Below are 121896 nucleotides of genomic sequence, written 5' to 3'. Positions count from 1 at the left end.
CCATCTTTGAAACAGGCAATCAGCCTTTAGCCAATCAGAGCATTAGAAAGTTCACCAGGCTAAACCAACCTGTAGCCAATCAGAGCCAAGAATGCTTGCAACTCAAAGAAACATAAAAAGTCTGAAGTGGACCCCTACATAAAAAAGGTTCTTACATACAATTAATTCAGATTCATTCACACATCTCTTTGTATCAGAAATCATAGTCATAAATTCTCAATACTGTGTGTGATATTGACAGCTTTATCCTTAACAGATGACAATAATACGCCTTAAAGGCTTCCGGTTGATCATTTGGAGAGGTATAAAAATGATACACAGCAATCCTCCTTTCTGCTTGATCATGTTATAAAAATACCATCAACCCCGTTATGAGGCGGCATTGACCTACAATGCATTTATTTGGCAATGCATAGCAAATACAGTCCAACACAAATGGCTATAATGCACTTGATATGCTTATTTGGCAGTAACAGAATCTTCTTCACAGTTGTTGAGAATGATGCTTCTGTCCCTTCTATGGCACTAAGGCAATGAGCGTGTTGTAGCACATCACATGTGCGAGTAGCTGGTGAGTATTTTGCAATACGTGAGAGAAAGAGCCTGTAGTGAAGCGTGATGGGTTTGCCGGGAAGTGGATAAAATCAGTCGAGAGCAAGAAGCGGCTTGGTGTTCTCACTCTCTCGCTCTTCCTCGTGCCGCAGCGTGCCAGGTTCTACCACTGACTGAGATCTAAAAAGGAGAAAAACATTATTATCAGCATTTCTGTGAATCCTGGATGAGGAATAAGAAAGTCTGCAAAGTCTGTCAAATATTTGTTGGACCCGATCATAGGTGCTATTTTAACAAGACTTACCATTGGCTTCCCAAAATGAGGAGACCTTATGCTGAAATTCCTATTGCTGAGCGTTACTCTGACTAGGTCAGAGCAGAATTATAATACAGGTATGGGATCTGTTATCCTGTTATCCAGAAAGCTCCAAATTACAGAAAACCTGTATCTCATAGAATCCATTATAATCAAATAATCCAAATTTTTAAAAATGATTTCCCCTTTTCTCTGTAATAATAATAAAACAGTACCTTATACTTGATCCAAACTAAGATATAATTACTCCTTATTGGAAGCAAGACCAGCCTATTGGGTTTATTTAATGCTTAAATGATTTTATAATAGACTTAGGTAAGATGATCAAAATTACGGAAAGATCCCTTATCCAGAAAACCCCAGGTCCCGAGCGTTCTGGATAATAGGTCCCATCCCTATATTATATAATATAAGTACAGGTATGGGACCTGGTATACAGAATGCTCGGGACCTGGGGTTTTCCGTATAACGGATCTTTCCGTAATTTGGGTCTTCATGCCTTAAGTCTACTAGAAATTCATTTAAACATTAAATAAACCCAATAGGCTGGTTTTGCTTCCAGTAAGGATTAATTATATCTTAGTTTGGATCAAGTACAGGGTACTATTTTATTATTATTACAGAGGGGGAAATCCTTTTTAAAAATTTGAATTATTTAATTATAATGGAGTCTATGAGATACAGACTTTCCGTAATTTGGAGCTTTCTGGATAACAGGATAACGGATGACTCCGTGTGACAAGTTAGAAGTCCTGGATCATTGCTGCTATTGACAAGCTGAAACTTTAGGCTGGTAAATATATCAGTATATCAGTATATAAAATATGGCATCTTTAGCCACATTAATTGTTAGCGTTTAGTTCTCCTTTAACATATAAAGGTCATACACTCTATACTATTGTTAAGGAGGATAAGGAAAATACAGAAAATATAGAGATAAAATATATAGATACTGACTTTGTGACAAATGTTCTCTTTCGAATCTCAATGACAAAGCTGTGAGAATCATACTGCAAAAATGTATCACAGTTCAGTTCACAGGGAATGTATGAGCAAATGTGTGAGCATATATAATGAATGTACAGGTATAGCATCTGTTATCCAGAAACCTGTTTCCAGGAACCTTTGAATTAGGGTAAGGCTATGTCCCATAGATTGCATTTTAATCAAATAAATCAGATATTAAAAAATATTCCCTTTTTCTCTGTAATAATAAAATAGTACCTTGTACTTGATCCAAACTAAGATATAATTAATCCTTATTGGAGACAAAACCATCCTATTGGGTTTGTTTATTGTTTAAAAGAATATTTAACAAACAAAGTACGGAGATCCAAATTACAGAAAAATATATCAATATTATAGCTGAATATTATTTTGGGCAACAATGTTACTTTTGCTTTCATCACCATTACTTGAATTTGATCCTTTTATTCTCTACTTTTATTTAATAGACACAAAAAAAAAAAATATCCAATGTAGCTCTTAATAAGATGGCTGTGTTTCAGTCGAGGGAAATGAGAATCCATTAACCTTCAAATGCACTACTTCACATTAGAGAGAACACAATCTGCGGGGGGGGGGGGGGGTTGGTGGTTATGGAGTGGATTTACAAAGCAATCCCCCTGAAAATTACATTTGCATTAATAAGTCGGGCTCACCATTTCTATATGTCACTGTATATAAAGAGCATTCATTCTGCAGGGCTTCCCAAACTTTATTAATAGACTGTAAGGATCAGATTGAAATCCTTTGTTCAGCCAGTGATATTGTTGGGATGCAAAGCGAGTGCTGTGTGCAGAAAGGTGAATGATTATTGTGTGGCTGTGTCCCGCTGTAAAGTGGGAGGATTGTGAGAAGCGTTGCTCGCAGGCATGTCTGTAAGTTAACAGCAATCTTGGTATCAATTATGCAATATCCCCATGGGACAGCCATTACTAAAGCATAGTACAGTTAAAAGTCAAGGGATTTACCAGGCCATTGCTTATTATCATTCTGGTGCAAAACAAATAGCAGAGTTCAGGGCTTTCAGGATTCTCAGTTCTGCCTGTCAAGACAGCATGACATGGCCTCAAAATTTTTCTTTCCATCTTCTGTCCAATGCAAGAAAATATTAATAAAAAATAAATATTTAGTAGCTAACTTGATGTGTTCAACTAACAGCAGTATCCCATCTTCTAATGAAGGAGAACAAAAGCCTGCCATAAAATACATAAATATATAGTCATATGAAAAAGTTTGGGAACCCCTCTCAGCCTGCATAATAATTTACTCCACTTTCAACAAATATAAGATAACAGTGGTATGTCTTTCATTTCCCAAGAACATCTGAGTACTGGGGTGTTTTCTGAACAAAGATTTTTAGTGAAGCAGTATTCAGTTGTATGTAATTAAATCAAATGTGAAAAACTGGCAGTGCAAAAATGTGGGTACCCTTGAGTTTGTAAATTTGCTAATTTGAATGAACTTCACAGGCAGGTGTGTCCATCATGAGAAAATGTATTTAAAGGAGAATTCAACCTGTTTGGAAAAAAACCCCGTACCCCAACCCCAGGTAGACCGCCCGGGCTAACTACTGCCCTGGGGAAATGCCCCATACTCCATACTTACCCCTCAGCGCAGATTCTTCCAGCGTAGTTGCACGCATGCATCTTCTGCAATCTCTGTAAGCTGACTGAGAGATCAGCAATTTCCGTGTAAATTTGCGCATGCGTAGTTGTCGCAAACTGCTCCAACTGCGCATGCGCAGAAATACCGACAGCTTACAGAGATCGCAGAAGATGTATGCAACTCCGCTGGAAGAATCTGAGCCGAGGGGTAAGTATGGAGTATGGGGCATTTCCCCGGAGGGGGGGGGGGTAGTTAGCCTGGGGGGAGATGGGAGGGGGGTCCACTTGGGGTGGGGGTACGGGATTTTTTCCGAACTGCTTTGTGTTTGCAATCAGTTGCAAGAGAAAAATCAGGGCTGATTTTGGGGGGCAAACTGGTGCAGCTTGGGGGGAGGAAACAGAAAATACTACATTTGAAGTTAGGCTTTTGTTGTCCTACTTTGCAGCAATTAATGTTTTTAATATTATTATGCATAAAAACATAGACAACGCATGGAAAAGCATTTTTATATGGAGCAGTATGGAATATTCTTTCCTGTCTCTATTTTTTTCTCTACATTATCCAGTTCTGCTATAGGCTGAGCATTGACTGACACATGAGGCCATATAAGTGGGTTAGTAATCAATAGTCAGATTTTTAAAAATCATTAATTTGAATAATGGTTTCAAAAATGTCAATGTTTATTAAGTGGAAAAAAATGCAAAAAACTATAACCCTAATCAACCCTTGGCAATCCAGGGCCCTGAGTCCCTTTTGCGTATGAAAAGTACTGGGAACTGGGATTTACAGTGCAGTGCCTCCCCCTAGGGAACACTGAGGAGCACACCTCAGGGGATTTCCACTAGGAAAAATAAAACACACACAGTTTGCAATAAAACAAATATAAACTTGTATTTAGTAACTTTTAATGCAAATCACACAATATAGCTTTTACTTTGGGGGAACCTTTGCAGACTTTCAACCCCTGGCACAGTCTCTCAATGCCACAGTCCCACACACTGGGTGGATAAATGCAAAATCACTCTGATCAGTTCAATGTCCCTTTCCCAAGAGCTCTGCCCCAAGGTACCTTTCCCTTTGAAAGTAGTAGCCGCTCCCATATGGCAGGTACACGAGAAAGACCTGTCCTCACCCTGGGGAAACACACAGTGGCCAAAGTATCCACAGGCAGGAGATGTTAACTGGCTCTCCCTGATGCTCATATACTTTCTCCAGCAGAACAAAACACAACATTTTCTTCTCCTTCTTCCTGGAAACTCCTTTTAATAAGTAGTGTCACTCTCCACAGATCTGATCCTCTCTAGCTGCTGCAGCAAGAATTCCTTTTCTAAGCTCTGTGCATTTTGCTCCAAAGTCAGGCACTCCCTCTCTCCCAGGGAGGTACTGGGGAGCCCAGGCAATCGGTTGGCTCTCCAGCCTGTAACTGGGCTGGATGATGTCACAGACAGAAAAACAGGGGAAGGATTTGTCTGATCCCCTACAAAACTCTAATGTAAAACTCTGATATTTGAAAGCTTGTGAGGTCACGTAGAAATTAATGGGAGCTGTCCTAGGCAAAATGTAAACTTTTTATGCAATTTGAGTTCTTTGAGTTTTCCGATTAGACTGGTTTTACTTCCGATAAGGATTCATTATATCTTAGTTGGGATCAAGTACAAGGTACTGTTTTATTATTACAGAGAAAAAGGAAATCATTTTTAAAATTTTGGCTTATTTGATTAAAATGGTGTCTATGGGAGACAGGCTTTCTGTAATTTGGAACTTTCTGGATAACGGGATTCCAGATAACGGATCCCATACATGTAGAAAAAAACCTCTAAACTAAAAGGAGATGGGAAGTCTTCTTCCACTTGGGGTGCCAAATGTAAGGCACCCCCAAGTGAATGTATTTACTTACCTGACACCCTGGGCCGATGCTCATATCAGTAGAAAACTACACCGCACCACAGAGCGATACTCTTCCGTCTCCCTCTTCTTCGCGCAGCTGCGCATTTGCAGTAGAGTATTTAGCCAAACTTTAACTAAAAAGTAGGCTGCTTTGTTCTACTGCGCATGCGTTTGCCCTGGGAAATTTGAAGAAAGAAGATGCCAGAAGAGGATCGCTCCGTGGTGCTCGCTGGAAGAACCCCGGGCCATGCAGTTTCTCCTGATAGGTTTCAGGTAAGTAAATACAATCACTTAGGGGTGCCTAACATGTGAGTATAGGTTGAAGTGATGGCTATAGAAAATGTTTTACTTATGGAAAGTAGTATGGCAGTTCCCACTACAGAGAAAGAATGTTCTATCCACAAAATAAAGCATCTGTTTAGGGACAATGTAGTGGAAAAGGAAGACATATATACTTTATTTTTCCCTTTGAAAAAGCCTTTGCCGTTGAATATTTTATCTATGGTGAGAATATAAAAGGTTGCTTTGCAGAAAGTGCCGGTGTGACAGGCTCTGGTTCCCAAAATAGAATGTGACATACGGTGTTCTAGTTGTGCTCTGAATTGGTGTCACACAGATTGAGACAGGCACATACATGGCTTCTTAGATCTCTATCAAGTACTTTATAATATCACAATGCAGATAAGAAGAGATGTGCGGAGCTAATGACCAGCGTGTGTCTTGCAGTGATAAAAAGCTCTTTGGTAGAAAGTCTTTGTGGAAAAGCTGTTGGAAAATGTTAGATATGGTTTTTCCCTATTCAGCCCCTTTGCTTTGTAATGTGCTACTGTAACTAGTGCAGCTGGAGAAAACATTTGCTGTTTCATAGAAACATTCTGTATTATATCACATTCCTTTGTACAAATAACATGGAGATCTCAACAAAAACAAGTGGAGCCATATACAAATGTAAATGCAACATCAACCAATCTGCTCTGACAAAGTATACTGCGAGTATACGGTATATATTGGAGCAAGGGAATCCACGAATTGCCTCCAGCCTGGAGGGATTTTTTTCACCGCATTTTGCCATGAAAATGACACCCATAGACTCTAGAAAAAAAAGTTGCGCATCCAAAAAAAAATTGATGCCCAATATTCCAGTTTCTTTGGAGTTTAAATTTGATTTGAGTTTTCAGGTCGGGACTATTCGATTGATTTTTTTCATAGATAATATACCATTCGAATAGTGAATAAAATCGAATTTATTAGAGTTTAAAAAAATTCACATTGTTCTAAAATTCAACCTTTGATAAATAACCCCCTTAATCCTCATTCTGTATTGTTACTTAAAAATGTACAGTATAAGCATGCTGCACCTTCATTCACCTAACTGCATTATGGAATCAATGTGTCCAGTCCAGCTCTAAGAACTATTTTTTATCAGTCTCAGCCATATCCAAAATACTAAAATATCCTTCAGGCTGGGTTTAATAAATATTTAGGACAGCAAATATATGTTTACCCTTTATATCTAGGGTGGGACTCCTGTCAATGGTTTTGAGACCCAAGAGAGTTCCCATCCCATCAGTCTTGTATCTTATGTTATTAATAGCCCAAACGGCAACAAAATCCTAAATTTAAAATCTTCCTTCGAAGAGAAGTTTATATCTTTATTGCCTATGGTTTAAGCAATGATTAAAGCATTATTCACTTCCATAAATTAAGTGTATGAAACTGTGTATATTTGTGCTTAAACTATTTGTTCTGCACCGTTCTGGGAATGTTTTATTCCTTATTACAATTCAGTAGAACCTGTACGGCGAGAAAAACCTGACTATGAGTTATTGAAGTGACAGGAACTATATATTACAGCAGTTTAGCACTTTATTGCTCTTTTAAAATGAAGTCCACAAATATATGTGTTTTGATTTTAATGGTAGAAAAACATCCAGTATTATAGATTGCCCGCTGCTGCCCCACAGCATCCATCTTTCATAAATAGCACCATTTGCAGAAGGACGTGTGACTCTGTAACTGCTCTGCCATCACAAATGAGAAGCTCTTAATCAGAACGGATGTGGTTTAAATGAGCTGCTGGAGCAGCAGATGAGCATTTTCTGCATAATTACATTTTGCTTTATGGAGAAGGACAGGAAATGGCTTACAAAATACTCTGGGCGATCACAGGATTGAAATAGATTTGGGTTCATAAAAACAGAGTAAAGCTCCTGCTGATATCAGGTCATGCAAAAATGGATCACTGTTTCTGTGCAAAACTCGTTTGGGAACTTACTGATGCTATGTAGATTACTAAGGCACCCGGCATACATAGAAGGACATTTATTTCAGATATAAATGAGTTTATGTATGTGCAACCAAACTTTTTTCCTGCTGCTGTCAGCAGTGCATTGCAAAGTGCTGACATTCTGGGATCAGCCAGTTAGATCAGGTGAAATCTGTCAGTGGCTCACAGCACCAGTGTGTGTGCACCAGAACAACAATGTTAGGTTGAGGAACTCACAAATAAATTGATACATATATAAATAATTGTAAACAAATAATAATGAAGACTTTGATTTTTTTTTTATTATAGGAATAGGTCCCTTTAACAGTATGGAATGAACGTGGCTGTGGGATATCCAAAATAAACAGTGTCCACTTGTGTTACCTGCAATGGTTACTAAACCTACAGATGACAGAAGTGCACTAACCTTTAACATAAAATGGAGTTTTAGAATGATCACTACCCAAAGGTAGACACTGATTACAGGTTTCAGTGGGTGCCAAGCAAGCTCTTGGTTAGTTCCTTTGAATAAAGTGCAAGGCAGATGGTCAAGGGTTCTGTACACCACTGTTTTGTATTTTGGGAACTAAATAAAATAGCAATAGTTATCCTATATGTGGTTCAGTTTTATGCTGTAGTTATCTCTAGTTAACATGTTTTGCTTTACCAGTGACCCATGGTAGGCCTGTTGGCAGTACAATGTTAAAATTGAATCTATACTATGGATATTGTTGGACCATGCAAATGGGAGTATAAACAGGTGTGGGACCTGTTATCCAGAATGCTCAGGACCTGGGGTTTTCGGATAACTGATCTATCCATAATTTGGATCTTCATACCTTAAGTCTACTGGAAAATAATGCAAACATTAAATCAACCCAATAGGCTGGTTCTGCTTCCAATAAGGATTAATTATGTCTTAGTACAAGCTACTATTTTATTATTACAGTGAAAAAAGGGAATCATTTTTAGAAATGTGGATTATTTGATTATAATGGAGTCTATGGGAGATGTTCATTCCGTAATTCGGAACTTCCATATTTCCATATTAGTACTGTATTATAAGCACATGCACATTGCACATATCAATGGATTTTATTTGGATGCTGTAATGGGTCAATTTATTTACACTAGCACAAGATTGACTGGGTTTTTTTTTCCACCGATCAGCACATGGACTTGGGTGATGGGTTTAAATATTGCATTGTGTATGTTTATAAATATTGTATTGCATTTGTTTATAAAGGGACAGTGAGGCCCAAAACAGTAGTGTTAATAAACTGGACTTTGGGGGAATTCTATTTTGTCCTCCCACTCATCATGTCAAAGCATACTGAGAATCATACAAAATCTCTGTTATAAACGAATGCCTGGTCTATTAAGTATTGATGAATTTGGGTTATTTGAAATGGCAAATTAATTATTTAATAAAGTAAAGAGTTCCAGCTAATAAAACAAAATTAGAATGATACAATTAGGTAAAACAAGTAAGAGGTTACATAGTTTAGTTGGGTTGAAAAAAAACTAAAGTCCATCAAGTTCAGCCCCTAGTGAACCCCAGCGCATATACATACACACTCCTAATTACTCTAAATATTTTTGATAAAGATACATCTTTAGTGACTGTCAGTTATTTAATAAATAGAATATAAACAATCTCTCTAGCTGTGCCTTGAATTTTAGATTATTTTTAAAATGAGTGGCAGGGCATCCAATGAATGTACCATTTTAATTGTGAGCATGTCCTTGGTCTCGGTCAACGTCATTAATCTGACTGCAGTTCACAGCTGCTTCTGCTGCTGCTAATTACTCCGCTTGTGTGTTATTCTGCACACTGTGTGGTACCGGAGAATCACTGGATAATTTATGACTTGTCTGCTGCTGTGTTTAGTTGGAATACATATTTTTTTATAACAGAACATTATCTTTTGGACATCTCGGTAGGTATTGTAATACCTGCACTCATGTAAACAGGAAATATTGGTCTCTGAATTGAATGTGTCTAAAATGAAGGAAATAAAAATGAACAACAAGGGTCTATTCCCAGGTTTTATTATCCAAAATATGATTATGCTACTGGTAACATTTGTGCACAAAAGTACTCATTATTGGGCACTCCACACTGCTAAGTGCTCATTCATGGGGTCTACTTTCTGGCTTTCAGTACAGTACTCAGACTCTGGATACCCAATCACCCAACTCACACTAAGGGAGAAAAAAGTCTGAAATAAGCTTCATGAAGGGCTCACCTAACATTGCCTGTACCAGTTGGATTCTAATCCATTTACGGCCCATGGAGACCTCCTGGTAGCAAGCTGTTATCAAGCTGTCACCACCAATGTCATGTTTTCATTCATGTGAGTGGTAGATGATTGTATTCATGTCAAGACAGATGGCATTAGGGATGCACCGAATCCACTATTTTGGATTCGGCCGAACCCCTGAATCCTTCTTAAAAGATTCGGCTGAATACCGAACCGAATCTGAACCCGTATTTGCCTATGCATATGCAAATTATGGGTGGATAGGGGAAAACATTTTTTACTTTATTGTTTTGTGACAAAAAGTCATGTGATTTCCCTCCCCACCCCTAATTAGCATATGCAAATTAGCATTTGGATTCAGTTCGGCCAGGCAGAAGGATTCTGACAAATCCTGCTTAAAAAGGCCGAATCCTGGCTGAATCCCGAACCAAATCCTGGATTCTGTGCCTCCCTAGATGGCATCAAAGGGTATTGTGCCAAAATAGATAAGGTCTATGTACACCACTTTCCTACCATTGAAGTATTAGCCATACCGGTCTGCTCCTAGCCTCTTTTTATTAAGGGGAATCACTCCACTGGGATGATTTTTTTTTTTTTTTTTACGATACCTCTATGTTTGGCAAAAGAAACCAAACAAAGCAAAGGAAGGTGTGTGAGTTAAACAATGCAAATGTACATTAAGACATTGGTATGTTTTTCCATTGCTAGTATGGATTTGATATCCACCTAAGACATACATGAACTTCATTAAATCATTAAATGCATTAAATTAAATCAGAGGCGCTAAGTGTGTATACTACTGCCAGATGCTGTAACTCCTATGTTTATTGTTGCCTGAAGAAGCGGGTCTGAGCCCGTGAAACGCGTTGCACTGATTGGAGTTCGTTAATAAATTTTGACTGCTTAATTACAGTCGTTTTGTGTCTGCTTGGAGAAGGTAAGTCCACTACTGCCTCCTCTGATTACCAAGTTTTTGTTTTTTAACTCGTTTATATCCTTTTATTCTTTTAGCGCCTCTGTTCTTTTTATACAATACTAAGTCCACCCTGGGTGGAGGGTTGATACCCTTTTTCTATCTACAGAGAGCGACTTCTTAATCCTGAGTGGGGTCAGGACAATCTCCCCACCTGCCTTTACAGTGGTTGCCTATTGGTAACCCTGGTTTGTGAGTATATGTTATCTACTCTTATTTCATTATCCCTTACCAATACATATTACACTATTGGGGCTCTTGGTGTTCTTTTTGTTTATGAACTTCATTAAATGTTGGGTGACAAACTGTTTTTTTGTGTATGATGGATGGATGCTATATTGCTGGTACAGGTTGGTACTCTTACACATGTGTTGTTATAATATTAATCTTTGTTTAGCTGTTCTAATGAATGTCTCACCACCATGGTGTCTGATGTTTCTTGGTTCCCCACAAATAATTGTGTATTTTGTGTACAAGACAAATTTGTAATGCCAGGAAAGAGTGAAAAGAATACAATGTGTCTGGGACTTCTGTGCAGGACAAACTCAGAAGAATGGGGGCATATCTCTGTTTATTACTGTATGTCATGGAAAACATACAATATTTAGGGGGAAGGGCCTCCTTATAAACAGACAGGGTCATACTGGGACACCGGCAAAAAACACGATGGGCCCTGGCGGCCCAGAACTGCTCCTGAACAAAGACTCTAGCCCTGCTTGTGACCTCCCTACCCGGCCCCCACCACGGCTACAAGAAGAAAAAGGTACACGCGGGGAGACAGAGGGAGGTTGCATCTCAGGCTGGGAAGTCGAAGGGGGCTTTGCAGCTCCGGCAGGCCCCCACAGCTCGACGCTGTAAATAGCCATATCAACACATGGTGCAAATATAGATGACCACATGTAGGTACAGGTTCATTATTGAATGATCTCTATCTGCCACTCCTGCTCCAATATTTACTATAAGCACCACACCTTGTGATTGTAAATGAGTCTTGTAATGTGTATTTGTATTCCTTTTGGCTACTCCTACCCAACGCTGGGCTTCCATTAAATGAAAATGATGAATGCCTCTTTATGAATGTGCCTCTAGGCTGCACAGATTTTCTGGTTTCCTGTATCTAATAAGGCACACTCTCATACCGGAGGCAAGATAAGGATAATTATTATTTTATCCGTGCTTTCCAGTTCCAAAGAAATTATTTTTTTTCTTTTGCCTTTGACTGAGGTTTAAGCTAAGCTCCTTATGGATCATAATTATTGTGACGCTAATTATTCATCATAATGCTCTTGGCTCTTGACAAATTACTCATTTTTAAACCAAACTAGTACCTGTATAGCCAGTGAAAAATGTGAATAATGGGCATTATTAATAATTCATCTTTGCAATATTTCATTATTATGGTAAAATCTAAAACCAGATGAATGGCACTTTCTTGATTCTACCCTTAATGCTTACAAATAAAAAATATCATATATATATAAATATATATATAAATATATATATATATATATATATATATATATATATATATATATATATATATATATATATATATATATATATATATATATATATATATAGTGTGTGTGTGTAATTTTATTTCCTATAACAGAAAGGATCTAAGAGCTGTTTATAAAGGGCATAGAACTCCAACACGCCCCAGGCCCATCTGAATATTTTTTGTGGGATGGCGCAGTGCCTTATAGTTATGCCACTGTATAAATGCATTTAATCTAACCGCATCTCTGTCTGAGGGACATGGTTCAATGAAGTGCTTTAATACAATGTATATTATTATGAATGCTGGGGCTCATTTATCAACACTTGGCACCTAGGCAGTAACCCATAGCAACCAATTAGTGATTATCTTTTCAGCCAACTGAAAGTTAGAACAATGAAAGCAAAACATTTGATTGGTTACCATGGTTTACTGCCCAGGTGAATATTTGCCCAGTGTTTATAAATGAGCCCTGCACAATGGATGCACCATTATAGGCCTGGGGAATGCTCTCCAGAACTGTGTGCTAGGCCAGTAAATGAATACCAGAAATCTCTTACCTTTTCATATACTTAGGCGAGTCTTCTCCTTCTACAATTGTGGGCACGTGCTTTACATGGATAACGTTGTAAGAACTGTGGGTATATTCATTTTCATCATTATAATCAGGGCCAAGCAATGTCCTCGCCCAGGTACCCATGTCATAAGGTGGAAGCGTGCCTCCAAATTCAGAGGGTAAACAATCAGGGTGAATCAGCTGGTGAAGGCTATTCAGGTTGTTACCGTGTAGAAAGATCTGTAAGATAAATGAAAGTGTACAGTGTTAAAAATGAAATCATGTAGAGCAAATGTTTTGATTTTATCTGGATAATATGAGGGGCAGTTTTTCCTAATTTCCCTGGAATAAAACCAGACACAAGCAGATGTTAAGATGATCTGCTGGTGCATTAAATACAGTTGCTCAATGTACCAGAAGTGATCCTACTGAGATGTCTATGTGGATTTAGAAATAAGGGAACCAGGAGGGATTTCAATGCTTGGGATTAACTTTACCCAAAATCTAGAAATTAATAGGGATGTAGCGAACGTCGGAAAAAAAGTTCGCGAACATATTCGCGAATTTGCGTCAAAAATGCGAACGGTTCGCGAACGTCGCAAACCCCATAGACTTCAATGGGAAGGTGAATTTTAAAAGCTAGAAAAGACATTTCTGGCCAGAAAAATGATTTTAAAGTTGTTTAAAGGGTGCAACGACCTGGGCAGTGGCATGCCAGAGGGGGATCAAGGGCAAAAATGTTTCTAAAAAATCCATTGTTGACACAGCGCTGCGTTTTGTGCTGTAAAGGGCAGAAATCACACTACATTTCTAAACCTGTGTAATAAAATGCTTTAAAACGTCCGGCGTCTACATGCCAATCAAGTCGTGTAAAGGTTACAGCCTGTTCACACGCAAAGACGAAACGCGGTGCTTACTGCAACGCAAAAAGACGCAAAGAGCTTTAATGAATGATACCGTCAAGTGAGCAAATAATAGTTTTTAATTACTAGTTGCTTGTCACCTCCAGGATGTTCGTCCTGTTGGTGGCAATATTTCTGTAGTGGTGTGTTTAGCAGTCACCGTGCTTGTGCGCACGTGCACGGTCAGGCAGAGGTAATTCAATGTACAGTGAAGTGAACCAAAAAACACTGATTCTGCAGTGTGGGCCCAGTTTTGGTCTACTTTATTGATCACCTGCGGTGACCATAAAAGATGCGATTTTGCCACTGTTGCAGAACCCTGAAAAATTAGGCATGTGTACTTTCCTGAAAAATTATGTTTTTTTTGTCGCAGCCACTGAACCAGAAGTCCAGAAACAATATGCCATATAAATGCTGAAAATATTAATTTTTTTTTGTGGCAGCCACTGCAGCACAGAGGCCAGAAAAAATATGCCATATAAATGCAAACAATATTAATTTTTTTTTGTCGCAGCCACTGCAGCACAGAGGCCAGAAAAAATATGCCATATAAATGCAAACAATATTATTTTTTTTTTGTCGCAGCCACTGCAGCACAGAGGCCAGAAAAAATATGCCATATAAATGCAAACAATATTAATTTTTTTTTGTCGCAGCCACTGCAGCACAGAGGCCAGAAAAAATATGCCATATAAATGCAAACAATATTAATTTTTTATTGTCGCAGCCACTGCAGCACAGAGGCCAGGAAAAATATGCCATATAAATGCTAACAATATAAATTTTTTTTGTCGCAGACACTGAAGCACAGAGGCCAGAAAAAATATGCCATATAAATGCTGAAAATATTCATTTATTTTTGTCGCAGCCACTGAAGCACAGAGGCTGAAACAATATGCCATATGAATGCTGAAAATATTCATTTTTTTGTCACAGCCACTGAAGCACAGAGGCCAGAAAAAATATGCCATATAAATGCTGAAAATATTCTGTTTTTTTTGGTCGCAGCCACTGAAGCACAGAGGCCAGAAAAAATATGCCATATAAATGCTGAAAATATTCATTTATTTTTGTCGCAGCCACTGAAGCACAGAGGCCGAAACAATATGCCATATAAATGCTGAAAATATTCATTTTTTTGTCACAGCCACTGAAGCACAGAGGCCAGAAAAAATATGCCATATAAATGCTGAAAATATTCTGTTTTTTTTGGTCGCAGCCACTGAAGCACAGAGGCCAGAAAAACTCAGGATTTACCTGGATTCAAATTAAACCAGTAGGGTTTGCACCCTAGTTTGTAACGGTGGTGGAGGGAGGAGGACGCTAAAGGACAGCTGTATGTGGAGTCATGAGGCGTGCAGAGAAGGACAGCTGCATGGGGAGTCAGAATCAGAAACTCAGAACAAGTCTTCCGGCGTGCAGTAACCCTCCGAGATCCACCCCTCATTCATTTTAATAAAGGTCAGGTAATCCACACTTTTGTGACCTAGGCGAGTTCTCTTCTCAGTTACAATCCCTCCTGCTGCACTGAAGGTCCTTTCTGAGAGCACACTTGAGGCGGGGCAAGACAAGAGGTTCATGGCAAATTGTGACAGCTCTGGCCACAGATCAAGCCTGCGCACCCAGTAGTCCAGGGGTTCATCGCTCCTCAGAGTGTCGATATCTGCAGTTAATGCCAGGTAGTCTGCTACCTGCCGGTCGAGGCGTTCTTTGAGGGTGGATCCAGAAGGGTTCTGCCGCTGCCTTGGACAAAAAAACATTTGCATGTCTGACGTTACAGAGTGGCCAAAGTGCTTTGTCCTTGCAGGTGCGCTCGTGGCAGGATTACTGGCACCTCTGCCCCTGGAATGTTGATGAGTTCCTGAAGTGACATCACCCTTAAAAGCATTGTACAACATGTTTTGCAGGCTGGTTTGTAAATGCAGCATCCTTTCAGACTTGTGGTATGTTGGTAACATTTCTGCCACTTTATGCTTGTACCGAGGGTCTAGTAGAGTCGCGACCCAGTACAGGTCCTTCTCCTTAAGCCTCTTGATACGGGGGTCCTTCAACAGGCATGACAGCATGAAAGACCCCATTCTCACAAGGTTGGATGCAGAGGTATCCATCTCTGCTTCCTCGTTATCAAGGACTGCATCATCCATGGTCTCCTCCCCCCAGCCACGTACAAGACCAGGGGTCCCCAAAAGGTCACCACTAGCCCCCTGGGAAGCCTGCTCCTGTTGGTCCTCCTCCTCCACAAAGCCACCTTCCTCCTCTGACTCCACTTCTGACACCTCTCCCTGCGTTGCAGCAGGTGCCTGGGTTCGTTCTGGTGATTCCGACCAGAAATCGTGCGCTTCCTGCTCCTCGTCACGCTGGTCTACAGCCTCATCTGTCACTCGTCGCACGGCACGCTCCAGGAAGAAAGCAAAGGGTATTAGGTCGCTGATGGTGCCTTCGGTGCGACTGACCATATTTGTAACCTCTTCAAAAGGGCGCATGAGCCTGCAGGCATCGCGCATAAGCACCCAGTAACGGGGGAAAAAAATCCCCAGCTCTGCAGATCCAGTCCTACCACCCAGTTCAAACAGGTATTCGTTGACGGCTCTTTGTTGTTGCAGCAGACGTTCCAACATGAGGAGCGTTGAATTCCAGCGAGTCTGGCTGTCGCAAATCAAACGCCTGACTGGCATGTTGTACCGCTGCTGAATGTCAGCAAGGCGTGCCATGGCTGTATAGGAACGTCTGAAATGGGCCGACACCTTCCTGGACTGCCTGAGAACGTCCTGGAATCCTGGGTACTTTGAGACAAAACGTTGTACTATTAAATTCAGAACATGTGCCATGCAGGGCACATGTGTTAAATTGCCCAGTCTCAGTGCTGCCAACAGATTGCTTCCATTGTCACACACCACTTTTCCGATCTTCAGTTGGTGTGGGGTCAGCCACCGATCGGCCTGTGACTGCAGAGATGACAGGAGTACAGATCCGGTATGGTTTTTGCTTTCCAGGCACGTCATCCCCAAGACAGCATGACAACGGCGTACCTGGCACGTCGAATAGCCTAGGGGGAGCTGGGGGTGCACAGGTGTGGAGGAGGAGGACCCAGCAGCAGAGGACGAAGAAGAGGAAGAAGACGAGGTAGAGAGCGAAGGAGCAGTAGAGGTGGTGGCAGAACCGCGTGCAATCCGTGGCGGTGACACCAACTCCACTGTCGTTGTTGAGCCACACATTTCCTGCTTCCCAGCCATGACCAAGTTCACCCAGTGGGCAGTGTAGGTGACATACCTGCCCTGACCATGCTTGGAGGACCATGCGTCAGTAGTCATATGGACCTTTGGCCCAACACTAAGTGACAGAGATGCGGTGACTTGGCTCTGCACATGGTGGTACAGGTGTGGTATTCCCTTTTTTGAAAAAAAATTGCGGCTGGGTACCTTCCACTGCGGTGTCCCAATTGCTACAAATTTGCGGAAGGCCTCAGAGTCCACCAGCTGGTATGGTAAAAGCTGGCGGGCTAAGAGTGCAGACAAGCCAGCTGTCAGACGCCGGGCAAGGGGGTGACTCGCAGACATTGGCTTCTTACGCTCAAACATGGCCCTCACAGAAACTTGGCTGGGGGCAGATGACTGGGAATGGGAACTGGTGGTCAAGGTGGAAGGCGGAGTGGAGGGTGGTTCAGACGGGTCAAGGACAGCAGAGGTAGAGCAGTAAGATGCTGGACCAGAAGGAGGGTGGCTTTTAGTTTGCCTGTTGCCTTTGAGGTGTTGCTCCCAAAGTGCTTTGTGCTTGCCGTTCATGTGCCTTCGCATAGAAGTTGTACCTATGTGGCTGTTGGGCTTCCCAAGACTCATTGCAAATTACAACGCTTTTGTCAGAGGCACACACATTAAAAAAATCCCACACTGCTGACCTTTTTGAAGCTGGCAATCTGGCGGTAACAGTAGAAGTTGGCGGCGTTTGCGGCAATGGCGGGTGCGTTGGCCGGCTGACCACAGGTGCCGATACATGTTGTTGCCCTACTGTTCCCTGCGAGCTGTCCTCCCTGCTTCTTCTAAGTCTTATTCTCCTCCTACCTCTCTGACTCTCCGTCTCTCCATCTGAACTATCCTCCTCTTGCTCTCTTCTACTGGGCACCCACAAAACATCAATCTCCTCATCATCATTCTCCTCAGATGCATCAATTTCTTCTAACAGCTCACAGAAGGAAGCAGCAGCGGGGACCTCCTCGTCATCACTCATTATGTCCATCTCTGTTGTGTTCTCTGCCAGAATTAAATCTGGTGTAACGTCCTCATCTCCTTCATCTTCTTCTGCCAATAATGGTTGCGCATCACTCAGTTCAAGAAACTCATGTGAAAATAACTCCTCTGACTCCAGTGAAGAAGGGGCGTCGGTGGTGGAGGAAGTGTTACGTGGGGTGCCCATAGCAGTGGAGGATGAGGATGTTGTGGTAAAGTTAGAAACGGTAGAGGATGGGGTGTGCTGTGTAAGCCAGTCAACTACCTCTTCAGCATTTTGGGAGTTCAGGGTCATTGCCTTTTTAAAACTGGGCAATTTCCTAGGGCCACAGGATAGCATAGCAGCACGGCCCCTAGTGCCTCTGCGTGGCGGCCTGCCTTTGCCTGGCATTATTTTTAAAACAAAAACAACAACAACTCAGGAGACGGTATTATTATTGATATTTAGACAGAATGTGAAAAAGCTCACACAGCTAAGTGGCAGTGGTTTGAAAATGAAGAACACACTGGGCAAATAATGCCTACAAGGTCAACGTATACACTACAGCAGTGGTGGATACGGAATATATTATTGCTGCTTGAAAAACGTCACTCAGGTGGTGTTTCTGGAGACGGTATTATTATTGATATTTAGACAGAATGTGAAAAAGCTCACACAGCTAAGTGGCAGTGGTTTGAAAATGAAGAACACACTGGGCAAATAATGCCTACAAGGTCAACGTATACACTACAGCAGTGGTGGATACGGAATATATTATTGCTGCTTGAAAAACGTCACTCAGGTGGTGTTTCTGGAGACGGTATTATTATTGATATTTAGACAGAATGTGAACAAGCTCACACAGCTAGATGGCAGTGGTTTGAAAATGAAGAACACACTGGGCAAATAATGCCTACAAGGTCAACGTATACACTACAGCAGTGGTGGATACGGAATATATTATTGCTGCTTGAAAAACGTCACTCAGGTGGTGTTTCTGGAGACGGTATTATTATTGATATTTAGACAGAATGTGAACAAGCTCACACAGCTAGATGGCAGTGGTTTGAAAATGAAGAACACACTGGGCAAATAATGCCTACAAGGTCAACGTATACACTACAGCAGTGGTGGATACGGAATATATTATTGCTGCTTGAAAAACGTCACTCAGGTGGTGTTTCTGGAGACGGTATTATTATTGATATTTAGACAGAATGTGAAAAAGCTCACACAGCTAAGTGGCAGTGGTTTGAAAATGAAGAACACACTGGGCAAATAATGCCTACAAGGTCAACGTATACACTACAGCAGTGGTGGATACGGAATATATTATTGCTGCTTGAAAAACGTCACTCAGGTGGTGTTTCTGGAGACGGTATTATTATTGATATTTAGACAGAATGTGAAAAAGCTCACACAGCTAAGTGGCAGTGGTTTGAAAATGAAGAACACACTGGGCAAATAATGCCTGCAAGGTCAACGTATACACTACAGCAGTGGTGGATACGGAATATATTATTGCTGCTTGAAAAACGTCACTCAGGTGGTGTTTCTGGAGACGGTATTATTATTGATATTTAGACAGAATGTGAACAAGCTCACACAGCTAGATGGCCACTGGGCAAATAATGCCTGCAAGTGCACTACTATTGGTGCACTACTATGAAGAACAGCAAACAGCACTGGACACCTTTAAGAACAGTAAGATAAGTAAAATAAAAAAAAAATTATATGTATATTAAAAAAAAAAAATATTCTCGGGTTGGTGCTGCTGAACTACTAGGAGCAGCACAGTAGCACACCAGTCCCACTCCCCAACACTGCTAGACTAATAGCACTTGGCTGTTAAAGTAGCAAAGTAAAACAACAAAAAAGAAAATAAAAGCAGTCCTTACAAGGACTATTGGGTTATTACAGCAGTCAGCAGATGAGATCAGAAGAGATCAGTGCCCACAGCAGGCAGCTACATACAGAGCACTGCAGTAGAAGGTAGATTACTAGCCAGCAAAGCTACCCTAAAATGTCCCTCAAATCCCTGCAGACTTCTGTCCCTCCAATACAGAGCAGTATCAAGTAGATTACTAGCCAGCAAACTTACTATCAACTGTCCCTCAAAGAAATCAGTGAAATCAGTAACAGCTCTCTCCCTACACTAGCTCTTGCAAGCACACACAGGCAGAATGAAAAAACGCTGCAGGGCTTCAGTTTATATATGGAAGGGGAGTGGTCCAGGGGGTGTGGGGGTGGTCCAGGAGGGAGAGCTTCCTGATTGGCTGCCATGTATCTGCTGGTCTGGGGTGAGAGGTCAAAAAAAAGCGCCAGGTAAGGCGAACCCAAAATGGCGAACGTCGCGCGACGTTCGCGAACATTCGGCGAGCGCGAACAGCCGATGTTCGCGCGAACAAGTTCGCCGGCGAACAGTCCGCAACATCCCTAGAAATTAATGATGACTCCCCAAGTTATTAGTCAATATTAATAGAAGAACCATGCAAATACTGTATATTTGCTAAAGAGGCCCAGCATAACTGCATCAAGAAAATCACCCCTTTGCAAAGTTGGTGAGTTTTTGGGATACACGCTGCATTGGGTGGCAGGGGGAAGGCGGATGACTTCGGGGTGGGCGGATGACATCTGGGGGGGCGGGTGGATAACATTGGGGTCGGACCAGTGATGTAAAGGGGTACGGCAGATGACATCAGGGCAGGGCTGATGACGTGGCAATCAGCAATTGGCTAATAGCCATGTCATTAATGTCAATGGCCTGTCCAATTTTCCTTATTTGGAAATCCGGACAGGCACTTTTCACCCAGACAGCCCTTCCAAAAACCAGGCTGTCCGGGTGAAATCCGGACAGGTGGCAACCCTGATGCTGCATTGTGGGAAAAACATGGCGATTGCATTCTGCTCACTATCACTGCACTTGCAGATGTACTGTACATGTGCCCTAATATATATAAGTCTATACCCATTTCAAATATAGATCAAGAACATTCTGGCTAAACCACCTGGGATACTGGAAATTATGAACAGAGCACTTAAAGACAAGCTGCTTTTATGTAAATGAAAATATTGTACCATTTAAAGATTAAGTTGTTTCCATAGATACAGTTATTGTGCTTGATACATTCAAAACAGAATGATTCAGCTGAGCAGAATGTATTCTAATATCATCATTCATCCTTTAGAATCCAGAGACATTTCAATACATGAAATCTCTTTCTTTTTCAATACATCCTAGCATTATTCTGCCAGTGCATTTAGTGAGGCTATAAAATTCTACAGCAGCTAAACCCTATAACAGGTAAAATCTCTTGGAAATGGGCAAACGGGTCTATTTAGCTAAGTGGCCATGAAAGCAAGTGAATACTGGGCCCATTCAAATGCAAATGACAACATATTGCAGATCATAAGCAAAGCAGGTATGCAAAGCAATGATCTCTCTCTCTATAGATATTAAGATCTCAATAAACATTAGAGGCATGGAACCTAAATCCATTAAAATCACCCGTAAGGAACGATACGTTGTAGACATTAATTGCAAATAGATAAACCTTACTTGTCTTTCCTTTTGCAAAGGTAATACACACCTATGTTCAACAAAAGCCAATTTAAAAAAGTCTTGTTTTGAAAAGGAGAGCTGCATTTTCTATTTATTTAAAAAATGAGTTTCTTTATTTTATGATTAAGGCATTGTTCTACCCATGCTACCTATTCCTCCTTTTCTATGAAATAAACATTGTTAGTTTAATGATAGATTAATAAACAGTGTTAATTTAAAGAGATATTAAAAACCTCCAAACTGCTGCCTTTGTCTTAGACTTACAAATACGGAGGGCGTCATTATAAAGATATTTAAAGCTGGTCCTACTAGGACCAATATTGCCTATGGACTCTATGAGTTTGATACCTGGTTGGGGCTTGCAGCAACAAAGCAGATGAACACTGCATTTATCTATGAATGTGTTTGTACAGGCCCCAGTGGTATTTGATCTGTAGCCCAGGTGCCAAACAATTAGATCAGTCCACTTAAGCTCAAAACCTGAGTATCCATGGGTATAGATCAATTTCCAACACAAACCCTATTTGATTTAGTTCTCTTGGAATATAGGGGGACAATATATTGCCAGGTTAAGACTCTGTCTCACAATGCAGTTTGTTTCCTGGTACAGGTATGGGATCCGTTATCTGGAAACCCGTTATCCAGAAAACTCCAAATAACGGAAAGGCTGTCTCTCATAGATTCCATTATGATCAAATAATCCAAAGTTTTAATTTTTCTCTGTAATAATAAAACAGTACCTTGTACTTGATCCAAACTAAGATATAATTAATCCATATTGGAGGCAAAACCAGCATATTGGTTTTTTTTTAATGTTTACATGATTTTTGACTTAAGACATGAAGATTCAAATTACAAAAAGATCCCTTATCTGGAAACCTCAGTTCCTGTGCATTCTGGATAACAGATCCCATACCAGATGGAAATTCCAAAATGCACAAGGTCAACAGCAGCTAGAGAAAGCAATAAACTATTATTATTGATATCATAAGCCTTACAATGCTGTAGTTTGTATTTTTAATAGCACAAACACCCTTTAATGTAAGGGAGACATTTACAACTGCAGTGAGAAAAGGTAGCCTTAATGGGGGGCAAACCCTTAAAGGAGCAAAGAAAGAAGTAGGCTAGAAATGCTCCCCATCTTCTTTTCAATTGATTCACAGCACATGCTTCTGTAATATTTCTTCTTGATCATATCTGACAACCCCTAGCTTAACAACAGCCAGTCAAAGTCTACTGAGCATGTGCAGACCAAAAAAAAAGCCAAGATGGGGAGCTCCTGTGGATAAATTTGAAGGCCTGGATCATTACTGTTATAGGGCTGTTGAACCTCTGGGCTGGTACAATAGGTTCATATATTTTTAGGGTTTAGTTATCCTTTAAAGAGGGATACACAGGTGGTTTTAAACTAAACTGCTAGTTTACTACACATGAGCTATGAGTAACCTGTAAATATATAAACTGTGTTTAATGATGCCATTAGTTGATGCTTGGCGATATTACTGTGTGTTGTATGACTATGACCCTCTACTTTAAAATATGAAAATAATGGAAGTCACCGTAGAATCTGATTCCGAATAAATGCACTGCATCCTAATACATTTATATTGTCATGGAAACCCATTCAGTCACCTTGACTTTTTAGTTTTTTTTTTTAATGAAAACTAAATAAAGATCACTTGATCAGTAGCTCATATAACAAACATGGGAAAATGTCCCTGGCCTTTATAGATAACACCAGGAGGAAATGAAATTGTAATTTCCGATTTTAAATGGAGATCCTTGAAATACCGCAGCTGGGATTTTTGTACCGCATATGTAATTACTGTTCTTAGTGTTCTCATACAGTGCATCATTTCTATTTAACATTTCACAAATTTCCTTGCATTCTGCCAGCCCCTGCACTCTCCAAAGAAATTCATTTGCAGTGGAATAATCCATTTGTGCCGCTGTATTTATCACAAAGAGACAATGTACAAAGCACAAAAGCAATGTAGAAAAAGGACTCTGTACTGTTCCCCATTTGCCTCTCTAATAGTTTTTCTCCAACCCACAGGACACTGATGGGGGCCCCTGCTGTAGATTTCAAAGATCAAAGAAAAGTGCAGCCCTCTTTTAATGCGAGACTGTCCAGAGCACATAACCATTACCGCCATGTAATATGTTCAACAAACAAACATTGTCTTGGCTTATTTGTCTTACCCTCTTCCTTGTCTTGTCTTTAAGAAATGGTTTGATTATAGTGTACAGAGCATGGATGTACCAGGGCTGATTGACAAAGTGAACTCCTCCAAAACGAGCTGGGAAACTGTCCTGTGGGTTGGAGAAAAACAGAACTGTTAGAGAGGCAAATGGGGAATAGTACAGAGTCCCTTTTCTATATATAAAATGAATGTACTGGGGACTGAGCAGCAGTGCCATTTTAACTCTGTTCCCATGTAACCCTTGATTTGGGTAGGCACAGTACCCTACGGCTTCAGCAAATTACTCTTTGTATGTGCTCAGCCCTAAACCTTCAAGTAACACCAGGAAAATGGTGCCACTTTGCTCCCCAGCAATGTCTCCCTGGCAAGTTATTTTTTTTTATAGAGGAGGTGCCTGGCCCATTATGTAACGTTAAGAGTTTTTGGTCACTGGGAATCGCCTAACAAATAAGCACCCCCAGTATTTTTTTTACTTTCACTTTAAAAATTATATTTTGCAAATACAAAGTATTCTTTAAAGATCTATAAAGCATCATTTTTGCATTCTGCAGTATGCAGGTAGATATGCAATATCAATGTGTCTTTTCAGCTGCATTCCCTGACAGCCTTTGATTTCTGGAGAACCACAGGTTTCCGATTTCCAACCTATAGGCAAATATTTCTGCAGCTCAGATGAAGCAAGGCGGAGCCCAGTGACGCACCCTTTGTCAGAAAACAAAACAAGATGAAAGGAGCCATCTGCTCTGTGTATATTGTCAGGTTTCCCTTGTGGCTGTGCTGAACAGGAGTGGGCTGCCTCCAGATAAAGGGCAGCAGTGCAGCAATATCTACTGTTTTATCATTTACACTGATCAGGCAAATGCTGAAACCAATTTTATGCATTTTCTGCTACTAGAAGCTTTCTTATTGATTTCATCTGCATACAGCTTAAAGGAGAAGAGAAGCCAAAAAGAATATGTCCTTTTACATGAAAGGGCACGTGTATGTAGTGCTGAGTGGGCCGAGACCATTCTCTTGCCCACCAACCAGTGCAGCTCCCTCCCCAAACAGGTCAATCTTCTGAATTATTCAACAATTCCTACATCATTAGTGTTGCTTGCACATGCACCAAGTGCCTGTGTTATTGCTTGTATTTATACTGTATGGTTTGACCTATTTCTCCTCTATTCAGCTACTATATTTGGATCTGCCTCCCTTGTGCTAAATATGGATGTATCCTGTTCTGCATGTATAGACTAGTCGAGACTTATTGCTGGGGTATTGCTGACTCTAATCTAAAGCATAAAAGAGTTTTCTAGACTACTATCAGGGCTGGAGACATGTCTAAGGATGAGCACTAATCCGACTGATATAGCAAGGGGACTGATATTGCTATAGCAGGGGACCCCAACCTTATTTACTTAAGAGCCACATTCAATTGTAAAAAGAGTTGGGGAGCAGCACAAGCATGCAAAAAAGTTCCTGGGGGTTGTGCTTACCCATTTGGTAACTCCTATGAGGAATGTCAATCTCAAGGAGGCTCTGTTTGGCAGTACACCAGGATTTATGCACCAAAACTTGCCTCCAAGGCTGGAATTCAAAAATATGCACCTGCTTTGAGGCCACTGGGAGCAACATCCAAGAGGTTTCTAACATGTTGCTCACGAGTAGTGATGGGCGAATCTGACCTGTTTCGCTTGGCAAAAAATTTACAAAACTGCAAACATTCACCAAAATGCATTGAAGTCTATGGGCAACAAAATTTTCTTGATGTGTGGGAAATTGTGCGACAAATTTTTGACGCACAGCAATTTTTTTCACCTAATGGGTGTCAATTTCACTGTGAAACTCTGCGAAAAATTTCGCTCATCACTATGTCATGAGCCACTTTTCGGGGATCACTGTGCTATGGCTTCCAGTGCTGAGCTACACTATATACCCTCTATGCTGGGCACAGAGTTCATGATAAAAGCAATTCTACCTATTCTATGCACAGATTAATTTCTTTAATTTATCCTATCCAAGTATCTGCAGTACTGCTTAACTTGCTAGTACTATACATATCAAGAGACAGATCTATTTTTCAGCGTTATTTGAAGGTCTAATGCCAGCACTATTGCAGCTCCCTCTCACACATAAATGCAGATATGTAGTGATGTCAGATCACATAGCCATGCCATCACATTTTACAGTTATATCCATTGATGCCACTGTTGCTTTTGTATTCTCTGTGTAAACCAGATTTGACTATAATTTAGTTAAGGACAGAGACACATTCTCAGATTCGGGGAGATCTCCTCTTCTTCGGGGGTGACTAATCTCCCTGAACTGCCTTCCCCTGACTTCCTGCCGGCTGGAATGTAAATCGCTGGCGGGATGGCACTTGGATCGCTTTGTTTTCCAAAGTCACCCAAAGTTTCCTCGTGAGGCAGTTAGGGGAGATTAGTCGCCCAGAAGAGGAGGAGATTTGTCGCCCCAAAATCTCCCCAAATCTGAGCGTGTGTCTCTGCCCTTAAAGGAGAATCGCAACACTATCTTTTAACAGAAGAGAATATGAATTTTAAATATAGACTTTGCTCTATAATATTTTAATGAGGGTAGAATGTATAGGCTGTTTCTAACTGGGTTACATTGTGCCTTTGCAGCACTATAAATTAGTCAATGATAATAATCGTCAACTAGTCAATTACTGTATTTAAGATAGTAACTAGGGCAACTATTTGCACTTGCAGAATTAAATGCCATGAGTTTTGCCTGTATATGTATGCAGAGCTGGCAGATCCCTGGGATCATCTACTTCATGGTGCCTGTGAGCTGCATTTTAGGAATTTTGTAATTAAAAGGTGCAAATTTCTACAGGTGTAGATACCGACGTAACAGCAATAAATTCTTAGTACGGATTTCTGTAATTAAATACGGTAACCTATTAGTCAGCAATTTCAGGGTTGGACTAGGCAGACCCAATCCCCACTGGCGTTTCCCCCAGGCCACTGATCTTCCTCAGGTGTGGGGGCTCCTGGGACAGCAGCCTCAGTGGGCCCTGTACCCGCCAGTCCGACCCTAAGTAATTGTACAATGAAATCAAATATTTGATTGGATGGTATGGGTAACTGCACTGGTGCAATGTATCACCTATGTTAGTGTTTTACGAACAATTCATTAAGCTGGGATTCCTAGTTCATTTATTTGTTTGTAATTAAAAGCAAAAAAACAAGACCTTCCCAAAAGCTAAAATTCATATGGAAAAGGGTATTGCAGCAAGGAGTAAAAGTTAACCAAGTTTTTTTTAAATGTGTAAATACTAAAAAAAAATAAGCAGGGTGGGGTGGGACCCTTGTTGTCAGGGAGGGGGGGTTGGTGATTGACAACAGAAATAAAGCACAGATTCAGAACTGTTATTTTTCATCTGGCTACACAAATAAGGAACCAAGAAATGAATGTTACTTAATAGTTCTAATTCTATTAATACATTAAATGAAGTATGGTTCAAAAAAGGGGAAATTCAAAAGAGACTAGAACAGGTAAAGATAAAAAAGGGTCCGGGACCAGATGATATTCATCCCAGGGTACTAAACGAGCTTAGCTCTGTGATTGCCAAACCTCTTTACTTAATTTTTCAGGACTCATTGAGGTCTGGCACAGTGAAGAGAGACTGGCAAATTGCTAATGTGGTGCCACTATTCAAAAAGGGATTCCATTCTCAGCCTCAAAACTATAGGCTGGTTAGTCTGACATCAGTGTTAGGAAAGCGTTTCGAAGGGCTATTAAGAGATAAAATACTTAACTTCATTGCAAATCATAATTGAGTTTGTGCCATATGAGTTTGTGCCAGTATGGTTTTATACATAACTAAACTTGCCAAACAAATTTAATTGCCTTTTATGAGGAGGTGAACAAGAACCTCGACTCTGCAATGGCAGTGGATGTGATATATTTGGACTTTGCTAAAGTTTTTGATACATTACATTATACATACAGTATATTGGCCTGGAACACAGTATTTGTACTTGGATAGAAAACTGTTGGAAGGATAGATTACAAAAATTGGTGGTAAATGGAATATTTTCTAATTGGACCAGTGTTGTACTGCAGGGATCAGTCCTTGGTCCTTTGCTTTTCAACTTGTTTATTAATGACCTGGAGGTGGGCAAGTACTGTTTCTATTTTTGCAAATGATACTAAATTGTGCAGAACTATATGTTCCATGCAGGATGCTGCCACTTTGCAAAGTGATTTGTCTAAATTGGAAAACTGAGCAGCAAATTGGAAAATAAGATTCAGTGTTGATAAATGCAAGGTTATGCAGAAATAATATGAATGCAAGTTATACCCTAAATGGCAGTGTATTGGGGGTCTCCTTAATTGAGAAGGATCTAGGGATTTTGTAGCTAACAAGTTGTCTAATTCTGGGCAGTGTCATTATGTGGCTACTAAAGCAAATAAAGTTCTGTCTTGCAAAAAAAGGTGAGCTGAGCTGGAGACAGTGTATACCCATCTTCCATCCCCTTAAACTAGTTAGGGGGATGGAAGATTTCAATTATGAGTGTAGCCTGTCAAGGTTGGGTTGTTTTCTCTGGAAAAAAAGATACTTGCTAGGGGACATGGTTAGTCTGTATAAGTACATTAGAGGGCATTATAAACCACTAACAGGAGATCTATTTTTTCATAAAATGGAAAAATCTTTGGACCAGAGGTCAACCCTTCAGACTAGAGAAAAAGAACTTTCATTTGAAGCAGTGTAGGTGGATCTTCACAGTGAGGACAGTGAGGTTGTGGAATGCACTGCTGGATGATGTTGTGATGGCTGATTCTGTTATTTAAGAGGGGCTTGGAAGATTTCTTAGCAAGGCTATAGTGACACTAAAATCTATAATTAATATAGATAATTGGATTTAAGTTTGTTAGCAATTATTCTTTCTGCTTATTTCAACTGTGCCTGCTGTTTGTTTCTAATACTGAAATGGTAGCACATTTATTGGCAAGAACTGAACTGTGAAGCAATGTTCTGTATGAGTGAACCAAAGGAAAAAGAAATATACCCCAACCAAAAACCCACCAATCATTTTAGCCGTAACTAAGTGTGGCTATGTAAAGCAAAACGAGGCCTATAAAATGCAAATCCAAGGCAATAAAAAACAGCAGTGTGTAAAATGTAAGCACTGTTCTATCCGACACAATGTTCCAGCGGTAAATACTCTATATTATAGAGAAGATTCTTAGGGGCAGATTTATCATCTATCCTTTCAGGGCAGTAACGATAGTTGTTGTTCGAGTTCTGATTGATGATTCTTTTGCTGAAACTGAAATGAATATTACTGATAAGTAACGATGCCTTTGCATTAATATTAAGGCAATGCTTGTTCTTCTGTGACTTTATGAATTAGGAAGCAGGTAGATTTCTGCATTTGCTGGCAAGCTGGTGACAGCCCATAGTTAAAAACTAGATTCATCTTTTGTTGGCTGTGATGAAAAATCATATTAAAAAGGGAAACTGACAGGGATCCCCAATTTGACCTTTGATAAATCAATCCCTTGAAGGTATACTGTCATGGGAAAATATGTTTTTTTCAAAATGAATCAGTTAATAGTGCTACACCAGCAGAATTCTGCATTGAAATCCATTTTTCAAAAGAGCAAACAGATTTTTTTATATTTAATTTTGAAATCTGACATGCTGCTAGACATATTGTCAGTTTCCCATTTGCCCCCATTCATGTGACTTGTGCTCGGATAAACTTCAGTCACTCTACTGCTGTACTGCAAGTTGGAGTGATATAACTTCCTTCCCCCCCCAGCAGCCTCACAATAGAACAATGGGAAGGTAACCAGATAACAGCTCCCTGGTAGATATCAGAACAGCACTAGTAAAAATCCATGACACCTTCAGTTACATTGAGTTGGGGAAACAAAAACAAGTGCTAGCTCTTTTTTAAAAACCATAACCAGGCAAAATGAACTGAGATGGATGCCTACACACCAATATTACAGCTATAAATACACTTGTTGGCTTAGGAATGACATTTTACATGGTAGAGAGAATTATTTGTAGTGTAAACAGCGTAATTTAGAAATAAAAACTATACCATAAAAATCATGACAGAATCCATTTAATCTTAACAAACCAAAAGTACACTTTGCCCTTTAATTTATCTAATACTGCAGGTTTGTTCTAATAATATTCATCTAGTCCATAGCAGCACTGAGTATGGAGCCATGGCTGAAGATTAGGCAACTGCACAATGCTCATGCGGGGGTGTGAATGGTATTCAAGGCAGGTCTTTCTGTTGTGATCCAGAGACTCACAAGAAACATCAAATTAATAGGTATACATATAAAACATATTCATAAATAATATACACAAAATAATGGCAACAGAACACTCAAAGGACAAGTACCCAGAAGAAGAAGAGTGTGCTGGCCTGGAGTAGAAGGTAAGCAACTAAAATCACTAGGGGGCCATATATATGGAGAGTAAAATGCAGGAACAATGTTATTCTTTTATACTGAATAAGTAGAAATAATGGAATAAACACTGCCTTTAAGGTTATAGATGCATTTATAGTAAGTCTGTTAGTATGGTTACCACCTCTTATAGAAAATATATGAAACTTTGGGGGAAATGTAATTAAATTCGCAAAGAGCAAAACTTTGCAAATAAAAAATTTGCCTGTCGCAATGTAATATTCTTCATTAGTCTTTTATTGCATTAAGAATTTTAATTGCGCATCGCGAAGCTTTAACACCTGCTCTGCAGTTTGGTTAAATATTTTGTTGCAAAAAATGATTTGCGATTTCAAAACTTTATTACATACACTGCGCAAACTATAAAATGTGCAATCGCTATCTTACTGTTGTGTGAAGGGCAAAGTGTTCGCCAAGGCAACATTTTTGTACCATCCGAACATTTATTCACATTGCGAAGCGATTGCAAACGATTTGTGCATTAGAAATTAATATTACTTTCCCCCTTTTATGTCTGATATTTCTTCCCTATTAATAAGATAATAATATATTAATAATTTCTACCAGTCAACCAGCATGGGCGGATTTTCATAAAGGAGAGCTAAACCCTCCCCCCAACAAAAGTCCCATCCATAACCATCAAACGAGCCCCCTCTCTGCTCCCTCCCCGCAGAGTATATTTCAATGAACAGTGCCTTTCATAGTAAATATACAAGCAAAGAATCTTCATGTTCTTCATGTTCTTTTACGATCAGTTCAGTGACACGGAGCTTGCTGGCGCATGCAGAGATGAAGGTAATGTAATGCTTATGCGCCAGCAAGCTCCGTGTCACCTTACTGTTATGAAAAGAACACAGAGATTCAGAAGATGGCACCTGCTAGTGCCGCTGCGCATTTTTGCTTGTATAGGTCAGCTTTACTATAAGAGGCGCTATTCAAATTTGGTGTGCCACTTTAAGTCCTGGTACAGCTGCTGGGAATCCGATTGGCTGTAGTATGAAAATTGCACCCCCTATCAGTCAACCCAGTTTCTGCTCCATGTTCTGGCACCTAAACTTTGTGGGCAAGTGCAAGTGCAAGTGCAGAAGGTGTAGAAGAGATTAAAGGAAAGTATCCAAGCATGCAGTAACTGACCTCCCCCAATGGTTCTGGCCCTGTGAGTACAACAACCTAATAGCTGCCATCAACACCCACTCTCTGAGTCTACCAACCAGCAACTCTATCTATAAAATAAATAGTTTGTTTTCATAGAAATTTGAAATCATATGTGAATTAGAGTGAGGAAGTTCAACACATCATATGGAAAAGAGATAGAGTTATCTGGACCAAAATCAAAAGAGAAGAGTGAGCATTGAACACAGTGATAATGTAATATATCGGGCAATCACATCAACCCCAAATACACTAATTATGCTTACTTGTAAACCTTCAATGGCTAGTCTGAGGATTGATGGGGTAAGTTTTGAAGCTTGCTTGAAAGAAAAATTGCTCCAGTCTATAATTAAAATAAATCCATTGATCTGTAGTTCCGGATCTTCAATGAGAACTTCCAGAGATAAGAGGATAGCCCGCAAGATGTCCACAAAGGAATTCCTTCAAATAAAAACATAATGAAGTAGTTTTAATTGTGTGCATTTTGGTATTTGCATTAAGAAATAGGTCTCCCAGATTACCAATTCTGCATCAACACTACGGTGCACTACTGTTATCGACCATAAAGGAACCACCATAATCAGATCTCAGGGAAAATAGCTATCCTATTTAGCCACCATAGTGATTTACACTAGTTTAACTGTCTTGTGTAGTTATTCATGTATTTGTTGTTAGGACTTCAGCTCTCTAGGGGGGGTGTACAGTGGATTTGGACTGAGGATTTCCCATCAGCATGTTTAAAACTGTAGATTTTTACCCTGGGGCTTCAGGAAGCCTCTACAGCATTGTATTGCAATGTCATATGCAAACCCAACCCATGCACCTGCTCTGGCACATAAGGTAATGATGTCTAATGCCAACTATTGGTAGGTAAAAAAATTTGTAAATAGACCATCTGCCTTTTTTCCACAGAAAAGGTGGCAACCTGAATCACAGGATTGTTCTGCATCACAAACCACTGGAAGCTGGTAAACCACCTTCAAAGTTTCACACCCCTTGGTGCCCAAAATAGGTGTTGTACACAAGGTTGCCACCTTTTCTGGAAAAAAATACCGGCCTTCCTATATATTTATATTTTTTCCCTATTAATAACATTGGGATCAACCATCATTTTTACCGGCCAGGTGGCAACCCTAGTTGTACACATTACTGTGTCCACACTACACTGCTACTAGTAGCTCCAAGAATACAGTGATCTCACTTATAAATTGTGTAAAGAATTCTGTCAAAATTCCGGCAAAGTTTGGTGCATGTCAGGATCTGGGAAGATGTTCAGGAATTGGAAAATCAATCATTAAAGGGATACTGTCATGGGGGGAAAAAAACTGTTTTTTTGAAAACGCATTAGTTAATAGAGCTGCTCCAGCAGAATTTTGCATTGCAATCCATCTCAAAAGAGCAAACTGATTTTTTTATATTTAATATTGGAATCTGACATGGAGCTAGACATATTGTCGGTTTCCAGTGGCCCTTAGTCATAAGACTTGTGCTTTGATAAACTTCAATCACTCTTTACTGCTTTACTGCAAGTTAGAGTGATATCACCCCCTCCCCCCCCCCCGCAGCGGCTTAACAAAAGATCAATGGGAAGGTAACCAGATAACAGCTCCGTAACACAAGATAACAACTGCCTGGTAGATCTAAGAACAACACTCAATAGTAAAATCCAGGTCCCACTGCAACACATTCAGTTACATTGAATAGGAGAAACAACAGCCTGCCAGAAAGCAGTGCCATCCTAAAGTGCTGGTTCTTTCTGAAATCACATGACCAGACAAAATGAACTGAGATCGCTGCCTACACACCAATATTACAACTAAAAAAAATACACTTGCTGGTTCAGAAATTACATTTTATATATACAGTGAATTATTTGCAGTGTAAACTGTGTAATTTAGAAATAAAAAATACATCATAAAAATCATGACAGAATCCCTTATAAAATTACAAGATAACATTTACAGTTGGGCATTAAACATTTGTATCTATTTTTTTTTTTAAATCTGGGACCAAGTTTTAGCACTCTGATGTCACACACCCACATGCTGCTGCTCATGGGCTCCATCTCCAGTCTTCTTCGGGTCTTCTTGCTTCCTTTCAGCAATTTCTGGCATTCACAGTTGTTACAAACAAGAAGACTGCACTAACAGTGCATGTGCCAATATGGCGCTCACTTACAGAGGAGATCCAGCAGGTGACACCCATGAGCTCCACTGCGCTTACTCTGCACCTATACATAAGCAAACTCTTATAGGCATTTTCAGGCGTAACTATTTATGCTCTACATCAGCCAATGAATAGACAGAGCTCTGTTTTTTACAACAATCAGAGCTGAGTTATTTCCTGTCAGGTGATTAGTGGGTGGCACAAAGAAAATCACAAAATGGGTGCTCCAGTGAAATGGGCAATATTTACTGATATGTATGTGCTGATTTGGTAAGACTGCTTATGTGTTGGTTAAGTTTTCCTTCTGAACAAATAACTTGCCTTTAAGTCTAAGTCTTCAATTTCATCTGTTCTATACATGGAATAACAAATGACAAGGAACTACTCAACTAACCCTTCGCTTTCAGCCCTCCCACTGAACCCCATTGTTACTTAACTTAATGGAACACCAGGAGCCAGAAATTGGGTAAAATGGCCACAGCATTTGTTCACATTTTATTAAATACATAGGACTTTGCAATTCTCCCTCCAATACAATAGATAAAGCCAGAATTCCATAAAAGATCACTATTATGCTCTGCCGTTCCTCACTGAAGACTTGAGATCATCACTATGTCATTACCTCACCCCCCCCCATGATGGCACAAAAGGAGCAGGGCCTACATGACTATATAAAAAGTTGTGCGCAAAGGTGGAAGTGGGGCAGAAGAATGCCACGGTTGTGGAGAATGGAGGCTTAAGTTCAGCCTTAACCCGCCCAAGGACGTTGCATGGAAGTCAGCCCCAACCCACCTGACTGGTGGGTCCTGTGGCCTTTGGCCCGGCTCACACATCACTAATATCATTATATCCACCACTAAGTATTAGGCTGCCTCTACCTACAGATAGGATGGCCCCAAAATCTGCTACCAGCAGGAGCTGCATCTCCCACCATGAGAGATGTTCAACAGCCCTGCTGGCCAGGGCCGGAAGTAGGGTTAGGCAGAGTAGGCACGTGCCTAGGGTGCAAAGCTTGGGGATGCCAGGCACGTACCTTTCACTGCTGCCTACCTCTAGTCCAACTGAGTGTCACTCGTCTCCAGTCCATGCACCTGTTTCTGTGCGTGCACATGCGTGCGTACATGAGGGGAGGGGGGTAGCATACCTGAAGAGGTTGACGCAGATGGCCAGTGCGCATGCGAGCGTGTCTCCTATGTGTGCGATGGAGGGGGTGTCACGTCTGGCTGGGTTGCCTGGTGGCGACAGGCCAGCATGGCCAGGCCCTGCTGCTGGCGTCCCTGAATTTGCAGTGTGTTGATGATAGGAAGTCCAAGTAGACTGTCACCTAGCACAAGCAGTACCAGTGTCTGTATCGGTCAACCCACTGTGCAGTCACAGGAGGGAACCCTCTTTCCTCCCTCTTCTAAAATTACCTGTGCAGTACTCTGGCAAGGTCCTACCGCTGCTGTGACAAATAAAAATTAAAAGCCAAAAGCCATTGCCAATTATGCCTCAAGTGGGAAAAATTCCTTCTTTACCCCAGTGGTGATCGGAAACATTAACTGGATCAAGCATCTGACATTCATTTAACATGAATAATACCTCTCACGTTTATACTGTATAATCGTACCAAAACCACAATATAATAGTGCATGCAGAAAAACATCCGCATTCGGTTATTAATAGATAATATGAGAACATAAAGAAGAAAATCTCCTGACATTTCACAAAATATGCAAAAAGGGCAAGAGGTAGGGTGTGATGTTTCTACCTGCTCAGAAGATAAGGAAGTGAACAGCTGACATCACATTCCTCTTTTTCCCTGCCCCCAGCCTGGCCTACCCCTGATTTAACTCATTCCTTCTCACCCAATCACTGCTGCATCTGATTCTGCCAATTTTTAAACATAAACCAGTGTAATTTGGCTGCTGGTCATTCGGATCCCTTGCAGGGCCGGATTTACATAGTGGGCGCACCTTGGCCCACTACCGGTCGTCGCCCCTGTCCCCTCGAGGGGGACCGGAGCAATGGGGATTGGCACATGGGAAATTTAAAAAATTATTGTATCTCCAGTGCATCCCCAGTGTTTTTGAACCAATGTGGGTGTGGTTGGGCAGCATGCCGCCTCCTAAAATCCTGCCGCCCTAGGCCCGGGCCTAGGTGGCCTTTCCACAAATCTGGGCCTGATCCCTTGTCATACAAGCCCTGCGTTTATAGCTCCAGGGCTTTCACTTTCTGCGGCTACAACTGAAATATGAATTAAAAGTTTTGATTAGGTTGATGTGGCTCTCTTTATAGCAGCAACTTTATCCACTTAATTCGCGTGCATGCTGTCAGATTGAGGGAAGCAATGAAGTACAGCCCTGGTTTTATTCTGAATTGAATATAAAGGTAAAAACTCACACACAGCAGGAAAGCCATGATTTCAGGGGTGATCAATGCTTTTATGTTTGGCTGTGTGTGTGTGTATAGTGTTTAGCTTTACCTGAATAATACGTTCCATGCTCTGCTCAGTTTTAACTGACACAACAATAAATTATACGTATTGTGATCTGAGAGCAAGCGAACTCAAGTTGCACAGCTATTACATTCCATGCCTGAGATTTATTAGACAGAAGTCCCTGAATAAAACTATGCTGAGCCTGATATTTTAACACAGGGAAGAAATAATAGCTTCTAATAAATAAACAAATACACAGATCTTAAAAAAAATGTGTCTTGCGTGTGGTGTGGAACTTCAAGACCAGAACCCAAATAACCAATGGGATGGTTCTTCCTCAAGGTCAAGGTAGTAGTACGAATGCTACTTCAAGAACAGAAGCCATCCAAGTCTCTGGGGAATCTGCATACACAGACTTTTATTTATTCTCACATCCTTCAGGGTTTTTTGGGGTTGACACACTAGTAGCATGCTGCCAGAGAACCCAATAGACAAAGGCACATGGGTATTGGCAGGTAGGTTGCCACTTGTAAATGTAACTGCCAGAAACTTTCTAGTAAATCATACTAATCATTTGGAAGTTGTGTGTCAACACATAGCTAGAATTACATGTTGGCCTAATTGTATCCAGTTCTAATTAACCTCCATGTAGCTGCATAACTGACATGACTTCCACCTGCCTACACACTTCTTCCTAACATCCACTACAATAATTTGCTCAGATACAAAGAATGTCTTAAAGGGGTGGGTTGCCTTTACATTGACTTTTAGTATGTTATAGAATGGCATATTTTCAATTGGTCTTAGTTTTTTACCTTTTTTATAGTTTTTGAATTGTTTGCCTTCTTCTTCTGACTCTTTCCAGCTTTTAAATAGGGGTCACTGACCCCATCTCAAAAACACAAGCCCAGTAAGGCTACAAATGTATTGTTTGTCCCTTTAAATGGTTTCATTTTGCACCAATGTATCACACTTGATAAAAAGCCTTGTGCTCGAAACATGTTGTGCCAATAAAAACACTAAGCAGCTAGTATTGCCTGTGCCTGCTCTTCTAAACTTTTTCAATTTATATGCCATTGCATAGTGAGTGGGGGTGCTTATGAGAAGACCAGGAATCATTTCCTCCCACTTTCTATATTTTCTAGTATTGTTACTATGCTTTTTATTGCTTCTATTACCCTTCTCCTATTCATATCCCAGCCTTTTATTCAACTTAATGCATGGTTGCTAGGGTAATTTGAACCCTAGTAACCAGAATACTGAAATTGCAAACCGGAGAGTTGCTGCATGAAAACCAAACTAACTCAAAAACCCCAAATATTAAAAAATTAAAAACAATTGCAAATTGCCTCAGAATATCGCTCACAACATCAAACCAAAAGTTAATTGAAAGGTTAATTAAAAAAAGAAGAATACTCGTGCGTAGTATGTCTCTGTGTGCACACTACTGGCTATTGTTCAATTAATGCCAGCAGGATTATATATTACAGATTGTTCTCAAAGTCCTAATACATTTTTTTTTTTTTGCAGTAGTTAGCAGCGTAGAATATTACGCACATATTCCAAATTATAAATATAAACCCACAACGTGCATATTATATAACTTTGTCAACTTAGCAACATAGTTGCTCAAATGTCACTAGATCATCAACTTCTACAGCTAAATATGCAAGCAGATTAAACTGATTGAAAATCCAGTGCGAGGAGCAGAGTCAGTGGCCCACCAGGATACCAGTAAAATTCCTGGAGGACTGATGGTATTTTTAGTAGTACCATTTTGACCTCGTGTAAGACAAAACTCAGTAAAGGAAAACCTTTAGTAATAGTCAGACAATTTATTCATACATAATACAACATAACAGTTTTGTCTGGGTAAGCTGTTGGAGTAACACATAGAATGTCAGCCAAGGACTTACCAAAGACACTTCTCTTGGTCCAAGCGTTATATAGCTTTCAGAAGGCATTTACAGTAATTATGACAAGGGGTTCACGGAAATACCATACATGGTCCGGCGAGGAGACTTACTGGCATATATATTTATACATTCCTGTAAGATGTGCAGTTTTGCAACATAAGAGATTTCTGGTTCCAACTGTCCACAGCCTCGTAGACATCTGTTGGCTAAACATAGCCATTGTGGTACAGACAGCTATTGAGCAACACTTCTGCAAAAGGGCATAAGAGACATGCTGACACTCTGGAATCTAAGTAACAGAGTGGAGATCATTTATTTGTATGGCCTAGTATAAGTTATATGAGTGACCATTGTCCACAGTTGACCATTAGCCCATATAGTCCATCCTGCCTTGGGCCCTATAGCGTTATGGCGTCATAGAGGGTGGGGGTGACAACTATCAACCCTCTGACACTAGCCATTCGTCCGTCTTAGGATTTAGACCGTTCCAGATATATTTTATAATAACATATTAGACTATCATACCTCTCTTGAAACATTTAAAGATGTTTCACATTAGTAATTACAGGCACAGTAAGAGTGCTGAGAGGACCCCCAGGAACAAGGGAGGTCTATTATAAATGGGACAGTGGTGTACGCTGTTGTGAGTTACAGTTCAACTGTCGTGGCAGCACCAATACAGAAGTGCAGCTGAAAGCTGAAATCAGTGAAAAGAAAAAACAGGAAGCTAGGGAGCTACAGATACATCCTGTTTCATGAAATAACTTGGTTAAGTGCAGTTGGGAACAGAAAACCCTATGAAATGACAAAGAATATATAATATACATGTAACATGTTATAAGAGACTAATATAATACTGATTTCATTACTATTGAAAAGTAAAAAATTATTCTTTCTTTCTTTCAAACCTCCCCACATATGGCTGAGAAAAGCTTTATCTTATAGATGTAAATCAAATGAGAGCAGAAGTTAGGGGGAGGTATTTATAGCACAAATTCTAACAGAGAAATATAGACCAAGTATTAATGCTAGGATGACATGGATACACTTAATGAAACTTTCAATGGAGTTGTTTAACCAGCTATAAAATTTTACCTAATCATTTGGAATAACTGAACTGTTCTATAAAAAGATTACACTTATTGTTGCAGCTCTAAAACTTTGACTATATGACATTCAACAAACATTTCAGAAACAATATGAGTACAACCTTCTTTTTCCTATCAAAACACATACTAATCTAAAATCATACTATTTTGGTCAGCTACTCTATTTATTTGAACAACCTCTATGTTTATAGTTACGTACATAGTTAAATTGGGTTGAAAAAAAGACAAAGTCCATCAAGTTCAACCCCTCCAAATGAAAACCCAGCATCCATACACACACCCCTCCCTACTTTCACACAGATTCTATATACCCAAACCTATACTAACTATAGAGCTTAGTTTATTATGGGCGGGACTATTCTTGGGATCTAGATTCTACTCAATCACATCTGTCTAGAGAATAATGAAAACAATTTAACTTGTACCAATGAGTGAATCGGGTATAGAATCAAACTGCGTCAAGTTTACCTTCATGTTGGTGAAAAAGATTCAGATGCAGGAGATACAGAAAAAAATTACAGATGAGTATGAAATGGTAAAGTTAAAAATATTTGCTGTGGTTAAAATTTCCTGAGCCAGCGGGCTGACAAAAGAGGAAGTTACAAAACAGTGAGAGAAGTTGAGCATCTGAAATATTGTGCAACGGAGGATTCTGGGAAATGTAGTTTTTATGACAGTACCAGCAAATAGAATCCTTCTTGTTATTTATTGGACTATGAACTAGATTTCCTCTTAAAGGGTGCTGTAAGTCTAATGCACCGTTAAGTACTTCAGTGTGAAACAACTGACGGTGATTTATTTGGTCGTCAGGACGTTTGTCTTCAGAATATTCAGGGGAAGTACTACTGTTAATAAGCTTAAAACATTCTGAACCATTAGCTCAATAAGAATCTTCATTACTGGGGCTGCACCGTCTGTGGAACCAAAAGTTCTAAGATTGTGTAACCCTTTGTCACTCTAAGGTTGCCAATAGGCACATTTAAATGGCATTTAGTTGCTCCTGGGTATCCATATAAAGGACTGGATCTAAGTTTGCTGAGCAAGGAGCAGAGAATAGGTGTAATGTCTCAGCTGAAGTATATGTGAGAAATATAATTTTCCATTGGTTGGCATAAGCCCGCTAGATCTAATGGCATGCAATTTGTATAGTAGAATATTTACTCTTACACATATCCTTTATCTGTCACAGTAGAATGTCAAGTTGTGAGGGACGAATACTATTGCCTTCTGGCCAGGAAAACGCAGTCTTGTCCCCTCCACTGTGACACTTAACAAAGGCTTTGAAACGTAAAATGTTTTGGGCACTCAACTAGCATATCTAGGAGGATTGTTAGATATTCTAAACTGATGGAACATGTTTTTTTTTCAGATCACAAGTCAAACATAATACACTTAGAAAAGAGTTATCAATCTGACACATAAAGATAAAAAAGAGAAGTAAGGTTAGTTTGAGACAAAAAACTATAACAGAGAACATTTAAAGAGACAACACTAATATTTCTGTTAACACAAGAAAGACAAGTGGAGTGAATTAACCTTATTCACGAGTAACCCATTCACAAACAGAAATACACAAGAGAACTAATGTTACTATGAGAATAATAACAAAGAAGACAATGTTAGGATAAGACACGAATAGTGACATGATAGTCTAAGACAAAATGACAATATTGTAGTGACAGACACATAGAACAAATATTATATTACAAGAGGTACCTATGAAAACATATAAACATTAAAGAGAACCAAAAACAGTAAGGCAAACATATTCATTACAGACACATCAAAGTCATATAACCGTCAAGTCAAGTCAAGTCCTTTTCTTTCTAACATACACACAAGTATTACATTCAAAATATGCTCTAACAGACCTGTAGGATGCAAAAAAGCTTAGCAGCGAGCTATTAACATTGGTTTATAAAACAAACAGGGCAAACAAACATACATATAAACTGGAGTCACCTGCAGGAAAAAATGATGTTATACTTTTCTCTGTAATTTAGAACAGGCTTACAATTGAGTGGAAAGGGAGAAAATAGGTTTGAAGTTGCAGATGGACAACACCTAGATGTTTGTATGGCTCTCGTTTTTCATCTGACAATTCAAACGGACAGGAAAGTGATTCACACTTCACACTCTACAGAATTTCCTTCAGAAAACCTAGTTTTCCGTATTTCTGGCCTGCTAGGGCGCCCCATAAACAGGAACCGCAGAAAAACTCCTAAACAGCAAGCAGACTCTGAGATAGAGCCACAAATTCTCTCATGTACACCATCACACAGATGACAGTTACACTAAAGTTATTCACGCACTCGGCTAGGCAAACATTCAACATTCATGGATCCTTTTGCATTCATCAAACAACATACAGTACACGTGTAATTTCTATTTCAAGATGTTTTAGACTACACTTCATGATAAGGAATAAGAGACGTACAAAATACAAAAACAGGAAGGAAACTACGGATTCCTATCATGAATGGCAGATAATTTCAGCTGATTAACACAACAATTAACAAAACAATAGGCAAAAGAAGAAGTTAGAAAAAACATATATACCCCACCCAGGGGCACTTACGCGCGTGAATCAACTATCGAGGAGTAAAGCTCCACGGGAAAACCTTCCTGGAAAAGAAATATCCACGGGGACACTACAGACCTCCGAGAACATCCTCGGGTACACTCCAGTAGCACAGCCTGGAGCCCTCCATTGCCTGAAAAAATGACTGGAAAAAACTGGATCACAGTCGGCGGGTCACCATATGATGGTATTTTTAGTAGTACCATTTTGACCTCGTGTAAGACAAAACTCAGTAAAGGAAAACCTTTAGTAATAGTCAGGCAATTTATTCATACATAATACAACATAACAGTTTTGTCTGGGTAAGCTGTTGGAGTAACACACAGAATGTCAGCCAAGGACTTACCAAAGACACTTCTCTTGGTCCAAGCGTTATATAACTTTCAGAAGGCATTTACAGTAATTATGACAAGGGGTTCACGGAAATACCATACATGGTCCGGCGAGGAGACTTACTGGCATATATATTTATACATTCCTGTAAGATGTGCAGTTTTGCAACATAAGAGATTTCTGGTTCCAACTGTCCACAGCCTCGTAGACATCTGTTGGCTAAACATAGCCATTGTGGTACAGACAGCTATTGAGCAACACTTCTGCAAAATGGCATAAGAGACATGCTGACACTCTGGAATCTAAGTAACAGAGTGGAGATCATTTATTTGTATGGCCTAGTATAAGTTATATTAGTGACCATTGTCCACAGTTGACCATTAGCCCTTATAGTCCATCCTGCCTTGGGCCCTATAGCATTATGGCGTCATAGAGGGTGGGGGTGACAACTATCAACCCTCTGACACTAGCCATTCGTCCGTCTTAGGATTTAGACCGTTCCAGATATATTTTATAATAACATATTAGACTATCAGGACCCAAGTGTCAGTGGGCCCTCCTGCTCATCCAACCATTTGCCTTGTGTGCTTATTCCATGGCCATTCTCCATTTCTATATAAGAACAAAGAGGAGAAACGATAGACAGTAGTATGTAAGGAGAAGCAATTAAGAAAATAAAGAAAGTTGATGAAGAGAGAAGGAAAAATAGCTTGGAGAGTGGGCCTGTGGTTTTCTCTCTCTTTTCTGGTGGGCCCTTGGCATCCCAGTCCGATACTGAGCAGAGTGCAGCACCAAGAGGCAAAGGTAAGTTCTTTCTTCTTGCTATCTGGCAGGCAGTTAGGACAGGACTAACCTGTGCAAACAGAAGTTAAGGGATGGGTAGGCTGCTACATACTTCCCCCTACCAGTCCCTCTTGGATAGAGTGCTGCCTAATGAAGAGCAGAGGTCTGCGACTATTTTTTTGCAATGGCCAGTTGCTGTTTTTATTGCACTTTGCACACTGAGTTGTGCAATGTAAATGACTCATATAGTCCAACAGAATATGAAGAGAAGATTGAGTTCATGGTAGAGAACTGCACTTAATCTTCTCCTTGCACTGCTTTTGAGTATAATTATAGCTGACACTTGTATAAAGGAAACTGAACATCAATGGAGCACATGCGGCATTTCGACTACCACTGTGCTGTTGTGGAGAACAGCAGTGAGCAAGATTCCGAAAATGAACTGTCACCTTTTGACAGCAAATTCTGCTCTCTGTCTATTGCTAACACTATTTCTGACAGGTAGTCACCACACAGAAACTCGAAAGCAGAGCATTTCCCATACATTGCAGCAATATGGTGGATTTTGAAAGGAGAACATTAGCAGTCAACACAGCTGGTATTACATAGGTCACAGTACTACAAAATGAAACTCATATACCTTGGAAGTACTAATACCATTATACATTTATACATCCAACAGGTTCCCACAGATGTTTTAATATTTTGGTGAAAATATCTCAGTACAATGTACCCTTCGAATTCCTCACTTCCTACAGGCTGAAAGCTTTCTTTTCCCACTGTGCTGATCACAATAACATAGTAAAGGAGGTGAAAAAACATTGTGTCCATATATTTAAAGATCTGCTAAAAGAAAGGATCTTTGCCAAATTTGGCCACCCATTGCCAGTACCTAACTAGGCTGACCAGGGGCCAATGATCAGATCATGGCACATCATAAGGGTCCTATATGATTTAGCTAGAGTTTCTTTGAGTATGTACAAGTAGATGTGCCAGGGGACTGCACAGTTGACAGTAATTGGCTGCAAATAGGAATCATCATAATGCTCATTTGCATTATTTTGCTATTAATAAATGAGCTTGTGCTAACCTGCCTTTCGTAGGTTTAGGCACAGACAAAGACAGTTCCTACCAAAGGGCCCAAAGAAAGCATTTTCATCTAATTTCTAGTTTTGTGCAACTTATTTGGTGATGATCTATGCTGAATATACACAGGCAGTTGGTTAAAAAAAGATTAATCTCATTGGTTTAGTGGAAACATGCAGAGACAGTGAAAATTAGGGTGGCATAGACAATTACTGTACCTATGAAACTCCTTACCTGTAACTGCTTTCCCCACTTCAGACATAGTAGATATTTCAGAGTATTTACTACACAGCACAAATTACTTTGTTGCATTTAACTGGAAAATATTATTTCTGGTATGCAGTAGGCTGTGGGTGTGCCAGTAAAGGTGGCACACAAAGGATCACATTTGTCAGTTAAATTGTAGTAAAAAAAGATTCTATCTACATTTACCTACTCTGATCCCAGTTGGCTGCAAACAGCAAGAGGATTTTTCGCCCATAATGGTCACGATTTTCAAGCACCCCAGGAAATCCATCCATAAGAGCACGTTTAATCCCTGGATCATCTGCTTTGAGATTTTTGAACATGTCCAAATTAAGTTGCCGATATTGGAAGTATTGGGCAAGAAGTCTAAAAGTTTCCATTTGATTGAACTTCCTGGCTCGAAGAAATCTTACAATGAAGGCGTCATCGGTCCTTAAAAATCCAATATCTGGTCTGGTGATTATCATGTCCCGTACTTGTTGGATATCTTGATGTAATGTGTCTGGGTTTTCATTCAGCTCCAAGCGGGCTTTCTCTATCGTCTCTGGACTAAGTCCAGCATGCAGGTGAGTCATCTTTAAATCCACAAAAGGTTGTACTTATGTATTATAAATATTGACCCATCCAAGGAAATTCCAGAGAATGCCCTACAAGATGCCAGGGACTTTGTAGACATAAACCAGAAACAGATCAACTCTGATTTACAGGAGGATGCCGGAATGATTTCCTTTGGAAGGATCCAGATCTTAGAAAGAAAATAAATAATACATGTATATAACCATGACAATATTTGTATATAACAACATTATAACATATATATATATATATATCTATATATATATCTATATATATATATATATATATATATATATATATATATATATATATATATATATATCATCTACTGTAAATGTTCTTCTTTACCTGCAATTGGCTGAGGAGGGAAAGGTTTTTATATCTAATTACTTCGGTTTATTAGATTATATTGCAGGTGGATGTGTATACAACTAACTGAGATGGTTATACAATATAATTTATTGTAGAAGATGGGGAAAAAGAGAACACCAGACCATCAAATTTAGCCTGTCCCCAATTACTATACAAATTGTCCAGTAGGAAGGGGATCGTCCTAAATTGTGTAAAGAGAATATGAATAGCGATGGGCGAATTTATTCACCAGGCATGGATTTGTGGCGAATTTCCGCATTTCAGCCACCTGCAAACTGTTCCACGAAACTGCTGCAAAAATTCACCAGTAGGGATGGGTGAATTTTTTCGCCACGTTTTGCCAAAAAAATGACGCCCATATGATTTGTATGGCAACGTGCGTCAAAAAAAAAAAAAAGATGCGCGACAAATTTTTTTTGACACCCATAGACTTTAATGGGCGCCTGCGACATTTTGCCGGCGGCAAATTTTTGGCAAAACGAAATGGGTCAAATTCGCCCATCCCTATTCGCCAGCAAAAAAAATTGATGCAACAAAACTTCCCCATTGACTTTAATGCATTTGAACAAAAAAGTCAGCCATGTAAAAATTGGCACAAGCGTAAAAATTGGCGCTTGTCAAAATAATTTTGCATCCATTGACTTCAATGCGTTTGACAAACTTTTCGATGTTTTGCTACTTTTTTCGGAGTTTCGTGAATTTTCCAGCGAAGTAAAACAGAACAGATTTGCCCATCACTAAATATGAAACCTGCTGAGCATGCAAACCTAACTATAGGTCTGGCAATAAACACGAACCCTGTCTCAACAGTCCCTAATAAAATATGTTTTGAATACTGATATGGTATGTATTAACAACCCAATATCCAGAAAGCCCTGAATACCATTTCCAATTGAATCTTATTAAGCAATTTATAATTTTTGACTGACTTCCGTTTTCTCGGCAGTAAGATAACAGTGCCATATACTTGATGGTTCTCTAAGCATGAATCTTAAGAAATGGTGCTCTGTTGCAAAAATATCCTTATCCACAAAACCCCATTCTGCTTTAAAATGTGCCCTGTCAGGCTGTCACGTCTTTCTCTTATCTTTCTATCACCCTCTCCTACTTTTATTTCTGCTCTCACATATTAGTGCCTGTAGTCTTGCCTTAATGCAATTTCAAACTGCTGTACTATATGCCGGCATGATCCATTATAAATTCATCTGCACAGGGGGAATGATTGATGTCAAATTTGGCATTAAAATGTGTCCAGTCAGCTTTAATGTATAGGCAAATGATAAAAACTGACAGGCCACATTTTGTTCAACTTTAGTTTACAAATGGATAACTAGAGTATCTATTTAGGTCTGTAAATCTATCCTTTGTTCCAGAATCACTATACCCTTAAGGTGGCCATACACTATATAGATCTTTTCCAGATATGCCCACCAAAGGCAGGGCAATATTGGGCTAATCTGACCGTTGGGATTACATCGATGGCAATGGGCACCAACGCGATGAGGACAGCATCAACTAGCTAATGTGGCCCTCGATCGCAAAGGAAAGTCAACCCGATCTATATCAGGCTGATTTTTGACCAGATATCGATCGGGGAGGTCCGTCGGAATGCACCATACATGGGCAGATAAGATGCCAAATCTGTCTAAAGGACCAATATTGGCAGGTTAAATCTGCCTGTGTATGGCCACCTTTAGATTCTAAATAGTGCTTAACCAATGCCAGTGCCAGCAATGATTAATGGTATCTCCCTGCTGTCCTTTCTATGTAATACCATATACAGCTCCATTCAGGTGACCATAACCCTATAACTTGAGAGGTTATGTATCCCACTGACTTTTAATTAAGGGTATATAGCCTAAGGCATAACGAAGGCTGTGGTCGGCCACAGAGATAATGGAAGCCAAGGCTAATGCTGAAAGCTAAGCCTATTATAGCTACACTTAAAAGTAGGGAGAGAAAGCAGAAAAAAAAACACTATTACAAACTAGTATAACATTATTAAAAACGATTTAGTATTTCTTGAAAACATTTCACACTTATTAAACTCCTTGATGAATCTGACTATTCTTTGGCCAAAGACAAACGTAGTGATTCCAGGAGATCTAGGGGCAGATTTATCAAGGGTCAAATTTCGAGTTCATGGGAGTTTTTTATAACACTGATGTGGTTTTCGAAATTTGTTAAAAAATTAACATTTTTCAGTCGGGTGAATAGAACTGACCCGAAAACTGAAATCGAATTCGAATTGAATTTGCAGTTTTTCAAACTTGATTCAAGTTTTTTCTGCGCAAAAAACTAGAATGTTAGGAAGGCTGCAAACAGCCCCAAATTGATCCCAGGATGTCTTCCATAGGCTAAAACAGCAATTCAGGTTTTAAGTGGCGAATGGTTGAATTTGAGTTCTTAAAGGGCTAGTGTATGATAAATCTCGAAAATTTAATTCGAATTTTTTTAAAAAAACTTGAATCAATTCCCTAGTCGAGTCTAACAGTTTGACCATAAAAAAACCTCAACATTTTTAATTCTAAAATTCGATATTCAAATTTTCACTTCGACTCTTGATAAATCTGCCCACTAGTGTTCTGCAATCACATGACAGCATACCCACAATAACTCCCCATTGACTGCTGCAGTTCTGGGAGATTAACCCATCATCGTTAGTGATGAATGATTTTTTTCTCCAGACATGGATTCACTGTGTAATTCTGTCTGTTGCCATCTGCAAATGTTTTCATTAAACTGCATCAAAACTTGCTGCAGAAACTTGGCAAGACAAAAAAAAGTTGCAAGAAAAAACGCCCATTGACTTTAATGCATGTGTAAGAAAAAAAGTCGTGCGTGTAAGAAAAAGTTGCAGGCAAAAAAAAAATTTGTAGCCTTTTGTGCATTTCACAAATTTTTCGTCATTTCTTGAATTTTTCACCGAAACAGAACAGATTCGCTAGTCACTAGCCATTGCTTTTATATTTTTCTATTGGAATTTATACTGTAACTGTAAAATGTATTTATTTTGGCTATATGTCCTGTTTTTCTATATGAATAAGAAATGTGTTCTTGTAGGGGATTTCATTACCTGTTGGTAGAGATAATAGAGTGTGAACACAGGAGACAGGTATTTTAAGAGAGTCATTTATCAGAATAAATTAACCACTATCTACAAGTCGCAGAGTCTACCAGGAGCACCAGCAGGGGAAATATCTTACTCTGCGATCTTGATATGAAAAATTCCTATGTTTTGGACAAGTGCATCCATTTTAATTGGGTTTTTGTTGGTTTTATTTCTGAAACATAAAGGGAGATTTTAACTGGCTTATTCATGTTGTGTTACTACTATTTTTTAAAAACATGCCTTGAAATATGTATAGTATGCCATGTCAGTGTAATGCAATAGAACAGTAGAACACATGGGGTGATAAATCCTGATGCAATATCACCACTAAAAGTAGACCCCACATTTGTCTGGGCATTCAGGTCCTTTCATACCTTGTTCCAACCTCTCTTTTATTTATTATCTGATCACAGTACAAATAAAATGCAATTGTTCTTGACTCTGCTTATCTATACGGGAGGCCTATAGCTATATGCATATGGCTGCGCCCATCTATGCCCCACAGCATCACAAAACATGGTTGCACACAAATTTAGGGGGTTATTTACTAAAACCCTATTTTTTCTGGTTGAAATTTTAAGGGGAAAACAAGAAAACACTCCATCTCAAACCTGCCAAGATTGTGTAGAAGTCAATGGGAGATGTCCCTTTTACAATTGGAAGATATCAATGGTCTGCACTGGTTTTCATACGAAAATCCAAAAAATTTGTATTTTCCGGGCAATAATCCAAAAGAGTTTTGTACATTTCAAATTTTTTCACGAGTCTTTTCCCGCACCAAATTTTTCGAGTTATTTTATTGATAAATAAGGCAAAATTGTGGATGGGAGTTTGGTTGAAGTTGTTTTACTAAAATAATGAGAACATTTCAAGTTTTAGTAACTTGACCCCTAAATGTACATATTTAGAACTGTCAGATGAACTGCACATACAGCCACATACAGAGAAAGACCCAATGCTTTGCACTTTCTGGTAGATAAAGAGTTGCACCTGTGGGTGTAAGGTGCAAATTCCACGAAGGCAAGGTGCAAAGTGCAAAAAAAGGTCTTAACTATTTTTCAAATTTATATTTTGGATTATTTTGATTATTTCAAATGATTTAACTGCAGCTCTCATAGAATTTCAACTGCTATAGTGACCAAACACAATGATAAGCAGTTCAAATAATAAATCAATAAAACAATCTAGTTGCAAATAAACTGTTCTGTTATCTGGGGTCAATGAACCTGGAAACCATATTGTGCTTTAAAGGGGACCCGTCACCCAAAAAAATTATTCCAAATCCTATTTTATCACATTAGTCAAGCAAAATTAACTATAATTACACTATATAAATTATTTGAATCTTGTTTCCTTCAGTCTCGGAATTCAAAATGATAGCAAGCAGGCAGCAGCCATTTTGTGGACATTGCTTTTAAGGAAAGCCTTGCATCATCTCAGAATCTTGTTTGTGCACCAGAATGGGGGACCCAATGTCCATTCCCATGCCCTGGCTACATAATTAAATGGTAAAGAGAACGGGGGAATGTGTGGAGAGCAGTGACATCTAGGAAGTGCTGAATGGAAAGTGAAAGTAATTGTCTGCCCCGTCTCTATGCCTAGGCATAGAGGAGGGGCAGACAATATTTGATTGACAGCTGAGATGTTTAAATGAGTTTACAACAGCTATGAATGCTTTAATAAAAAATAGAAATTGGATTTCATGTTTAATTTGAAAAGGACTTTTATTACACAGATTTTTGTGTCTGGGTGACAGGTCCACTTTAAGTCTTTTTTTCAGAGAGAGGCAGAACAGAAAGGAAAATACGTCACACATCAAAAAATCTACAGTACAATAATTTTTACTGGTGATGTTTAAATTTCAATGGCTTATAATTTGGAATATCTACTATACTGTAGCTAGGGTTTACCACAACAACAGACATGCTTTTGGTGACTGAACAGTGACTGTGTTTGGTTACACTAAGCCCCTGCTGTCTCTGTACAAATAATGGAAGCCAGCTTAGCAGATCCCCTCATTATGCAGGATGCTTTGAATAAACAGAAGTTGCTCTGCTTCATTGTAGCCCAGCAGAATACATTTTTCACCAGCATTCTGCATTCAAGTGAAGGTCTGGTGACCTTAAGAGTATTCATATTTATAAATGCGTATCTTCAGTCTGCAAGGCATTCACTGCTTATTCAGACAAATTCCCCCTGTAAACAAACAGCGGCAGCTGCACCCAGCACTAACCACAGGGTAAATGTTGTAAAACTGATTTTCCCATCCGTTTTTAATGGGAAAAAATGCAAAGTTTAAGAGCCAGATTTATCAAAGGTCGAAGTTCATTTTCAATGAAAAAAATTCGAATTTCGAGCTATTTTTTGTGTGCTTCGACTAGGGAATAGTCCAAATTCGATTCGAATTTGAAAAAAAATTGAATATCGAAATTTATCATGTACTGTCTCTTTAAAAATTAGACTTCGACCATTCGCCATCTAAAACTTGATGAATTGCTGTTTTAGCCTTTGGGGGCTTCCTAGGGGCAAATTTACTGAAGGGTGAAGTGACTAACATGGGCGAAAATTCGTTAGCGTGACGTCATTTCGGTACTTCGCCGATTTACTAGCGGTCGCCCGCGTAACTTCACTAGTGAAGGAGATAGACTCTAGTGGTACTTCGCTCCCTAACACCTGGCGAATTTGTGCTCTGGCGAAGGGACGTTACTGCACTAAGATTCGGATTTTACTGACCGCTACCTCTTGCGCCAGACTTGCCTTCGCCACCTCAGACCAGACGAGGTGTAATAGATTAGATAGGACTTCCTTAAAAAAAGTCCCAAAAAACTCTAGCGTCTTTTTCAGGGTGATAGGTTGAAAAAGAGCGTACATTTTTTGGGGGGTAACCGGCTTCCCCCCTACTTTTCCTAACATATGGCACATATGTATATGACTATACACTGGGCTCATGTATAGGGCAATATAACAACTTTGTTTTATTTTATTAAGGTTTCCCAGGCTTGTGTAGTGTAATGTATTTGCTGCAACATATACACCCATTCAACTTTGACTTCCCGCCATATGCAAACTAGGCAATGCTAGTGCAACTGCCCATCGCTTGGTGCAGTAACGCTAGTGAAACAACGCCAGCGTTTGGCGCCCTGAACGCAACATTGGATTTTAGTGAATTAGCATTGTCCTGGCGAATCTATGCCTGGCGAAGTGTTGAGATGTGAGTGAAGCCGTCGCTTGGGAATTTTCGGAGGTTAGTAAATTTGCCCCTAGAACCTATTTGGAGTCAATTGGTGGACTTTGAAAAATCATAGTTTGTTTTTGGAAAAAAAAATTGAATTGCGCTATTCCTTCGAACCAAACGATTCGAATTCTGACCTATTCGATCTAAAACCGACCTATTCGACCAAAAAAAACTTCAACTCAATTTTGGTTGGTCTTTTTGAATTTCAAAGTTTTTTCGATTCGAAATTCGACCCTTGATAAATATGCCCCTAAATGTTTATTCTGCAAGGAAATAAAGAAATCCAGGGAAATTCAGTACAACATTTTATCTTTCTGTCTTCCATTATAGAACTCGATTGGAGGATGATGTGATTACCAGCCCCCAAGCACAGAATACTTAGCAGTGCAAAGGTCCAAATGAAAAGGTACAGTGTCTGCATCTGATCTAGCAGATGTCTTTGTGTAGCGAATGATAACACAACTGCAAATATGCTTACTCATCAGACACAATAATCACAGACCATTCACCTTGTTCCAGGCAAAAAAAAACGTGGCTGGACTCAACATACCCCTTCATCAACTACTATTTTTTTAAACTATAGATTATGTACCTGACAATTGAAAAATGTGGAACCAGCCTGAGAAACACTTGCCTTTAATCTGTGACTTTTTATGTCCCTTTTGACATATTCAAAAGAAAAAAACAAGGAAATGTCATACAAAGGAAAATAATGGAAACACAGGAAAGAAAGCTAGGAGGCTCCACTCCAATAAGGAGAGGTCAACACTTGGGAGTTTCAGGTTTCGGTCTCTACAGTGGTCAAATAGTAATCCCAATTGCCCCATGTATTACTAAGGGGCCGATTCACTAAGCTCGAGTGAAGGATTCGAATGAAAAAAATTCGAATTTCGAAGTATTTTTTGGGTACTTCGACCATCGAATTGGTTAAATTCGTTCGAATTCGAACGAAATCGAACGATTCGAAGTAAAAATCGTTCGACTATTCGACCATTCGATAGTCGAAGTACTTTCCCTTTAAAAAAAACTTTGACCCCCTACTTCGGCAGCTAAAAGCTACCGAAGTCAATGTTAGCCTATGGGGAAGGTCCCCATAGGCTTGCTAACCTTTTTTTGATCGAAGGATTTTCCTTCGATCGTTGGATTAAAATCCTTCGAATCGAACGATTCGAAGGATTTAATCGTTCGATCGAACGAAAAATCCTTCGATCGATCGAACGCAGGATTAGCGCTAAATCGTTCGACTTCGATATTCGAAGTCGAATGATTTTAGTTCCCAGTCGAATATCGAGGGTTAATTAACCCTCGATATTCGACTATTGATGAATCGGCCCCTATCTGTAGCGTATTATTTATTCTAGCAGTCACTTCCTCAATTTTTCTGTTTTTTTCCAGTCTGGAATCGTGGGGATTGTTGGAGACTTCCATTTGGAAGTTAAAGCCAACCTAGCCGCTGTAGCTACTTGATTGATCCACTTTTGGGCTGCATTGTTAATTTTTGGAATTGGGAGGGCCAACAGCAAATGAGGCATCTCTACAGAAATGGGAGTCTTTAATAAACGTTATTAAATTCACAACATTTGCCCAATAATTTGTTCATTTCGGACAGGCCCATAAAGTGTGGTGTAATGTTCATTTAAGTTGACACCCTCTCCAGCACATAGGACTACTTTGCAGAAACATTTTAGAGAGTCTATCCGGAATAAGATACCACTTCATCATAATTTTGTATACACTTTCTTTTTGCTGGGTACAGACTACTATTTTACGGGCATTTTCCTACATTTTAGACTCAGCAATTCTTAGGCAAGTCTGTCAGTTGTATCTTTTACTAAAAGCAACATTCGGCTGAATCTACTCTAAAGACCTCACTAAAGTTATCATGAGTAGACTTTTATTGAAAAGCTTGTCCAACATTCCGTCTACATATGTGTTGAGGCTGTATACTTTAATAAAACAGCACTAGCTAGTAGTCAAATAAATGGTTTACTGCTACAGGTATGGGAACCGTTATCCGGAAACTCATTATCCAGAAAGCTCCAAATTATGGGAAGGCCATCTCTCATAGACTCCATTCTAATCAAATAATTGACATTTTTTTTTAAAAAAATCCTTTTTCTCTGTAATAACATAACAGTACCTTGTACTTGATCCAAACTAAAATATAATTAATCCTCATTGAAAGCAAAACAATTCTATTGGATTTATTTAACATTTACCTGTAGATTATTTTTTAGCAGATTAAAGGAGAAGGAAAGCCAAAAAAATACTTAAGCTCTAAGTGTTGCCAATGAATAGTATATATATTTACCAGCAAGCATTCCCTCATTAGTTTTGCCCTTAATCTTTTTTGCTGCAATTGATTTTTTAAAAAGTTAAAACATGTATTAAAAAGCATACCCTTGTTTCTGTCCAGAAAACCGCCTGGATAGGGCACACGCATGCGCAATAGTTTTTCAGCCGTGCCGTACTCATGCGCACAAGAATCTTTTGTAGCGATGACTATGCTCCCCCCTGCCTCATAAATTACAAGCTGACCCTCTTCCCCGCCTCATTAATTACAAGCACCAATAGCCCATGCAGCTTCACCGTTGCTAAGAAACTATCTTTGAAGCTCCTGCGCTCGCTCTGCTTTTAATTTACATTCTGTCAGCGAGCGAGCGCAGGAGCTGAGGAGCTTAAAAGAAGGCAGCCAGCTATCCGGTCTGTCTGTGAGGTCTGTAGTCACTTGTGGGTCACGCAGGAGGCGCATGTGCAGTAAAGGGCGGAAGTGATGCTCATTTTGAAAATGGCGGTGCCAAAATGTTCACAGCGCCGAAAGTTCAGAACGCAGGTGCACAAAAACTGCAGGGATAAAGGAGTTCTTAATGTGGCGTTTCAGAAGGGGGCCTGATGGCAAACCTAATGATGTAGGTGTCATTTTTTTGTTTCCTTCTCCTTTAAGGGCAGATGTATCAAGGGTCGAATAATAAATTCGAATTCCAATTTTCGAGTTTCAAAATTCACACATTTGAACTTTAATCCCCCCTATTCAAATGTAAATGTGAGATTTATCAAACTTGACCGTGGAAACATTCCTAGTTCGAATATTTGCCACCTAAAACCTGCCGAGTTCATTCACAAGTCAATGGCAGAGGGGTCCGTTAAGCCATTTGGAGATGTTAATAGCCTTCCTGACATTCGAGTTTTTTTTTTTCGGAAGAAAAACTCGATTCATACGAATCAAATCAAATTCGATTCGTATTTGATTTGTACGAATCGAGTTTTTCTCCCGAAAAAAAACTGAATTTATACGAATCAAGTATGAATCGACATACGATTCGAATTTTTGGGTTGCAACCATTAGACATTCCAATTTTTTCTTAAAGGGCATCTAAAGTCTAATATAGAATAATGCTAGAAATGCTGTATTTTGTATACTAAATATAAAGATGAACTTACTGCACCACAAGCCTAATCAAACAAATAATTTATGCTTTCAAAGTTGGCTACAGGGGGTCACCATCTTGTAACTTTGTTAAACATCTTTGCAAGACTAAGAATGTGCACATGCTCAGTGTGGTCTGGGCTGCTTGGGGATCGTCATAAACAAAGCTGCTTGAGTTCTGCATGGCTGGGAAGTAAGGCGGGGGCTCCCCCTGCTGTTCATAAGTATGATTGTTTCCCTGCTCAGCAGTTAGGAACCGTCTGACAATTCCTATCCACAGCAGTAAATGAAGGGAGAATTTCACTGCATACAGTCAGGTTTCTTATAAAAATGGTACACATTTTTTAATTAAAGTATATTGGAGATAGGTTTCTTTTTCATTAAAGAAAGTAAAAATGGGATTTTATTTTTTTGCCTTTACATGCCCTTTAATTAACCTCCCAGTCGAATTGTGAGTATATTCAAATTAAAAAAAAATCACAGGAATTCGAAATTCAACCTTTGATAAATGGGCCTACCAAAGTATGTAGATCCAACTTACAAAAAGACCCCTTATGCAGAATAGGTCCCAAGCAGGAAAACAGGTCTCATACCTGAACTTAGTATTCTCATGTCACCAGTTCATATGATTGAAAATCTGCACAAGAGGAATATATATATATATATATATATATATATATATATATATATATATATATATATATATATATATATATATATATATATATATACATACATACATACATACATATATATATATATAAAAACTTTCTTCATAATTGTGTTCTCCAGGGGGGGGGGAAAATTTGTTATTGGTTCATCAAAATGATGGGTGTGCTTGCAAATCAAATGCAATTGCACTGAAGATGTTAAATGTACAGTTTCCTTTATTTCTGGCATTTGCCTTTGCCAGTAGGAAACTGTGAGAAATGTTCAACTATAACGAAATGCAAAGAGTGCACGTTGATGCAAGTACCTTAACTGAATGGGATTGGTTGCGAGAAAATTTGTGGCTGTAAACCATCCAATATCATTTTGAAATGATGTATACAGTACATCTTAGAATATAATCTACCTACTTTATAAAGGAATGATATTGCAACGCTGTTATATGTATTTGTGGTTTAAATTGGGTGGTCTGTTTTCAGCTTTCTGGGTACTGAGAAATACAACTCATGTGGGGCTAATTTATCAACATTGGGCAGATGTTCACCTAAGCAGTAACCCATAGCAACCAATCACATTTTAGATTTTATTGTTCTACCTACAGCAGGCTAAAAACATCAAATCAATGATTGGTGGCTAAGGTACAATTCTGCCCAGTGCTTCAATTCCTAACAACTGAAGGTCCTCTGCAATGTTGTTGCTTTAAGTTGTAATTCATGTCAAAGCTGCGGCCAGGTATTCAATACATTCCTGTTCCCATTAATTTACCCTGCTTGTTATAACACTACTCATGCTGATTGCTGGAAGGGCGGCGATGACTCCTTACATATAAGCTGCCATTCCTTCAGCTGACAATGAACATGTCAAACAAGAGAGGTCCACTCTAAAGTGATGAACGCTACAAGACTACTCATCTGTATAATCTTCCTCTACATGACGAATGAGATATCTGTGTTCACTAATTTGTTTTGTGGTGCATTTCCTTCTCCCCCAATCTAGTAGATTCTTACATTTTGCCTACTGCCATCTGTCACCCAGGAAAACATTTTCATGAATCAATAGGAAAATCCTTTCTGGGTTTATCTCTTTGACAATGATCAGATAGTAGCCTATTTCCCACTTTCCTTTTGGGACCTTGCCCAGCTTAGTACATTAACATGAATTCAGAGAAGATTTAAAATTCAAACTAGTAATTAAATGTTACAATGAGGAGCAATGCTACTACCAATGAAATAAGCAATTGGGTTGAATTGGTCTGAAACAGTGGTCATATAGTAAAGGGGAAAATCAAGCATTGCTGACACACCACTACATTTATGTGTCTGACATGGGTGCCGCTTTTCCACCAACAGAAGTAATTGCACGTTTCCATGTGGAGGTAATGGCATTTCACTTATAATTATGCTTAGTGTTGGACTGAATGTTCTAGCATCCACCAGGAAACTTGATACTGGGGGGTCCACTCACAAAACAGTTACATGTAGACAGTGCTAAAGATAATAGGCATCATTTAGGTGGAAATAAAAAAGGGCCGATGAGAACTGTTCTTGGCTAAAGCCCACTACGGCTTGGGCAAACCAAGAGATATTCTGGTATTCCGGCAGGCCAACCCATCCCTAATTATAGGCCCACAATGTGGTCCATTGATCTGATTAGAGGAAGATGCAAAAAACATGAGACTGCAAGTGCAGCAAACAAAATGCAATTGCAAGCGAATTTTCAATGTTTTTTCTCCAAAATGCAACAGATTTTCCCAGAATTCCATTTTCAATGTAGTCACCAGCAGGGAAATATGTCTGGTACAATTGCGGTGAACTCGTTCCTGTGGGAAGCCTTGGTTGGTTCAGAGGTAAGCATCAAAGCAAGCTGGCACAAACCGAACCACACAAAGTTGAGACATATAAATAGTAAAATATTACATTTTATTTTACATAATTAAAAACAAAGGCCTGATGCGTTTAGTGTCTCCAAGGACACTTAGTCATAGTCTGAACACTGGGTACAACGAACAGGGTACCCAGTACCCAGGATAGCTGCTGCTGTATCTTTTACATGTTAGGGGTCATTTGTGAATTGTGTGTAGCTGAAACACCCAAATTAGCACTAGAAGCAATGACAGGTATTCATTGTGGTCTACCTTCCATCTGTGTGCCCTTAAGCAGCAAAGCATTAAAGGGGAAGTAAAGTCTAAAATAGAATAAGGCTAGAAATGCTGTATTTTGTATACTAATCATAAACATGAACTTACTGCACCACAAACCTAATCAACAAATTTATGCTTTTAAAGTTGGCCACAGGGGGTCACCATCTTGTAACTTTGTTAAACATCTTTGCAAGACCAAGACTGCACACATGTTCGGTGTGGTCTGGGCTGCTTAGAGATCATCAGAAATTATCAAAACAGGGAAACAAACAAAGCTGCTTGAGTTCTACATTGCTGGGAAGTAAGGTGGGGGCTCCCCCTGCTGTTCATAAGTAGGATTGTTTCCCTGCACAGCAGTTAGGGACCATCTGACAATTCCTATCCACAACAGAATTTCACTGCAAATAATCAGGTTTTTTTTATAAAAATGGAGATAGGAGATATTGGAGATAAGTTTATTTTTCATTAAAGAAAGTAAAAATGGGATTTTATTTTTTTGCCTTTACATGCAACAAGTCAATAGGAAATGTATGTGTGGAGCTAACAATGTACCAATCATAGAAAAGCTATTAAAGTCCAATGGGGCAGAATTAGACACTCCACCAAGGCTAAAATGCAATGATAACTGTAAACACACTACAAAGGTTCAGAGGTGGTGGTAGCTCCAGGGTCCCCTTGGTCAATAGGTGCAGCTGGGTCTGGATTCAGAGCAGAATAAGGAAAGGACTGAATGGCGCCAAGTGCAACTATACTAAACTGCAAAGAAAGCTCAATGACACTTGGGGACTGTGGGGAACTTTGCCAGACCTCAACTGTGCTAGCTGTCAGAAAGGACCCCTATAGCTCTTAGTTCACTATTAACACTATTATTAACACTTTAAGTGATGATGATATAGCCCATCTTGCACTGACTTGATCAAAGTTAATATTGAGAAAGTGCACAAAACTGGAAATAATACTCCAATTGCAACATTTTCCCAGTAAAGGTTGAGTTGATTAATAATGCAATAAATGCAATGCATAATAGTATCTGTTATGAGCTCGAAATGTCAATGAACAATCTGCCAAATAGATTGTTTCTTGAAAAACAAATGGCCTTTCAGCAGAAAAAGACACAAATGGTGCACAATCTACGTTTGCTGTGCTGAAAAATATGCCGTTCTTGCCCTTTAGAGATGGGCAGATAGTACTTTAGCAATGAAATGGCTTATGGAACTGAATGGGATGCCCATAATGGCTGATGATTAAGATGATGCTGTAAGCTTTTAGAATTGGAAGGTCCCTTCTTCTTCCCTTATTTCCTTTAGCAAAGCTAATCCAGAAAACAGCAGAATTAATTGCAGTGAGGAGTCATATGATTGAAATTACCATTCACTATACATGGGTTAAATCCAGGTGCAAGTCAATACCAATGGCTGGGAAAGTTTGCAGATCTATTAGTGCATCTTAAAGCCCTGCAATTTGTATATTGACTAAATGGCAGCATTACAAGGGAATTAAAGGGGCAGTGTACCCCCATTTCGATATGAGTTCAATAAATAGGGCTTGTGCTGAACAAGCCTGTGCTACTTTTGGCTCTTTGGCTTAATTAAAAAGCTAAAAGTGTGGGAACAGGAGTCTTGGTTGAAGGTGAGCTGACTACTGCCACAACATTGTTTTAATTGCACAAGTGTAACAAGTTACCATGGTGGTCTAGGGGGGGGGGGCAGGGACGCCCACCGCAAGCTATTTCTTCTTTCTAAGCTGCAGTACTAGGGCGCGCGTGGCGCGCCTCTGCTTTCCTTATTGGCACATGTGCGCCTGCGTGCTTACGTAAGCACGCAATGGTGCGAAATTCAAATGTTTAAAAGGCGCAATTGGGCTTGTGATCATTGCCCGTTATAGAATTTTGTTCCTGAGTTTCCTGGTGCTTCTGTGCTATTGAGCTTTTTGCTATTCTGTGATTTTTGATTACCTGGTTTGACCCCTGCCTGCTTCTGACAATTCTGACTTCCAAAATCCGGTCCCTGCCTGGTAAATGACTCCTCTATTCCTTAACCCTTCTGATTGATCTCCTGGTTTGACCCTTGCCTGCCTGACTCCATTTGTACTCTGCCTGCCCCGACCCGGCCTGATTGACTACGCTTTCTGTTTATGCCTTGTAACACGACCTTCTGCCCAAAAGACTTAGCTTTACCGTTGTGCCCCTTTGCTTGTTCAGAACTCCTCGCTTTGCACCTCTCTTTATAAGACCTGGCGGCATCTGACTAGCCGAGGGCTCCTCCCGAGGTGAAAAGGCGGCTGTGAAAGGCAGAAACAAGAGCTAAGAAGAGGGTGCTTTGCATCGGTTCTCAATTTAGAGTGCCAAGTAGTCAAGACCAGCAGTGCAGAGAACAGAAAGGGACAAGCCAATATTACTTTCAATACAGATCACATTTACAATTTGCTCTAAAAGCATTGAAAACGTATAATTGATATTCAGTGTACTGGAAAGATGCTTAGAATTACAATTGCTTTGCTTGAATATTTGAATTTACAACCTCTTTACGTTGGATGGATGTTCTACTGATCTGGCCAAAAATGGCAACTGTTTACCCCAAATAGCCACATTTTCTCCCACTGTATGCTAGGGATGTTGTGTAGCTGTGTAAATGTGCAAAGATCTCTGTACAACTTATACAGACATCATTAAAGAGAAGGTTTACCTTTAAGTTAACTTTTAGTATGCAATAGAATGACCAATTCTAAGTATGCTAAACTATTTTTTTTTTTAGTTTTTAATTATTTGCCTTCTTCTTCTGACTTACACGTGGGGGTCACTGACCCCATCTAAAAAAATGCATTGTTATGCATGTATTTTTATTGCTACCTTTTATTACTCATATTTTTTTCAGACCCTCTCCTATTCATATTCCAGCCTCTTGTTTAAGTCAGTGCATGGTTGCTAGGTTAATTCGGGCCCTACCAACCAGCTGAAATCACAAACTAGAGAGCCACTGAATAAAAGGCTAGTTCAAAGTAACTCAAAATAAGCCATAAATAATAATAAAAAAAAAAATTTGCGAATTTGACCCGTTTTGCTTTGCCAAAAAATTTTGACATGCGTCAAGTTCTACGCCCGTGACAAATTTTAAATGTGTGCCTATTTTGTCCAAATGCATTAAAGTCAATGGGCGTCTGAATAATTTTGACGCACTGCAATTTAATTTATTTGTCTACGGCAAAATGCGAAAATTTGCTGTGAATCTGCACCTGCTGAATTTATTCGCCCATCACTAGTGACCAACCACTTTAAATGCAGCAGTGGGGAGTGTCTCTGGGCTACATAACTGTTCTGAGCTTTACTTAAAAAGTGAAAAGTGCCACCAGGCTAGTGAATAGGTCAGTATTTAACAACATAACAATAACCATATTGTTTAGCAAGAAAGTACAAGCTGTGTAATAAAGGATTGTCTGTACCCCATTATATATGTTCAACTAATTTTCAGGGGGAAAAAAGATGTTAGGTAGTTGAAACTCCATTGAAGAGGTTACACCATATCCCTAATTTGATATCCTTCCTGATAGCAGTGGGGAACTTAATTTCCATCAGCTGGACCCCAACATAGAATACTTTCAGGAATGCTGGGAATTGTAGCTAGATGATAAATCAAGGGCTGCTGGTTGGACATTTCAAGTTTATGATCACATGATCAATACCAAATAATATGTAATCTGTGTTCTGTATTGAACATAAAACTCTCCCTGGGACTAACAGTTTTCTTTGAGGTTCATGTGCTCTAGCAGCTTATCCAGGTAGGTAAATCTGTGTGTTGGGGCTACTGCTCTTCTTCCCCTGAAGAATAGATCTTTGACTAACTGATCCCTCTACCGATACCTTCTTTTTTACAATAAGACTCTGTAAAATGGTTCCTGTTTTGTCCTTCCTTAGAAAGTAAGATTTTAAAGGGACTAGTAACTATATTGAACCAATGACAGTGCATGATTGGAAGAGTAAGAATATCATATTTGACTATTAGCATTTTTTATTTTTCAACAGAGAAAAGCATATCTTTCTGATCTGATCTTAAGCTATCATAAAGACTCCTTACACTGTGTGTGTGTGTATATATATATATATATATATATATATATATATATATATATATATATATATATATATATATAGTATAGTAAACAGCTAGAAAATGCAAACATATATACCTCACTCCAAGGCCAAATATCCTTCTAGGAATTGGGGGTGTTCAGTTAAAACTTGTCTGTACAAAAATCTTCAAACTGGCACACCCTTGTAAAATGTTTGCCTTTTATATTAGTAAAGCATCCTATTGAGGACCGAAACATTGGACTCTTATACAATGCATTACTAATAAAAAGGCAAATATTTTACAAGGGTGTGCCTGTAAATTTACACCACATATATTTGCAACTGGAAGATTTTTCTAGCACCAAGCAGTACATCATCTAGGCTAGGGATAGGAAACTGCTGCACTCCAGGCGCTGTGAAGTAAAGCTCCCAGAATTCCTTCAAAAGCAATAATACTGGAAGCTGCACCAGAGCTGGGGGCCCCTGTTTCCATATCCATGTCCCAAATCACTATTGCTATCAACTAAAAACCAGAAATGTAGAAAACATTCAGCAGGTTTCCGTAGCATATCATTTAAATGATTACACTACATTCTGGCTACAGCAGGACATGTTATATTTTTTTCATACATTTAAATATACATATATACAAATACATACCCCGGCCCTTAATTCATAAACCATCCCCCTGCTGATCTATTCCTTTTAACCAGCAATGGTACAGCAGGGAGTCTGCTGGGAGTTCTGGCAGGTGATGGAGCGAGTGGAAGCAATGCAGATGGGAGCTGTCCATGCGCTAGAGTGCTGAAATCTGTCGGCACGCTAGAATGCTGAAATGCTGCAGCACCCCAGAGATAATGCACATATAGGTCCAAAAGACATGCAGTAAGGAACACGTACCTGTTACATATTAAATGCTTCTATCTTGCTTGCTATTTTCAGATCCGTCTGGTAGAGCAGAAGCTCTAGTGTTCAGCATTTGGCTCTGTGGGAGAGATGCAATAGCCAGTAGGCGTTTTCTAAAGAAAAAGAAAAAAAGGCAGTGAAAGGGTCTTCCGAGCAGAAACTGTCTTGCATCCTGCTTATAATGTAAACCCCACCTCACAATCCTGATTGGTTTGCTTGCAATGGTGTAGCAGAAGTTCAAGCCAGCTGTTCCCTGGATGCCACGGATCACTACCAACGTCAGCATTTGTATAATATGCAGCTAATTTCCACAAGTAGCCTGTGCTGGGGATTGCAATGAGTCAATATAGATGCAGACAGCAATGCTGTCAATTATTTAGTGTTATGGTCAGATCTGTTTTTTCATGTTGTAACTTGAAACTGCTGGGTGAACCCTGCCCTGAAGAACTTATTTTCCCACCAGTGAAGAATTCTAGGTACAATAAATGTACAGGTATGGGATATGTTTCCAGATTGCTCGGACCCATGTATTTGCACCCTCCCATCAAAGCATGTCCACTTTTTCATCACCATACTACTAAAAAATATATAAAATAATCCCAATAGGATAGTTTTGCTTTCATTAAGGATTAATTATCTGGATAATAAGTTACTAGATAACTGATCTTATATCTGTATTTTATATATCTGTTTTCCGGAAACCCTTTATCCAGAAAGCTCTGAATTATGGGAAGTTTATCTTTCATAGACTCCATTTTATATTTTATCCAAATAATCTAAATTTAAAATTATTTCCTTGTTCTCTGTAACAATAAAACAGTATCTTGTTCTTGATCTAAACTAAGATATAATTAATCCTTATTCGAAGCAAACCCAACTTATTGAGTTTCTTTACTTTTTAAATCATTTTCTAGTAGACTTGAGATATGAAGATATGAATTACGGATCTGTTTCTCCAGGAAAACCCCAGGTCCCGTGCATTCTGGATAACAGATCCCATACCTGTATATATATATATATATATATATATATATATATATATATATATATATACTTGTATACTATATTTAGACAAACACTTACATGATTTAAGTTTCTTTACTTTTTAAATAATTTTCTAGTAGACTTAAGATATGAAGATATGAATTACGGATCTGTTTCTCCAGGAAAACCCCAGGTCCCATGCATTCTGGATAACAGATCCCATACCTGTGTGTGTATATATATATATATATATATATATATATATATATATATATATATATATATATATATATACATACATACATATATATATATATATATATATATATATATATATATATATATATATATATATATATACTTGTATACTATATATTGACAAACACTTACATGATTTAAGTACGGTATTTTAAATTGAAGTGGTAAAAAAAGGGGTACTTTAGATGTCTATTTAGTGTTTTACGATTATTATACTCACATTTTGTTTTACAAGTGAAAGGTTAAACGTCTTAACAGGATCCGTCTGGGAAACACAAGCTGACAGATGGCAGAGAGAACAATACAAGAACCTCATAGAAAAACAATGGTCCCAGGCAGAGTTTTATGTGCAAGACGAAAGGTTTTGAAGAAAGTACATTTTGTATTAGTTCAATTATAGACCTGAAACCACAATTCCCCAGACTGATAGGAATGCTGAGAATTGTAGTTCAAAAAAGGAGGAGAGACAAAGCAGGTTGGGAAATATGCTGTATTTGAGGCGACCTATCTCTAATGTCATCTATGTATTTGGACATGCATAAGGAGCAGTACTGCATACACATACTGATGTAAGCTGTCAGTATTCACTTCATTGAACTGATTACCCTACGGCTGCTGGAAAAGATATAAACTCTGGCTTATGGCGTTCAGGTAATGACAGGCAAGGCAATTTGTTGTTGTCTGCTTCCAGCTCCATGAAATACATTAGCACTGAAAAAGGTGCTAAAATGTAGAGAGTGGCGGCGCTAAAACAAATAAATCATGTAACCACTGGAAAATGCATGTGAGCGCAGTCCCAGTCAGTAATGCAACTTTTATGTTTCACATCTGGTCATTCACACTGACACTGCAAACATATTTTCTGCAGATTTGTCGCCTGCAAGCAGTGCATTTCGAACAGGCGTCAAATCTCCCCGTTTGCCATCACCCATACAGAGTTTTAATGTCTTCCATGTTAGTTTTCTGAAATTTATGTCAGCAGAGAGATTTACTGGCTTTTATGCAATTGGGCTTCTCAACAGGCTTCAGTCCACGTGAGTGCATGAAATTCCAAGTAAATATAAATAGTACCCGGAGAGCACACTGTGTCTTTAAATTGTCATGTCTTTATTGCAGAAAACATTGCACAAAAAAAAAATCAGGTGCACTGCCAAACAAAGCCTACTGTAGGCTGCCAGTCCACATAGGGGCCACCAATAGCCAATTTCAGCCAATATTTGGCACCCTCTGGAACTTTTTTCATGCTTATGTTGCTCTCCAACTATTTGAACATTTGAATGTGACTCACAGGTAAAAAACGTTGGGGACCTCTGCACTAGAGTATAATGTGCTGCAATGTGATTGGGTATTTGCCACTACACAAAACTGTCAGATTTCGGGCAGAGAGTCCTTCATTCATGTTTTTCATGTTTATCGTTGAATATCATGTTGCCAGTCTCTGTATAAATTGCTGCTTTTTTTGGCAAGATTATAAAATTTCCATGCTACTTACAGGTATTATGTAATCCTAATATATTATTTATTATTCACAGTGAAAGTACTTTTAATTCTAAATAATTTTTACATTATTAATATTGAACTGTTATTAAAGGAGAATGTAAGCCTCCTTTGTATGTCAGGCTTCCTCCTTTCGCCCTCCTCCCTGTTACATTGAGCCTTCTATGACTGGAGATTGTTGAAGGAGCATGAACTTCAACCTGGCTTCAACTCCACATTCTTCATGTCACGGATTGAAGAGAAGAGGATCCATAGGGGGGATTCATAGGCGAAAATCCGCCATCGCTGGCTTCACGCACACCGCAACACTTCGCCAGGGCGTAAATTCGCATGGACAATGCCACGAAGATCTGAAGTTGCACAGAGGGTACTGAACGCTTGCAAATCGGCAAAGTGGCAAAATGACGTCACACTGGCACATTTTCACCATTTTTAGCCACTTCAAGGGGCAGATTTACTAAGGGTCGAATATCGAGGGTTAATTAACCCTCGATATTCGACCAGGAACTAAAATCGTTCGACTTCGAATATCGAAGCCGAACGATTTAGCGCAAATCCTGCGATCGAACGATCGAAGGATTATTCGTTCGATCGAACGATTAAATCCTTCGAATCGAACGATTCGAAGGATTTTAATCCAACGATCGAAGGAATATCCTTCGATCAAAAAAACGCAGGCAAGCCTATGGGGACCTTCCCCATAGGCTAACATTGAGTTCGGTAGCTTTTAGCTGCCGAACTAGGGGGTCGAAGTTTTTCTTAAAGAGACAGTACTTCGATTATCGAATGGTCGAATAGTCGAACGATTTTTAGTTTGAATCGTTCGATTCAAAGTCGAAGTAGTAGTCGAAGGTCGAAGTAGCCCATTCGATGGTCGAAGTAGCCAAAAAAACACTTCGAAATTCGAAGTTTTTTTAATTCGAATCCTTCACTCGAGCTTTGTAAATGTGCACCCTGGTGTAAATTTGCCCCAAAGAGAGATGTTTGAGACTAACCAGTGGTGCAGGGAGGCCGGCTGATGGAGGGAACTTGATTTGGGAGAGAGGGGTTTGTTCCCTTTTGTAATATAAAAGTGACCCTCTTTCTATTCTTCCTGTACAGCAGGTCCTGATTACTTGTACCACTAAAACAATGCTACAGTTGCAGCAAACAGCTCTGGCCATCCAAGAATGTCTAATTGCCTACAACATGTAACTGCAATATTTGTGAGTGAACAGCAACATCCTGCCTAAGGTCTTGGGATAAGTGATGGGTTTTTTTTCTATGTACTTTATCTTTATTTTCATTTTTTCATAATGAAAAAGATTTACAACATATAAAAATATTGCAATTTACCCATTTCACATACACTTTCCAAAATAAGTTTCCACATCTTTTTTTTTTTTTACATTGCGATATAATTCAAAGACAAAGAATGAATGCATTGAGCTCTACTTAGTCTGTGTGACTACTCTGAACATCTGTTGCCATAAGATTTTTATATTCTATTTTATTTTGAAAATATTTTATTAGATTTTCATGTTAAACAAGCGATAACAGTATAGCAACAAATAGATTTTTATATTCTGATGTATCTTTATATCTTATCCATGCCGACCATATAGAAATATTATTTTCCTGCGTACTATTGGCATAAGAGATCATTTCCTCCATTTTCCTCATAGATTCAATTTGTCGTATCCACTCTACAGAGGGGGAGTGAGTCGATTTCCATTTCCTCTGTATCACTTGCGGCTTGTAATGCAAATCTTATAAAACTATTTTTAATCTTCTTCATAGAGCCTGGTATCATGGACAGTAACCACACCTCAGGTGCCTCAGGTAGGTGCATCCCTGTTACTTGTGTCAGATGTTTATTAATCTGCTCCCAATACCTTCTTATTTTGGGGCACATCCACCAAATATGCAGAGATGGGCGAATTTGACCTGTTTTGCTTCACCGAAAATTCACGAAATGCCGAAAAATTTGTCAAATGCATTGGAGTCTATGGCTGTCACTTAATTGTAGTTTTTATGTTTTTATGATTCACTAACCGGAAGAAACCTATTGCATGTATGCAAAGATAGAGGTTTCACCCCAATATGGCATGAACTAGATGGGGTGGAGCCCTAAGCAAGTAGACCTCTGTCATATCTTGGGGATGCTTCCAAGACCAGTAACTGTATTCATTTATGTCCAGTAGAGTAAATGCAATGACATAAAAATACAAATGACCAAGTGGGGACCTATGTCTACTTCCTTTGTACTGAGGGCGAGTGGGTGACCCAAAGTGCATGCAAAATCATGTGCCACCCACAAATTATTTGCAAGTTGTGATTGACCTGTGATTTTGTTCCCAGCACAGGTTACCCACAATTTTTTCAGGTCGGTGGGGCTCATGAAGGGCATAGTTATGCCATGGTTTCAATTTAACATGCTGTATCTTTTACATGTTAGGGGTCATTTGTGAATTGTGTGTAGCTGAAACGCCCAAATTAGCACTAGAAGCAATGACAGGTATTCATTGTAGTCTACCTTCCATCTGTGTGCCCTTAAGCAGCAAAGCATTAAAGGGCATGTAAAGTCTAAAATAGAATAAGGCTAGAAATGCTGTATTTTGTATACTAAACATAAACATGAACTTACTGCACCACAAGCCTAATCAAACAAATAATTTATGCTTTCAAAGTTGGCCACAGGGGGTCACCATCTTGTAACTTTGTTAAACATATTTGCAAGACTAAGACTGTGCACATGTTCAGTGTGGTCTTTGCTGCTTAGGGTTCGTCAAAAATGATCAAAACAGGGAAAAAACAAAGCTGCTTCAGTTCTGCATTGCTGGGAAGTAAGGCGGGGGCTCCCCCTGCTGTTCATAAGTATGATTGTTTCCCTGCAGAGCAGTTAGGGACCATCTGACAATTCCTATCCACAGCAGTAAATGAAGGGAGAATTTCACTGCATACAATCAGGTTTCATATAAACACGGTACACATTTTTTAATTAAAGTATATTGGAGATAGGTTTCTTTTTCATTAAAGAAAGTAAAAATGGGATTTTATTTTTTTGCCTTTACATGCCCTTTAACACCATTAGCATTGTAGTGCAAGGTACAAGTACAGAGGATAGTAAACTGATGCAAGTACTGTACCTCTGTGAATAGCATTATAATAGATGCAGTGTTATGGGTGCACTGCAGTTTGCGTTTGAAGCAGGTGTAGTCAGAGCCGGATTAAGACTAAACAGGGCCCTAGGCAAGGTAGTGCTTCTGCCCCCCCCTTGAACCACCTAAAGTTACAGTTGTAAAAGAAGCACTGCTATGCTAGCGCATACCTCCCAACATTTTGGAAATATAAAGAGGGATGAAAAAGTTGCCGTACGCAGCGTGGCAATTTTTTGGGCACGCCCATTTTGTGGCCACACCCCCTAATTACCATGTTCATTTTACAAAATTTGGCAGGTTATGAAAGTTTGAACATATTTCTGTGTTTTTTTTCCAGTAATTACAGTTTTGCACAGCCCACTCCCAGAGACAAATTACTTTGCCAGCAAATATATATATATATTTTTTGTCTTTTTTTGGGTTGATTTTTCTGTTATTCAGGGCCTGGCGGCTGGCCCCTAGAGCTAGGCGGGCCCTAGGGATGTGCCTAGCGGGTAATCCGGCCCTGGGTAGTAGTAGATGGTGCAGTGACGTAACTAATAGGGGTGCGATTGCACACTGGCCTGCACCAGGACGGGAGCCCTGATAAGTCTTATCGCACGGCAAAGCAAGGGACAATTTTTCATGGGGTTCCTGGGGGAGAATCTTAGTTGTGCCACTGAGATAGGGTTTGGTTGCATGTATCAAGGCCTGTGTGTGGTCATTTTGTTATGTTTTGGCAGCCTGTTTTTGTGAGTTATTTTTCATGTGTACTAACATCTTATGCATAACCCATACACTTGTAAGGGTATGAAGCCATGTTCTACAATATATTTGTATTTAATTACCTGTACTAGTCACTTCAGTCAGTAGGTGGCAGCAAAGGAAATGGAATAAGTACAATGCTGTGTATAGTAATGAAAGTTTATATTCATTCACCTCTCAAAACGTGAATAAGGCTAATTTAGGGGAGTGATCTGAACCCCACAAGTGTGCTAGTAAACTGTAATTACAGGTTTGGGGTTGTATGAACAAGTTCGATTAATGCATCACAGATTATCTAAGGAGGTGGAGTCCTGAGAGGAACAGGAAGTGATGTGAGACTCCCTTCTGCAGCACCTAAGGACAGTTTTTGCAGTGATTGATCCAGGGTTTCCTGTCTGTGTGGTTTTGGCCGTGGAAAGACCTGTGGATTCAGAAGGAAGCATGGAAAGCTTGCTTAAAGCACCCAAGGAACTGTAAGCGCAGCCTTGCTGCATCATAGTGCATACCAGTGACATTTTTGTATATTACAGTACATTGATAGAGACATACTTCGCTGGGCTTGGAACTGCATACAGGGAAGCCTCGTGTAAAGAGAAGGACACATTACCTGTGGATTACAAATAGTATTGCGCAATACTTAAGGGTGCACCCCAAAGACAAAGACCTGGAAGGAACATTTAGGGGCAGCCAGGCTGCTTCGCGGACTGTGGGGGAATATTTAGCAGGAGCTAGTTTTAGGTTAGGCAGTATTACTGTTACTGTGTGATTTATACCTTGTTATCTGACTGTTTATACATGCCCAGCTATTTATCGTTTATTATTGTTCAGTAAACTTCACTGCTGGGTAAGAACCATTGTCTGTGTCTGTGTGGCATCGTGTACCCTCTGAATCTGTGAGCCCACCCCTCGCTTCCGCTTTCAGTTGGCGCTGCGAGCAGGGTACATTGATCGCCATGCAGAACCCAGCCGGTCATGAGGCCGCTCCTGCCATAGCCCCCATTGCCCCTCCTGCCGTGGGAGTAGCTCCGACCATGTGTTTGCCCGCAGGAGCAATACTGAACCAGCTAGTACGGTTTGACGGCCAGAACATGCTGCTAGAAGACTGGGCCACTTACCTTAAAAGTACCCTTAGGTTGTACAATTTGACTCCTGATCTGCAATCCGATGTGGCGCTGAATGCCCTGGAAGGGGATGCGAGACGCACTGTAATGCTACGCCCAGAGGAGGAGAGGAAGACTCTGGAGGCCATACTCTCAATTCTTGAGCCTATCTACGGAGAAACGGCCGGTACCGGCAGCCTTAGGTCTCGCTTATTCACTCGCTTCCAGCTTGAAGATGAGACTATCCCCCAGTTTGCGAATGCTCTTCAAGAGATATGGGCACACATACAGAGAAGAGAGGGCAATGGCGCTAATGTTCTTGGAACTGGAGACCAAATCCTTCGGGACCAGTTTGTTCTGGGATTGCGCAGTCCCCCCCTCCGCCAGATCCTCAGGGAACGTATCCTGGTGGATGCTACGCTGCAATTTCACAAGGTACAGGCTGAAGCGGTGGCCAGAGACAAGGAGGAGGCCTATGGGGCTTACACCGTGAGGATGCAGGCTGTAAGAAGTCCAAGAACTCTTTCTGAGGAAGGGGAGCTGCAAGAGACTGTGAAGGCACTCAGTGCATCCCTGGGAGAAATCCAGAAGCAGTTGGCACAGTTGCAAGTTTCAGCAATGGCCCCAGTCCAGCCGGATTACTGGCAAAGGAGTGCCGCCCCAATGGGTCCCCCTCGATATCCCGTGGCTACAGAGGCCAGAGTGAGAAGTTCCCCCAGGCACTGGGCTGACCGGACACCACCTGAAGAGGCGCAGTCGTGGGGCCCTCCCAGGAACCGGAGAACTATGGGCCCACAGTGTTGGGTTTGTCAAGAAAGAGGACATATCTCCCGTCAATGCCCGATGGTGGGATGTCTTATAGACACAGGGTCAGAAGTTACCACCATGCCAGTGGAGTTCTTCGAAAAGCACTTCGGACACATGTTGAAACCTGACAAGGGTACTGTGATTAAGCTGACGGCGGTAAATCAGACTGCTATACCAGTGTTCGGAGTGGCTTGGATGCGGATGAAGCTATGTGGACAGGATGTCGGCAGGAAGGGAGTGGTACTGGTAGAGAATCCGGCTCGGTGTGGAGCTCCCGTGGTATTGGGGATGAATGTCCTGAGAGGGCTAGATCAGCTCCTGTTTACAAAGGAGGGACCGGGCTACTGGAAGAAAACGACTTCCCACAAGCCTACCCAGAGGGTATTCCAGAGGCTGATCCGGACCTGCGGTATCTGCAAAAGCACCCCTGAAGATAAGCCAGTGGGAGCAGTGTATGCCCCATATGGAAGAGCCTGTATCGTACCCCCACGACAGGAAAAGATTATACGAATGCCTGTCGGAGGCTGGCGGAAATTGAATGGGATAGGAGTGCTAGTAGAGCCACTGGGTGTGTCAGAAGCTGGACGGAGCCCAGTGATTGCCAGAACCATTGTGACAGTAATGGACGGTCATGTGGTAGTCCGGTGTGTCAACATACACGACCATGAAGTTACCTTTCATGCTGGAGAGAAAGTGGCTGAGCTACATGTTCTGCAAGGAGTACCACTCACAGGAAGACAATTCGCCCTACGGTCAGTTGAAAATGATATCTGGACCCTGGCAGTGGACCAGAACTCAGTGGAAGAGCCCACGCCTGAATGGAATGGCAGGCGGATCTTGGAGCAAATGAAGATCGACGCCGACCAATTCACCGCCGACCAGTTGGAGAAGATCGAAGCTGTAGTATGGGAGTTTCAATCCACTTTTTCCCGGTGTGAAGAGGACTTTGGCTGTACCACAGTTATAGAACATGAAATACTGACTGGGGATACTCCTCCAATTCGAGAAAGGTACCGGCAGATTCCGCCCACTCTCTACCAAGAGGTGAAGACAATGCTGTCTCAGATGTTAGATAGTGGAGTAGTCAAAGAGAGCCAGAGTCCATGGGCGGCGCCAGTGGTCTTGGTGCGGAAGAAGGATGGGTCCTTGAGGTTTTGCGTGGACTATAGAAAGTTAAACGCTGCCACAGTAAAGGACGCTTTCCCCCTGCCAAGGATTGAAGAGTCCCTGACGGCACTACAGAGGGCCAAGTATTTCTCAACCTTGGACTTGGCAAGTGGCTACTGGCAAGTACCTATGGCAGAAAAGGATAGACAGAAGACAGCCTTTATCTTACCTATGGGGTTGTATGAGTTCAACAGAATGCCTTTTGGACTAACAAATGCTCCGGGTACATTTCAACGCCTAATGGAACACTGCCTAGGTGAACTGAACTTTGAGTCAATTCTGATCTACCTGGATGACATAATAGTCCATGCTCCGACGTTTGAAGAACATTTGAGAAGATTGCGGCAAGTGTTAAGTAGACTCCGTGCCCATGGTCTCAAGATCAAACCGAGGAAGTGTCATCTCTTTCAAACAAGATTAGAGTATCTGGGACACGTTGTATCAGCTGAGGGAGTTTGTCCTGCAGAGAGCAAGATAGAGGCAGTGAGTAAGTGGCCACAGCCTAAGACACTTTGAGAAGTGAAGGCGTTTCTTGGACTGGCTGGATATTATCGAAGATTTATAAAAGGCTTCGCAAAGATCGCCGGACCACTACACGAGCTCTTGAGAGGGACCGCCCAGGGTCCGAAGACACGACCCATATCGTGGGGGTTGTCGCAGCAGCAGGCTTTTGATGAGTTGAAGAGAGCCCTGATCAGTGCCCCCATCCTGGCATATGCTCAGTATGACAAACCATTTATGCTCTACACAGATGGAAGTCTGCATGGATTAGGAGCGGTGCTGGCCCAAGAACAAGACGGGCAAGAACGAGTCATTGCATATGCTAGTCGCTCCCTACGGGACTCTGAGCACAATCCGGAAAATTACAGCTCCTTCAAACTCGAGCTGTTGGCGTTGGTCTGGTCGATGACTGAAAAGTTCTCGGGGTATCTCACTGGAGCAAAGGTCCTAGTAAGGACAGACAATAACCCCTTGGCTCACCTGCAGAATGCAAAGCTGGGCGCCTTAGAACAGAGATGGGTGGCAAGGCTGGCAAAGTTTGATTATACCATCAAGTACCGTGCCGGTAAGGAGAACGCAAATGCAGATGCCCTGTCCAGAGTCACCTGGGAAGCCCCAACAGATGAGGTGGATGAAGAAGATGAAGGGACTGAGACACCCGATCTGGGCCGAGTGCCACGGCAGCCACCCGTAGCAAGCTCAAGTGGGGTGGCTACCCATAACACGGTGTTGCTGGGAAAGACAGAGGAAGAATGGGCTCAGGTGCAAGATGATGATCTTGAATTAAAGAAGATCAAACATTGGGTGAAGACAGGGATATGGCCCAAAATGGAAGAGCGAAGTCGCTTGTCCTCAGATGGATGGAAGCTGTTGCAACAGTGGGATCGGCTGCAAATCCGAAATAGAATAATGTACCGGAAGGTGTTTCTACCTACTGATCTTGAGGAAAGGTGGCAGATGGTGATACCCAGTAACCTGGCTCGTAAAGTGGCCCTCGAAGGACATGAGAAGGGTGCCCACTTTGGCGTGGAGAAGACATACAAGTGGGTACAGAGATTAGTGTACTGTCCGCAGTTGGAGCAGATTGTCCGTGAAGTATGTCAGAAGTGCCGAGCATGTGAGCTGGCGAAACCTCCTGAACAGAGGGCACCAAGTCAAGTTATTAAGACATCGGCTCCACTGGAAATCTTAATGATTGATTATATCTTGATTGATCAGTCAGTGAGTGGACACCAATATTGCCTTGTGATGACTGATCACTTTACAAAGTTCGCTGTGGCGGTACCCACCCTTGACCAGACGGCAGGGTCAGCTGTCCGTGCAGTGTGTCAACACTTCATACAGGTGTATGGATGTCCGAAGCGGATTCATTCCGACCAAGGAGCTTGCTTCCAAGGGAAGTTAATGGAGCAGCTATGCCGGTTGTATGGGATGGAGAAGTCAAGGACGACGCCATATCACCCACAGGGAAATGGAGCCTGTGAAAGGTTCAACAGAACGCTTCTACAGATGCTTCGCACTCTGGAGAAAGAAAAGAAGCTGCGCTGGCCCGAGTATTTGCCTGAACTACTATGGGCATACAATAATCGTGTTCATAACACTACCGGCTATACTCCACATATGCTACTGTTTGGTCGCCCAGGACAGGAAGTTGCCGAAATGAATCTGGGTCCACTGTCGGAAGAGTCCCCTAGGACAGTTGACTCATGGGTGCAGGAGCACCAGGACAAACTGAGAACTGTATATCGGCTGGTCAATGAGAAGTTGCAACAACTAACCACTAGGGATCACCAACCTGTGCAGACTGCACCCTTGACGCCGGGTGACCGAGTATTGGTGCGTGCTAAACGGCCCACAGATAAATTGGATGACCGCTGGGAACCACAACCATATATTGTAAAGAGGCAGGTGTATCCGGAAGGCCCAGTCTACGACTTGCAAAAGGAAAACTCTAATGGACCGATTCGAAGATTACATCGCAACATGCTCAGGCCCTGTCTCTCAGAGAGTTGCCCCACGACAGACAATTCTGGAGATGTTCAGCAGCGACCTTCGAAACCTCCAAGAGATGTAGGATGGTGTGTAATTACTACATTTCCTTCACAAACTAGTGAATCACCCGCTCCCAATGGGGCGGCAGCGGAGGCTACCCCTGAGAATGCTCTACCACCCCGGGAGGAGCCGGGCCTTATTCCTACACCGAGTACAGAAAACTTAGGCTTACGCAGGTCGGAGCGCTCCACGTCAGGTATTCCCCCTCAGCGCTATGCAGCAGATGAGTTTATTTGGTGAAGCTGTCGGGACGCCAATGTTTTAGTGGGGTGGCATGTAAGGGTATGAAGCCATGTTCTACAATATATTTGTATTTAATTACCTGTACTAGTCACTTCAGTCAGTAGGTGGCAGCAAAGGAAATGGAATAAGTACAATGCTGTGTATAGTAATGAAAGTTTATATTCATTCACCTCTCAAAACGTGAATAAGGCTAATTTAGGGGAGTGATCTGAACCCCACAAGTGTGCTAGTAAACTGTAATTACAGGTTTGGGGTTGTATGAACAAGTTCGATTAATGCATCACAGATTATCTAAGGAGGTGGAGTCCTGAGAGGAACAGGAAGTGATGTGAGACTCCCTTCTGCAGCACCTAAGGACAGTTTTTGCAGTGATTGATCCAGGGTTTCCTGTCTGTGTGGTTTTGGCCGTGGAAAGACCTGTGGATTCAGAAGGAAGCATGGAAAGCTTGCTTAAAGCACCCAAGGAACTGTAAGCGCAGCCTTGCTGCATCATAGTGCATACCAGTGACATTTTTGTATATTACAGTACATTGATAGAGACATACTTCGCTGGGCTTGGAACTGCATACAGGGAAGCCTCGTGTAAAGAGAAGGACACATTACCTGTGGATTACAAATAGTATTGCGCAATACTTAAGGGTGCACCCCAAAGACAAAGACCTGGAAGGAACATTTAGGGGCAGCCAGGCTGCTTCGCGGACTGTGGGGGAATATTTAGCAGGAGCTAGTTTTAGGTTAGGCAGTATTACTGTTACTGTGTGATTTATACCTTGTTATCTGACTGTTTATACATGCCCAGCTATTTATCGTTTATTATTGTTCAGTAAACTTCACTGCTGGGTAAGAACCATTGTCTGTGTCTGTGTGGCATCGTGTACCCTCTGAATCTGTGAGCCCACCCCTCGCTTCCGCTTTCACACTTGTTCAGCTTTTGCTTGGTTAGCACCATTGATTTGCTTTGCTGCAAAATTAATTTGTCATATTTGTTTTAAGCCCCTTTTGTGCCCATAAAAGTTGCCTCACTCGGGCAACTTCGGGAAAGCCAAAGCCTTTAGGGTGACAGGTCCCTTTTAACCAGCTGTAAGTCCTTCCTAGATCCTCAATCACCATGCTTTTATTTACTTTGGTGGTAAGAAGAGTACACAATTGAAGGGGTAGTTTGCCTTAAAATAAACGTGTAGTATCTAGTATGATATAGACAGTGGTATACTAATGCAATTTAACAGCCATCAGGCTGAAGAGATTAAAGCCAGCCTTACAAGGGAAGCTCAGCATGTCTTTGATGATTAGGTCACCCAAATGGACTCACCCTTTGAAGAAGCTAAAGAAGAAAAGAATAAACGGTGGTAGCTGCCTGCTTTATCTCTGCCTCAAGAAATGAGAAACTCCTGAACACTTTATTATTAATAATTGCCCAAACAACCTCAATCTGTCCATGCCATCAATGGACAAATGTCATCATTTATGGATGAAAATTTTTAAACCCGTCCAATCAATTTTCTTAATGATGTGGAAAGAAAGATTTGCAGATGTACGGTCATTCTGTGCACACCGATCTTCCGATAATTCTGCGATTTTGACGATTGCACTGAAAAGAATAGAAGAATTGTTACGTCTATGGTCCCCTTTAAACTTGTAATATTAAATGACCTTTCATATCCTGATAAGATGAAAATCAGAAAGCCAGTGCACAGATGGGTTCTTTTTCCATCTTCTGATTTTTGTCTCAATTGGCTTGAGTAGCCAGATTTTTGTAATGGAGTGCCCTCATCATTAATCATGAACAATAATATCTGTAGGGGGGCAGCATCTGAAAGGCTCCTCAGGCAGCAAAAACACCAGAAACACTTCTGTGTTTGGTGCAGAGGGACAGTTGCCTGCAGATTCTGCTTTCTACATAGTCACATATGTAATTTTTTTATGATGCATATTGCATATTTTCTGTTAATCCAATAAACTTTATGTCACTGCTGAAATACTACTGTTTCCATAAGGCATGTTATATATTAAAAGGAAGTTACTTTGAAAGCTCAGCCAATGATAAACAAAACTCCAAATATAATTGATGTAACGGAAATGTTGATTGTGAGACTTGTGGGTTACATGGAGCTTGGTATATTCTGATATTACTTGTGCAGAAAGAACCTACAGAATAAAGAAGAGCAACCTCTCCAAATCATCCCACTAAACAGAAGAATGACACGTGCGCTTCCTTCAGTTTCTCTCTGCAGTAAAAAATATATAAGAGCCTGCAGCAATTACAATATTTAGCCTGGGATGTGTATAGAAAAAGAAAAATAACTTTTGTTCCCACCATCATAATGCAAACACCCAGAGGGTGCTTTAAAAATGGCTTCCAGGCAAGGTTTCTAACAAAGCAATAGTGTGGGATGATCAGTTATTCTGTCTTAATCACACAGGCCTTGCCCTGGTTTTAGCATCAATTAACACAGTAGGGGAGGCAACTAGAGGGAAGGATGGCAAACATTACAACATTTTACATCTGTATACGATTAAAAGACACTAACAGAGGAATGTAATAAAAGTCGCAAAGAGCAAAACAATTCGCACCAATATGACTAAAAATCCACATCTCGCAATGTAATATTGTTCCTTAAACTGTTATTGCATTGCGAATTTTAATTGCGCATTGCGAATTTTAATTGCGCACTGCGAATTTTAATTGCGCACTCATAAGAAGTGCTTGAAGGTGTCGTAATCTTTTGGAGCAAACATAACGACTTTTTCAGTAAGAAGTTTTATTACATTGACTGTGCATTGGCGCAAACTATAAAGTTCAAGGGAAATTTGCGAATTTCGAGGGAAATTTGCATAATTCGTGGTGAAGCAAAACGGGACAAATTCGGCCATCACTAACGCAGATGTGAAAGTGAGCAAAAATGCATGTGTGTGTTTTGTATCAATGTTTGAGTGTGTGGGTCCATGGCTGTTCTGAGAGTAAGGCACATAAAACTGTGACTGTGTCTGTGTGTAGTAATGTGTGCTTCACTGTATTTATCAGTGTATCAGTGTACGAGAGCCAGTGTCAGTTACTTTAGCCTGGAAGCCAATTCGTTCAAGTGTATGTGTATAAATGAGGCGATACAAAGTCAGTTCTGCCAGTGTTGTAGAGTTTTTATCTAATGTATCAACTATAAAACCATAAAACTACCTGCATGTATTTGTTAAGGGACCATTAATAATACCTCCCAACATTTGAAAAATGTAAAGAGCAACAAAAACGGTAGCACCACAATTTTGACCACACCCGTTTTATGGCCTCACCCCCTAATTACCATATCCATTTGGCAGGTTATGAAAGTTTGAAAACATTTCTGAGGGTTTTAGGGCAATGTAGACTGTAAGCTCTATGGGGCAGGGACCTCCTTCCCACTGTGTCGCTTAACACATAGCACTTAAGATCTTTGTTCTGATATGAGCTCTGTGTATATTCATTGTGCGATTTGTCTTACTTTTATATATATTGTACTTTTATGCATTGTACAGTGCTTTACAAATAAAATTATACATACATACATGTTGTATGTATTATACCAGCTTTGCTATGAAGCTGAAATTGCCCTTTAAGGTGCGAGTCTTAGTTTCCACAAGATACCTGCTTATCTTAAATTGTTACAATTATTTCTTTGCTTATCTTAAATTGTTACAAATGTATCAAAGCTGTCAAAATCAGGACTGTTCAACAGAAAACGGGACAGTTGGGAGGTATGCCCATTAATAAATGCATTTGCATTTAAAGTCACTATAACATTCAAATTCCACAAATTAAAGGTCAAACTTTGGGACACAATGAAACTAAAAATGACTAGGATCTACACGTGAATTATGTTTGGCCAACTCTCATCCCTGAAACCTCAGGGCCAAAGATCTTTAAAACATACACATTTATACAAATGATGTTATCAGGACACCTATGGGCGTCACCCTTACCACTTAGCTGCCAATCAGCTTGAATTAGCTGAAACATATACAGGTATAGAATCCGTTATCAAGAAACTCATTATACTGAAAGCTCCAATTTACAAAAAGGTCATCTCCCATTGACACCATTATATAGTGAATAATACCCCTAATTGTAAAATATAAGGATATTATAAGTCACCCAGGAGTTCCATGACCATATTATACAGGTCATGGAACTCTGAGGTTACTTCTAATATCCCCATATTTTCCAACAAGCGGTACTTTATTATAATACACAAGTTTTAGTGAGTCATGTGACAAAAATGACATCACTACTCACCGTTTATACTTGATGACATCACTAGTAACCGTTTATCAAGATATCATTTACAAGATATTCATGGCTTTTGTGTATTATATAGTGAATAAAGTACCCCCTCTTGTAAAATATAAGGATATTATAAGTTACCCAGGAGATTCATGACCATATAAAAACACAAGGTGTTTTTATACAGGTCATGCAACTCCGAGGTAACTTCTAATATCCTCATATTTTGCAACTGGGGGTACTTTATTTATTATAATACACAAGTTTCAGTTCCACAGTCATGTGACAGAAATGACATCAGAACTCACCGATATAATTTAGAAGATATTCATGGCTTTTGTGTATTATAATAAAATAATCCAATTTTTTTTCAATGATTCCCCTTTTCTCTGTAATAATAAAACAGTACCTTGTACTTAATTACAACTAAGATATAATTATCCTTCAAAACCAGCCTATTGGGTTTATTTAATGTTTACACAATTTTATTAGACTTACTATTAAGGTATGAAGATCCACATTATGAAAAGATCCTTAATCAGAAAAACCCCAGGTTCTGAGCATTCTGGATAATAGGTCCCATGCCTGTATTACCTACACAATTCAGCAAGGGAGTGTAACTTGATGCTGTTTGGTTTTGCATTGTGTTTTGTAGGACTTCCCACATAAGCCAATATGTTAAAATGGGGGGTTCCTAATCAATTACCTGTCACATCTGAATAATGTCAAAGCAGACAAGTGAAATGCAATGGAGCCCACACATCTGTGCCTACGTATTTGCTAAATGATTCATTTGACAGCCAGTGCTGGGCCTTTCTTGTGAGATACCTCCTACTGCTCACTTGCTCTCACTTCCATCTGCTTCTAATAAACAAAGCTGGATGCTGCATTTACTAGGGGGCTCATTACTCATTGTGTCCCAGACAATGGAAATATCTGCCATGCTGTTAGTCAGCCAATGGTCATTTGATTGCAAAATGTCACCTTCTGAGGCCAGCACATTTAATGAAGCATTTTCTGTCCCTGTACTTTTTTTTATCGTTTACACTTTTTATGCAACGATTATGGAAAGTTCATACGAAATGCTTTTTGGATTGTTATTTTAGAAGTTTTTTTGGGTAGGTCCTTATTTACCTGTTCTTTTGGTAACTGGTTGTTTTTGTATGTATTCTTGTATGTTTAATGTTGACGCCTATTTATTGTAAAACGCTGTGCAGTATGGTGGCATTAATGTGTTGCTAATGATAATAATAATGTTGTACAGTGTGGGGGTGATTTATCAGCGCTCAGATTGAATATTTGCATACATTTGAATTTTTTTTATCTTTGGAGCTAAAACTCCTGAATTTAAATTATTTTTGCAAAAACTTGTATGTTTGATTATTAAACTCAAAATTTTTTTGACTGTAAAACTGTAAAATCCTGCAGATTTTGCACTGATTTTCATGTATCAATGTAACCAGTAGCGTAACTACAATGCCCACACCACCCCTCCAGAGGGACCGGCACACAACGCATCCCCTACCTATCTCCCCACCTGTTCCCTCCCCTCGCCAACCCTCACCACCCATCAACCCACTCCCTGCCCTTGCGTCCCATGGTGGGGGGATTTCTCTTGATCTTTAGAGGAGGCAAACCCTGTAGCCCAGCCCCCCTGTCCCATAGACTCCCCCCCCCAACTCCCTCAGTGTGGTTCAACTCTGGATACTCCGGTCCCCCCCACACATACACACTCCAAAAACATACTGACAGGTTAACTGGCTCCTAGTGAAATTGACCCAAGTTTATGTGTGTGCATAATAGGGACCTGCAACTGTAAACTGCAATGGATCAGAGGCAGATGTGAGAGTTTTACAGTGCCCAAACATATCGGCCAACAAAATTCCAGGGCTTAATTTTAAAATAAGGATGTATAACTTTGTGTGAAGGGTGTTGGCAGTCAGGAGTTAGAAAAATATGTTGGGAGCTTAAAAACATATATCTGCAGTTGACCTGTGTTCCTGTAGGTAGGGCAATTTAGTACCAGAGTTTCCACGAGTTTAGCTCCATGTAAAGCACTTGCACTGCAAAATGCACACTGAATGCATGCAAGATAGCTGATTTATGTGATGTGGAAGTGTTGCCTGCATTTCTTTTGTTAGCTAGAAGTCTCCGGTGGCCGAAATTTATTGAGGGGTCTTTGAATGTCTGTTACTGTGTCTGTGTACCCCAGAGTCTTGTTGTTCCAAGTAATTTTCGGAGTGGCTCAGCTGCTGCGGCACCGAGTAATCACACGAATCACACAGGACTTTGATCCTACATTTGGTTTCCCATGTCAGTTGATGGCTTTGGAGAAATCACTTTATTGTTTCCTACTAGGAGGACATCATTAAATTGTAAGCTCTAAGGGACACTGTATGAGAACAAATAATATATAAAGCAATGTGGGGATTCAGGATCATTATAGAAAAATAACATTTAGAATTTGGAGGGTACACCCTTGAGTGTACTTTTGCTGTATGTTAAGGCTGCGACGAGGCTAAAACTGCTTGTAGTGTGCCCCGGACCCCAGTGTACCCGTGCAACTCCCGGTACCTGGTGTAGGTCAATGCAGCAGGATAATCAGTCAGACAGCAGCAAACTTCAACTGATTTATTGAACTGAACAGAATAGTAGAGTACTTTGATATTCCCTCAAGTGGGATAACGTATGTTCTAGGATAGACAATATGCGATACAAATAGCCAGCAGCAATGATTCACACTTCAAAGGATAGTTACCCTCTCACTAGGTAATATCCCCTCTCAGGTGGATGGCACGAGGTCCTGGATTTCCCAGCCTGGGGTCTTGTTTCTTGGCACCCGATTGGTCCTCACCTCACCCACTGTATTCAGCCTGGGGTCTTGGATCTTGGTACCCTATCTGGTCCTCAACTCACCTACTGGTGTCCCTGATCTAGTGGTTCATGCACCACGGGGTCCTAACCCCACTATTTCTCCTCCTTGGAGCCACAGCTGCTCTCTAGCTACCCTGAACTTTCTTTCACTCCTAGAGCGACTATCACAGTGACTACTACAGATGTCTAAAACTCAACTATCAAAGAACATGAGCCCTGCTCCTGTGACACCTCACTGGGAGGCAAGGTCCCAAGGAAAAGACCCTTAGCACATGGTGCTAACCCCCTTTATATTATCAAACAGCGCCACCTAGTGGACAAACTTTGTATATAATAATCCCAATGGACCCAGTAAGGGAGACCAAGCTGCCTGGGCATACTAAAGGACCAACTAGGTGTCCAAATACTAAAGGGGAACTGTCTGAGTAAATTAACCCAAATCTCAGGGTCCCTACACGTATTTTCCAACTGCATTGATATTGATTCTCATGTAACTGTGCCACCTATTGTGTTTTCTAAGGCTACTTGACTTGAGCTGGAAGGGCAGAGTGCCAATAGCAATGGTGACAGCAACATGGAAGTGGTGTCCTGATGCACAGCTCTTCTTGCTGCTTCTCATCACATTCATGTTGCTGTCTATCAGTGAACACTGGTTCCAACGGCAGAGCTGATATGTAAACCTTTATTTCTTAAGAATTGTTCTTGTATGTAACCAGTAACAGTTCTACTTTACAATTCTGACAACTTTTTGCACCAAGAATTTTTTTACATTTGCTGTCTGTCCTGTGCTCAACTTTTGTTGCTTCTCCCCAACTCTACGTGCACACACATACAGGGTAAGGCAGGTGGTGGATCAGCTTTACATTTTTTCATTTACACACCAGTGGAAAAAATGACCCATGTGCCATTTGCCTGAAGCCAAATTTTAATACAGATGCACTGTCAGGGCAAGATAGCAGCAGAATGGTACATATTGTATATGCCTTGACGAATATCAGCTTTTGGAGAATGAGTGACACCTAGTGTTAAGATGTTGTACTGTGTTTGAAAATAATTTAAAAAATGCAGAAAATGTAAAGTTTGGTTATACCTTTTATTGGCTCAGGGCTGGAACTAGGGGTAGGCAGAAAAGGCACATGCCTAGGGCGCAAAGCTTGGGGGGCGCCAGGCACGTATCTCACATGCTGCCGACCCCTAGTCAGGCAAGTGTTACCTCAAGTGACAAGACAAGGGAAAAGTGGGTGCGCTCTCTGAAGTCAAAGTACTTTGCGCACAACCGCACTCGGCTGTACGTGGTTGCGCACGTGCGTCCCCGGTCGTGCACGGTTACGCACACGCATACTTGATTGCGCAAGGTTACGCACGCGCGTACTTGGTTGCGCACTGCTGCGTGGCGCTGAAGTGGCCGGCCGGGTTACCTAGAGCACCCGGCTGGCGTGGCCCGGTGCTGTATTTTCTAACTGAATAAGTAAAAATTGCAAGCTTTCAGAGCACCCAGGACCTTTCGTCAGTTTACTTATTCAGTTAGCCAATAAAAGGTATTGCCAAACTTTACATTGACACCTAGTGGCAATTTTCCTCCAAAGAAGAGATGCATGAGAAACACAGCACAAGCACATGGAAGACAGGAGGACAGGCCCGAATTTATGGCAAGGCCTAGGGCGGCACAATTTCAGGGGCAGCATGCCGCCCAGTCACATCATTGCAATGCACTGAGGACTGCATGCATGGCAAATTTACTGCAGTTCCTGCAGGGACAGGGGAAGTGCGCGTAAGCACATTTGCACACCAGGAGGAGGGGGGAATGACGTGGCGGGCCTATGGCCGCCGGAATTAGAAATCCAGCCCTGTAGAAGGAATCAATTGTGCCCCTCAAAAATAGAATAAGACATTAAACAAATCAACAGCATTCACTAAAGAAATGTGTGTCTGCAACTTCTCCGGGCACTTCCATGTTTTCATACTTGGCGCCACTGGTACAGTGTGTAAAGTGCAATTTTTGTGCACAAATCGCCATGTTTAGTTCCCACACTGCAGTGTTTTACCCCAGGCAGACATCCAGTGTAATTGTGCCCTTGCACCAAGTTGCAGCTGCAATAATTGCAAGTGATGCATCAAAGCAAATGCTATAGCCAGTGTGTGTATTTGGGAATTGAGTGCAATTAGCTGCTAACACTTTCAATGCAGATTGAAAGTGTTTGATTGATATAAACAGAGTCAAAAACAGCATTAGTAAACAATTGGCTAGGTGCAAGTTTTTTTTATTCATGCCGCACAGTGTGAAAATCTGGGAATTCCCACCATGACTTGTGTGAAGGTAATTACAGGGGATACTATTCACCTAAGCACAGTGTAACTATGTCAAACCACGTTTATTGTCAGTATGACTAAATTCTCAGATTGTGCCTTTGGTTTGCGTTTGAGCATGGAGGTGCATATAAGGCAGAGGGACAGACTTCAAACTGTAAGAGCTTCATTATGGCATTATCCAGTGGTGCATACTATTAGAACAACATATCTTACAGTTCGATAGAAAAAAAGGAAAAAAGGGGACCGCAAACAACTCGCCGCTCTCCCCTCACAACACAGGTGCTCTGTCAGACAGTGTCCCCACTGTATATACACCAAAAATCCAAAAAACAGACGGCACTTCTGGAAGGTGGGTTTTATTGGAGGTCCTGCTGGAAAACCTTACGCGTTTCGGGAGTTATCCCTTAGTCATAGGAACCTATGACTAAGGGATAACTCCCGAAACGCGTAAGGTTTTCCAGCAGGACCTCCAATAAAACCCACCTTCCAGAAGTGCCGTCTGTTTTTTGGATTTTTGGTGAACATATCTTACACATATATTTAATGAAAATACTTTATTGTTTCTGCTCTGTTTTATATGATGTATTTTTATGAAGGGAAGCAATATGTATAAATTCCCATAAAAGGAAAACCAATACGGGTATGGGATTCATTATCCATAAACTCGTTGTCTAGAAAGTGCTGAATTACAAGAAGACCATCTCAAAAGCACAGCACTTTTCTGTTTTTCTATGACATCAAGGGGCACATTTACTTAGCTCGAGTGAAGGAAGAGAATAAAAAATACTTTGAATTTCGAAGTATTTTTTTGGCTACTTCGACCATCGAATTGGCTACTTCGACTACGACTTCCAATTGAACGATTAAAAAAAAAAATCGTTCGACTATTCGACCATTGGATAGTCGAAGTACTGTCTCTTTAAAAAAAACTTCGACCACCTACTTCGCCATCTAAAACCTACCGAGCATCAATGTTAGCCTATGGGGAAGGTCCCCATAGGCTTTCTAGCCAATTTCTGATCGAAGGAAAATTCGTTCGATTCGAAGGATTTAATCAGTCAATCGAACGATTATTCCTTCGATCAAACGAACGAATAGCGCTAAATCCTTCGACTTCGATATTCGAAGGATTTAACTTCAACGGTCGAATATCGAGGGTTAATCAACCCTTGATATTTGACCCTAAGTAAATGTGCCCCCAATTGTGTGTATACACTGTGTATATAATTTCCCTCAAAATATAAGGGTTTATAATTAAGTGTCATTAAGTGCCATGCTAAAATTTGTTTCCTATATTGAATTACATTGCAAATGAACCAAATAATTTAACAGCCCAATCCTTATTCTGTGGTGACCTCTGCTGTCCAAAGAGTGTATTTTGCTGAAAAATAATAAATATTGCTACCTGCCTCTATAGCATTGCATTCTATAAATCTGTTCTCCTTGGTCTTTATTCTTGGTAAATTTAACTCAGCCCATAGGCCATAGATGGTTTATATATAAATCAAGGGAATTTAGAGGTCATGGATATATTCCAGCAAATAAGTATAAAATGTTGGTGTCATTTTAAAATATAGGTGCATAGGGGCGAAGACACACATAGAGATTTGATCGCAGTCGTAAGTTAGTGCACCAGTTGCTACAACAAATCTAAGGGGACAGTGGGACGTTTGCGTTATGTTGATCAGTCTCCGTAATTTGTTTCAAAAGTCACAGAGACTCACCGCAACGAATCGCTATGTCTGTCTTTGTCCTTATCTAGAGTGTCCCACAGCCCACGTGTAGTTAAGCTACAGAGCGGCTGGTATACTACAGTCCTTGATGTTGTTATAGTGGGACTGATGGTTCCGTTAGAGTCCGAAGAGCATTAACAGGAGAAATGTTGGTGCAGAAGCGAATGGAGCTTCCATATTAAAAGTTCCAAATAATCTGGAATGCAACCCTTCATATCCTGTAAAACATAACACTGAATCACTGACATGAAATCAAGTAATAAATATAAGATGAATAGGACTGGTATTCAAGCCCAGCACAGGCAGAAGTAAGAATATCAGGTTGGAGGCACAGAATACAAAATTAATGGGAAGTTGCAATTTGTAATTTAAGTAATATTGGTTTGGTTGATTGAGAAAAAGAAAAAAAGAGAAAAAAGAGAACTGCAGCGCTCAGCTGAGAATCATTTAAATCATGTAAACATTAAATTGACTGAATAGGCTGGTTCTGCTTCCAATAAGGATTATTACAGAAAAAAATAGTTTTGCAATATTTGGATTATTTGGATAAAAAATTGAATCTTTGGGAGACATTCATCCTGTAATTTGGAGCTTTCTGGATAACAGGTTTCTGGATAACAGATCCCATACCTGTATTTCATATATTTATTTCTTAAGCAGTAGGTGGCAGCAGGAGTACTATGTCTTGCTCAGAGCTTTCACTTGACTTATATTCATTGCAGTTTTCAGTCAAATCAGATTTCTGATTATAATTAGAAGTACACTATATTATATATATGTAAAGACGTGCATTAACCATATGATCTGCTAACTCGAATTGGCCATTCCTAAGAACAGACTATGAACTTATTTATCTAGTACACAATTCTATTCACTGCTATGATAAACAAGCTTTAGAGAATAACACCAGGAAGTTGAATTACTGCCTAGTTCAAGCTATTTATCCTGTTTGGCAAATACAATTGTGTTTATTTGAGAAAGATTGTGACTGATTGAATGCAGCATTTACAGATGACAGATGGCCTTACGCTGGTATGCTGGTTTTCATACAATAGCCAACAGATAAAAGATCATTGTTCATTAATTGTAGGCAGTATTGGACATGTAGTATAGGGCCAAAAAAATAGTGCTAAAAATTATTTTCATGCTTGAATGGGTTTCCTCTGGGTATAATAGTTTCCTACTACAGTCCAAAAACATACAGGAAGATTGTCTTTTGATTTATACGCTATGAAGAAATATAACCTCCACTGGGGCAGTGACTGATATAAGTTCTATAAAGCACTGTGGAATATGTCAGCCCTATATAAATAAAAGGATAATAATAATAATAATGGTGACTTTACCAAGGTCCCATGGGTCCCTTGTGCAGATGCAGGGGCTGCCCAAATGTTATGTTGACTCTTCCTTTGTTTGGGTAAAGTATATAAGACGACTGCACTGGACTGACAGAATGGTCTTGGACACTTTGAAGAACAAAGAATCCCCACCAGTACTCATTCAGAATGATCCCTCTCTACAGCTGAATGTTATTCTCTAAACCTTGTACTAGGCCACTAATTTAGAGACTTTATTGGGTGCTGCTCCCATCAGATGTCAGTTCTCTGACTTTTAATTATACAGGATGCAGCAATACAGGAACAGATACACATTCATTTCAACCCAAAAGATAGAAGGACTCATTCATGTCCACTTTGCTGTAAATCAAATGCAATTGGGCTGAAAGCTTTCCAAGTCTGGTTGCTGTCATTTGTATTTTTGCATTTGCATGTTTCCCAGAGTCTTAATGAGCTGCCTGTTTGACACATAATAGTGCTGAGTGAACCCTGGAGCTACCAACTGGTCTAGAGGTGCAACTGTGCTTCATTCATAATGGGAGGTATGAAGAAATAAGCGACGAGGAGCACAATTATAAGGAAGTGTAAAGAGAGCATTTTGATACATGTACCTTTAATGAATGGGGTTTACATTCAACTCATTTCAGGGAAGTTTATATGAGTGCAACTGCGCTTGTGGTCAGTCTGTGTGGGTTGGTTCAGTCTGCAAGACTTGATGGAACAATCTGTTGCTGTGTTGGACTGTAACATGTGTATGGTTGTAATTACAATAAATACAAAAACATTTTTCAGCATAATACTGTATACTATATATATATTTGTAGTAGAGACTGTTCCAGCAGCAACAGAAAGCAGTGAGCAATGTAAAGTCATATAATGCTTTAAACAGAACCCTCAGTGGTTGTATCCAAACAGAACATTATCTTTACAGCATACGACAAATAGTTGAAGGCACACCGAAGTTCAACATATTACTCAAATGAATTCTACCTAGATGTTCCAGTTTAACACCAAACCCCATGCTGTTTTCAAGACTTGCCCCAGTTCAAGCTGCTAATATGTCAGAGCTAGATGTTCTGTTGGGCACATACGAAAAAAGTAGGTTATTTAGACAACTGTACAACGTTTTGTGGAAAAGAAGAAATCATTTAGTACCTTAAGGATGGCAGTGTCCTCCAAAAACACCTGCATGTTAATATGCTATCCAAATAAGGGACGTGGCAGGGGCAGGCATTACATAGAAAAAATGGAAGACAAGACACATAAATTCACCAAAATACTTCAGATGAGCAGGGGCGGCCTTAGGCCTATTGGACCAATTGGGCCAAATAGGGCCCCACAACTCTGGGGGCCCGCACCACAGGGCAGCACAGATAATATTTCCCCCAGCACATGATGCTGCCTGGCCTGCCCCCAACTTTGAGAGTCCAGCCCATCCCCAAATCCATAGGTTCAGCCCACCCCCAACTCTGATAAGCCAGCCCATCCCACAACTCCATAGGTCTAGCCTGCCCCCAACTCTCATAGGCCCAGCTTTCCTCCAACCTTGATAGGCCATGCCTGCCCACAATCCAACCAAGCCTGCTCCCAAGCTGAATCGGCCCAGCCTGCCCCAAGCTAATTGGCCCAGTCCACTCTCCTATTTCCTCCCTCTCTCTCTTACCCTGTGTGCCCCTATTATGTGCCACTATATCATCCCTCTCACTCTCTTACCTTGTCTACCCCTTTCCTTTCTATTTTGTGCCTGTATGCCCTTATTTTCCTAAATACTTGGTGTGTCAGTAGCCAGCAACACTTTGTCTAGGGGCCCCGCCAACATGGTCCCAATTGGGCCCCACGCTTGATAGGATCAGCCCTGCAGATGAGTATTGAAATATAGGGTGTTGCAGATTCAAGTCACAACTGACTTTGTCCCATTCCTAGCTTCTGCAAATTTGAGGGTACTTGGCTTCATGGCTCAGTGTAAAATGAAGTAACCGTTATAGAGGTAGGGATATTGGGAATGTTGCCAAATTACAATTGCAATGCACAGAGAGGCCTTTTGATTTTGTTAGATTTCAGCAATTCTAGATATTGATTTGGCTTCTGTTCTGCATATTTATACAGTACTTGGTGTACTTTTGGGTGTTCCACTGCTCTTGTTAACATATTAATGCTGTGTTACATTTCAAAATACAAAAAAGGGGGGATTGCAGGTGCACTCCAAGTCTAAGTTAAAATGTGTTTAAATACAATGGAATTGCTACTGATCAATGCACATTCCCTGGTCCCCTGACTCATAAGTAATTCAGTATAAATGCAAGTGCATGTGTTCACAAAGACAGGGTTTTTAGTTACAAAGTTATGATCATAAAGTTGATGAGCCACCATACCACGTTAATATAAACCCCATAGGGTGGTCCCTTACTTGTTTACCTCTGGTCATAGTATAAAAAGTCTTGTACCTCTCTGCATAGTAGCATTATTTGTAATAAGTGTCTCCTGAACCTTGGTTTCAGTCTGAGGACTAAATCCTTCCCCGCCACTAACTTTTGCGACTTTTAAGATAGAGAGATTGCCCAAATCAACGCCCATGTTTTAAAAGCATAGGACCACCATTTGTTTGAAGGGGTGGGTGTGGGAGTGCTACATACCACATTGGTTTGGGCAGTCTCCCTCTCTTAAAAGCCGCAAAAGCTAGTGGCAGGGGAGGATCTAGCCCTCAGACTTGCTGTGTAATTGCTTCTTTATTTAGCCAGATTTGCAAAAGAACAACTTTTCAGAGGGGGGGGGGGTTCTACACCTCCGTTCATCAAAAAAGTCAGCAATTAACTCCCTTAAATTTGTTACAAAGACCCAACTTCATGACATCATTAGAATAGGTGTGTTCTAAATCTCAGTGGGAGTGTTTAGTCCATTTAAAGTCCACATACGATTACAATTGTATCATTGTGTTGTAATTCAGCATTACCGAGAGTTCACTGTCCATATTAAAGTACATTAAAGACTACACATTATCAGCTGTGCATATTACCATTATTCATATGTGTATCTATCCCCCAGCCAGTTATCTGTGAATAAAAGTAAAAAGATTTCAAATAATAAGCATGTTTAAAATAGCATATTACAAAACAACAACTTAAGTTCCACTGTTCATTAAGGCCTCTTGGATACACTGTTTCCAAGTCCATATCCAATAACATTTCCTTTGTAAAAGCAATTTTTGTCTCTCATTTTCATTTTCTGCCTCTGCTATATTTTTTATACAATTTACCCATACGCTATTGGACAGTATGTCTTTATTTTTTTATCAAAAAATGTGTGTGCTGTCCAGATATTGTAACACATGTGATACTTCGTTCTCTAACATATTTTGGTTCTGGTTGGCATAGTTCCTTCCTATCTTTCAGTCCTATTTACCATTTGTACTTAAGTAGATCCTCCTTCTAAAACCCCCTATCAGTGAATTTGTCTATTAAGATTTCAGCCTGCTCATTAAACAATTCATTGTTAGACATAATGGGGTAAATTTATCAAAGAGTGAAGTTCCGCCACTAGAGTGAAATTCCGTAGCTCTCAATTCATTTCTATGGGATTTTGAAAGGCGTATTTATCAATGGGTGAAAGTGAAAGTTCACCCTTTGATAAATACGCCTATAAAAATCCCATAGAAATGAATGGAGAGTGGCGGAATTTCACTCTAGTGGCGGAACTTCACTATTAACTTCACTCTTTGATAAATATACCCCAATGTGTCTTTCAAGTTCCAAATTCCTTACAAAAAGTGATACGTTGGTAGTGAACCTATTTTAAAGAACAGCACCCTCTTCCATATAACTGCTCCATGACTGGCATTTCAAACTTTCTAAATAGGATTATAAATCAGTACTCCAGGCAATATCCTTCCAATAGTGGCTTGCTAACTCTGAGGCTCTCTGGAGGTCATCTCCTTGGAGATCTCAAGCAGCTCCACTTTTGTTGCAACCTTCTGGTTACTTTCATAGTAACATAGTAACAACATAGTAACATAGTAAGTTAGATTCAAAAAAGACACACGTCCATCAAGTTCAACATTTTAACCTGCCTATCTGCAAGTTGATCCAAAGCAGGGCAAAAAAACCCACCTGGAGCCTCTCCAATTGCCTCAGAGAGCCTTCATTGTTGTATAGTAGTGCAAAGGGTGAAACCAGTGTCTCAGGGCAGGCTGCATGGAGCTGCTGGGCTGGATACTACACATGTAGATTAAATGATGTAAAAAGCACAACATGACAAAGTTTTATTTAGTGGTTTCTGTAGCATGTGCAAATAAATATACATGCATATCAATATACAGAAGGCAATCATATGTTTCCATTAAAATATGTAGCAGTAACTGTTTATAACGTGCTCTACGAAATGAATGGTGTTTCAAAGGTGCAGGACGTGGCTCACACGTACCATCATCCTCTAATCTCCAATTACAAAGCACAAGCCAAATAGCCACCCTTACTGTAATATCTTGGAATATAAGGGGGCTTAATTCCAAGTTTAAGAGAAGCTTACTCTTCCAATATTTAAAGAACCACCCACCCTCAATTCTCCTTCTCCAGGAGACACATCTGGTAGGACAAAAGACACTTGCTTTACGCAAACCTTGGGTAGGCTGGGCCTTTCATGCCTCCTACTCCACCTACTCCAGGGGAGTATCCATCCTTATTAGGAAAAATCTCCCCTTTGAATTAACCACCCTAATAACCGACCACCACGGCAGGTACATAATTTTGGCTGGCCTTATTGCCAACCAACCGGTGACCATATTTCAATATTTACATACCACCACCCTTTAATATGGCCATGCTGGAAATAATAAGTAGAAAATTGGCTGACCTACCTCCTGCACCTACGTATATCCTAGGGGATATGAATCAGCTCATGGACCTGTCATTGGATAAGCTGCACTCTACTCTTAAAGGACCCACTAACTTAACACACTGGGCAGATTCTATGGGACTCACAGACATTTGGCGATGGAAACATCCCCACGAAAAACAATATTCTTGCCACTCACAGACCCACAAGACTTTTTTGAGGATAGACCTAGCCCTAGTCACTTCTGATGCCCTCCCCTCAGTAGAACAGGTATCCTTTCTGCCACAGTCCCTTTCAGACCACGCACCTCTAAAGCTTACATTGCGTTATCTTCCATTACCCTCAGACAGACTATGGTGCCTAAGCCCACTCTGGCTCAAACATCCAGAGGTGGCTGAGGCCAACAGTAAAGCCTATGTGGAATTTTGGGACCTAAATCTGGGGTCTGCAACAAACGAGGTGGTGTGGGAAGCCTCCAAAGCAACCATGAGGGGGGGCCTATCCTCCGCCATAGCCCAAACTAGGAAGGCCGCTAAGGAATCAGTGCAATCTGAAAGGTGCCTGTTAGAGGCCCAACAGCAGCATTTCCGTGATCCCTCTACTAATACATATGAACAAATAGTGAGAGCTGAATCATTCCTGGCTAGGGAATCCAAATCCATCATTAGGAAAGCCCTTCTCTACAGTTCCCAAAGAGGGGATAAAAACAGTAAAATTATGGCATTCCTAGCCAAGCAGCAACAAACCCCCAATGCAGTATCAAGAATACAGGAGGAAGGAGGGACTATTATATGTGAACCTAAACTCATTGCTAGTACCTTTGCCCAATACTATAAAAAATTATATAACTCGACAGTCTCCTACACCACGTCCCAACTACATCAATTTATTTATTCTATACCAATACCCGTCCGATATCACTTATTAATACAGATGAAAAAATCTTGGCCAAAAGTTTAGCAACCCGGCTCTCCAAGGTGGTAGAAACCCTGATCCACCCCGACCAGGCAGGATTCATGCCTGGGAGAGCAACAGATTTTAATATAGGCTTTACAAACCTGCAAATAATATAGGTTTACAAACCTGCCTCCGTTTGCAATCTCCCATGCAAACGGAGGCTCCAGGGTAGTGGCTTCACTTGATTCGGAGAAGGCGTTTGACTCCGTAGAGTGGAACTTTCTTTGGGAAGTGCTGGATAGATTCGGGCTGGGTGATAGATGTATTAAATGGGTCAGGCTCCTCTACAAAAATCCAACAGCCAAAGTCAAAGTCAATGGTTCCATTTCCCCCCCCCTTCCCTCTAAATAGGGGCATGAGGCAGGGATGCCCCCTCTCCCCAGTTCTATTTGCTTTAGCCATAGAGCCACTGGCTATCATGATAAGAGAAAACGCAGATATAAAGGGGCTCCAATACACCAACCTTACCGAAAAAGTCTCCCTCTTTGCGGATGACATCCTAGTATACCTGGCCGACCATGAAACCTCCCTAACCACCCTCCTGAACACGGTACAGACTTTTGGCAGATTCTCTGGATTAAAAGTCAACTGGGAGAAATGCCAACTGTTCGATACTAGAATCGATACCGAGCCCCTCATACCCCCTCCTTCTGACACACAACTGAAGTGGGTTACATCTTATAAATACTTGAGAGTTTGGGTCCACTCAAACCCCAGTCATTTTGTTAAACTTAATCTAGACCCCATTATTGACTCCCTAGTCCGAACCCTTAACATTTGGGATAAACTCCCAATAACTCTATGGGGGCGTATTAACATCATAAAAATGGTGTACTTACCCAAGCTGTTATATATTCTCCACAACGCACCAACCTATATTCCTTGCTCCTTCTTTAAAAAGCGAAATAAGATCATAATGCCTTTCATTTGAAAACACCTTGTATCTCCTGGGAGTGACTCACTGCCCTGGTATCAGAGGGAGGATTAGCTTTACCACATTTCTATCTCTATTACCTGGCCTCCCAACTATACTATTTGCAATGGTGCTTAGTCCAAAACCCCTATAACCCCAATACAGCCCTGCAGGCCTCTATTATACAGTCCTTGGAGGGACTAACCAGGTTCCCATATAGGCACCCCACAGATATGGCCATCCTACCCGAAACAATGTTGGCCTCACACAAAGCCTGGGCTACAGCACTGAAACTTCTCAAGCATCCCCTCCCTCACCAGACCAGACCTACCATTGTGGGGCAACTCACTTCTCCCCCATTTTCGGAACATACCTGATTTCATCTACTGGCCAAAACTAGACATCAAAACGTTGGATGATCTAGTATCCAAGGGGCAATTATTACTCTCCAGGAGTTGCAAGACAGATCCCCAAACCAAAGGATACAAATTTTTAGATACCTGCAGCTCAGGCATTCCTTTGTAGCACAATTTGGATCGCTCTCTCCTGCAGTTAAGGTGGCGGGAATTGAAACCACTCTTTACTCTCCTAGCCCTGTCAAACTCCTGTCTAAACTATACAAGGACCTACAGGGCACGGTCAAACCACCTTTTGATCAAGCCCATAATCTCTGGTTGGATGCTATCCCTGGTCTCAGTCAGGAGCATTGGGAAGAAGCCACCGCTACGGCGTATGACTTCCTGATCTCAATCAGAGATAGGCTTATAAATTATAAGTTTCTCCACCAATCTTATGTGATCCCGGTCAAACTGAAAAGGATGGCCAAGAGACAAGATGATCTTTGCCCCCGCTGTAAAGCGCCGGGAGCAAACTTTATCCATATGGTGTGGAACTGTCCTCCAATACAATAATTATGGAGAGACCTGATGGGTACCATAGCTTCTGATTTGGGGACAACACAGGTGGTAAGCCCAGAGGTCTGCTTGCTGGGGATTGTTAACGATCTAATTCCTACCAATGCAACCAGAATTTGTTTCCGTACCCTCAAGTTTTAGGCCAAAAAAACTATCATCATGCATTGGATGGGCCAAACCCGATGGTGCCCTCCCACTGATTAAACTTATGAAACCAGAGGGGCAACAGATACGTTTGAGAAGGTTTGGGGGGCCTGGTGTGATCTAAATTCCATAGACTTGTAAGCTCAATGATACAAATATTTTGACACTGAATAATGCTATTCTAATATGCTACTCTGCTGTCTAAATTTATGTGCATTGCAAAGAACACCAAACAATGTTGTTTTTGTGTTAATCGTTGTTTATTGTTACAAATCAATAAAAGATACCTTTAAAAAAAAATATGTAGCAGTTTTCCCCCTGATCAAGGTGTCTTGTGTTTTTGCACAGTTGCCGTTTGTGTGAGGTGACACACTACTCCTGCTGATTTTTCACTTACAAACACCTTCCTACATTCCCAGGATTCTGTTAAACTGTTTAATAACTGTTTGATGTGTTATGTAAAAAACAGTCACACATTTAGCTGTAATTGTTAGATGGAATCCCCTATAAATCATTAGGCTTGTTGTGTGAACTTCGCAAAATTGATTTTTTCACAGGAGGGAGTGTAATACATATCACTACCACAGGCATGCATTTATGACTTCCATTTTGGAATCCTGGCATTGTGTTACTGAACAGAACAGGAATGGGGTACCGACTGCATGTGCAGTGAGCAAAGATACTGTGAGATTTCAGGTAGCAGGAATCTTGACCACGGCACTTTTGTAGCACAGAATCAACACACAATACCTTGTTTTTTTTAACCACAAAGCATTTTTCCCCTGAATTCCAGCATTGCTACAGTCGCAAGTGGGAGTTGCGTCTGATGCCAGCAGTCTTTATATAAAACATTTTTATCCACTGGATAATTCAACGTTCCCTTGCCGTTTTCCTATTTGGGCCGAGCCCCTACAAAGATATTTTCCGGCGGGGGTTGGGCTGGCACAGACTAGTTACAGCAGTGATCAAGGCCATAGAATCACACTGGCGAACATTTACATTTCAGTGTATTTTATTGTACTTATCACCCTATTGCCATCCTTTAAAGAGGTTATACATTATTCACATCAGTCCTGCCTTGGTGGAGCTTACAATATAAGGTCCCTATCTCATTCATACACAAACACTATGTTCAGATTTATCAGGAGCTAATTACCTTTCTTTTTTGTGTGTAGTGATGGGGTAGCAAGAGGAAAGTTACAGAAGCACAGGGAGTAAATACAAACAGCTTGGGCTGAGATCTCTGGCTGGAATTGAAGCTAGGGCTTGAACACTACAATGTTAACCTCATCACTGTAAAATCAAATAAAAATACATGCATAGGAACTAAATACTTCTTTGCAGAAGGCATCAGTTAGAGGGCGATGCAGCTGGAGATGCCCTGATACACCTCTTACATTCTTCTTACAGCTTCTATAAATAAGAGAGCCATGAGCAGATGGCATGTTACATCATATCCTTAACGGAATTATATTTTAATCTCCTCTCCACTGTCTAAAATCTCCAACAGACTGAAGCACATGTATATGAAAAGAGATAAATATCCAGCCAGTTAATGCAAGTCTTGCAATGGTTCTCTCTCTCTGGACTGTGAAGGCAAAGTCATACTCTTCCCAGTAGCTGGTAGATACTGCCCTGATGGCTGTCAGGTGAGGAGGCTGAAAACAACACAAAACACAAACAGCAGAATATAAATGCCAGTGACTTTGGGCTCTAATACACTTACTGACCTTGAGATGTTCTGGCAGCCTCAGCACTAAGTCAATAGCAAAACAGAAAGGGATTGGCAGCACCTTCCTGCTCGTCGCTTGTAGGAATCACAGAGCTGTCACGGCAAGGATGTGCCAATTCCAGATGAATCATTTCGGTCATTATATTCCGAGCAGCTGTAATGGGCTGATAATATACAGGTGCAGGGTAGGGAGGGAGTGCACATTAGAAATGACTTAATGCTGCTCTGGGTGTCTCAGGGCTGTGAATAACCTACACAGAAATGCTCAGCAGCCAGACATATTGCCTTACCCCAGCCAATGACACAATGTGTAGTTCTTACAGGGTCAGGTGGAAAGCTCTCACGGCAGGTAGAGCTTGGAAATCAGGTTTCCATTTATGATTATTCCTTCATCTGTTATTGTTTTGTTTAGGGGCATAACAAGAGCACCCCAGACCCCCCACCAGGGTTCACTGCGCAAAGCCCTTCATGTCTGCCACCCACCCCTGCTCACAACCCCCCGCCGCATGCTTGCAAAGGCGCAAGCGAGTCAATGAAAAGAGCAAGAAGAAGAGCGACAGGGAGGGGGAATTGAATGCGATAAGAGAAGCTGAACCCACAGTCCGGGCCCCCTACGACCAGTGGGGTCTACGTCCTTTATAATTAGGTCACTGGTTTTGTTTCTTAGTATGATATGTGTGTTCTTCCCAAGACACTGTACATATCCGCTGTCTATGTTGTTGTTTTTACCTATAACATTAATAGTAATTGTGGATTGTGGCTTAGAAGGAAGCTTGTCCAAGTCACATGTATCACACTTGTATCACAAATACAGATCATTCTCAGCCCCACTACGTTTTTGCTCACTGCACTTCCTTTTTACCCTATTTACTGCACTTCACCTGTATAATTGTTGTATCCTCTAATACCTATCAACCTTTACTTTGGTATATCTCAAAACCCCCCCATTTTTTTAATAGCTAACCAATCCCTGCACCATACCTTTATCCCAGAATAATGACTACCATATATATTTTTGTAATACTAAAAAAGCTTTTGTTTTGACGAATAAGCATACAGCATACTATTTGTCACTTTGGTCTCTGAAATTCACAGCTGTAACTCCTATGTTTATTGCCTGAAGAAGCGGGTCTGAGCCCGTGAAACGCGTTGCACTGATTGGAGTTCGTTAATAAATTTTGACTGCTTAATTACAGTCGTTTTGTGTCTGCTTGGAGGAGGTAAGTCCACTACTGCCTCCTCTGATTACCAAGTTTTGGTTTTTAAACTCGTTTATATCCTTTTATCCTTTTGGCGCCTCTGTTCTTTTTATACAATACTAAGTCCACCCTGGGTGGAGGGTTGATACCCTTTTTCTATCTACAGAGAGCGACTTCTTAATCCTGAGTGGGGTCAGGACAATCTCCCCACCTGCCTTTACAGTGGTTGCCTATTGGTAACCCTGGTTTGTGAGTATATGTTATCTACTCTTATTTCATTATCCCTTACCAATACATATTACACTATTGGGGCTCTTGGTGTTCCTTTTGTTTACAGATCATTCTCAAGCTGTGTCATTTTCTACCTGGCACAGATACCACTTTTACCAGTGCCAGCATCCTAACAAGCCACTTAAAAACTGGAAATTTGGCTCTTAAAGGTACCACTAGCGGCTTTTTGCCACCCCTGGTGAGCTATGTGGTGCTGCCACCTGAGCGCCCCTTTTGCCTGTAATATAAGCTGATGCTACAATTATTATGCTGGTTTTTTATTTATTACTAATAAGCCCTTTATTGTGACATTTCTATTCTATGTGTACTGTATATTGAGAGTAGGATTCCTAAGCTCAGTAACTGACAGCAACACAGAGCATGTGCAGTGAATCAGCAGAAAAGAAGAAGGGGAGCTACTGGGGCATCTTTGGAGACAAAGATCTTCCTTGCTAATGTGCCGTGGTTGCCTTGGAATGGTACAGAAGCCCAAAACATAATGTACAACATTTCTAGCCTACTCTTAAGTTGAACTCTTTAGTTTTCCTTTAAAACACTGCTTTCTGCCTTGGGAAGAGATTCCTTCATGTGAGGCGGGTATGGGGTGTCACATGGACATCCTCTCGCACCATTACATTAGCATCATTTAATGCACAAGGCTTACTGCAGGCATTAGGAACAGTGCTGTTTTGCACCCGATAGCTCTGCAACTTAAACGCATTTATAAACTGGGGACAGGTTCAAAGTCCTGTTTTCAGTGCTGTTTTCAATTTTGTGCCTCATAGTGCTTTATCATCTTATAGCTGTATTAAATCAGCCCTTTTGGCACTAGCAGAATGTTGGCTATGGGTAGTAGTTGTATAAAGGAATCATATGGGTCACTCATTAAGTGTAACCCCAGTTGTGGTTGCTCAAGTAATGCTGGAATTATTGCTTGAATCAGAACTATTTATTAAAGATAAATGCCTCTAAAGTTGCTCCTTTCACTTGTGTGTCTTGGTGCAAAGGGCTCATGCTCCAAGGAAATCCTGGAGCTTTTCAGAACACCCTGCATCAATACCACAGCGTATTTACACCTAAAAATCAAGATTAGATATCATCTAGATGCTGAACACCAGAAATGACGACATTCTGACAGTGAACATTTTTAACAATTGTACTTAGTGCATCACCACCTAACTGGTGCAAGTCTACTGGAATTGTGGGTCATTTGCACCCAAAGTTGCATTTTGCACACTGCACTTGCTTTTGTAAATGAGCTTTAATAAGAAACTATTGCTACTGGCAGGGGTGATCCTCCAGTCCTTTGCCCCCAGAGGTTTGCTGATGCCTGAGTTCCTCAACTCGCCTCATTGGCCCAGAACCCCTGGCTACTAGGCTACTGCAGGATGCCTTCTGCAAATGATGCCCTAAGGATGCAGCTGGCATTAGGAGCTCTCCGAAGTTGACCGGCTGCTACATACTTTATGTCCATTTACAGTATAGAAATATGAACAAATATGAGGTCAATACAAAATTCTTTAAGAAACCAGTATGCTGCAGGTAGTCAAAAGAATAAAGACAAAAAGGTGTTTTACAATCAGCATTCCATATTGTAAAACTTGTCACATTAAGGCGTGTCAACATAAAGATGTTTTTTTACTGCTTGTTCTATAAAATACTTTGGATTGTGCACTTGTAGGTATAGAGTTATGATATTCCCACCCCTTTAAATGGCGGAACAATGCCTTTGGAAATGGGTGTTGGTCTGGGCAGTTTCTCTCTCTTAAAAGCCGCAAGCTGGGGAGGATTAATCTCATAGAACCAATGCTGGGGTCTAGGTTATCTCTCCCCTTTGAAAGCTAATGGCGGGGGAGGACTAAGCCCTATGATTGAAACCAATGCCCAGGTCAGGAGACATTAATTTTAGGTAATGCTCTTATGCCGGGAGGCTTTAGCATTTGATATTATGACCGAAGGTAAATAGTTAGGGACCTCCATATGGTCATAATTTTGTAACTAAAAAAACCCCTGTCTTTGTAAATACATGTATTTGCATAGATTACTAAAATGACAGGGGACCTGGGTATGTGCATTGATCAATCTTTTCTCTATGTCTGTAGTTAATTTGGCTCAAGATTAAACTTTCACCTGTACTTGAAGCCACTGTAAACTTTTTCAGGACCTTGTGCAGGTACTTTAATGGGGACTCGAAAAACCAAAAAAATTGGACGGCACTCCGTTCAAGGAGATAGCAGGTTTATTGCAACTCCTACAAGGATCTCATGCCCTACGCGTTTTGGGATTCAATCCCTTAATCATAGGGTAAGCTTCAAGCGGTCTATTTGGTGTGAGAGAATAATTTAATGGGGAACTCCACCTAAACAAATATAATTTCTATTGAAAACTCCCGTGCAGAGTGCTGGATATAATTAGCAGTGCTGAATATAAAGACAATAGAGAGAAAGGAGCCATGTAATGAGCTGCAACAGTTCACTGTTTTAATGATTCCCTTTGTTCAGCAACATATGGTCACAAAGCTATATTTATCTGTGATAATGGTTATCTATACACTAATGCCTTGTGCCACTTTATTCACGGATGATTAGTGCCAGCCCTCAGTTAAATTATAGTTATAACATATACCCCATATACAATGACTGCTACTGAATACTTGAGGTCAAAGTGTCTGTGTATGGATAATTATCAACATGGCTCATAATATGGAAGCTCATTATTTATCCTACTCTAATTACTTCCCATTACTTCTAATGGCTCTGTGTTTTTGCATATTACTTCTAATAAGCATCAGTTTGTGTCCATACACTGATAATAATAATGCTTCTGTTCCGTGTCTAATGATTTAGGTTTTTTTAACGAAAATGAATCATGAAGATGGATGTTTAAGCACTGATTACAACCAGACTGGCTGCCGATTCATAGACAATGTCTTAAAGCTTCTGCCTGATGCCTCATGTTTTCAGTCAAAATAAGAGGAAGACCATGGGCAGTAAGATTATCCAAATATGACAGCTGAGCATCTTGGAAATACAGGTGTGGGACCTGTTCAGGCCCAGATTTGTGGGCAGGCCACATAGATCCGGACCTAGGGTGGCAAAATGCTGGGAATGGCATGCCGCCCGCTGGCCGCAACTAAACCTGTCCCAACCTGGTACTCTGAACCTGCCCACCACTGCATCTCAACCCGCCCTCCCAGTGCCGGCAATTTGGAGAATTGCGAAGGAGGTGAGCGGGTTGGGGGGTACGCTGGACGAAGGTGGGGGATGAGCTGGTGGGGTGAGCTAACCTAAAGTTTATTAAATTAATTTAAACTTGAATTAAACTCAATAGGATTGCTTTGCCTTTCAATAAGGCAATAGTAGGTACTGTTTCAATATTAACGAGAAAAAAGGAAATCATTTTTAAAAATTTGAATTATTTGCTTATAATGGAGTCTATGAGAGATGGCCTTTCCATAATTCAGAGCTTTCTGGATAAAAGTTTTCTGTTCTCCGATCCTTGCAAATGCCTTTGTAATACATATGTAACAGTCTTGTAGATTGCTTAAGATAGTTACTCAATATTTCAGTCCAGAAAACCCCAAATAACATTTCTTATTTATTATGAATAATAGGCATTCAACCTAGAGTATGCCTAATAGTCACTCACATAGGAGTTTAAATACTTTCAATAATACCCTACTAAAAAGCAGAAATGTAAATATTGTTCTAATTTGACAACAGATTCATAGCATGGGGTTGATGTGGTGGTTTAGGCTATTGCCAGCAAAATATGTTTGGGCACAGTTGGCTGGAAAGAAGTCCTAGTGTTGTTTGTAATGCTAGAGGGGTATCTTTTGTGAGAGCATTAAATGGGCTGTTCACCTTTAAAATAACTTGTTGTACAGAGTGATATTCTGGAGACAATTTGTAATTGGTTTTCATTTTCCATTTTTATTATTTATTTTTTGTTATTTAACTAATAATTCAGCAGCTCTCCAGTTTGCAATTACAGCTGGTTGCTAGGGTCCAAATTACCTACCAAACATGCATTGATTTGAACAAAAGAGTAGAATACGAATAAGAGAGGCCTGAATAGAAAGATGAGTAATAAAAAGTAGCAATAACTAGAAATGTGTAGCCTTACAGAGCATTTGTTTTTAAGATGGGGTCAGTGATCCCCATTTTTATAGTATAGATTTATTTCTAAATTACATTGTTTACACTGCAAATAATTCAATCCTGAACCAGCAACTGTATTTTTTTTAATTTGTAATATTGGTGTGTAGGCGCCATGTCAGGTCATTTTGCCTGGTCATGTGCTTTCATAAAGAGCCAGCACTTTAGGATGGAACTGCTTTCTGGCAGGCTGTTGTTTTTCCTACTGAGTGTAACTGAATGTGTTGCAGTGGGACTTGGGATTTTACTATTGAGTGCTGTTCTTATATCTACCAGGATGCTGTTATCTTATGTCAGGGAGCTGCTATCTGGTTACCTTCCCATGTTTCTGCTGATGGGCTGCTGTGGGGGAAAGGGGGGGGTGATATCACTCCAACTTGCAATGCAGCAGTAAAGAGTGACTTTGTGAATTTTATCAGAGCACAAGTCACATGACTGGGAGCAGCGGAGAAACTGACAATATGTCTAGCCCCATGTCAGAGTTCAAAATTAAATATAAATTAATCAGTTTGCTCTTTTGAGAAATGGATTTCAGTGCAGAATTCCGCTGGAGCAGCACTATTAACTGATGGGTTTTGAAAAAAAACATGTTTTCCCATGACAGTATCCCTTTAAGAGAAAGGAAGCAGCAGCAGAAAATGGAATTTAGGAAGACATGATTATGAATCACACCACTGGTACAGGTTCTCTAAGCTTATTGGGCTGCATCACAATCACTCAACTCTTGATATGTTGGAGCAAGAAATGTTGGGAAAGTACGGTATGTATCTCAATGTTGGTGGGGAACCAATAAATTTTTTTGAAGGGGAAGTCTACTAGTTTCCAAACTTTTTCCCATTTGTATTTATCTTTCTTATTTTCAGGACCACTCTCACTGGATTGTTTCTGCCTCCTGTTTACAATAAAGGTGCGTAAAAGCAGAAGCAAAGGGTCAATAGCAAAGGAGCACTGACTTCTGGATCTGCAGATCCTCATTTAGAAAACTGCATCAGAAACTTGGATGACTTGCGACTGAATATTTTCCCAGAGGTTTTCAGACCATGTTCTATTGTTTTTATTGTTTCCCATTTTAATCATTAGAGGTAAAACTGGACATACACCTTAAGATCTGCTTGTATGGCTTAGCCCAATTTCGCTACCACCATGTTGGGCAAATTTGGGATGATCCAATCATTGATCCCCCAGGACAATGATCAATCATAATGGGAATCGATGGCAACCTGTCAGGAGAGGAGAAGATTGAACAATCCATTGAGGTCCTGGCTGGATTTTCAAACCAATTATCAGCCAGATATTGCCCATGCAGAACACTGGCAATACATGGTCCTATAAGCTACTGGCTCATTCTGTACAGACCAAGTCTGCAGCTTTATTGGCCCATATATCAGCAACTTAAGCCTAATAAGGAAACTAAGTGATTCTGCAGGTTATTTTTGAATGCGGTTCAAGGTATTTACTGATTTTTCACATGATCTGGTCATTTTTAATGTATAAGAACTAAAGCACAGATCATTTCGCTATACTGTTATTGATTCCACCATTCTGTCAGATTTAATTTATGCTTTTATAGCTATTTTGGTATTTCCCAAAACCCTAAATTCAGATTCAATTTGTGTCTCTGAAAGCGTACTCCTGTTATGGCTGGAATGGAATATGCAACATATTCATTTATGATTTCCTGTAATATATAAAAGGCCATATATATATATATATATATATAATGAAATAAGTTGTATGAGCAATTTCAGCTCATTGAGTGAGTTGATAAAAAAGACTGAGAGCTTCTAATCTGCTGTTTCGCATGTGTGTTTAGTAGGCTTAACTATTGAAACAAAATGCCATATGTTCTCTGGTCACTGTGGGGATGTTTTTGTGTACTTGTAAAGGGTTCTGATGTTTGCATTGCTATGGCACAATATTGGAACTGATAATGTATTTTTTAAATAGTTTGACTTTTGCGATGTATCATGCATGCATCCAGACAATTTAAGACTGGCATTAGCTAACATGTTTCCTACCACAATGCTTTCATATAGTTACTAATTAGATTTAGACATTGCATTTCACTAAACTAAAACAGGGGGCTTCCTTTCCACCAAGACTCACATGCTTCTTGGGTTTAATAAAACTATAAGGAATACAGAACTAAATCCAGCTGTTGCAAAATATTCTGTTAGGAGTATGGTAGTTGGCTTTGGGAAACTGCAAATCTGTCCTATGGCCCTAACACTAAACAAGTTTATATCAATATCTATTGCACTTGCCTTCAAAGTAGCAGAGTTCTATGAAAAAGTTAATGTGGAGTGTCTGGAGAGCAGTATGGCATGACAGCTTTTTTTTGAAAAAAATGTGTTACAACAAACATTGATAGAAGGTGAGTGAAAACTATTTCATTACAATAAAAAAAAATATACATGCACATTAGAGTGAAAAGTTGCCCTTTTACTAAAAAGCTGGCTATTTCATTCTACTGCGCATGCATCTGCCCTGGGAAATTTTAAGAAAGAATTTTAAGAAAGAAGAAGCCGGAAGAGGATCACTCCATGGTGCTCATTAGAATAACCCTGGGCCAGTTTTCTGCTGATAGGAGCACCGGCCCAGGGTTTCAGGTAAGTAAATACAATCACTTGGGGGTGCCTAACATTTAGCACCCACAAATGGGATACAACTTACCTTCTCATTTAAGGTTTACAGTACTTACTTTCCTCTGTTTTGGTTTCCTCATGTTTTCTAATAATCAATACAGAAAACTAATGTTAATCTATGCCAGCATAAATATTCCACTGCGCTAAGAACAATTCTGTACAAAAATGTAGGGATGTTGTTACATTTTCAACACTGAAGAAACTATTTGGCAAAGTGGTGGGTGGTTGAAAATTTGAAGGTTTGGCTGGAAAATAATAGGTTAGATATCTCTTCTATAAAGTCAGCTCCTTGCTATTGCCTTCTGTGTCTTCGGCTACAGTGACTTTGGCACAAGCATTTTATCAACCTCCATTAACTGCCTGCTGACACTTATTCTAATTTGGGTCAAACTCTGCACTTCCTGTGTCGGAATTATATTGTGGACCCTGTATGAGTACAGAAGAGGTTCACAGCAGCTGGTAGTAGAACATACTTTACTTAGAACAAAACATGGCAGAACTGCCAACACGTTGAAATGAAGGAACATACAGTATAGACAGGCAGGGAGAACAAATACCAGCAGAACAAGATGACACAAATCAGTTTTACATGTAACAGAGCCATCTAGTGATCTTACATTAACAGTCAATACATAACAGCCAGGGCAGAACTTTGGCACACTTTGCATTTGCAACCAGGGTTAATGACCCTACTCTTGGTAGCTGTCTCCACCTTGTGCTGGGGATGGATGTGCTAGGGAGCCTGGATCATAAGGTCCCTGTATAAATACTATGCAATAAAGGGGATTATACCCCATGAACAATTGTAGACGGTGGATCAAGTTCTTGTTATATCGCTCTTGTTATATCGCTCTTCTAGGTTGGCTGAGTGAGGCAGCTAGAAAGAGCAGTTTGTGATCCACCATGGAGTTCTAATGTTGGGTGATACTCACCAAGTGTGGGAACTCAAGTGAGTAGGGAAATCTGTGTATAATCATTTGAGGCAGTACATGTGGCATGTGAGTAATACCTCAAAGATAACTGGGTCCACTATCCCAGAAGTATTATTTGTAACGAGAAGTACCTTTCTTTCATTCAATAAATCATTTGTTTGGTTAAGAATTGCTGGCACCCAGTATTTTCAATAAGCTTAGTGGCCTTGTGAGTTTCAAACCAGCAGAAGCAGACACTTCCTCCATCTATAGCAAGTGCTCAGCTCATAAATGTAACCTTTGTTCTGCCTGGGAGCAGTTGGATTTAGACAGTACAGCTAAGAACGGGTTCTACATCAATGCTGGGTTTTGGAGGAAAAACAATAAAAATGTGCTGCACCAATTTAATCATGCATTCATCTAAGGGTTAATCATTAAATATGCATGTAAAATTATGATAGCACCCCCATGGGTTTTCTGCACATTAATAACCTCTTAGCCATATTTGTTTATATGATTGGCCCTGGTAGATGTAGATTAATCAGTCTAAACCTTTGTGCTTCATTATTTGTATATCTCATTTACCATCTTTTTATGCAGATTTCATCTAGTATGGCATATTTTGTGGGGTAATCTGTGACGGTAACTGTTAATTAAGGCCAAAATAAAGAAGAGAATACTGTTTAGTATATTTTGGTATATTTAGGTGGACTTTCTGATAACGCTTACTTAGTTTTAACCTTTCCTTGTCCTTTAATAAACACATCATTGAGCAAAAACAAAAACAAGTGATTTGAGTATTTGCTGTGTCTGTACTAGGGAAATTATATCATGGGTTGCTAGGAGTTGTAGTACAGGCATGGGATCCATTATCCAGAAACCCATTATCCAGAAAGCTATGGAATGGCTGTCTCCCATAGACTCCATTTTATCCAAATAATCCAGATCTTAAAAAATTATTTATTTTTTCTCTGTAATAATAAAACAGTATCTTGTATGTGATCTGAGCTAAGTTATAATTAATCCTAATTGTAAGCAAAACCAGCATATTGGGTTTATTTAATATTTAAATGGTTTTCTAATAGACTTAAAGGGATCCTGTCATCGAAAAACATGTTTTTTTCAAAACGCATCAGTTAATAGTGCTACTCCAGCAGAATTCTGCACTGAAATCCATTTCTCAAAAGAGCAAACAGATTTTTTTATATTCAATTTTGAAATCTGACATGGGGCTAGACATTTTGTCAATTTCCCAGCTGCCCCATGTCATGTGACTTGTGTCTGCACAAGTCTCAGTGGGACATGGGTTTTTACTATTGAGTGTTGTTCTTAGATCTGCCAGGCAGCTGTTATCTTGTGTTAGGGGGCTGTTATCTGGTTACCTTCCGATTGTTCTTTTGTTTGGCTGCTGGGGGGGGGGAAAGGGAGGGGAGTGATATCACTCCAACTTGCAGTACAACAGTAAAGAGTGATTGAAGTTTATCAGAGCACAAGTCACATGACCAGGGGCATCTGGGAAATTGACAATATGTCTAGCCCCATGTCAGATTTAAAAATTGAATATAAAAAAGTCTGTTTGCTTTTTTGAAGAATGGATTTCAGGGTAGAATTCTGCTGGAGCAGCACTATTAACTGATTCATTTTGAAAAAAAAAAATTTTTCCCTTGACAGTATCATTTTAATGTATGAAGATCCAAATTACAGAAAGATCCGTTATCCGGAAAACCCCAGGCCCCTGAGCATGCTGGAAAACAGATCCCATACCTTTACTGTAGGCTTGATAAATCTGTTGTAAATATAAAGAAATGAAACTGCTTGTTTGTAAACAACAAAAGGCAAATTCAGAGGAAATGACCAGCAGAACAGGTGTAAGGTCCCCAACTGAAAAAAAAGTAATTCTGGACAATGGAAGGAAGTTCATCTGATGAAATGTGAACTGAAGAAAATATGTGTTGGGTACCGATGTTGGACAATTATTAGAAAATAAGAATGAAAATAATTGTTTCAGCTGCTACTGAAGGATGAGGCAGACACTCTTACTTAGCAGCAAGGAAAATTGAGAGAAATGACATTAGCGCAAGAAAGGAAATGAGGGGAAAAGCCAGATATCTTTTAATTATTGCAATGAAGTATCAAATCACCAGACTGCTGGTCTAAATTATATTTAACAGCACATGTTAATTCTGTGTAGAGTTTTTGAAATCGTATTTTCTTTTTACATGAACCTGCTGCAGAGACCTGCTTATAAAGATGAGAAAGTGTGAGTGAATACATGCAAGGATGCATAGATTTGCACTGGATGTGACATAATGCCACCATTTGTTCTTCAACAAACGCCAACCAGTGCAACACTTAGAAATTTAATTGGCTCTCTAGGGCCACATCACAGGAATAAATATGGTCCCTGTTGATGTACCATAAAGTGCTGCATTTTGCTTCTTAGGTCTACAGTAATAATAAGGCCCACATACACATGCATTCACCCACATGACTCATACACTAAGGAATTTGAGGTAAAGACCTGCATGGGTCTGTTTTTCAAAACCCGCACCCAACCCGTACCCGCTTAGCCTGACCCAGACCTTCTTACCCGCCTTGGCATCCGACTTGCTCCCCGCAGTGTTCGTCTTTCCAACCGGAAGTGACATCACGTTGACCACAAGGGTTTTGACTCATTAAAACACTATTTTTAAGCTGTATCCCTTGCATTGGACATCTGTATGCCCCCCCCATTGCAGAGAATTGGGTACAATAATCCACCCAATCATATTGCGGGTATTCCGCGTGTACCCGACCAGGACTCTAATTTAAAGGATCAGTAACATCTGTAACAATTTCTCCTCCCTGCCTTCCTTATAGGAGATAGCCAGGGAGGAGAAATTGAGCGCTGCGCGATGGATAGTAGTCCTGTCGCCTTTTCTGAAGAGGGGCGCAAGCAGAGATTCGGTATTTCTAAATAGTAGAACATTTTTTTTTAAAAAATGTTGATGTTACTGGTCCTTTAAGGCACTGATAAATTGTTTATACAGTAAACTGAAGTAATAATCTGCAACTATAGGCCGAAGAAGCACGTGCCTAGGGTGCAACCTTTTCTGTATGTCTTCCTAGGCCATTGGGTCCTTCTTTTGCCACCTGCAGCCATCCACTCCACCACTTGTCTTTGGCTTGGCCTAGCACTTGTAATGCCACAAAAAAGCATTTAGCACAAATACCCAAATAAAGCAAGTACTTAGGAGTAAGCAAACTGATTTATGTGCAAAATACTGCCTTAGACCCTGACTGTAAAAATTTAATAAACAGATCGCATCATAACACGGTGGGACATGACCTTCCCTCTCATCCTTTACTTTTGCATGTGCTGTTTTCCTTCTTTGTCTTCTGATGCACAGATGGCTACCATCGGTGGACACCGAATGAAAAGATACTGTAGGCTGCAGAAGTCAATATGAAGATTTAAATTTAGCTCTGGGTCAGTCACTTGTGCAGATCTGCTACACATTATGTCAATCACGTAGGGTTTGTTGTGTAATCCAATCCGCCATGCTCTCATCTTTTTGTGTAAGGGTCTCTGGAAAAAAGGAAAACTACAGCTGTGGTCAAATACTATTAAGGAAGTCAAATGGAATTTATTTGGCTGATATCCAGACGCTGCTATTCTGAACCAGTTGTATGGAGAGTTTGTATAATAGCATTGTGTCCCCACCCTTGCAAGCAGCTTGTACTTTAAATTTGCCATATGTTGCATTGCAATTGAAAGAACCCTGTGGCTGTATAATTCCATCTGTAGTCTAAAACAGTTACAATGAAATATGTGAACAGTAGATAGCATGGAAAATGTCATTAGTAGGAGACCACTAAATAGTTGTCAATCAATTTTCCTATTTTCATCTCATTCACTAAAACATGTTTGCATTTACATTTTTTTTTACATAATACCTATCCTGTAATTCTCTTTCTCCGTATAAACAAAACTTTCAGGGCAGTACAAGTAATGTGCTATCTGTCCAATACAGTTTGGGACAAGAATGCATATTGCACTCATGGAGCTGTTCATGCTCACATCTTAGCATTAGAATATTCAGGTCTGGTGCTGTAATAAGTACCTGACCTGTGAGCACCCCTCTGTGTCATGTCAGTGGATGTGACAACACTTCTGCCACACATTGCTCCTACTCCCCACCTCTGCTAATGTATTTGATAGGAAAGCATCCAGCAGCAGGGGAAGTGAGGGGTTGGAATTTTTTTACCATATAATCATCCGAGGGTCGCCCCCTTGAAGCACAGGTCCTTGAGTGCTGTGTCACTTTGTCATCATGCAGGGGCTGATATCAATTCTGATATCAAGGGCCTTAGGCCAAGAGTACATGGAGCATTGGCTTCTACTGCTTTAAGCCTATGTTTTTTCTGCAGGCTGAGAGTAGCGGATCTGCTCTCTTCTGCTACTCCATTTATCTGCACTGGAAAAGTGCAGCTGCTGCTTGAGTGCAGGTATATGGAGCAGGCCTGGATTTATTTAACGGGTACCCCTAGGCTGGCTCTGTTAGTCTCCCTGCCCCCTTCCTTCCTATCCTGCCCCCTTCACAGTCTCCCTCTACCCCTCCTTCCTGCCACCCCTGAATTTCTGCTGCCCTAGGCCTGGGCCATGCCACAAATCCGGGCCTGATCTGGAGTGGAGACTGGCCCAAAAATGTCTGCTACAGCACTTTTCAGGCAGGCTGAGAGCAGTGGTGCCAATGCTCCTTGTGTCCATGGCCTTAGAACAGGGTTTCACATGTCTTATAGGATGGAAAGATCACATGACATTACAAGAGGAGATGACTAACTGACCCTCTGGACACATTAATTAATTATTATTTTGCTAAAGAGTTTTTATCTGTAATAGATTATATATTATAGATTATATATATATAATACACAAAAGCCATGAATATCCTGTAAATTATATCCTTATAAACGGTGAGTTCTGATGTCATCAGTTATAAACGGTGAGTTCTGATGTCATTTCTGTCACATGACTCATTGAAATTTGTGTATTATAATTAATAAAGTACCCCCAGTTGCAAAATATGAGGATATTATAAGTTACTTCGGAGTTCCATGACCTGTATAAAAACACTCGGCCTTTGGCCTCGTGTTTTTATATGGTCATGAAACTCCGAGGTAACTTATAATATCCTTATATTTTACAAGAGGGGGTACTTTATTCACTATATATTAGTTTACTTCTTAGCAACTGGTGGACCAGAGGGACAAATAGTCTGCAAGACCACCTTGTGACACCCACAGATCTTTTCTAAAGGCTGTCTGCCCTGAGCTGCATTTTGACAGGAGATTCATAGCTAAATATTCCACAAATCAGATTCCAGAAGTGAAACTGAAGACCAAGTTAAGGATTTAAAGAATAGTAAAGACCTAGTGAATGAATTCAAAACTAAATGTTGGACCCACATGTTGGTTTAACCTAAAAAGTCCTTACGTTTGATGACGGGCCACTTAGGGTATGTACTAATGAGAGGTTTATTTGCAACATGGTGAAGTACTCTGCAACCAAATTTGTAAGCATTAATTGGTTTAGTATTCACTGCTTTTATGTACTCAAAGTCCAAAACTTTTTATTAAGCCTTGAATTTTTCTGTTTTTAAGTTGAAAAATCCAAATTTTTACAAGAAAAAAACCCTACTTTTTCAAGATTTATTATGCTCCAAAGCTGCTCAAAAACAGAATCCTAAAATACTCCTGCTAAAACCTGTCAAAGTCATGTAAAAGTCAATGGCAAGTATCCCTTTTATAAGTTGCATGTTTTTTGCCCTCACAATTTTAGTGGGTTTTGGGCTGTTTGACGCTGGTTTTTTATTTGAAAAGTCAAAAAATGTGTGTCTTTTGGCCAACAATTTGAAAAAGTTTCTCGATTTGAATTGTCACACGATTTAGTCATAACTTTTTTCCCATGTACAATTTTTAGTTTTAGATTCATGTAGAAATCAAAAGGTACCCAGAAAGTTTGTGCATCTCCCAAAGCATCAGATACTTCACTCTCTTTTTTAAGTGGATCAATGGTACAAAATCTGGAAGATACAAATGAGGGGGGAGGAAATGCCATAAAGGGCAAGGAGCAATGGAAAATCAAGTGGCGCCGGATGCGGTGGTGAACATTGCAAGAGTAACACTAATGGACATTCAGGTATTGCAGAAAGACGTATTTTTTAGCCTGGTTAATAAACCGGAATTTTTTTTAGACTGGGTGTGTTGTTTATTTTATTAAGACTGAAAGTTCAGCTTATGAATGTGAATGAAGATGAAACTGTATGTCCTATTAACATGTTTTGTCGTGTTCCCTTGGAGTTAAAGCCATTAAGAGTATATATGCCTAAAAGTGACAATGTCTTTATGGAGGCCTATATTCAACATGTGACTAGAGAAATAAGGATACTGGAAGAGAGATACTGGAAGGATGATATATACCTGCTCCCTAATAAATTAAATAAAGCAGAACATCAGGCTTTACAAGATTTGAGTCATAATCCAGAAATAATCATTAAGGCGGCTGACAAGGGGGGGGGTGCTCTGGTGATAATGAATAGGGAGGAGTATGTGGTAGAGATTAGATGCCAGTTAATGGATAATACTACATTAGTTAGAGGGATACGTATCAAAATTGAGACACTTATTAATGAAGCAATTAAACTTGAGATAATTGATGGTGTCATATCTAAAAAATCCACATCCTATCACTCCTATATTTTATGTTCTTCCTAAGATCCATAAAAATCTTGAGCACCCTCCTGTTGTGTCCTGTATAGATTCATTTCTTTTTTTCTCATTTATCTGCACTGAAATGTGTAGCTTCTGCTTGAGTGCAGGTATCTGGAGCAGGCCCGGATTTACTTAACGGGCGCCCCTAGGCTGGCTCGGTTAGTCTCCCTGCCCCCTTCCTTCCACTTGTAATAGTTGGATGCGTTACATCGATGATGTGTTTACGTTGTGGGTGGGGCCCCATGAGACCCTTAAATTATTTAACCAAGAAATTAACAATGCTTTACCTTTTATTAAATTCTCTCTGAATGCACATTTAGATGAGATTCCTTTCCTTGACACAAAAGTGTAGAAACACCAAAGGCGTTTATTAAAAGATCTGTATGTCACACCCACATACCGTAATTTGCTGCTTCACTACAGATCATTTCATCTGCCAAAACTTAAAAAGGCTCTACCTAAGTCAGAACTTAGTAGAGTAAAACGAATTGTGGCCTCTGGTGAAAGAGCAGAAAAAAGATTGTCGGAAATGTGTGATAAATACTGTGAGAAAGGCTATCCAGATAGACTCCTCAAAAGGCAATTAGAAGAAGTTAATGGGCAAGATAGTAAAGAAATGCTTAGAGAAAAAATTAAAAATGGATAAAAAGCATGTCACATTTGTGACACAATATAATACATTGAGGGGGTTATTTATCAAAGGTAGAATTTTAGAGTTATGTGAATTTTTTCGGCCACTACTCTTGTTATACCCCATATGCAGTATATGTCATCAAGTGTCCTTGTGGACTTGCATATGTGGAACAAACAATTAGAACAGTTCATGAAAGCATTAGAGAGCATAACTCAGTAATTAATACAGACAAGAAAGAACAAGCAGTAGCTAATCATTTTATTGAGTAAGCCCATAGGGTGAATCAATTAAGATTTCAAATTGTTGAGATGGTTGAACCCAAGAGGCGAGGAGGCAATAGGCAAAAGGATCTGTTATGAAAAAAACAAGCATTTTGGATCAGGAAATTGGAAACTTTGTATCCATTTTGGCAAAATAAAAAATATAACTTAAACCCCATTTTAGATGATTTGCCTCCTTTTAGCTTTTTTATTGAGTATTTATGTTTTTATTATTTTTTTCAGATGTATTTATTATGGACATCTTGTCAAGTATTCAACTTTTCAACATGGAGCATGTGCCCTTGAGACATTTATGGACACTGGGAATAATAACTGGGAATGATTAATTTATGACTGTTTTTATTGTTTTTTGCACTAATGGCCATAAGATGGCGTAATAAGGAATAAATCATGGTTTTTAATGTGTGTCAGTTAGCTTGATAAAAGGCCTAAAACATTGCTGTAATGCCCTAAGTGTGCATAAATAAAGGCATTGTAGATACAACTAATTTATGGCGCTGTTCCAACTGTCCTGCAATACATTTAGTTTTAATAAATACCCCCCTTAACACAAAAAATGAGTATTAGCCTCTATCGTTCTGAGCACAGACCTGCATGGAAGAAATCAAGAAGACAATAAGCCAGGTTAGCTTTCTTACTTTCAGCTGTTGATCTAGCATTAGATGGCTATGCGGGTTTCAGGTCTCAAGCCCGGCAGACAAAAATATGGAGGTGCATCTTTACTGCATCAATGGATGCTTGAAACTTACCATGAGAAGAAGCAGAGAGCCTGGAATAAGGATGAGGGTACACAAATAACAAATAACAATACAATAACCAATCATTTTAGTAATTGTACTGTAGTTTGGTAGACTAGATGGTCCTCTTGGTCTTTTTTTCTGCTATCATATTTATCTGCCTCTGCATGCTCTTCTTTTTCAGATGTATTCTGATTCATTATCTCACATTCTGCCATAAATCTTCAAACTCTACTTTTAAATGTCACCTCTGCTTTCCTTTTTCAGACTTCATGGCAGATGCCTCTTCTTATTATTCTTCTTCTTAAAATAAGAGAGTCTTTGAACATCTTTCCTTTCCCCTCTCCTCAAAGTCTGAGGTTGGAATGTGCAGGTCAATAATACAAAATCTCTAAAAAAAAAAAAAAAAGTCTGAAACAGAGAAACCTGTTATAAAATGTATGTCTTTAGTTAGTTAATTTACAGTGAATTATAGGGGGTTATTTATCAAAATCCAAAAAGTTCTCACTATTTTCTGAAAACAACTCCCACCAAATATGCACAGACTTTACCCCCCTATTTATCAAAACATTTTCATGAATTTTTGTTGTGCGGAAAAAGTCACAATAAAAGTGTTAAAAAATCGGAAGCCTACGATTTTAACAGATTTTGTGATCTAAACTTATGGGGGTTTTTTCGTAAAAATGCCCAAAAGCTATGATTTTTTGTTAACGGGACACTTGCCATTGACTTTTCCATGTTCTCTGCAGCTCTGAGTTGGAGTACTTTTTCCATCAGACTTTATACACCATCAGACTTAAATAAATACCGAAAAATTCTTCTGAAAAAATTGTATTTTCCCCTTTAAAAATCCGACCACAAAAATTTGGACCTTAATAAATAACCCCCTAAGTTTACAAATACTGAGAACATAAAGGTTGAAGACAAATGATCTTCTCTTGTTCAACTTGTATCACCCCATTATACTATTTATAATCACAGTAAAAAAAAAAAGCTGGGTAAGGAATTTTTGCCAGTGTCTTGCCAAAGATAAAAATTTGGCATAAAAATGTGTTACAATGAAGAAACAGTTGTGTTAAAAGTGCTTCCACTTTTTAGAAACTATTCTCTTCCCAAATTTGTCCCTTAAAATTCAATGAGCTACATCAGGTCTAGAGTGGTGAAGATGGAGTAATGTAAGAGTTAGAGTATAAAAATTCCATTTTTATAAATATAGGTTATTTATATGATCTGATCGGGATGTGTGGTGTTACTTAACACTTAATTACTGCAGCAAAGCATTATAAATACAAGTGTTATACACTTTTTTGTTGCAAAATATTTTACCCTGCTTTGCAAGGATGCAAGCTAATGTTTATAACGACATTACAATTATTATCTGCGTTTACTGAATTATCTAGTGGAATAAAAACTGTTCTAGGGCCACCAACCCCTTATTGTAATCTAGTGAAACAATTCTAATTTTGTAATGTTGTGTCTTAATAATAATTTAGAGATATACTTAAAGCTGCTGCTGTGTTATACTGAATAGTGCAAGGTTAATTTGCATGATGCATAATGAGTATTATACTATGTGCAATGTATGAAGTGTCAGCAATTTATTGTGCTTATTGAGTGTTTATATTTATGGGTATCTGCGGCATGGTGGGATGGTCAGGTGATCCCAGTTGTGGCCAATAAATGGCAAGCATTTGGGATTTTTAACTTTGAATGCAAGCAAGTTGCAGGCAAAATGTAGTACCTGTGAAAAATACATTATAGAGAAGTAGGTTTCTTAATGAATCAGATGAAAGTGTAAATTATCGCTCGTAAAAAAAGAATGTTGGCTCCTATTGACTTCAATGCATTTTGTGAATTTTTCTCTGTTTCGCTCATCAATAGTGTTGACAAAACAATCCTTTGGTATGCATATGTGCCATGACATAAAAAAAGGGTAGAAAGAAGGATAACTACCAACTACCCTATTATTTAGGTAGCCAATGATAAATAAGGTTGAAGTAATGGGGTCATGCTAGGCCAGTAACCCCCCAATAGAGAGGGGGAGACGTTGAAAAGATTATCTCTTTATTTACACACAATCTGAGTAATTTATTGCTTTCAGCGCTCCTGATTTTTGCCCATTTTGTACACGTACATGAAGATAAAGAATCTAATTTACAACTTTGCTCACAACATTTAATTGTAGTCTATAAATATACAGCCAGATAATATTTTAATAAAATATTCTTACAGCAAAAGCAGTATTAAAATGAGTGCTCTTATTTTTTGACTGCATAAGACACAGAAGTAAGACTGGAAAGGGAGAATGAGATTGATTTTGAAATGAAATCCACCTGCTGATGTTTGTTTGTTCATGTCCACTGCCATTTCCAGCTGAAGATTGGCATTCAGTAATGAAAGCAGGACTCTCTGGATATTCTATGCAAACAGTGTTATTTTGATTAAATCATTTGGGGATTAATAATGATAGATGCCTACTGCAGCCTAGAAACCTTTGGAATAAATATATATAAAAAACACACAAATTTTTAGCTATTTATTGTGTATATATTTTATTGTAGAGATTGTATTGTTGTTGGCAGCCCAGTTATGTGACTTGTAAAAGATGAACAATGAAACAGATGGTGTCAGGACTCACCCTGGTGGTCTAGTGGGCAGTGGGGTCCACTGCCGATTCTTTGGCGTGGACGCCCGCTGCACGGCTCCTTTCCCCTCTGTGTTCTGGGTTCCTATGGCGTGCGCCCTGGAGCGCTTCCTGGTTTATACAACATCATCATGCATGGTGCGAAATTCAAATAGTATAAAAGGGGAATTTAGATTTCAGCACACTGCCTATTGGTAGGTTCAATTAGTTGTTCCTGGTACTTTAGTATTTTGAATCCTGGTTGTATATTGAATGCCTGCCTGATTTCCCCAACTTCTCCAATCCTGATCCTGCCTGTTTGCGACTATTCTGAACTCTCTAATCCTGACCATTTGACTGTTATCAGGTATTGCTGGGATTCGAGCAAAGGACCTTTGGGCTTTTGGCTCGATGCCTTAACCATTTGGTCAGGTGAGCAGTCTGTAGGGTTATATAGTTACATAGTTAAATTGGGTTGAAAAAAGACAAAGTCCATCAAGTTCAACCTCTCCAAATGAAAACCCAGCATCCTTACACACTCCCCTCCCTAATTTTAATTCAATTCTATATACCCATACCTATACTAACTATAGAGCTTAGATTCACAATAGCCTTTGATATTATGTCTGTCCAAAAAATCATCCAAGCCATTCCTCGCTATATGTTACCTGGCCTCTGCAGCCCCAGCCCAGCTGCTGCCTGATTAGTTACAATCAGCCAATTTAAGGTCAGCCCTCCAAACACACCTTGCCAGAGCATTGTTTCCCAAAGTAGCAGTGTGGCATTGTCCCTAGCTAAGGGTTTCAGCTTTTGCCTTGTTCTGTCCTACCTTGAACCTTTCCTCCTTATCCTTCCTTGTTCTGTTCCTGTCTGGTCTTTCCCTCCCAGTTCTGCTCCAGTTCTACCTTTCACCTTGCTTTAACCTTGTCTTGAATCTTGCTCTGTTCCTCACTCCAAACCTGATCTTGCCTTAACTTTGTTCTACCTTGTACCTCTCCCTGACTCCCTGACTTCACCTTGTACTGACCTTGCCTCACCTGTTCCTGATTCTTGCTTCCTGACCCTGCCTTGTACCTTGTACCCCTCTCTCGCTATCTGCTCCAGTCCTCTCTTGCTATCTGCTCCAGTCCTCTCTTTCTATATTCTCCTGCTCTCCAATCCTCTCCTGCTATACTGCTCTAGTCTCCCTCTGCACTCTTTCCCCAGTTTGATCTGATCTACTCCCGCACCATCCTGTCCCATCCAGTCTGTTCCTGTTCCACTCCTGCTCCATTCAGTCTGTTCCTGTCCTGAGTCGTCACCCTCTTCTTCCTGCCTAGTCCAGTCCTGATCTTCGCCCTCTCCGTCCTATTCTGCACCTGATCCAGTCTGACTCTTTGCCCTCATCATCCTGTTTCTGCCTTCCATTTACGTGTTCCCTAGGCAAATACAGCTCCTGCCTCAAAGACTCACCCTTTCCCCCCAGTCTCCACAGTGCCCGCTACCTAATACTTGACACCTTTTCACTGATTATTCTACACTCTCCAACCCTGAATCTGGCCTGTCTGACAATACTCTGTTTGTGCTGGCCCAGCCTGCCTGTTCCTGGTTGTTTTATTCCTTTCAGTATCCTGGGGAGACGATCGTGCCCCTATGCTCGTCCAGAACCGCTACCTTTGTTCCTCTCTCAAATAAGACCTGGCAGCAGCCGATTACGAGGGCTCATCCCGAGGTGAAAGGGGGTGGTTAGAGGCAGAAGTGAGAGCTGAGACCAGGGAGCTTAGCTTGGGTTCTGGATATAGGGTGCCGAACGTGACAGATGGTATCCCAGCTTTCCTGCATAATATGCCAATATTTTAACACTGTGCACAAAATATCAGGAGATTCATGATACTTGTGAACACAGAGTTCTCATAAACATTTTTTTTTTTTAAAGTATAGTACTTGGGAAAATATCTGCTAACTCCATGTGCAATGATTTGTGTGGTGACCCTTCATTTTAACCTTGAGTGCGTAACCAAATAATCTACCAAATAGACCAAATAATAGGCAGTATTTACATTACTGTGCTGACCTATCGTATCTTAGTATCAATATACAACGTTACAGCATATTTTAAATGTTTTGGATGCTTTATATATTTACAGTAGGTGAAATCCCCACTGTTAGGCACATTGCTGGCAGGTACGGTGCTCAAGTCCTTCAATCTAATACTCTGTAATAAAGGTTTAATGTGCCAAATCCAGTAGGCTGCAGACCGATACCACCCAACTGGATATTTACTGATCAGCACTAATGACTATTGTATAAGGCAAGGCCCCACAATGATCACACTATTTACCAGGCACTCTCAGTATGTTTTATTCCTGACTTTACTCCTTGCCTCTAATACTGTTGTATTCTGTCCATTGCTGAGTGAAGTGAGGGATCACCAGTTCCCTCTTTTTCCAGCATTTTCCCTATTATCTCATTACCGGCATGTGTTATGTGATGATAATTCATTATCTATAGCTGGTCACTATTATGACATCATAGGTGACTAGGCGCATGAATCAATTTCAAAACTACTGGATAATTACCCTAAACATAGCAGAGCTTGGGTATGGATAGTGGGAAATTTTGTACCAGATAATCCATGGCAACCAAAAACATTTTTGCGTTCACTGTTCTACTTTCAGCTGGTTAAGAGAAAGGCAATCAATAACTGGTTGCTGTGGGTTACATCCCTGGCACATAGTTGCCCAGTGTCTATAAAAGAACCCCAGTCACTAGTAGCATAATATAGAGAAAGCCAACCCAGGGAGGCCCAGGAAAAACGAAGAAATCCCCTCTCCTCAGCCACTTTTTAACCTACTCAGTTGAGATGGGCCAGTGCAGTGGTAGGAGGGCTGAGTAAGGGCTTCTGTGCACCTGGTCCTGTCAAAGATTTATATGTGATATATGAGTTCAGTCTTTGTAACCTTTGTGATACTGTTAACTAGGTAATAAGGAGTCCTTTCTGCTAGTAAGAGGGATCATGTACCATAACCACAAGTGCAAATTGATACAGTCATGGCAGAATTTACTTCTTTCATTTAAGGTACTAGTGAACATCTGCTAAGATGCACTTGTGATTCGTCCATCTCATCTCCTGCAGCAATTCAAGTGTACCTACTGATGCTGGGGAACCCTGGAGGTGTTGGCATGTTCTCACAGCATGCCCCGTCAATAGGCACAACATATTTGGGCCTAAAGAATCATGTCAATGTCACTGTCCCAATTATAGGCCAGATTCAGTTCAGTGAGGAAAAGGTTTATCATGGGAAAACTCATGAGATTCAATTTGAGGAGATAAAACTTTTCTCCCAATTCTGTTCCAGTTTTATCCTACAAACTTCAATAGATTTTTTCTTAATTGAATCTCAAATTGAATCTCGTTTGTGAGTTTTCATATGATGAACCTTTTCCTCACTGGTTTGAAATCATGGGAAAACTGCTGCCTCAAGGGTCCAAAACATAGCAAACTGAGCCCCATATTGCACTTTACATGGTGCACTTGAGATTGCAAATGACCCTTCGAGGGGACCCGTCACAAAAAATTATTAAAAATCCTATTTTATCAAATCAGTCAAGCAAAATTAACTTTAATTACACAATATAAATTATTTGAATCTTGTTTCCTTCAGTCTGGGAATTCATAATTATAACAAGCAGCCAGGAGCCATTTTGTGGACATTGTTATTTAGAAAAGCCTTGTATCATCTCAGAATCTTGTTTGTGCACCAGAATGGGGGATCTGATGTCCATCCCCATGCCCTGGCTACACAATTAACTGTGAAGAGAACCCGGGAATATGGGGAGAGCAGTGACATCTAGGAAGTGCTGAATGGAAAGTGAAAGTAATTGTCTGCCCCGCCTAAGGCATAGAGGAGGGGCAGACAATATTTGATTGACACCTGAGATGTTTAAATGAGCTTACAACAGCTATGAATACTTTAATAAAAAATAGAAATTGGATTTCATGTTTAATTTAAAAAGACTTTTATTATACAGCTCTTTGTGTCTGGGTGACAGGTCCACTTTAAGGTTGAGAATTTTAAACCCGAAAGTTGTCTTTGTGCAATATAAGTGTGTGACCATTTAATTAGGGAAGTAATATGTCTGCATGAATATGATCTGATCTGCTCAGCACTTCTGCAATGGAAGATAAGTGAAAAGTATAATATATATGGATACTTAAAACAAAACTTGAGACATGCTGATGGCTCATGTCCATGTACTTTGACAGCTCTATTTTAGTTTAGGTGCTTTAAGGACAAAATGCTAAGTGCTGTCAGCCTCTGCCTTCATTAAAACATATGCCTGTCCAGGGATCATTGGTCAAGTAGTACATGGTTGTCGGGAATTCAAGAAAAGAATAAAAGATGGTTGCAGTAATCATTGACATTATCAAAAAGTATTGCTGCTAGATCATGATCCAAGAAAGTCATCCCTCTAAACACATGGACTGACCAAGGAGGATATGTATTAAGGAAGACAGAAATCTCAGTGGCTATATATATATATATATAGCTCCATGTTGTAGCTCCCACCCTTCCCAGCTATAGTCAGGTGATCCCACTGGTGTCTAATAAAAGGGCAGCCAAGTATGGAGGTTTACTTTGAAAGCAGCTAGTAAGTTGCAGGTAAAACCAAGTCCCTTTATAAAATGTAT

At 40.1% G+C, this 121896-nt stretch overlaps 1 protein-coding gene across 3 annotated transcripts; it reads right to left on the bottom strand.

Annotated features, from left to right (window-relative positions):
• Nucleotides 1-462: 462 nt before the first annotated feature.
• Nucleotides 463-62679, bottom strand: clvs1.S (clavesin 1 S homeolog). 3 transcript variants are annotated; one of them, XM_018223755.2, is made up of 6 exons: nucleotides 62523-62679; nucleotides 44212-44770; nucleotides 31653-31827; nucleotides 23792-23902; nucleotides 12927-13162; nucleotides 463-732 (listed from the first exon to the last, which is right to left on the bottom strand). In XM_018223755.2, exons 2-6 carry the CDS (start codon nucleotides 44598-44600, stop codon nucleotides 645-647), a joined length of 999 nt encoding a protein of 332 aa, XP_018079244.1. In that variant the 5' UTR covers nucleotides 44601-44770; nucleotides 62523-62679; the 3' UTR covers nucleotides 463-644. The 3 variants fall into 3 exon arrangements, with proteins under 3 accessions (XP_018079244.1, XP_041423811.1, XP_041423810.1); XM_041567877.1 differs by lacking the exon at nucleotides 62523-62679 and adding an exon at nucleotides 62283-62370; XM_041567876.1 differs by lacking the exon at nucleotides 62523-62679 and adding an exon at nucleotides 59733-59768.
• Nucleotides 62680-121896: the final 59217 nt, after the last annotated feature.

Source organism: Xenopus laevis, chromosome 6S (assembly GCF_017654675.1).
Source record: "Xenopus laevis strain J_2021 chromosome 6S, Xenopus_laevis_v10.1, whole genome shotgun sequence".
In the NCBI taxonomy this organism is placed as follows: Eukaryota; Metazoa; Chordata; class Amphibia; order Anura; family Pipidae; genus Xenopus; species Xenopus laevis.
Note: the sequence above shows the minus strand (reverse complement) of the source record. Positions and strands in the feature narration are given on the sequence as shown.

Excerpts from the sequence above, each read along its gene's own strand:
- clvs1.S (XM_018223755.2), bottom strand. The coding sequence starts at position 44,600 with ATGACTCACCTGCATGCTGGACTTAGTCCAGAGACGATAGAGAAAGCC. Across the intron at positions 31,828-44,211 it reads GCCAACTGGGATCAGAGTAG|GAATTCCTTTGTGGACATCT; the intron begins GTAAATGTAGAT and ends TTTTATTTGAAG. Across the intron at positions 13,163-23,791 it reads AAGACAAGACAAGGAAGAGG|ATCTTTCTACACGGTAACAA; the intron begins GTAAGACAAATA and ends TTTATCTTACAG.